Source organism: Perca fluviatilis, chromosome 23 (genome assembly GCF_010015445.1).
Source record: "Perca fluviatilis chromosome 23, GENO_Pfluv_1.0, whole genome shotgun sequence".
NCBI classification, from domain to species: Eukaryota; Metazoa; Chordata; class Actinopteri; order Perciformes; family Percidae; genus Perca; species Perca fluviatilis.
This window is the reverse complement of record NC_053134.1, coordinates 20,891,447-21,035,625: the sequence shown is the minus strand read 5'-3', so window position 1 is coordinate 21,035,625 and position 144,179 is coordinate 20,891,447. Positions and strand designations below refer to the sequence as shown.

Sequence of the window (144,179 nt, the reverse complement as noted above, 5' to 3'; positions counted from 1 at the left end):
AACTAATCGATTAATCGATTGATCTTTGCAGCTCTAGTTGCTACAGTATAGTTGTTGCTACAGTGTAGTTGCCCGCTGTAGTCTGGCTCTGTCTGAGGTTTCTGCCTAAAAGGGAGTTTTTCCTCACCACTGTCGCACTAAATGCTTGCTCTTGGGGGTATTATTGGAATTGTTGGGTCTTTTTAAATTATAGAGTGTGGTCTAGACCTACTCTATCGGTAAAGTGTGTTGAGATAACTCTTGTTATGATTTGATACTATAAATAGAATTGAATTGAATTGAATTGTATCATGCTGTTGGTCATTCGAGCGAGGCTCTGTATCCGTCTGTTTTTTTCCCGTTTGTCAGGAAAGATCAAGAGCCGTCTTCTGTACTACGTCAACCTGCTGCTGATCGACCACCGCTCCCTGCTGCGCCAGGGCGAGTTCATCCTCCACATGTGGAAAATGCCCGAGAAGAGCGAGGAGAGCAGCAGCAGCATCAACGCAGACAAGCTCACCTCGGCCACCAACCCCGACAAGGCCTCGGCCATGGCCGTCGCCATCCTGCTGGACAAGTATTGCTACCCCGTGGTGCTGCCCAAGAGTCGGGACGTGGGCCGGGACGCCGCCGCTGCTGCCGCCGCCGCCGGCTGCGAGGAGGCCGAGGCAGGGGAGCGCGGTCAGAGAGAGATGCCCAACCACCTGAAGAAACAGTTTGCGGCGATCGTGGCCACAGACCCCCTGCATCCGCTCAGCCCTGAAGACAAAGAGCTGCTGTGGCACTTCAGGCATGAGTGTATGCGCGACCCCAGGTAGTTTTTTTATTAATTTCTAGACTATATCCACGACGTTCCACTACCAGGATTGTTCCAGTGTCGCCGGATATTCCGCTGGATGTCCCTAATTTCGGCCACATGTCCGTTACCTTCCTCTTTCGCGTTCTAAACTCCGGTGCGTTTCTGAGGACTATGGTTAACTGCTCCTCAGATCTCTGCAGGGTAAATCCAGACAGCTAGCTAGACTATCTGTCCAATCTGAGTTTTCTGTTGCACGATTAAACTACTTTTAAGCGTACACATGTTCCACCAAAACAAGTTCCTGCGGCACCGTGGGTCCGTCCGGCGCCGCCCAAGACGATTGCGATTGGTTTAAAGAAATGCCAATAAACCAGAGCATGTTTTTCTCCCATCGTGGAGGAAGGTCTGGCAGTGCGAGACTTAATCTGTTTCCAAAGAAAATGGACTACTAAATCAGAAATCAGAAATCAGAAAAGATTTTATTGCCAAGTAAGTAACACTTAAAAGGAATTTGCCTTGGTGGTTTGGTGCATACATAAACAAACATATGAAACATCAATATGACATTTTAGTGGCGATTTTAGATTGAACAAAAACAAACAAAACAAACTCAAAACCAAACCAGCCACTGAGGCACAGAAGGAGTGAACCTTACGCAGCAATAGAAAGGTTTATCGTCCAGGCAGAGATGGCATTTTGTGAGGTTTATTTTTCCCAGTTTTTCGGCAAACAAACATTTTAACAAAGGAACAATGGTGTCTCCAGGATAAAAAAGCATCAGCCCTCCCTGCTCACTCATACATGTAGACTTCAGCTGGTGGCTCAGGCTGCGTGGTACTTTCAAATCAAAAGCACTAGCAAATACTTCACCAAAATAAAGATACCAATGATATAATCAAACTTCTGTAGCTGTATAATTCAAACAAAAAACAAAATTAGTAAATATTTAACTATTAAATATAGCAAAACAATGAATAGCTCCAACAGAAATAAACAATAAATACATAAACAAATATAGAATCCAGAATGTGGGATATATAAATGTTACAAACAGGGTTCCAAGAGTCATGGAATTAAAGTAAAATCCTTGAAAGTTATGGAAAAGTCATGGAATTTTGTTGTTTGATGAAATGAATTGTTACATTAATATTCCGTGGATAACCTTCCACGTATTACTTCCTGTGTGTGTGTGTGTGTGTGTGTGTGTGTATGTGTATGTTTGAATCTGATATGTTTGAGTGTACATTTAATATTTCATGGCTCTCTAATGACTCTTGCTATTTGAGCCATGTCTAATGACCCATGTCATTAGAGAGCCAATTAATAATACATAGTATGTATATGTATACGTTGTTTTTCAGACATGAAAAAGGTTTTCATATAATAATTTCATTTGGAGTAAACTATATACTACACAGTTATGTTATACGTTGTGAATGTTCATGGAAATTGTATTATTGGTCCTTTTTAAAAAAGTCATGGAAAAGTTTAGAAATTTTGTCCATGAAAAAGGGTGGGAAGCCTGTTTATAATGATTGTGTTTTAGCTCTAATTGTCTCTTCATGACTTCCTGTCTTCAGGGCTTACCCAAAGCTCCTGAGTTCAGTCAGGTGGGGGAAACAGGAAGATGTTTTGGCAACACACCGTCTGTTGGAGCGCAGCAGCGCGTGGGACAGCAGGTAAAAGGGCGCTTGCAGTGCCACTACATGTGTCTGTCCTTTGTAGCGTCAGTGTCCCATCACGTGTCCTCATGTTGTCCCTGTCCAGTGGTCTGGATGTGGGTCTGGCCATGCAGCTGCTGGACTGCCACTACTCGGATGCTCAGGTTCGCTCGATGGCCGTCAGGAAGCTGGAGACTCTGGAAGATGACGATGTGCTCCGATACCTTCTGCAGCTCGTGCAGGTGTGTGTTCTTTGCTATTTTTGATTTCTTAATTTTTTTTTATGATGACGAAATGCTTCTTCCAGTAACTCTCCTGTTCCGGGACGCCCTGACAGCTCCCCTGGTAGCGCCAGGGCTGCACGATAGGAGGAAAATATCTTATTGCGATTATTTTGACTGATATTGCGATTGCCACGATATTGGAGGGAATTATCTTTTTTTCATAATTTTCATTGAAGAATAATAAAAAATTTTAAATCAAAATGATCATATTGTGATTTTTGCGAGGATCTGTATAAAACAAAGATGTTTTCTTTAGTTTGTAGGATAAGATTTGTAGGCCAGGACGTCTCTGCAGCACCTCTATACTGAATTCAGAATGGTTTAACAAATATCGCGCCCCTCCCCCCCTGCAATTTGGGTATTGCCCAAGTCCATATTGCGATTTCAATAAAAATTGCGATTAATTGTGCAGTCCTAGCGTGCGCCCAATGTACCAAGGCTCAGTCCTTACCGCAGCGGCCCAGGGTTCGAATCCGACCTGCAGCCCTTTGCTAGACTGGGTAAACCCAGCCCGATCAGCTCAGCTCAGGTTGGAAACCTGTACGTTTTTCTATCCTGCTTTCCATAGTTGACCCTGTGTGCAACTTTGCATGAGCCACATGAATTATGAGCTGCGGCCAACAAAGGGCCCTTTTGGTCTGATAGGGAAATGACCACCTCTAGTAAGTACAGTATACTGTTGTTTCTGTATTATATGGGCTTTAGTGATATGTGGGCAGTGTCTTTCCAGAATATATTTATACACATAGAAAAATATATTGCTGCTGTGTTTGAAATACCGATTCAGATTCTTTCCAAAAAAGAATGATAATTTGCTTTGCAAAGGTGTCACACTGACTCAGAACAGGTAGCATATGTGTCAATCTATTAGTTATATTTTCAGATAATGTGTATTCTTGTATTTGTATTTGTCAACTAAGCACTGCAAAACTTTGAGGACATTATAGACTCAATCACTCGTTGAGGTTCGATTAAATTAGATATTCATTGTGAGCTATATATTGAAGTCATTCAATCTGAAACGTAGGTGATGAATTAATTGATCACAAAATATAAATTAGCAGTCGCATCCCTAGTCTACAATATAGATGTGTTTCATTGAAGACATCGTGTTCCTGTAGCTGCCAAAATTGCAGTAAAATGTTTTTAGTTCTCAGATTACGTGATCAAAACATCAAGGAACCAGTTTCACTGCACTGCTGTTGTTTTCTTTGCTCCTCTGTCTACTATCTGTCTGAGCTGTTTAATCACACTCTGCTTCCTTCAGTTTGAAAACATTTGAATAGCAGTCCTGTGTGAGCACAGTGAGCTCCGTTTTTGCACCGCACTTCCTTTAACTGTCGCCGTCCACTTTCTGCCTCGCCACACTGTAACCTCAGTCTGTTAAAGGTACCCTGTCAAGTTTTTATGGGCAACTTTTTTGTGTGTGTACATTTTCTGTGTCCCTGAGGCCTTGAACCCTTTTTTATGGACTTCCTACCTCATAAAACCTTTACAAAGCCTGTTTATACAAGTAGATTTGACCAGGCAATCTGATTGGTCATTCAGAACGTGCTCAAATCAGCATGACAGCACACCAAGGGCTGTTTTAACACCCTTTTGTCTCAGAACTGTGGCCTCCAAACGAAAAACAAAATGTGACAACACTAAAAAATATTACTCGGCCATTTCCATGTCAACGTTACAGAGTTGAGTCAAATTTGAATGTTTTATTATTAATGAAAATAAATTACCAACCACAGTGGAACACACAGAAGCTCTCCAACATATTCATATATCAAGTGATTCATCAGATTAAACAACTCATTTCTTTAATTTAAATTTTTTTCTTTTTTACAATGCAACATCATCTTAAGGTCCTCTTCTTCTGAACCAGCTTATTTTCAGATTTCCTCCATGGGGTTTTTGAGTGTAGTCAGTGGGGTTTTGAATGGGTTTCATGATGGCAGTAATAGTTTATTTTGTGTGTGTGTGTGTGTGTGTGTGTGTGTGTGTGTGTGTGTGTGTGTGTGTGTGTGTGTGTGTGTGTGTGTGTGTGTGTGTGTGTGTGTGTGTGTGTGTGTCCTGCAGGCGGTCAAGTTTGAGCCCTACCATGACAGTGCCCTGGTCAGGTTCCTGCTGAAGACAGCTCTGAGGGTAAGCAGGGCCAACCTCTGTCTCTGTCTCTTTGTCACACTGTCTTAACAGTGTTTGCAGTGTATCGTGATTGTGTGCGTGTGTCCTGTGGTTTCTGTCTGTCTGCCCATTCATCTCTCTCTATGTGTTTTTGTCTTTCTCCCAATGATGAAAAGAGTTCGTCAAATATCAGAAAAGCCTCTGATGCTGCCTAAAATGCTGGTATCGGAAAGTAGACTGATATTTATGTACAGATCCGATACCACGTAATTTAGCCCAGAAGGAAATCTACTTTCCGTTATGACTCACCGTCAAACTAGATAAAAGAAAGTTCTCTGGCATTCATTGTTTGTGTTTGTTCATGTTTCACAAAAAGTTTAACCTGAGCCAGGCCACACAACAATGATAGCAATCCTATCACATCCATACAGGGATAGTACAGCTGTTAAAACACAAAACACAATAAAATATATGTTGTTGGGTACCTGGGTAGCTCACCTGGTAGGGCATGCGCCCATATATAGAGGTTTACTCCTCGACGCAGCGGCCCAGGGTTCGACTCCGTCCTGCTGCCCTTTGCTGCATGTCATTCCCCCTCTCTCTGTCCCCTTTCATGTTTACAGCTGTCCTATTAAAAAAGTAAAGGCCTAAAATGCCCAAAAATGATCTTAAAAAAAATTATATATGTTTGTTTTTTAACACACTGGTATCGGATCGGTACTCAGTATCGGCCGATACGCAAGTTCAGGTATTGGAATCGGTATAGAGAAGGAAAAAAATGGCATTGGAACATCTTTAGCACATTTACATGGCCTGATATCATAATAATCATATAGGATTATTGTCTCTGGTTCCCGCCTGATGCTAGCTGCAGGAAAGATACTTCATTATGATTGACATTCACAGGTTTTTGTTTTCTCTCCACAGAGTAAGCGTATCGGCCATTTTCTCTTCTGGTTCCTGCGCAGTGAGATCGCTCAGTCCATGCATTACCAGCAGAGGTATGCCGTCCTGCTGGAGGCCTACCTCAGAGGCTGTGGTGAGGACATGCTGCAGGACTTCAGGAAACAGGTGAGACATACTGTAGCTCATGCCTTGTTCTTAGACAAAATGGTGTGTGTAGATTTAAAAAAAACAACAACATACATTTCAGATTTGCAGTCTGTCTGATCATCAGCTCTTTCAGTCACTGACATGATGGAACTGATGCTCTGCAGGTGGAGATGACGGAGGCTCTGCAGAAAGTCACCCGTGAGGTCAAGGCCATGTCTGCTGACAAGTGCGATATCACAGCACAAGGTGCCATCCTGCAGCTCTGTAGCAACGCACTGACACTAACCTGCAATATTCAATTCCCTTAGCTGCTTTGAAATAAAGGCAAAACGTATTTTTTAATAAGTACAATATCTTCATTCTATGAAGCAAATTCCTCTATAAAGACTAGAGAGGATTCAAATGAAACCTAGTGAAAGTAGTGGAGCTTAAGCCGCGTGTGTGTGGTGTGCTTGTCAGTGGTGTTTCAGTTGCGTCAGAAGCTGGAGACTCTGCAGTCATCCGGTCTGCCGGAGAGTTTCCGAGTCCCTTACGATCCTGGACTAAGAGCCGGAGCCCTGCTGGTGAGGGACACACACACACACACACACTCACAGGCACAGGAGAAAACCATACACACTCATACTAGGGCTGCCCTCGACTAAAGAAATATGTGGTCGACTAACACTCATATGATTTTGTCAACTAATCGAGGAGATGATTTAATCGACAGATTTGTAAAACTGAGTTTCTCCACAAAAAATCACGCAAAAGCACCTCTTTAAATGTTGTGTTTACCAGAGATGTGCTCATACGTTTCTTGGAAATAAGTCACTCAGCATGAAATAGGAAAAGAAAAAAAAAATGAATCAACCAAAACGACCGATTAGTCGACTAATCAGCTTAGAGGGGGGCAGCCCTAACTCATACCAAGGTGTCTGCAAGTGGTAAGCCAATATTAACCAATATATAAAACCAGTTTTATATGGTTAAATCAACACAAAAGAAAAGTGGATGTGAGCATGTGAATACCTGTATGACTGAATTGCAAGATAAAGACGTGTTCATGCACGTTCAGATCGAGCAGTGTAAAGTGATGGCGTCTAAGAAGAAGCCACTGTGGCTGCAGTTTAAAAGGGCCGACCCCACCACTCTGTCCAAAGACCCCATCGGCATCATCTTCAAAGACGGCGACGACCTCAGACAGGATATGCTCATCCTGCAGGTGAGTGTGTCTCTAACGGGCCGGCTACATTGCACGCAATGACGTATGCGGAGCGGCTTTTTCCAACGCTACGCCTTTCACTATAATCAATGAAACTGGCTACACCGGGCATGAGAGCGGCGCGCAAGTGTTGCATATGCACAGAAGAGATCTGCTCTACAAGCATAAAAATAGGACAGTCTTCTATTTATATTTTTTCACACGAGGTGTGTGCGGCCCTTTTACACAGAAATGGATCATAAAGTGTCTTTATTCCTTTAAAATTAAACAACCAATGTCCAGAAAATGACGTAATGACTGGCAATGAGCGTATTTGGTTTTGAGAGTTTCTAATTTTTGTTATTGTTTCCTGTCACATGCGTCCTTTTTTTTTCTATATTTTTAAAGATGATTTTTTTGGGGCTTTTCCGCCTTTATTTTAAACCTCCAAGTATACGTGCGCCTGCTCTACCCGCTGAGCCAGCCCGGCCACGTCACCTGCGTACTTTGATAATAGCTAACAATGGATTGCCGTTTCACAGTGCTGTGCCGGCGGCGCATCCGCTCTGCGAACGGTCCGCATTAAGTTACGCGTGCAACGTAGAAGTTAGCATATCATTGCAGAAAGACTCTTACGGAGACTCCCGGTGTCCCTTTAGATTCTGCTGATCATGGAGTCGATCTGGGAGACGGAATCACTGGATCTCTGTCTGTTACCATACGGCTGCATCTCCACTGGAAACAAGATAGGTCAGCTATTCAACGGAGAACAAACAAGTATGAATATTCCAGTTCACATTCTGTGAGGTTTACGCCTCGCCTCTGTTTCTGTCGTTTGTGTCGTCGTAGGTATGATCGAGACTGTGAAGGACGCCACCACCATCGCTAACATCCAGCAGAGTGTTGTGGGAAGCACCGGAGCTTTTAAAGATGAAATCCTCTGTCAGTGGCTGCGGGACAAGTGTGTCAGCGAGGACAAGGTACACATCCCGACCGGCTCTCATGACATACAGCAACACAAGACGACATGCAAATTTTTATGTGGGTGATTATATGGATTTTATCAAGATTATTTGGACCAAAATCAGAAACACCCATTCTCCAATGCGTCCATCCATCCAGTTACAAAACACTTTGGGCTAGATTTATCAAGCCGTTTGCGCCTGTTTCCAGGCGCTAATTGGTCGCAAAGACGGACGTAACCGATGCGGGCTATTTACAAACAGGGCGCACTTGGGTAAAATCGCAGATTGTCTGCCACATGAGCGAGAAGAGACAAGTTGCGCTTTCAATATGCGTTCGTGGGAGGGTCGTGGGGAAAGTGGGAGTTCCACCCAAAAGGTGGGAGGATAAGCGTAAAGTGCACCTAATTATATATTCCGTGGTATTTACAAAGACTGTCAGTAAGAGCGCCACTTCATTTCGGGGGGAAATTCTCCGCCTCTTTAAAGCAGGTCTAAACCAGCCGCAATCGAGTTTCCTCGTAGACCTTTATGCCGCTGGTGAAATGGCAACAGTAATTTGAGCAAGACGAAGACATAGGCGAGGCTGAAAATATTTTTAACACAAGAATCACACTTTGTCAGTGAACACAACATCATTTAGCGTTACAGATCAAGCAGCCATGTAATATTAGAGTTACTGGAAGAAATCAAAGATGAAATTGAATCTCCCACTCAGCGTTCACATTACATTCCAGCAGTTGTTAAACTCCTCGCTACATTACAAATATTGGCATCAGGATCATTTCAAACAGTCATAGCATCAGCAGTGGGGATATCGCAGTCTGCACCCAGCCGTATCATAGCACAAGTACCGCTTTGCTACAGCGCAATTTACGGTCTAGTGGGCGGAGAAAGACGCTGATTGCCTGATGGGTGTCAGGGTTGATAAATACTACGCAAACTGTGGAAGCATAGCGTGCGCTATTACCGAACTCGCATAAACAGACGCAGCGCAAACTGCGCTAGTGTTAGTAAATTAGGCCCCTTGTCTCAAGCAGCTGCTGCTGCTCTGCGCATCAGACGTTAGAGGAAGTGGCAGTGCGACAGACAGGAAGGAAGCAACCCTCGGGGGGTTTCCTGTCGCCACAACACTCACACGCTACTTTTTGCTGTGACACCTGCACAGCATCTTCTTCTCTTAACATGTTCTGAGAATCTAATTGGCAACACTTCATCTTTTAGCTTTAAAGGTCCCATACCATGCTCATTTTCAGGTTCATACTTGTATTTTGGGTTTCTACTAGAACATGTTTACATGCTTTAATGTTCAAAATACATTGTTGTTCTCATACTGTCTGTCCGAATATACCTGAAACGCTGAAACGCTCCGTTTTAGCGCCTATCTCTTTAAGCCCCCCCCTCCTGAAAAAGCCCAGTCTGCTCTGATTGGACAGTGTTTCCGGGTCTTCTGCGCTCTCGCTGTCTCTACACCGTCATTGCAGACGGGGAATGACTGTAACAGCACTGTAGCGGCACTTTCTACCTATATATTGTATAGTTGTGACGTCACAACCGTCGGAAGCCCTAACGGTTTGTTTAAAGGCACAGTTTCTGAATACAGGCTGTGTGCATTTCTCTGTGGATTGAACATTTTGATACTTTCACAGTATTTATATAGCACCTCCACCTGCTTTATAATCAAACAAAGACATGGAAATCTCACTTTTTACAATATGGGATCTTTAATTAAAAAGAAAAGGCGACTCCACACTGCGGCAGTATGTTTTTTTTGTCTAGTACATCATAGCACAGTATTTTTTTACATTACAGGCACAGTGAACGATTTAATGGAAGAGGGCAATTTCGCATTTGCACACCTGAGACTTGTCCTGTTCTGAAGCACCAGACCATATTCTATTCTATTCTTAGCCACTCAGTAGCTCTCCTGAAACAACGAGGAATCCATTCAGTGCCTTGCTCTAGGACACTCTGATTGAATGTGACGTTTCGAAGCAAAAACCTTCTCTGAAGCCCACCAATCAAAGCTCTAGGTTGCAGCCCAGTTATTGCCAAAGGAGTTTATGATGGCATGGATAATAAGCGAAGGGTTGTTTTATTGTGCGACAAACAGTTTTTCTGTCTCTCTTTGTAGTTCCAGCAGGCTGTGGAGAGGTTCCTGTATTCCTGCGGTGGCTACTGTGTGGCTACCTACGTTCTGGGTATTGGGGATCGCCACAATGACAACATCATGATCACCGAATCTGGTAATGACTTATTTTGTCTGTACTAAAATATACATGTAAATGATGTCATACAGGGAAAATATCATTTGCAAAAAAAGGTCACTATTTTTAAGTTCTTATTAAATTATTGATAACAGCTTACCTCTAAGTATCTGTAAAATATATTAAGTCTTAATAAATCTCATCATTTTGTTAACCTACAGCTACAATTTAATAAAAAAAATAATTAATAAACACCATTAGACAGACCGGACCGGCTCTTTTAAACTCGATTTCAATATTAAACAAAATCCCTGGCCAGTATGTTTCAGCCATAATTTAAAATGACTTCAATTACACTGCAACGTTCTGTTTTCTATGTCAGAGCTGTGCCCATGTGACCTGCTATGTGCTGTATGTATATGTAGAAATGAGACATGGAGTTGAGGAACAACAAATCAAAAACGAATCCCCTTTGTGTTTCTGCAGGGAATCTCTTCCACATCGACTTTGGTCACATCCTGGGGAATTACAAGAGTTTCATGGGAATCAGTAAGGAGTGGGTTCCCTTTGTGCTCACACCAGACTTCCTGTATGTCATGGGAACATCGGGAAAGAAAAGTAGCCCCCACTTCCAGAAATTCCAGGTGCAGTAGTATTCATGTGAATGCACTGAGTTTGTCCAGGGGCAGTTCTGTTAATCCACATGCACAAACATCCCGTCCGCCATTCTTTAAACATTAAATAGGCCAGAAAGGGCGATCTATATGGGATATATTTGCAGAAATCAGCTTGTTAGAGTTTAAGAAATACAATCTGCTGAGCACAGCCACTGTTGCCAAGAGGTGACCAATCTCCTGCATTTATTTGTCTGAATGTACAATATGTATGAATTATACATCCTTTATCTCTGTCTCAGGATGTGTGTGTGAAGGCTTACCTCGCCCTTCGGCACCACACCAACCTGCTCATCATCCTCTTCTCCATGATGCTGATGACCGGTACGACTTCCTTCCTTATAAAAAAAAAGTCTTTGTGTTTTTTTGTGTTACCATTTTTTTTTTTTTATGGAATTTTTGTTAAAATCATGTCCTTTTCCACCCGCCACGTACAGTAGTTAGACCCAGCGTACTCCCAAGTGTTTTTGGCTCAGTTTCAAATTTAGTTTGTAGATTAAGTTTAGATTTCCATTTAATATTTGCTGACTAACCCCCGATTTTCCACCGGGCGCGTCTGTGCTGCGTTCCCGTTTTGTTCCGTCCTCCGCCACGCGTCTTACCACACCGGGAGCGTCTCAGAAGCGGAGCGTCTTGCCTGCCGACTCGCAGATTTTATTGTCTCTACTTTGTCATTTTTAGGCCTTTATTGACAGGACAGCTGAAGAAATGAAAGGGGAGAGAGAGAGGGGGGTATGACATGCAGCAAAGGGCTGCAGGTCGAACACGGGCCCGCTGCGTCGAGGAGTAAACCTCTATATATTGGCGCCCGCTCTACCAACTGAGCTACCTGGGCGCCCAATCGCGTGTTTATTAGGCTGGTATCTACCTTCCACTCCAAGCACTCCTACAGTTAAACTCCATGGCTCTCGCCGTTTCACTTCCCGCCCGGCTGTCCCAACGGCTCGCGTGAACATAGACCTGGCATCTATCTTTAGTGGAGCAGAGAGCTTCTTCACGCACGCTTCTGGGACGCGCCACGGCGCGGCTGGTGGATTATCAGGCGTCGACTTGAATGGCGGGGGTCGCGACGTGCCCGGAACGCAGCGCAGATGCGCCCGGTGGAAAATAGGGGTAAGTCATTTAGTCACTAATTTAAAAGAAGGCAGCTACAACTCCAATCGGATGTATTTCTGATTAGATACATGACAAAACCCTAGATAGATACTGACAGATGCTGATTCTCGCGTCAGAAAAGTGAGACTCTTATTTTTTGGGCCATTGACAGGCATGCCCCAGCTGACCAGCAAGGAAGACATCGAGTACATCCGCGAGGCGCTGACAGTCGGCCGCAGCGAGGACGAGGCACAGCGCCACCTCCTGGACCAGATAGAGATCTGCAGGGAAAAGGGCTGGATGGTTCAGATCAACTGGTTTGTTCACCTGGTGCTGGGGATCAAGCAGGGTGTGGAGAAACGGTCCACTTAGGACTCTGTATAAATTAGGACAGATTAAGATTTCCTTAACGCATTTCTTTTTTTTTTTTACAAGAAGGTTCCAACAGAAGACTGAAAAGTAATTTTTTAACATCTCAGTATACCTGCAAACACAGATTTTGAATTTTAGACCACGGGTCATCTCAAATATAATAGTCATTTTTATGAAGAATAATGACAGCAGATGAATAATTTAGAAATGGGATATGAAAATCCCATCAAAAGCAATCATTTCAACTATGTAAAAAAAGGCTGGAACTTAAGCCTGCAAGAGTGATTTTAACCTTTTTTTTAGACTTGGCACCGAGATGCATAAGTGCTAAATGAAATGTAATGAATTATATTCTATGTTGTGGAGACAGGGAACAGGATATACATCCCTAAGCACTGCTTAGACCAAGTCAAACATCCGCACCTAACTCAATAACATTTATCAGAGTTTTTCTTTTCTTTTCTTCTTTTGTCTCAAATCAACCGTACTATGACTGTCGTTGCGTAAGTCTTTGCCTGCTTAGTTTTACCTCTCGTTTCCACACACTTTCAACTGTTTCTCAGATGAAACAGTTGCTGTTGGCCCAACCACCTCAAACAGTTATTGATAATGATTTTGGTTAAATAAGAAACCTTTTGAAAAAACAAACAAACCAAAAAAGAACTTAAAGGAGAAATCCGTCCGATTTTTATCTGACTCTTGATCGCTAGATGTCACCGAGTACTGTCGATAGGGGAAAAAAAACGACCAAAATCGGTGCTAGCAAACTGGAGTTGCTGCATCTAATGGCCAGAGCTCTCAGTTAGCTAAAATGCCAGTTGTGGGGGCATGTTCTAAAGAGTGCCTTTGTGCCTCTTAACAGACAGAAAATTCAATTAAAATGTCTGTGCAACATGAACAGGGCCCTTACGTGACAACAAGATGCATTTCAACTCAGACATTGTGAAGAAACCGTTTAAATTCAAAGTTTGTCCTGTCACCTTTTTTTTTTTCCATCGGTCGCTTCACCGAAAGGTAGACGATGAAAGTTTAGGTACTTGTATTTTCTCATTCTGTTGCCACAATTCAGAAAGGAACCGATGGAAAAAGAGGTAGGTGACAGTACAAACTTTGAACTTAAACGGTTTCTTCACAATGTCTGAGTTGAAAACACATCTTGTTGTCACGTAAGGGCCCTGTTCATGTTGCACAGACATTTTAATTGCATTTTGTGTCTGTTAAGAGGCACAAAGGCACTCTAGCACTGGTTTTTTCCCCCCTATCGACAGTACTCGGTGACATCTAGCGATCAAGATTCAGGTACAAATCGGACAGATTTCTCCTTTAAGTACAGAATTGGATCTCTACACCCTCTATTTTCATCCTTTCACAAAGGCAAACTACTTATTGTTTCTAGTTTTCTCATTCAAAGTCCTTTCCTGCTGAGGAAACCCATTTCCTTCACATTGTTTTAATCTTAAAACATAGTGCGGGTCACAGTGTTCCTTGGATTCTCGCTGAAGTAGTGCTGCACTGGCCCTCCACTCCAAGAGGAGCGGTTAGAATTAAAAATTAAAGGATCAGTCTGTGAATTAGTTTATTATGTTTATGTTTATTGTTCGGAAAACACTTGGTTTTGTTGACTAATATGCAAAGAATTATTGAAATAGTTGGACTCTCCTGGTCAGTGCCAGGAAATAATGTAATGAAGAGTTTTATTATTTATACTATTATCAATCTTTTCATTTGCACCGATTGTTCAGGAATACTTCTTAGATGTCTTAAAAGCGTGAAATTTAAATTCCAAAACTGTATTAAGAGTCAAATTGAATCATGCTAATTTATAACGGCCTGTTGGAGGCAGTTAGCACATGCTGGTCAGTGCTGTAGTCACTTCTTATAGGAGGGTGGAACGTAAAAGTGATTTTATTTTTTATTTTTTTTTGTCTATTATATAATGATTTTGATGATAAATGATATTTGATTTTAAAATCTGTGGAAACCAGGTCACATTTTCAAGCAAAGTAAACACACATACAAGCCAACTTTGACTGAAAATGCACACATCTCTCAAGTCCCCCCTCCCCCCCTCCCCCCCCTAACAGATTGTGGACATAGTGTAGAGGAAGTGGATCAGATTTGTTACATTAAGCATAAGTTACTATTAACTATACGGTTGGAGATGAAAGCTTCAATTAACATCAGCATTTGAAAAAAAAAAAATCAGTATATATTTTTTAAGCTTGCATAAAAAAACATGTTGGAAAAATCTAAAGCTTCCTCTTTTTTCAGAAATAACATTTTGTAAAGCGCCTTTTTGCGACTGTAAATGCTTTCAATCATTGATTCTGGAAATAAAATGCTTACGTCAAATGGTATCAGACAATTCAAGTTATCTACTCTTTGTTTTCTGTTTCACAAGTCCGACTTACTGCATGTCTGCCCATCGTAGTTCAAAGAATTTACATTTCCCCTCGCTCATATCTTCCATCTTCACAAGCGTGTCTTCCTCCAATAAGAAAGATTGTTCTGATCCTGAGCCAGATCCGATTTCCGATCTCTTTTAAAATATCAACTGTGATCATTAACTTTAACCACAAGATGGGGCAACACCACAAGCCTTTTTCCCGGAGTTACAGGTTTCAACACTGACACCTTTCGAGCATTTCATCCTCTCCTCTTTCTTCCTCAACTTTTCTCCTACAGTTCCCCTCTTCCTTCTTGTCAGATTCCCATTCATCTCTTCATCCTGCTCCTCTTCTTCTTCCCATCTCCTTGTTTAACAGCACTGTTTGAACAGAATAGTACGAGTGGGTGTGTATGTACTACATGAAGAATAAGTCTCTTACATGTCACTCTGTTATGTGGCTGTAAACTGCTGTGTGTGTGTGTGTGTGTGTGTGTGTGTGTGTGTGTGTGTGTGTGTGTGTGTGTGTGTGTGTGTGTGTGTGTGTGTGTGTGTGTGTGTGTGTGTGTGGGATTAGACAGATAAGCCTCCTCATTCCCCACAGCTATAAGGCCTCTTTCTTCTCTCTGTTACTCTGCTTTAAGTACCAACTGAACATTAAAATATCATATATCTTCAGAGAATCAGATTATCTTTAAAAATTAAGAAAGGCCGCTTCATTATTAAACCAGCCATTAAGTCCATCGATAAAATTAGTATTACCGATGGATTGTGCTGTACGGGGGGAAAGGGAAAGAAAAAAGCATCAACAATAAAACAAATTACACATCAAATCAGAGCTGTTCTAACAGTGTCATTTAAAGGTCCCATGGCATGAACATTTCACTTTATGAGGTTTTTTAACATTAATATGAGTTCCTCCAGCCTGCCTATGGTCCCCCAGTGGCTAGAAATGGTGATAGGTTTAAACCGAGCCCTGGGTATCCTGCTCTGCCTTTGAGAAAATGAAAGCTCAGATGGGCCGATCTGGAATCTTCTCCTTATGAGGTCATAAGGAGCAAGGTTACCTCCCCTTTCTCTGCTTTGCCCGCCCAGATAATTTGGCCCACCCATGAGAGAGAGACATCATGGCTTTCAAATGAGCGAAGTGGCAGTTGGTCAAGGCCACACCCCCACCCTCCACTTTGCCCCCCCTCTCTCCTCCTCAATAGCTACAGACACAGAAATGGCACATCCTAAGGAAAGCTCATTGTGGGACTGGCTCTAGTGGCTGTAATTCTGCACCAAGGCTGAATTTCAGGAAAGAGACTTCAGATACAATATTAGGGGACCACTAAGGTCTATATAAAAGAGACTTCAGATACAATATTAGGGGACCACTAAGGTCTATATAAAAGAGACTTCAGATACAGTATTAGGGGACCACTAAGGTCTATATAAAAGAGACTTCAGATACAGCATTAGGGGACCACTAAGGTCTATATAAAAGAGACTTCAGATACAGTATTAGGGGGCCACTAAGGTTTATATAAAAGCATCCAAAAAGTAGCATGTCATAGGACCTTTAACAGAAAACTTGACACCAATGAGACTGTCCTCCAAACAAACACAGGATGTTTACCCAGGAGACTGGGATTCGATTCCTAGATAAAAGTAAATGGCAAGTTTTTTGTGGCTTTTACGAACAAATGGAATACAGCTTCACGTTCTGCATCACGTTCTGCGTCTCGTTCTGCGTCCCGTTCAGCGTCGTGGTCGTAACCGGAAGTTAAGTAACATAACAGATGATGTAAACCCAAACCACCATGGCTAAAAAGAATTTAAAAACTGTTTCATCCTGTGGTTAAGATGATGAAGGAAACACTTTTGCGGGTCGTATTTCCTGCCCCCGCTAGAGGCAAGTATTTGCGAAACTCTCCTTGTGAGTTGTATTAGAGGGGAGGAAACCTATACCGTCGTATGGTTGGGAGGACTTGTTGAAGTGAATAGTATGCAAGGGCATCCATGCAAACAACAACCCATCCCTTTCTATTGTCTCCATTCCGATCTCTCTACAAACCCCCCAGGCAACTAAAAAAAAGAAAAAAGTTGAAGTTTAAAAGCACATCAAAACAAGAGACCCTCCAGTAGGCCATGTCAAGTCTTTCATTAAAGTCCTAATAGCTCACGTCTAAGTGACAAGTCGGTAATGTACAGTACAGTCAAAGTTATTGTGCAGGAGAGACATGTGAGAGAGTGACTTGACTTTATTTCGGAAAGGTCAGTTTTTCTGTTTAACGCTGAAATCACTGATGCTATTATTAAATATTCGGTGCGAGTTGCATCTACATCAAATAAGACCATTTTCATGCTCTTCATCCATCGAAATTTTTTTGTATTTTATCCGGATGAAAACTTGTCACCTGAAAAGACTTGTAGCCTACATTAAACTGGAGGTGACCCTTTTGCAGAATCAGATGGGAGCATAAAGGTACTCTGTGGACTCTTTGACCACTTGTACTGCTACAGACGGATGTCTGTATGAGTCAGTCCCCATTTTGCTTGTAACATGCAGCGGACCGCGTGATACACAGTGCTGTTAAGAGGACTACAAGCTAGTAAACACATGAAAAATGCACAGTTTCAGATGTTGAGAGAAAAAAAAAGCTTTACAAATGTTTTATGAGGGAAGGAAATGCATTCAGCGTGTTTTTCGGTTTGAAGTGTACACACTATGTGTTTGGGTGAATGTAAACAACCCAAGAAAACTCCACAGGGTACAGTCAGACTTCAGTGTGTGAATAGTATGACACAGAGAGCAACCTAAATGATATGTCAGCACTTTGAACACTTTAGATTTTGTACTGATGTTCACATTTGTGTTGTTGTAATGGTTTTAAAGCAACACTATGTCACTTTTCCCACTTCGGTCCCCCTACAGGTTGTCTCATTGGAACTACAGCTGCAGCTAAAAGTTACATAGTGCTGCTTTAAGTAGGGCTGCAGAATTATTGCATTTCAATCGCATTCGCAATGTGATCGAGAAAAACTATTATTTGGCACATTACATTTTGCAAGTCAACTCTTATTTTGTCTTGTGTTCTGAATGGAAAAAGTTCAACCGGAAAAGTATTTAGGTGTTTTTTCACTGTTTGTTTTTTTAAGTTCAGTGAATGTAACATCTTTCCAAAACGAGTGATCGTATTAAATAATTGTGATTTCATTATTGACCAAAATAATTGGGATCACGATATATTTTTTCCATAATCGGGCAGCCCTAGTTTTAAGGTCATCCCACAGGGTTTTATTTTTATTAACATCTCTAAAATAGCATTTAGACAGTTATGTGATCCATCCACTAAATACAAATGTGTTTTTGATGCTACATGTCTTGCTTGTTGACAGACACACTGAGAACAAAACTATCCACTATAATATTTGGTGGAATCAATAACTATTTTCACAGTTGATATAGATCTGTAACTATAATTATAAGAGATATATTACAAAACCTGGAAAAGAATTCTCTGAGGCTTTCCCTCAGAGAACGTAATAGCCGAATGGATCACTACCGAGGTTGAAAATCACTTTAGGATCCCTTGATACAAAAAAAAAGAAAAAGTGAAATAGTGTGGCTTCTTGAAATAGTGATTTTCATTTTCCCCACGTGCAATGTAGCTTCCTTTTATGGAGTAACAAACTCAGCTCTGACAGGTGGGTGAGGTTGGTGTGGGAGGAAACTGGAAGAAACTGGAGCGTCGAGAATCGATTCGCTCTCTTTCTCTTATTATCTCTGGTTCCTCTCCAGGAAGACATGAACCAGATCAGACGACGGGGGAAATCACTGTGTGTGTGTGTGTGTGTGTGTGTGTGTGTGTGTGTGTGTGTGTGTACCCTGTGCGTGACTCTGCGTGTTCGTGAGGAACACTTTGAATTTTAGATCTTCAGGACGAGGTCATCTAGCCTGTCCTCACTTCTCCAAGGGGTTATTATGGGGTCAAGACTTGGGTTGAGGTTAATTGGAGTGAACTAGTACATACCGTACTAAGATATGGGTTCAGGTGATGTGTAAGAGCTATAGGTTAACAGCTAGGGAAGGCCCGTAGTCAATAACGGTCCTCACAATCACTGAAATTCTTGTGTACGTGGGAGATTGTTGCATGCACGTGTGCACATATCGTGTATACTCTTAAATGTAAATGTAAATTCAGATATTCTTTAGGCCTACATGTGATTATGATGTGTGGGTGTGATGCTCTTTAGTCTATTTATGGCAGCTGCCTTTGAGTAGCTTAAAGAATATAAATACAGATTGAATGCTTTGCTTTTGAATTCAGTGTGTCTGTGTGACCCGTGTAGCTTTTAAAGATGTCACCATTCATGCATTTACATCATCCTTATTAGTGTAAACTGTTTACTTTCATGTTAGCAATGAAATGCTAACTGCTAAATGTATCGTAAAAATCTTATGAGCGTAGTAGTGTTACTACTTGTTTGTCCTCCGTGATGCTATTTCATGGAGTTACAAGCATTGCTTAGCTGAGATCCAAACTGTGCAGCTAACAACAAACCAGCTAATGTGCTTTCAGATAGAATGCGATGCAAATTTCACACCTTGCTTTATTCACGCAAACGTATCCTCTGGAGTGTTTGTCGCTAACTCTTTTGTTAGCGAATGTACCAACTGTCCAGGTGTTACTGTAGCTGCTAGCTAGCTAGAGGCATACAGATGTGTTTGTAGTGTAACTTTTACTTTATTTTGTTGCTGTTGGTTCAAAAAAGTGGAGTCACAATTTTCAATTAAGTGGAAACATTTTCAACTCACGGTGACGTGACTTTGGTATTTTTCAACCTGGACCCAATTTTCCTAAACAATTTTTGAAATTTGTCCAGTATTAAGCAAGACCAAACAAGCTGCAATGTAACATGAATGGGCAATTGCGCACCTTCAATTTACGTCCACAAAAAGTGCTTGTTTTGCCACTGACAGGCTCAGATTATCATTCTAAGTGTCTGACAACATTGTGGAAAGGATCAGAACATTAAAACAGCCTCAAAATAGCTATCGCCAAATCACCAGACTCCATTTAAATATGTATACACCTGTCATTTTATCATCATTGACAGAAACTTGGGTCGTCTTGCCACTGTTCCAACAATCACCACTCTGATTTGGTTGAAATAAACCCCTATTTCACCCATATATGTGTGAAAATATGCTGGCTCTACACACACTAAAAGTATTGTTCATTTAAATGGAGTCTGCTGGGTTTAACGATAATGATCTCTGAGCTGTTTCTGGTTAAACAAGAAGAATTCTACTCTTTAACAAAAAGGTCTACATCTGTAGGGATCCATTCCATGATGTAGTCAGACACTTAGAATAACAACCTGAGCCTGCCAGTGGCAAAAACAGCACTTTTAGTGGACGTAAATTAACAGTGCACATTTGCCCCATAGGGTTACATTGCAGCCAGGTTTGCAGCTGATGGTTACAGTGTTCTCGCTCAATACTGGACCAATTTCAAAGATTTTTGTTCACATAAGTCACTAATGGCGCTTACCCACTACTACCACTAACCACTGGACTCGACTCTGCCGCAGTGCCCTGTCCTGCCTCATGCATGAGGCGAGCGTGGCTGGTCGTCATAGCGACGCCGCAGGAAACTGCCAGGACCCAACGCGACACACAGAACATCGAAGGTGTGTTGTTTTTGATTCTCGGCATGTGGCTGTTGCCACAGCCAGAAGACAAATTTAGTTAGGCTAAACTATTTAAAAATGGCGGGTTTGTTCAGGACACCCCCGTCTGTCACTAGCAATGATGACGCAGTGATTAGTACGATTCTCTCCGACCAATCAGTAGTCTGCAGGTTTTCACGTCACCTTTTGGTATTGCCTCAGCTCGCTTGGAACCTCGACTGAGGTGATACTAAAAAAAGTATCTGTTCGCAGGTACCAGGTACTTTTTTTCAGAATGGAAAAACTAAAAAGTCGAGGCAAGACGAGCAGTTACCATGTAATGGATGCCATTAGACACCTGTGCAAGGGAAAATAGGGTCCAGGTTGAAAAATTCTGAAATTACCGCTTATTAGATGTACCGCTTAGTGTGCACCTGTGTCCTCCCAGATCTGCAATTCCCACACTTTCCTGCTTGGATTACACTCGTATGTCCTCTTTGAGTTAACATTGAACTTTACTGATGCATTACAACAGTTGAGCAGTGCTAGCTGAGAAAGCTACACAACATGATGGTCAACCACAAGACCACACAAGCCACCTGTAGTCTGAACATGACCTTTTAACGGTTTTCTCGATTACATCACCTAGCCGTTAATATTACAGCCTTTAATATTTAACACCCTGAACATATCTGTACCTGCTGTAACTGGACACTGAAAGTAAAGGCGTGTGTGTGGCTGCACGCACGTGTGTGTGGGCGCTGCCCGTCCACATGCTCACATCAGATACCCTTACTGACAGGATAAGAAGATGCATAGGAGTGTGTATTACTGTGTGTGTGCGTGTGTGTGTGTGTGTGTGTGTGCGTGCAACCTGACACTGTCTCTCACACTCTATCTGTATTTAGCATCAGTTACCATGAGGTACAACAATTAGTAGCTGAGGAGGTTGGCCAAGTAACTAGACTAGGAGGAAGTAGAATGTGCAACACACAACCCTGCAGCAAATTTGATCATTTATTTCATTCATTACTTTCCTTGAAGTGGTGGAAAAGAAACTGATATTTCAGAGTACAAGTCAGATCATGATGGAGTGAAGCAGAATGTTATTGATATGCAAATGTCACTTTAACCTCAAGAAAATAATCTGGCTTTATGCTTAATGCTGAATCTGATACTTACCCACGTATACCCTATGTCCTACTTGTTAATGTCTAATTCAAAGTCATTTCCATTAGACATTGAAACAACAACAAAGAAAAACAGACATAAAAAAGCATTAAAAAAATGGAAAGAATAAAATGTCCTTAGCTTTGATTTGAAATAGTTGTAAATGTGAGTCTAAGATCTGGTTCTTTGATTCAAAAAAAGTCAAAGATACAAGCCTGTGTACATAAAGACTTTGGGGGAGAAGTTAAAAAAACCCCCCCACCCTTTTTTTTTTTTTCTTATATCATCTGCAACAATTAAACAAATTTTTTCTGCTTTGGATTTCTGGGTCAATTTTGGGTTAGGGTTAGCGTTAGGGGCTAATTCAGCAGCTATGGTGCCACCTTTTGTTTACAACTGCGATGAGCAGCTTGAGTTTGCTACAACTCTAATTTGTTCCTCTGACTGGCTTCTTCCATAGCAACGGCAGCAAAGACCCACAGGAATAGCAGTATTAAGAGCCGTCTGCCATGCAAAAAAATTAGAGACAGAACGCGATCTCTCAGAAACAACGGTGAAATAATTAAAGGGCAACTATTATTTAGCATTTTCAGGATAATACTTTTATTTTGTGTTTGTACTAGAACACGTTTACGTGCTTTAACGTTGACCAATCATAGAAGGCCGGCTTAGAGTTGCCTAACACTTAGCCGAGAGTTGAAAAAACTGTTGAAACCAGAGCCTTCAGAATAGTTGGAAATCTGAACGTTTTAGCTCACAGGGATTTCTCTAAAATACGTTGACATCATTATTTGAAGTTTTAACATGAATATCCGACATAACATTGTAGATACAGTGCCTTGCGAAAGTATTCGGCCCCCTTGAACGTTTCGACCTTTTGCCACATTTCAGGCCTCAAACATAAAGATATAAAACTGTAATTTTTTGTGAAGAATCAACAACAAGTGGGTCCCAATTATGAAGTGGAACGAAATTCATTGGCTATTTCAAACTTTTTAACAAATAAAAAAAAAGCGGCATAAAAATTCAGACCCTTCGTTCGGAATCTATCCTTCAGTCCAACTCCAACGTCCATTGCAGTTCAGTGAGGGATCTCTGAATGATCCAATGTTGACCTAAATGACTAATGATGATAAATAGAATCCAGCTGTGTGTAATCAAGTCTCCGTAAAAAATGCACCTGCTCTGTGATAGTCTCAGAGGTCCGTGTAAAGCGCAGAGAGCATCATGAAGAACAAGGAACACACCAGGCAGGTCCGAGATACTGTTGTGGAGAAGTTTAAAGCCGGATTTGGATACAAAAAGATTTCCCAAGCTTTAAACATCCCAAGGAGCACTGTGCAAGCGATAATATTGAAATGGAAGGAGTATCAGACCACTACAAATCTATGAAGACCCGGCCGTCCCTCTAAACTTTCAGCTCATACAAGGAGAAGACTGATCAGAGATGCAGCCAAGAGGCCCATGATCACTCTGGATGAACTGCAGAGATCTACAGCTGAGGTGGGAGACTCTGTCCATAGGACAACAATCAGTCGTATACTGCACAAATCTGGCCTTTATGGAAGAGTGGCAAGAAGAAAGCCATTTTTTAAAGATATCCATAAAAAGTGTCGTTTAAAGTTTGCCAAAAGCCACCTGGGAGACACACCAAACATGTGGAAGAAGGTGCTGTGGTCAGATGAAACCAAAATCAAACTTTTTGGCAACAATGCAAAACGTTATGTTTGGCGTAAAAGCAACACAGCTCATCACCCTGAACAAACCATCCCCACTGTCAAACATGGTGGTGGCAGCATCATGGTTTGGGCCTGCTTTTCTTCAGCAGGGACAGGGAAGATGGTTAAAATTGATGGGAAGATGGATGGAGCCAAATACAGGACCATTCTGGAAGAAAACCTGATGGAGTCTGCAAAAGACCTGAGACTGGGACGGAGATTTGTCTTCCAACAAGACAATGATCCAAAACATAAAGCAAAATCTACAATGGAATGGTTCACAAATAAACATATCCAGGTGTTAGAATGGCCAAGTCAAAGTCCAGACCTGAATCCAATCGAGAATCTGTGGAAAGAACTGAAAACTGCTGTTCACAAACGCTCTCCATCCAACCTCACTGAGCTCGAGCTGTTTTGCAAGGAGGAATGGGCAAAAATGTCAGTCTCTCGATGTGCAAAACTGATAGAGACATACCCCAAGCGACTTACAGCTGTAATTGCAGCAAAAGGTGGCGCTACAAAGTATTAACTTAAGGGGGCTGAATAATTTTGCACGCCCAATATTTCAGTTTTTTATTTGTTTAAAAGGTTTGAAATATCCAATAAATTTCGTTCCACTTCATGATTGTGTCCCACTTGTTGTTGATTCTTCACAAAAAATTACAGTTTTATATCTTTATGTTTGAGGACTGAAATGTGGCAAAAGGTCGAAAAGTTCAAGGGGGCCGAATACTTTCGCAAGGCACTGTATGTCAGAAAACACGGAAAAGCGTAATATGTCCACTTTAAAACTGCTGGTCAGAACCTAAAACCAATATGATCTTCCGAGCCCAGATATCATTAACTGTGAGAGTCCTGGGTGTCTGTGTTAAGTAAAATTAAGGATATTGTTTTAAGACTATTTTAAACGGGAACACAGAATTGTGAAAAACACTTTTACTGTAACCTGTAACCACTCCACACTTTGCAACTCTATGTGCTAGCTAGCAGCCCTGTTCTTTCCCGCAGTGTGTTGCTACGTTTCTTGGTGCCTTTGTCGATCAGCCAGATAATATGACAAAGCAGAAATGTGTATTGTGTCACGTGTGTGCTTTTGTGCACACATATGTATCCTCATGTATGTGCTAGTAGAGCACATGATTTAGACATAACAAGGACATGACAAAACTTTGCTCCATAGTGCCACCGGTGGTCAAAAACTCCACAGGTTACCTTTAATAGACCGAATCCCCGTGACATTGCAAGGCAGCTTTATTTGTATAGCACATTTCAGCAACAGGGCAATTCAAAGTGCTTTACATAAAACATTAAAGAGCAATTAAAATTGACAGTGCAGTATAAGAACTGAGAGATAAAATACGTGAAAAGTTACAGTGCAGTATAAGAAATTAAACATTAAAGAGCAGTTATAGAATGTCATACAGTGTCATCAATGCAACTTCAGTATAACAAATGAACAGTTATTTAAAGAAAGGCAACATCAAAAAGATAGGTCTTTAGGTTTGATTTAAAAGAACTTGAGAGTTGCGGCAGACCTGCAGTTTTCTGAGAGTTTGTTCCAGATATGTGGAGCATAAAAACTGAATGCTGCTTCCCCCTGTTTAGTTCTGACTCTGGGGACAACAAGTAGACCTGTTCCAGACCACCTGAGAGGTCTGGGTGGGTCATAGTGTAGTTGCAGATCAGAAATGTATTTTGGCCCTAAACCGTTTAGTGATTTATAAACCAGCAAAAGTATTTTGTAATCAATTCTTTGAGGCACTGGAAGCCAGTGTAGAGACTTCAGAACTGGAGTGATGTGATCCACTTTCTTGGTTTTAGTGAGAACTCGGGCAGCAGCGTTCTGAATCAGCTGCAGCTGTCTGATTGATTTTTTTAGGGAGACCTGTAAAGACACGGTTGCAGTAGTCCAGTCTACTGAAGATAAAGGCATGGCCTAGTTTTTCCAAATCCTGCTGAGACATAAGTCCTTTAACCCTTGATATATTTTTAAGGTGGTAATAGGCTGACTTTGTAATTGTCTTAATGTGGCTTTTAAAATTCAGGTCTGAGTCCATGACTACACCAAGATTTCTGGCTTTGTCTGTTGTTTTTAACATTGTCGTTTGAAGCTGAGTGCTGACTTTTAATCGTTCCTCTTTTGCTCCAAAAACAACCACCTCAGTTTTTTCATCATTTAATTTAAGAAAATTCTGGCACATCCAGTCGTTAATTTGTTCAATGCACTTAGTCAGTTGTTGTATTGGACTATAGTCCCCTGGCGATAAGGTTATATAAATTTGTGTGTCATCCGCACTAATGCAAAAATCCCTTCCAGGTACAGAAATGGCCGTTGATTTGAATTGCAGAGATATGTGCAATCGGCACACTTGTTTATTTCTGTTGTCATTTTCAGCCCTAGCTGATATGTTGTAAGATATGTTGTTAAACACGTAGATCCGAACTATCTGCCATTTCTGCCGTGCTTATGTTCTGTACTGTGCTGCTTTGCTAGCGTCTTTAATAAACCAAATCTAGTGTTAGGAACAGCAACATCTCACCACCAGTCGGACTGACTGCTAGTTTGGGTGGTGCCATTTTCTTTAGTCTGTGGTCTGTAACCTAATGTTAATGAAAGTGTTAAAATATAAAAGCTTCAAACATGCACTTTAGATGAATGAGATGAGAGTATCCAGTTTCTCGTCCATGTTTGCTCAGCGGCGTTAAATTGTATGTACGGGACGCAGTTTTTTTTTAACCCAAAACATTGTGATTGGGTCTATTCTGGGACACTGACATGGTACTGCGCAGTAAATGTACAACGAAATATTGGACTCAGAATCTTCAAACTGAACTGATCATTTTTACTGGCCAAAACTGGCATCAGTAGTTGTTGTTTTTTGCATTGGAGCTCCCCTCACCATTTTCATTTCCATTTGCTGTTGTTGCAGTGAGTGCGATGCAGATGAAGGCTCTGAAAAAAAAAAAGATTGAGTGGACTTTTGAGTGTTGGATTACTTTGTCACGGTTGCAGTATATTTAAAGCAATTATTTAACAGACTGGAAGCAATATAGCACTGTTTTAATTACATTTTAAGTCGAAAAGAGTCTAGCAAGCGCTGAGAGCTTTCTAAATTGGAGCCTGAGACACACAAGGCAGTTTAACAGGCGTTCGTCAGATTTTGAGAGCTCTAGTCAGTAACTTTCGATTCTGCTCGTGGGTGTGTCCCGTGCCGTCGTCAGTCTGGGGGGCTGTCGGCATTCATTTTGGCCGACTTGACATGTTCAGTCGGAGGCAGGGCAGTCGGGACTCACCCGGAAATGGCGAGCGGAATAAGCCTGACTAGAGTCTCTCAAAATCTGACGAAAACCTTTTAAACTGACCTTTGTTGAGCTGAAATGAAGACAGATTCAGCAGCTGTATGGCCTATTTCTCGCTTAAAATGTTTTCAGAAACATGTTTCAGTGAACTATTTTAGTACAATATGAGATCGTATTCTGAACGAGCTGCCATGACAGTCTGGCTTTGAATTTCCGGAGAAAACAAACCCATGTGACGTGTTCGTCCAATCAGCTGCCGGTTTTCATTTCTTGGGCAACAGTACAGAGTAGCGCCGCCTGCTGCTATGGAGACGTATTACGTTCCTCAAGTCGGTGTCGCCTCAGTGTGTTCCGAGGCAGTTTTTGGGACCTCGGGGACCCGACTGATCATTCCGACTGGCTTTTCTGTCTACGGTCGGCCGTCTGGTTGGTGTGTCTCAGCTATAAGAAACACCGGAGAAAAGCCCTTTATGGTAGTCCAACCTCTTTGAGATAAAGGATTGGTTTTTCTTAATCTTTTTTGGAAATTAATTCTGATTCTCTGCCATAATGTTCAGCTGCAAACAGCCTGACTTTGTTATCATCTTGATGAGGCTGCACTTCAACCTGTCACTGAAGACCTAAAGTCCATAAGTAACGTGTGCCTCATGTCAATAGTCATTATGTCCCTTTCTTGGGTGAAAATCCCCATTGTATAACTCGAATTTGCATTGGGATGCCTCTTAGACGAACCCTTAAGGTTCGCAGCTAAAGCTAAACAGAAGGCAGAGTAATTAATGCACATTAGAGCGCCCAGTAATCTCTGCCCGTCTCTGTGTGGCTTTGCCGAACACCCAATCAGCCAGCCAGTCTGTTACCCACAAGCCCCGGTGTGCAGTGTATTAAGGGAGTGTACACAATAAGCTGAGTTGTGGAGTTTCTGCTATAGCCAGTCAGCCATTTGGAGGAGCATATTATCCAGGCAGAGCTAAGCCTCTGCTGAGCTGAGGATTGCACCACTGAGTCAGAGTGTTGCTGTTGTTGTTCTCACCTGCTGCGGACAGCAAACCAGCATGGCTGACTGACTCACTGACTGACTGACTGACTGGGAACTCAAAGGAAACTAGGCCTGCCTCTCAGCTGGAGTCACTCAGAGTTGAGGCGAAATGGCCCTCCGCAGATCCCCCTCCTCTACCTGTGCAGGTGAGTGCCACAGTAACCTATAGGAAACCCAGCAGGACTCTCCTATTGTGTGGCCTGTCCTGCCTGTCCCTCCTGTATCCTCACCCAACAAAAAGGACACACTAGACAGGACCACCGTAGAGTAACTGCCTATTGTCCCTTCCCATTTCCCCCCTGTGTGTTTGTGTGTGTGTGTGTGTGTGTTTGTGTGTGTGTGTGTTTGTGTTAGCAGGCCGTGTGGGGCAGCCATCCACATGCAGCTCTTTACGGAAGGCAGGGTGTACAGTTGCATATGAACCTGCTGTAGTTTAATTTGATCATTCATTCAGACCCCTCTGTGCTAATTTAGTCCCTGTGTTCTCAGCTAGTCTCCTGGAGGAACTATTTTGCCACATTTAAACAGAATTAATCAGTTTTTAAGGATGATTTTATCTACTAATATCTACTAGACACGTGCTCCCTCGCAGTAAACCTTAAGCAGGGCAGTAATCTGGGTTAGCTGTTACGGCTGATTTCAAATGACCCGTTTGGTTTATTGAAAAAGCACCAGTGCTAAGCTAACATCCTCATGAACTTTGAAAGGCAGAGGCTCAATGGAGCATCCTAGAAACTGCCCGGCACTGAAAATCTGTCTTCAGAAAGGAGAAACTTGTGCGCAGTAGTGCATGAACATTTCATTGGGCTGCTCCAGGGGAAACATTTTGACACGATGCGAGCAGCCGATATTGACTGCAGCAGGGGAATGAGTTGGCAGCTCTGGGACGTCAGGATTTACTATCCAGCCTCCTGGAGGTTATATGTTCCACAGTCATTATTATACCGTATCTTTGATGGGAGATGGCCGATTGATAGCCAATAATGACGTCCCTTTACCTAGAATGGGACATGTGGAAAGTTCCATCAGTGCTGTTGTATGGAAAGTTAGAGACCCCCTCCAGACAAAATATATACTGTTCTTGGAATAACAATTTGTGTCTGATATGATTCTTCTTCCAAAAACCAAAACAACGACCTTGTTAAACAATTGATAGGATGCGATGTACTTCTCCGTTATTAAAGAAAACCTATATGCATATATTTTTTACATTTCAGAAGTGTTACGTAGGGATTTGTATTTTGTCTGTTGTGTGTGTGTGTGTGTGTGTTGTGAGTGCCTCCCCTCTCTTCTCCAGGTTAATGGCTGGTAATTGCTGCACACCTGTGTTTGCTGAGTGAGCACACCTTTGTTCACTCAGAGCACATCTGTGTCAGCTCCCGGGATAAATGAGGGAGGAGACCCCACCACTTTCCTCTCTATTCTCCATACCTTTTGTTGTGCTGGCTGGCGGCAGGCTGTGCTGACCACAGCGTGTGTTGGAAGGTTTTACTCCTTTGTCCTAAAAAGGATGGTGTTTATCTTGTACTTGGGTTTTGTTTAAAATGTTGTCTTTCCTTTGTCATTTACTAATGCTGTGGTCTTGTCTCTTTGTAGATCGGCCTCTGTCTGACCGTGGCGAGCTCGCTTTTTTGTTTAACTAATTTTCTTTCATTTTTTTCAACTAATGTGGAGCTTTACTGCACATTTTCTGTTTGTACTATTAATAAGTTGTAGGCTACTGATAATTTAGTTACAAGCGTCTCCCATCCTTCCTTCAGTTATTTTAACATCAATGGTTACTCTCTGGTGTATAGGGTTGTAACATATTTGGGGGCTCGTCCGGGATCTGAGGAGTTGGGAGATTATTGGATTGTCTGTTGATTTGATTTTGTTAAACCAATTACGGTGGCTGCGGTGGTGGGTATTAGTGTGGGTGTAATTTTTCTGGTTTTAGTTGCCAATCAGTAAAACGGCATCTTCAGAAGGGTTAGGGCGAGTGATCAGCTGGGCTGTTTCCGTCATTCCATCGAACACACTTATTATTTTGCCTTTCTTGTTTTCGAGATAATTCTGGGGAAGGGAGCGCATCTCCCGAGCCTAGCACACCTCAGAAGATATACAGGTAAAGTTGGGATTAGGTAGGGTCTGGGGAAGTTTGTTTATAAAGCCGGACGTGTGTGTGACATTCTGCATTGGTGCCATTGCTTGTAGCTGCCTGGTAATGTTGTGAGTTACCATAATTGTACGGGTGTAATACAGTGGTCGGGTTAGCCTGGCTAGCTGTTAAGTTGGCCAGTTGGCTATTAGTGTTTGTTAGCCTCATCTGGCTAATGTGGGTCCGTTGAACGCAGTGGTGTTGCAGGCTGTGGTTTTGGATTTGTTGCGGCTTTGTATTGAAGATGGCCGATGACGATTCTGATGTGTTTTTGGCTGCTCCCACATGGGATCAGCTAAACAAGTGTAAAAAGTCTGATATGTTTGCTCTCGCTGCACATGATGGCATTTCTGTTGCAACCACTCTTCTCGAAGAAGAGCTGAAAGCTGCAGTTGTAGACGGTTTAGTCAGCAAGTGTTTGCTCAAATTTTGCCAAGCTCAGATGGAGCTTCTCTTCTGGTTTTTGGGAGTGGTGGTACAGCGGGTCAGCTTGTTGTGGGTGTCTGGTTCTGCTATAACTCCTGGTATAGTGAGGCGAGCCTTTACTTTGCCAAAGTTTAATCCATTCTCGAGCTGGAGTTGAAGGTGCCGTTGGCCCATCTTCAATTAGAGGGAGAAGGAGGAACGTGAGTTCCGGAAGGAGTTAAAGCTTAAAAGAATAGAGGCTGACACTGCTGTTAAGATGCGTCAGTTGGAACTGGAGAAGGGCAAGGCCGGCGGCAGCCCTGCTACAGCTGGTGTAAGTGTCTTCAGGGGACGCCACTCCCCCTTTTGAGTGCACACCAGCCCACTCGTCCAATACCATCGTCAAATCCGTGGACGACACAACCATCGTGGGGCTTATCTCGGGTGGAGATGAGTCTGCGTATAGGGACGTGGTCAAGAGACCGTCATAGTGGTGTTCAGTGAATAACCTCACACTGAACACCACTAAAACAAAGGAGATGATGTTAGACTTCCGGAAGAAGGGCAACACAGACCTGTGGCCACTTTGCATCAACAGCGTATATGTGGATAGGGTGCAGACTTTTACATTTCTGGGTGTCCATGTCTCTGATGACCCCTCCTGGTCATCAAACATAGTGATGACACTAAAAAGAGTACATCAGAGACTTTACTTTCTCAGAGTGCTCAGAAGGAACAATGTGGGGAGGAAGCTGCTGGTGGCGTTCTACCGGGTTACCATTCAGAGCAATCTTACATACTACATCTCATTGTGGTATGCGGGCTGCACTGCTGCAGATTAGAGGGCTCATCAAGACTGCAGGAAAGATCACCGGCTGCTCCCTGCCCCCCCTGGAAGAACTTGCCACTTCACGCTACATCAACAGAGCAAAAAAACATAATTGAAGATCCCTCTCACCATGGTCTTTGGACTGTTACCATCTGGCAGACGCTACAGAGCTGCTAAAACTCAGACCACCAGACTCAGACACCGAGCCATCAGCCCACTAAATAAACAAAAAAATCAAGTAATTACTGCAATTCTGCAATCTACTAAGCACTCGCTGCACTTTAAATACTTTTAGTATATGTGTGTAAAGTAATGTGTCGGATACATATTGTCTTTCACGCCCCTGAGCGGAGAAGAAAGACCCAATCGTCTCACCTTACCATGTTGAAGGTGGTCTGTGCCAAGGCTTCGCATGATGATGGTGATTGACGTCATATCTCATGGTTAGGGAACACGTTTTGTTTTGTATGTACCATTGCGTGTTGTAAACAGTGCAGTGGGGGGGGGGGGGTTTGCTACATAGGGATTTGTATTTTGTCTGTTTTGTGTGCCTCCCTTTCTTGTCCAAAAACCCCATACTTTATTCTTAATAGTCACATACACACAGTACAATGTAGTTAAATCCTAGGAGTAGTAGCAGTGGACAGCTATACATACATCATCTGGGGAGCAATTTAGGGTTAAGTGTCTAGCTCAGGGACACTTTGACATGTGGCTGGAGGAACATGGGATTGAAAAGTCAACCTTGTGGTCACGGGACGAGCACTCTACCTCCGAGCCACAAGCCACCCCAATAAACATTCGCCCCATGTGAGGCTCAAAGATCATGAGGCTGGCGCGCTCCCTACTGCGCCAACGAGGCTCTAAGTTTGAGGTCCAGGTTAATGGCTGGTAATTGCTGCACACCTGTGTTTGCTGAGTGAGCACACCTTTGTTCACTCAGAGCACACCTGTGTTTTCTCAGCTCCCGGGATAAATGAGGGAGGAGACCCCGCCACTTTCCTCTCTATTCTCCATACCTTTTGTTGTGCTGGCTGGCGGCAGGCTGTGCTGACCAAAGCGTGCAGTGGTAGGTTTTACTCCTTTGTCCTAAAAAGGAGGGTGTTTATCTTGTACTTGGGTTTTGTTTGAAATTTTGTCTTTGTTTTGCCATTTACTAATGCTGTGGTCTTGTCTCTTTGTAGATCGGCCTCTGTCTGACCGTGGCGAGCTCGCTTTTTTGTTTCAGTTTTCAACTAATGTGGAGCTTTACTGCACATTTTCTGTTTGTACTATTAATAAATTGTAGGCTACTGGTAATTTAGTTACAAGCGTCTCCCATCCTTCCTTCAGTTATTTTAACATCAATGATTACTCTCTGGTTCATAGGGCCATAACAAGAAGTTTACCTACTAGACATTTTCAGTTTATGTGCACTTCAGTTCAGGTTCTCCCACCACACAAGTTGCACTTTGGACAACAAGTCCTCCAAACCATATGACTATTTAGGTTGTTTATTCCTACCCTTTAATACGACTCACAGGAGCGTTTCATAAATTAGTGGCCCTAGCGGTGGCAGGAAATACTAACACGGCACAGGTTGAGGCACAAAAACTACTTGGTTATATTTAGGCACCAACACTTATTAGTTAAGTTTAGGAAAGATTGTGGCAGGTTTAAAATAACACGCTACTTTACTTCCGGAGAACGTGACATATCGTCGTTTGTTCTATAAAGTTAATAAAAAAAATTTCAAACAGGACTCAAACCCTGGTCTCTTGGGTGAAAGTTCTGTATTTGTTTGACCCATCCATCCCAACCTACCTCTTTATGTGGACATTTGGCACACTTATATTTCGTAACTTATGTCCTGCTTTGCTCCCGTCATATGTACTATGGCCACTAGAGGGCGGAGTCACTATAAACGGAAATATAAGTCGTAATTGCTGCTTGAACAAACGACTTATGTCGTCGTTTTTCAGGGAAGGACAGTCTCATTTTGGACCACGATTGGCTTCCAACTAGCTGTCGTGTCACGAAATGCTGCTTGTTCACTTGTTAAATTCAGTTTGAATGTGCCCTCTGGAGTTTTCTTGTAAACAAACAGAAGTTATGTTTAGATTCAGTGTTTCTCACCGAAATGCATTGTGTGTATCACAAACGCATTTCCTTCCTTGTAAAACATTTGCAAAGCCGATTTTTTTAAATGTTGACTTGCTAGCTTTCTTTTTCTTCCCCGTCATTGTTGCCGCATTGCTGTTTTTCGTGCATTACGGCCCCCTGTACACAATCAGTGAAATATGATGAAACCGTGTGTATTGCCTCACCCACATGGGTTTGTGTGCATCCTCGTGCACGTGCATAAAACAAACAAATCGGGGAAAAAACAGCTCCATATCTCTAATAGAGAAACTTCAGATGATGAATGTGAAAACGGCTGTCTAGTGTCAAACTCTGCACTCACATCATTCTGCACAGTAAATATCAAATATCCATGTAACAAAAAGGAGGGGGACTTTAATAATTAGGACAAAAATCTTGTGAATTTAAGCACAACACAATGCTCCGTTAATGCTTCGTGAGCAGGCGTTGCAGATCTTGTGCGTCACTTCAAAATGCGGGAAGTCTTTACAGCTTGCATAATGCACAAGTATTTTAGTTTATTCAAGATGGTAATAACATGAAAACCCAATTAAGACAGGGTTAAAAATGTATTCAGCTGCGTCCTGGCAGAGGCTTCCATACAATCAGTGAGCCAGAGCTGAGACAACATGTGATAAAAGCATCAGCTTTAAGTCTTTGTGCCGTGCTGCTGCCCATTAGCTGTTCTCTGAAGGATGCCCTTTGTCTCTGCCATTAGAAATTACTGTTATAGAAAGAGTGTTTATCTGGTGAGAAACAGGGGCTGTGTGGAATTCCAAAAGGTTTTGATATCATATCAAGAGTCTTTTTGAGGAAAGTGAGGACGCTGGGCACACACAAGGGGATACAAAGTCTCCAGAAGACATGTGTATAAATTGTCATAAAGGTATCAGCAGTAATCTATGGAAGGACTTATATATTATAAGACTCCATTTGTAATTTCAATATTTCATAAAGATGTTTCTCCACTGACGGGGGATCATTCGCATGTCTTCTGGCACTCACCAGTATTGCAGGGATACTGGCAAGATATAAGATGGGAGATTTACAAAAGATACTGAACATTGTCATTCCAATGGCTCCTATGTTGTTTTTTACTGGGAGTACCTCCTTAGAGGGGGGGGGGGTCAAGGAATGTCACAGTTTGTTGTCACAGACAGTAATGTTTCAATATGCACTCATTAAAGTGAATTTGACTGACAAGACAGTTAAAGTCCTTCTTACATTACTCAATAATTAAAGTCGTAATTTTAAAAAAAGTAAAAAGTTTTGGATACATTTTTACTTATTCCAACCATCTTTTAAGTTAAGAGTCAATATAGATTACATATTGCAATATTAATATCAAAATCATTATGGAAACAAAACTTTGCTAGATATTGTGTTGTTACTTTGGCCAGGTCATCATCAAAAAAGCGAACATTACATTAAAGGGGAACTATGCAGTTGTTTTTTAGCTTAATTTACCTTAACTGAACAGCTTCGGAGTCATTGGAATGGTTATATGACTTTTATTTTGGGTTGAATGGTGCTCCCCTCGCTCCCCTCACGATGTAACGAATTGCTTCATGGCACTGCACGCATAAAGGAACCGGCTAGCTATAAGAACAAGGTAGCGATGGAGTTTTTCACACCATCGTCATGGCTGAGCCGGCAAAAAAGAAACAGAAAGCTAGGAAAGCATTGTCAGAGGAACAGAGAAAGAGGAAACGGCAGAAGCCTGCAAATCCGATGCTGACCTGGCGTTGTTGCTGTTGCACTTGTAAGTATCTCTGGGATAAACTCAGTTTAATCTTTGTATTTCTTGTTATTGTGACCTCAGGATGTTTGCTATTGTCTGTAAAGGTTTTTATTATGATCGCTGTCTGTTACGGACTTACTAGCTAGCTTACTAGCTGTCTACCTCAGTGGACATGGCCCCGTGCGTTCGCCGGCTTCTATGAAAAGAAATGCACATGACCAGAGGGAGAAGATGGGAGGGGGGAGAGTCGCCAACGGGTTTTTACGACAGTGTTGCCAAATATCTATTCTGAAGCTGTAGGGGAAGCTCTATAGAGAAACCTGCGAGAAAACAGCGAAGAAATTGCCAAAACTGCATAGCGCCCCTTTAATGATTTTGTCCATGTTGAGATTAGTTGCTTCCATTTTTTTTGCTGCGTTGCCACGGAGACCACACCGCACTCAAGCTTTTCGGCAAAGACCCGCCCTACTTTGCATCGGATTGGCTAGAACTTGCTTCGTTGGTAGGTGGAAGTACGATAATTGGTTAAACCCAGCGCATCAAAAACAAATCCCATGTGGACTTTTTAATTTATTTACTTTTAGTCATACACCGGAGTACTTTAAGCCCTGTACTTTGTATACTCCTACTGATTGCCAGGAAAATCCAAACTGTAAATTGAACGAAAGCACCTTAAGTGACAAAAATCCAATGGACTCAGAGACTGAAACAAGTCTATGTAATGGAGTACTTGACAGCATAACTACAAATGAAAACGGACATTTTTCTACAAAGATGGAGTTATGCTCTATCTGAACTCTATCGTGATCAGAAGCTTGTGAGGGAAAAAAAGAACAAATAATGAAAAGCCCTCTGTCAAGGAATGTTCTACAGTATAATGTTTGATGTTTAGTGTTACTGACATTGAAATTTAAATAAAAAAAAGTTAAGTCTCCAGGAGCACCTTGTGAAAGGAAATTTGTTATTGGATATAATAACAGACCATAAATGCAAGCTTTGAGCAAAAATATGCTAAAAATGCTAAATCAAGCATTGCGAAATGTTTTATGAAATACATTGCCCAAAGATGCAATGAGTAACAAGTCCAAATTAAGATATAAAACCTACTTGAGGAATCTGAACGAATGGCCGTTTCCAAGTGGACAGAATGTATTTGTTTATTCCATTTTATACTTTATTTTGAAATGCGGAAACTTTCAACATGTTTATTCTGTGATGCCCTGCTTTATAGTTATTCATGAGGGATTTTCTTATTCATTTCCCCTCCTACCAGATTCAAACTGGCGACCTTCCAGTTACAGGGCCGCCTCTATAACCTCCAGGCGACTGTGCCGCTGTCAAGTGAGCTGTGAAGAACACAAATGTTTCCTTATAGGCCGAAAATGCTTCAATAGAGACATTATGAAAATATTTCCCCCTCTTGACCTGGCTCATGCTCGTACAGTACGTTTAAGTGTTGTACAGCCTGTGTGTGGATGAGAGAGAGAAAGAGAAATTGAAATGGAGAGAGCTGTCCGTGGTGCTGAAATGAGAGCACAGCACGTGGCCTGGTGCGTTACTATGGCTACAGCGGTCTGTATCCCTAAAATAACCATACACACACACACATAGTAACCTTATGAAAAAAAAAAAAGGCAATCTGTTGCGGTTTCTGACAACACAGCAGACGTATTGATAACGATGGAGAAATGTCCGTTTCGTCACCCGTGCACTTTAACTTCCTGAGGGGAGGACCGTTTGAAAAAAAATCACAGTTCTCAAAATAAACAGTGGCTGAGCAACAAGTAATCAGCTGGTGTGTTTATTCTTTTATCCTTCCCTGCACCGTGTGGAAGATACAATTAGGACCTTTACCCCATTTGCAATATTTCCCGTCTTGTGCATTTTTTTTTCCTTGTATTATATTGTGTTCTTTCTGTTTCGAGAATGACTGTTGAGAAGTTGGCTTTACGTAGGCTCGTCCTTTGTAAAGTGCTTTGAGACGGGGTTTGTGATTGACTGACACACACGTCAATTAGCACAGTGTGAAACAAAGCTTCAGCACCACTTTGCATACGTGGGGCTACAAATAAAAAAAGGCATAGTAACTGAAAATGATGATCCTCAAAATCCACAAGTCTGGAGACCAAGACATCTTAAAGAAACTAATCAAATCTCCACCCTTATGTGGAAAACGTTTTGTGAGGAAAGTGGATGAGTAACGTTCTCTACTTTGTTAATGACAGACGTCAAGGCTCTTTGCTCTCTGAGCAAGGAACCCGTAGCTACAAATTCAGGACTTTCAGGAAATTCAGGTGTTTTTACAGGGCAGCTTACATGTGTACAGTCTTTCCACTATTATATTATTATGGAAAAGACCAAACTGGGAAACAAGAACTTCTACAGTAGACACTGCAGTCGTGTTGTTCCAAGCAATGGTTTGACATTTTGGGAAATACGTTTTTTCGCTTTCTTGCCAGGAGTTAGATGAGAGGATCAGCACCACCATCATATCTCACCTGTTAAATATATGGCCACAGCCAGCAGCCGGTTAGCTTAGCTTAGCATAAAGACTGGAAACAGGGGGAAACAGCTAGCCTGGCTCTGTCCAAACAAAACAGTACTCCTACCAGCCATTTTAAAGCTCACTAATTAAGACCTTATATCTTGGTTGTTAAATCCATACAAAAACTAGTGTATAAAAATGACAGGTTGTGGGGGAGATGTCCCTTACCTTTCTGCTTGCTTTGTGTTGGCATTTTAAACTCGATTCAGGAAACATCCTCCTAGCTAGAACCGACAATCAAATTTTATAGATTTTTTTTTTACAGTAAAATTCTCATCACACACTTGACAGCCATTTTAATTCCAGAGCTCGCCTCCCTACGTGTACATGTTCCACCAAAACAAGTTCCTTCCCAAGGCTATTTTGTAAAGGTACCGTTGCTCCGTCCGGCGCTTAGCGCCTCCCAAGACGATTGTGATTGGTTTAAAGAAATGCCAATAAACCAGATCACGTTTTCCAGAATGCTGTAGGTTTTGAGGTTTTGAGGTTGCCTCTTGGGTAGTCTCACATCGCCAGACCTTCCTCCACAGCGCTGCGGAGGAGGGTCTGGTTAGTCCACAAAGCATTCCGGGATTGGAGGTCTGGTGATGCGAGACAACCCAAGAGGAAACCTCCGGGTCTAAAAAAAAATTAAAACCAACGCAGAAGTGCCAAAAACTGCAGATCCTCGAATGGCCACTTGAGGCTGGCTCCCGAAAGCGCGGCCACGGCCGTAGCAAGCTATGAGGTCACCAAGGTCCGGACCTCGGTAATCATTTCCTGAAAAACCCGCTGTCTCTCTGCATCTGAATGACATAAAACTGCTTGAAACTGAAAGCTATCAATAAGACCGACATCTGTGTGAAAAAAAGTCCTGAATTCAAAATGTTACTGAAGTCAAAGTAAAGAAGTAGGCTGTCATCAACAAAATGTACTTAAAGTATAAAAAATAAAAGTACTCTTTATGCAGAATGGCCATATTATGCTGCTTTCATCAATCACACAAAACAGTGTATACTAGCCTGGCTCTCACCAGACCAAGCTCAATCTTTTAAGATTGAACATTAGTCTGGGGAGTCTGCTCTGTATTTTCTACTGCACAAGAGGCGTGATCAACGGGCATAGTTCAATAGACTCTGGACGCAATTGGATAGTCCTTCAACCAATCAGAGCAACGATCTGGGTGACGTAGCAGCGACAAGCGGCATCAGCGGGTTTCTGTTGCTCCGGTGGCCGCCATGTTGAATGTAAACAAGAAGCTGCGTGGTCGTTTCTCTATCGCCCATCGTGTTAAACCCGCCAATAGCGCGCCAGGTGGCTAAGCCAGTTTGTGATTGGTCCCCCGCAGATTTGTAATGGAAGCAGGATAGATAAATATACAGGTTTCCAGCCTGAGCTGCTGGTCGAAATCAAATTGCCAGCAGATCGGGCTGGGTTTACCCAGTCTAAGTGTATACATGTAAGAGCATTTTAATGTTGTAGCTCATCAATGTGGAGCCCATTTTAGACACTTTGTTTAAAAAAAAGTGTCAAATAAATGTAGTGCAGTAAAAAGCCCAGTATTTCATTCTAACATATAGTAAAGTAGAAGTATAAAGTAGCAAACTGGAAATACACAAGTACCTCAAAACTGTACTTTAGCTACATGAATGAATGTACTTTGTTACTTTACACCACTGAATGTGACAAATTGTGCAGCTTTAATAAAAGTATTTTGACCAACAGGTCCATTTGTATATATTTAATTATACAGTTGTAGAAGGACCTCACTCATTTCTGCGGCCCTGTTCACAGCAGAATGAAACATATTTACAGCCTGGTGCAAAAAAAATGTTCTGGTCTCTATAGCTAATTTCCCCCTCCATGACAACTGTATGGGGGTTGAATTTATTTATAACTTACCCGTTTTAATTATATTCAGCTCAAAGTTATGCATAATTAAGGGGGTGTCGCTTTGGGTGACAGCTGGGCTGTCGTCACAGGAGGTGAGCAGACTGTAGGCTTCATTCGGCCCGCCTCCGCTCCGTCCACGCTCCACCTCTTTACCCGCTTTTAGATTAGGAGACGTCGGGCACCGCCAAGATGGCGGACGGCCGGAGCTACCGGGAGCCGCCCACTTGGAGCTTCATTTTGTCTCCTCGCAAACCTATGGGTGACGTCACGGAGCCTGCACATTTTACACACCATTCCCTTTTTATTTATTTTTTTAATTAAACAAATGAGATATAAAGTGTTCATTAATGAGGTGCTGGTAGGCAGATTGTATTACCTTTGGACGGAGCTAGCTGTTTGCCCGTTTCCAGTGCTCTTTGGATGCTTTTATATAGGCCTTAGTGGTCCCCTAATACTGTATCTGAAGTCTCTTTTATATAGACCTTAGTGGTCCCCTAATACTGTATCTGAAGTCTCTTTTATATAGGCCTTAGTGGTCCCCTAATACTGTATCTGAAGTCTCTTTTATATAGGCCTTAGTGGTCCCCTGATACTGTATCTGAAGTCTCTTTTATATAGACCTTAGTGGTCCCCTAATACTGTATCTGAAGTCTCTTTTATATAGACCTTAGTGGTCCCCTAATACTGTATCTGAAGTCTCTTTTATATAGACCTTAGTGGTCCCCTAATACTGTATCTGAAGTCTCTTTTATATAGACCTTAGTGGTCCCCTAATACTGTATCTGAAGTCTCTTTTATATAGGCCTTAGTGGTCCCCTAATACTGTATCTGAAGTCTCTTTTATATAGGCCTTAGTGGTCCCCTGATACTGTATCTGAAGTCTCTTTTATATAGACCTTAGTGGTCCCCTAATACTGTATCTGAAGTCTCTTTTATATAGACCTTAGTGGTCCCCTAATACTGTATCTGAAGTCTCTTTCCCGAAATTCAGCCTTGGTGCAGAATTACAGCCACTAGAGCCAGTCCCACAATGAGCTTTCCTTAGGATGTGCCATTGAGGAGGAGATAAGGGGGGGCAGGGTGGAGGGTGGGGGTGTGGCCTTGACCAACTGCAACTTTGCTCGTTCGAGGGCCATGATGTCTCTCTCTCATGGGTGGGCCAAATTCTCTGGGCGGGCAAAGCAGAGAAAGGGGAGGTAACCTTGCTCCTTATGACCTCATAAGGAGGAGATTCCAGATCGGCCCATCTGAGCTTTCATTTTCTCAAAGGCAGAGCAGGATACCCAGGGCTCGGTTTACACCTATCACCATTTCTAGCCACTGGGGGACCATAGGCAGGCTGGAGGAACTCATATTAATGTTAAAAAAACCTCATAAAGTGAAATTTTCATGCCATGGGACCTTTAACTGTCTGTTGGATGTAATCTCGTGGGCAGATCTGAGCGTAATACCAATCTTCTTCTCTTTTGACTAACTGTTTGCAAACTGACAGCTGGCAAATCTTTTCAACCAAATGTGTGAACATTACATTTATAGTCATGCTGTTGTCTGAATCGCGTTGCGGTGGAGGAACCTTCTCTTTTTATGTTCATTTTATGACAGCTCTGAGGTGTATAAATGTGAAGAAAGCTTTTGGAAGTTTCCGCACGGCTGCTTTGACTTTGCCTGGATAAACAAAAGAAAGCTGCACAGGACGAGATGTGAAAATACACCTGAATCAATACAGCTGAATCATCCAAGATGTTCTAGACTCTCTCCTGTTTTACTTCTGTGTTTGGTCCTTGGTGGGAAATATTTACCCCGAGTAAACTGGACCCGCTGTCTATAGATGTCCCTCTTCACCTCATCCATGTGGAGTTTAAGTGACTGACGTCACAATGCACAATTTCTGGCTAACAAGTTCCTTTTAAACTTTCAAAATTGTGCAGTTATAGCTCAGCATGAAGTTCCCTCGTGGAGTTTTAAATGACCAAATGTCCAATCGAGATGCTGATCCCTGAGTTATAATTCAATTCAATTGTATTTATAGTGTCAAATCACAACAGGAGTTATCTCAGGACACTTCACAGATATAGTAGGTCTAGACTACACTCTATAATCATTTGTCTTTCCAAAATAAATGTCTTCCAGGATCATGGACCAATGGTGTGAGCTTCAGGCGAGTTGCCACAGCAATAAGCGAGTCGTCGTCCATCCACAGCGACGGCCTGTATCATCTGACCAAGGACATGTCCGGCATGGGACTGGACCCCATGTCCCACAGCATCCTGGAGCCTGCACCTTATAAACAACAACCCTGGGCTGAGGAATTAGAAACTTTGTTACAGGTAAAAAAAAAAAAAAGGACCACAGAAAGGATGTGTGTAGGTCAAAAAACTAACAAAACAACAACAACAACGTAATAATGTACTTTTTGGGAACCAGTTTGAGATTAAAGCCTGCTCATACACACTAGTAGTATCTCGCAAAAATAACTTAATGTAATGTAATATTTCCTGCATGGGTACCGTGTTGCATAGCATTGCATCATTTTATGATTTAGCAGCACAAAATAGAAAAGAAATCTTATTAAAATGACTTCATGACTTTAAATATTTCATGGTGATGATGGAGGAAGCTGTTCTTATATAGTGTGCAAGATGTTTATTCTTGTAGTCTTTCAAAATAAAAGTTGAAACTGAGTGATAATCGGGAGAAGAACCGAATACAACCTGAGTTTGAGTCAAAAGCGTAAACACGTGAGTTCAAGGTTAATGTAAGTTTAGGGAAAAGACTTCAGTTGAGGATTTAGGCTGATATTAGAAATATGTTAATGGTAAAGCCTGGGGTTAGCAGTGCCTCAGAAGGTATCTGTGTGTGTGTGTGTGTGTGTGTGTGTGTGTGTGTGTGTGTGTGTGTGTGTGTGTATCGAGTGTAAAATGTTATCTTGTAAAATGCTTCTTCGAGGATAACAGAAATATAATCCTGGGATAAAAGCAATGCTTCAAATACATTTTATATTGCTTCCGTGATTACGGGGTAGCTATTAGAAAAACACAGGTCTCTCTCAAGGTGACATCAGTGGGCTGTCTAAACCAAGGCTGCTTCCTCTCTCCACACTGCAAAAAATATCCACCATAACCTCTCTTTTTTTTTTTTTTTAATAAGAGCATAAGACATATTTTTTAATTTTAAAATAGGAAAAAAAGGCTATTGGGAAGGGTAATATAGTATCACATTTTATTGCAAACCAAGTTTTTTTTTTACTGTCAGATAAAATTTGAGATGTAGCCTATTTCAGAAACAGGCAAAACTTCTAAAAACAGGTGAAACCACACTAGAAAGTATTTGGTAACTACGTCATCAACAAATAATAATATGATGATTTGTAATCTTCAGTAATTATCGGTAATGCTATAAGCAATGTTATGTTATTACTAGTTTAGCGTATTAGTGTATAGTTTATAAATGTAGGTAGATAATTAATACTTTCTCAATGGTTAATAATTGTTCTGTAAACCATCTATAAACATTATTTGGATGGCTAGTAGTATTACATTGCAACTAATCCTTATTATAATTATCCCATGGATAATAAGTGGTTTGTAAAGCATCAAGTAGCCTAACATAACACAATCTTTTTTTTTGCTCGATGGCGTTTTAAGCCCCAAACGTCTCCTTCCAGGCAGCGCTGCGACTGTTGACTTCAAGGCACCTAACCCTAACCTTAACCATTGCCTAATCGACTTCAAGGCACCTAACCCTAACCTTAACCATTGCCTAATCGACTTCAAGGCACCTAACCCTAACCTTAACCTTAATCCTAACCATAACCATTGCCTAATCGACTTCAAGGCAGCGCTGCGACCATTGACTTCAAGGCACCTAACCCTAACCTTAACCTTAACCCTAACCCAAACCTAACCCTAACTGCCTAAATGCCTGGAAGGAGACGTTGGGGGCTTAAAACACAGATGAACTCTTTTTTTTGGTGATCTACAAAAGAGATGATTATCTGATTATTGTGCGCTGATAATAGCTATCTAAGTAATGCTTTAAAAGGTATTTACTAAACATTTACAAGGTATTCAAATCATCGGTTGCAACTTTATAATAGGCATCCAAAATAATGTTTATTGACGGTTTACACAAGTAAGCTTTACAAATCATTAATCATTAACAAATGAAAACTCACTATAATATATAAAATGTTATGTGTGCAATAATAGACTCTTAGAATCACATAAATTACGGCATTACTTATCATTAGTAAAAATAAAAAATAATTATAATTTCATTGTAAAATAACTGTTAAGTAAAGTTTAATCAATCAACAATTTACCATTTCTTAGTAATGGTTATTGTTAAGTGATACCAATTATTTAAATTCCCATCAGTTAGGCAAAATGTGTTGATTGTCTTTACTGCAAACGGCATTTTAGAGACTCAGCGTCAAGACCAAATAACTGATTGGAGACAGACATTTTTTACAGTGTGGCATTCTCCGTGCCATAAAGCGCCGGCGGTGCGCAGGCAGCCTCCAGATCACACACAGTGGGATAGATGGGTATCACCAGCACGCGATCAGGCTGCTGAGTCTAAATGCGCAGCCCTCTTCTAGCGGACCCGTCCTTCTTTGGCAAAACAATACACCCTGGTGTAGATGGTAGATGAGCCGTTGCTGCTCTTGGACTGTGGACTAACTGGAGTGACCTCCGGTGTCATTTTGGGATGATGGGGATGAAGGTGGTGATGATGAATAGGGCTCTTTTTTTCTGCAAAAACCGCCAACTTTCACTCTATCTCTTCTTTTTCTTATTCTACTTCTCTGTGTGTCTTTAAAGCGCAACAGCATGCAGATAACCCCGAGTGAAGACAAAATCCCAGTAAGTACACCAGTATCCATCCGCCGACACTCTTTGTTTTCTTGTCTTTGCCTGGAGTTTAATTAGCTACACCTGTGACCAATCTGTGTTAGGCTAATGGCTCCACTGTAATAGTTATAATACTCGAATTTACATTTGGTTGCAAACTCCGCAAAGCTGTTTACGGTAAAGCTTAGCAACACTAAAAACCAGAGTTCAGAATCTGTTTCTGTAAATACTATTGTGTTGGAGACTATTTGACAGGTATAATAAAACACGACAACACGTTAAAAATGTTTTATGGTAGCGGCAAACAGGTGAGGTTCTTTAAAAATATTTCGTTTTTTTTCCTTCTGGGAACCTTCAGGGAACGGTTTTGTTAACCTTTAACCAACACGAGCATCTGGGAACCTTCTTGGAGCTAGCTAGGCGAAACCAAATGGTAGCCTAATCGTTCCTGTACTGTATACGTTCTCCTTTATGAAGACCCAGAAACCCTTCGGTAAAGTTCTATGAGTTTGAAGGTAGCGGCCATTGTGTGTAGGCCTACTGTAGCATAGCTTACATGTATCTTCTGCGGGTGAGAACTTTTAAAAACTTCCAATGGATAATATTATTTTTACTTGACAGTATACTGCTGCTATGTTTTCAAGATATTCCAAATTTGACAATGGTTTTTATTTCTTGACATCTTTTGACACGAGGAACCGTTAGTCTGGGTACAGTTTACTGTTTAAAGAACTTGCACACCCACCCAGGTGTGTGCTGATTAGACCTCATTTGGGCGGAGCTATGCTGGGAATAATATGTCACCAAACTCCATAGCTGTGTCTGAAATCACTCCCAGGTTCACTCATTAATTATTTACCGTAATAAACACTCAATTGGGTATTCTATAACGAGTGGTATTAAGCATACATGTGGGATTTTTTCAGTGGTGTAGTCTAATGTATTGTAGTGGGTGTACTGTACTGTATATGTATATGTATGGCCCAGAATGGGACTTTGGGGGTCTGGGTGTCCTCCCCCAGGGAAATTTTGAGCGTCAAAGACTTAATTTCCTGTATTTTGATACACTTTTATGCACCAATTCACAGCTGAAATACCTTTTTATTTAGCCTATGCAAAGAAAAAAAACAACACAGATGACAATTCAAAATATGTCCAAAATATAATGGTAAAGTACGTTGTTGCGTGTCATTGTCCATTTTTAAGTGGGTATATGGAAATCCTGGAGCTTTCTTAGTAGGTATACTGCGTATACCTGCTTATCACGTAGACTACACCACTGGATTTTTTGGTAGAAAGAGGACAATACTTTTTGTTCAATTGTGGAAATTGTTCGGGGTGCTTCCACACTGATAATACGGACATTCAAATAAAATGGCAACAAGTGAATGTAGTAAATATGGCGTGATCTTGGACACAGCCTGTGTAAAAAAAAAAAAAATTGATAAAGGAAGAGCTGCAACTAATGACTATTTTCATTGTCGATTAATCTGTTGGATAATTTTCTAGATTAATCAGTTAGTTGTTTTGTCTATAAAATGTCAAAACATGGTAAACACACTGTTAATGAGTGTTTCCCAAAGCCCAAGAGGACGTCCTCAAATGTTTTGTCCACAACTCAAAGATATTCAGTTTACTGTCACAGAGGAGTGAAGAAACTAGAACAATATTCACATTTAAAAAGCTAGAATCAGAGAATTTTTACTTTTTTCATGAAAAGTTACTTAAACCGATTTAAACGATTACCAAAATACTTTAATTTAATAGTTTTCAACAAAAAATGTGTGCAAGGAAGATATCAATCAAGCACAGTCTGTGCAGTCGAGGGCTGGCCACGACTAAAGAAATCCCCACACTAATATGATTTTGTCGACTAATCAATGAGTTGATTTAATCGACAGATCTGTAAAAAGAATCATGCAAAAGCACCAGTTTAAATCTTGTGTTTACCATAGGGCTGGGCGATGTGGAGAAAATCAGATATCACCATATTTTTGACCAAATAACTTGATGACGATATTGTATCTTCACAATTAGATTTTAGATAAAAAAATCATCAGTAATGTGGATATAATGACTAAGTGGGTAAAGACAAATAATAGAACAGCTAGAACAGTCTGGTAAGTTCAGAAAAGGACATCACTTTACTGTAATGCAGCCTTTAAAACCAGCAAAAGATAAAACTTAAGCCATTTACGATATTACGATATCTGAAATCTTAGACGATATATGGTCTCATATCACGATATCGATATAACAACACAACAATAAAAATATATTGCCCAGCTTTAGTTTACCACATATGCGCTCATAAGTTTCTTTGTAAATAAGCATGAAAAAGCATAACAAATGACTAATCGACTAAAGAAATCTTAGTCGGCTAAGACCAAAACGACCGATTAGTCGACTAAACGACTAAAAGGGGGCACCCCTATGCATGCCTTAGAAGAAGTCCAATTAGTCTAAATAAATGAAAAGACCTGTGTGGGAGGACCATGGATGCCTGCGGGGCTTTTAAATATTTGAGCTAATCTGGCATTGGAACCAACAAAGCACGTGGCCATATTTCAATGATATCCAGATCCAAGATAAACTTCCTGTTTACTGACAGCCAGGACCAGTAAGTGAATTCCGTAAGCTACATTTTCTGATGTTTCAGACATGTACTGAATGTCAAGCACTGTGAAATCAGAGTTGAAAATCGAAGTTGGCCTATTCAGTAAGAGCCCTTTGGCTACTGGGAAATGGTAAGGCATTTAAAAAATTGTGCCTTGTTTAGGCCTACAAGATCATTCAACTGACACTGTCATGGTGATCCCTGATACCTAGTATGCAAGGCTTGAAGTTGCCACTGATTCATACATAGCTACCATGCCATAGTGTGAGCTTACAGCAGCTTGTTTGCTAGCTAGGTTATTAAATATCATTAAAGTGTCTATAACTGATATTTTACACTACCAATGGATCAAATGAAAATGTGAAAGGCATTGCTCATAGTGATGAACCGTAACAAAATAGGTGAAAAATTAAGCTAATCCAGTCTTATTTGTGGGAAACTTGAGCTCCATACAATACATGTGTGCCATGTGCCAAATATTGCAATGTCACTTACATAAATTAGATGGATAAATAATAGCCATTTAATTAATGTAAGTGATGTTGCATTATTTAGTGCTTCAACAACAATGCAATATAGTCATATAGCTGTGACACACACACGCAGACACTAAGTGAAAAGAGTAGAATTTAACTTAGCATAGATGCACAACACTATATTTTAAAAACCTGTCCTGCTGATAAGTTAAAAAGATCTCTCAAGCCCAGAGCCTATATAGTGTTACCTCTTGTGTCCTCCATGTTTAGTCTCCCTCTCTACTTTCCCTATTCTAAATAAAGAATAAAACTGCCAAAGGTGAGCTGGCTGCCCACTCTGCTGCTGAAGGTTCTCACTTCAGTGTTTTTGAGAACCTGCCAAAAGCCACTTCTGTTTGCGTGTGCTGACAGTGCAGTAGATGCTTAAGTTCATTCAAACAGTTATTACATAACCCCCGCTGCTGCGTAAAGGTTCTGTGTATGCTGTCTTTAAACAGTGTGTATTTGTTAAATGGATTGGGATGCCTTGCATTAATTTTTGTAAAGAAATGAGAGTAGGACGGAGATGATGGTTTCCTCAATCTGAGAGCAGTTTCAATGGTTAGTGCTACTGTGCTACTGCCACTGTTTGTACAGCGTACGTATTTCTACTTTATATTTTACATTCCCTTTTGATTTCTCTTGGCTCCCTGCAGGTTGTGGAGTCACTTTCAAGCCCTCGGGGCAGTGCAGAAGGCCTTTACTTCTCCGATGGCAAACGGAAAGTTGACTACGTTCTGGTCTTCCATCATCGGCGGCCCGCCTCCATACGATCTCGTGCCAGCGCCACAGTTTCACACGACAGGTTATCCATTGTTTCCAATGGCAACTTTGCCCCTTCGGTGGGCTCAGATCCGACGGCAGGAAGAGGCAGCATACCGAGAGTGGGGGCTGGCTGTGTCGGCGAGGTGTTCATGGAGCTTGGTCGTGCAGGAGGGAATGAGCTAACAGAGCCTGCTGACCATGAGATGCATCTAGTCAGACAGGAATTTGAGGCTAACCTGCTGGAGGCCGGCCTGGAGATAGAGAGAGACAGAGAGGTGAGTGTGACTGTATTGACGCATATCTTTTACTTTCTAATGTTATATTACTATGTGCTAATGCAGTTGAGAGTGATGATTTTGGTGAGATTTCTTCTTTTGGCAGATTAATATCCTTGTGGAAAACTGGTGACCAGCAACCTTGGTCTGAAACCATCTGTATGGAAGCTAGGAACATTTAATGTATAAATATAGAAGCCCATTGTACTCAAGGATGAAGGTTTTTATTGTCATAAAAAAAGAAATATAAACAAACATCTTAAAATCTTTTTTATTAGATAGTGTAGACCCACAAGGAAAGGGGATGACACAGAGTGAAGGGCTGTGCGTTGAATTTGAACCCAGTCCACTGCCAAGGACTCAGCCTACGTTGGGTGCACACGCTACTCGGTGATCTAGAGATCTCCCTGAGTCTGTGATTCTAATACCAATACATTTTTTGTCAAATGCAACGAATATCTCCTCACGGTCTGCTAGCTGTCCATTCTGTGTGTGCGTGCTGAAAAAAATCCTGTGTTCTTACACAGCCCTGGCTCTGTAAATGGGAAACAAACTAAGGTTTGGACCGAGCCACGCAGCACTATAACGTTTGTGCTCGTGCACAGGACGGGAAAGACAATGGATGTACAAAGAGAACGGCTGTGGGAGCGAGAGGGACGCTAAATGCCAACGCAGACTCCACCTTTGAATTATTGTTTTTTGCCGACTTAGGGGCAAAAAGTCGGTAGTCTTTTTGCCACTAGTCTGGCCTACCGGATGTACAGTCTGGATGAACAGTGCGGGTATGAAGTCTGTTGAACTGTTTGGTATCTGGAAAAAGCATTGTTCTTTATTAAAGTTGAACAATTATGGTTAATCTTTTTGGTCACAATACCTGCAGAAGTAATCAGGATAACTTCAGACATTAACCGGCAGCCTGTGGTTTGATACACAGACTAGATGCTACAGTTTTTACCGACTTTACAGGATTTTTAAGATCAACCCTGACAAAGGATCTGATGTAACCGTCTTGAGCTATTTAAGGTGAGCGCCTACATACGGCACCTGGCTCAGATGGTAGAGGAAATAGGTGGGTGAGACTCGATGCGTTGTTAAGGTTATAAGGTGGCTATTACACCAGCAAGAGCCTAGTGTCACAAGGAAGTTTCTATTAATCTTTGAAATGTATCTTTTATTTCCATTTTTATGTTTCATGCACCGTGTTCAGCCTTCCTTTGTCACCTTGCTGCTGTTGGACAAAATAATAGAAAAACTACATAAAAGTGTGTTAGCTTTAGAGCACACAAAGTGTACAGGCACAAACATGGATTCTGATTAAGAGGGCTAAGATGCAGTGATAACATGATTATCGATGGATCATGATGCATCAAAAGCTTTTATTACTACATTATTTACTTTTAAAACAGCGTATGTGTAATAAACCATGGTTAAAACAAACATTTACTTCCACTATCTTTTAGTTTAACTTTTTAAATTTTACGATTTTTGACATGCCATAAAGTTGCCATAATCTTTCAAGAGAGAATTGTGATTCATCTAAGAATCAACTTTTTTTTGCCACCCCTAGTATCTTCAGTACTTTCAGTCCAAATCAACAAAATACGTCCAAATATAATATAAATATAATTCGATACACAGGTAGGCCTGCCCAGTTAAAGCATATGAGCAGTCAGTCAGAAACGTCTTGTATTCAGGGCAACACACAAAAATGCACAAGTTGGTGCAGGCTGCACCAAACCTGCAAACCTGAGCAATGGAGAGAAAAATCAAGTCTGATGAGTCATTCTACCTTGTTCTGCTGTCCAGGAACATTTCGGACAGAAGGACAAAGGAAACCTTTAACCACCAATGTTTACAGCCAATAGTGTGGATCTGTATTGATCGTAAGGAAACTTTAAAGAGTGGTGATTGTTCTGCAAGCCCAAAATATAAATATTGAACAAGCCATTTTACAGGACTAGATCAGACCAAAGTTGAGAAGCTCAGAGCATTTGATCCGAACTCTAACTAACCCTAACCCTAACCCTAACCCTAAGTTTTTATTGTATCTTCTCATAATTACTTCCTCGCACATAATGGAATACAGTTTGGTCTCAGTTCTGAGCTCTGTTCATGTTCTTCTGAAAATTCACATTTATAGTGTTTGTTCCTAATCTCTTTTATATATGACCTACACTGCTAAATGGCACTGACTATAACTCACCTTTACTACAATCAAAATTTCTTTTCCATGTGATGTTTCTGTTATTTTGTGTCTTACCACTTATGTATATATATATATATATATATATATATATATATATATAAACAGAATCTGTGTGTGTATGTGTATGTGTATATATATATATATATATATATATATATATATATATATATATATATAAATATACACACACACGGATTCTGTTTATTTTGGTGTTGGAATCCACACGACAGCCTGGTGGTTTCCTGTGAGCTGGCAGGCGTAAATTGTAGTTGCTGTAGCCAACACAGCTGCTGTGGTGACCTCTTTGTGTTGATTTACTAATTTAGCCTGAAACTGGTCATTTTGTTTGGACATGTACAAATCGCTTCGATGTGATTGTGTTACATAGCAACCTGTACTTGCGTCTGAGTGTGTAGTTAAGTCCTGCTTTTAGTGTGTGTGTGTGTGTGTGTGTGTGTGTGTGCGTGCGTGCAAGAACACAATCAGTGTGTTCTGTGTTCTTGTAGTGGGTCTGCAGGCTCACTGCCACAGAGTTGTACAAATTTAGTTATTGTTCCACTTGTTACCAAATGAACTGCTGCTGCACTTTGGCTCTAACACTAATAGGAATCAGTTGGGAGTGTCTCTCGCTTCAGCTGTTGCAAGCTGCAAGGAATGGTCTTGCCATTTTGTGAATTGTTATATCCCTAAAACTGAGTATTAGAAACTGGAACAGTGATATATCGTGGTTACTAGTAGGCTCACAATGTTCAGAGAAGAGTTATATTTATGTTAAATGCAGGATAGAAAGACTTTTACAGGTGCCATACCACTGTACAGTATTCGGGTTTGGCATGTGTGATACCTATTTTGCTAAATACGTGCGACTGTGTGGGCATGTGTGTGTGCTGGATGGCAGCCAGTTGGCAGTGTGTGCGGTCTGCAGGCTAGTATTAATCAGATTGTTGATAGTGTGGCCGCGGAGCTAAACCAGGATTAGATTGGCTGGCTGACTGACTGAAAGCTCTTTATCCCATCTCATGAATTGAGGGGTAGATCGAATCTGCTGCCGAGTGCAGCCAATATTAAGAGGAAGACTTGTGTTCCGATATCTCTCATTTAAATGTAGTGGGGGGTACTCTTACAAAATGATTGACAAACATAATTACACTCCTTCAATCAGCTAGATGTGGTTGTAGGTAGTGCTGGCAGAGAGAAGGAACACTGTCTGATAATAACTGTAGGTTTGCTGCTCACTTAATAACTCACTTAATAATATAAATACTGTGTGCAGATAGTAAAATAATGTACCTTTTTATATTTAACATATTTGAATATGACTACTCCTCAGTTTGGCTTTGTTTCTCACATCAGGTTGAATATATGAATCACTTAATGAACCAACCATTCAGCAGAGCAACACAATGGTTAAATCTGTTATTCATGTACAGGTCAACAAAGATGACATTGAGATATTGTAAACACACATTGGCCAATGTGGCAGCAATTACTAACTGTGTGACTATTCAGACTAATTGAGGGACAGAAATAATCCAGAATGATCCCTGTAAATTGGCATTTCCCAAGGCTTGAATTTTTATATGAAGTATAGCAGTGCACTGCAGTATTAAGGTATTAATTAATAATGTGCTATATTTACATATTTCACCATGTGTTTTACTGCATAGTTTGATACTTTAAAATAATAATTTCAAAAAAAGTAGGCTGAATAATGTTTAAGTCATTTAGATGAGAAACAAAGCAAAAGTGCGTCAGAATAATTGGGATAGTGGGAAAAAAGAGTGTATAAATGTCAAACTTGTTGACTATGTCTGAGAATTATTGAGTTGACCTTCGATCTCTTAGGGACATCCCCTTACAGAACACTTTTAATTAAATCAGAGCAAGATGTTAATTCATGAGTGGAGCTGGGACTTTTGAAGAGTTCAGTCTGTGGGGGCTTGGGAAACAGAATGTGCAGGATTAACTGTTTGGTAAGAGATCCCTCAGGTGAAGAATGATTCTCTCTCTGCATATTGCTTGACAGGCGGCAGGAGGAGGAGGAGCACACTCCTCTGTACTACACCTGTCCGCTCAGGTCCTGCTGCATCGATGTGTTGTAGGGAAATGCCAATAATCACAAAAAGTATCAAGATCACAATACTAATGATTACTGAATGTGCATATTTTTCTCTTGGAGGGACAGTTCTGATGCTTCGGAGAATCCCTGATATGTACCCAACGACTCACAATTTCCCTAATTTCTTGTTGGGCGGGGACCTATCGCGGCTGTAGAAATGATCATGAGTGCAAACGAGGAAGTGAGGTGACAAAGTATAAGAGTGCCAAATTCTGATTAAGGAGGCAGGTTTGGGTCAAACTAACACAGGACTTTCGCTTAGGAAACCGGGGTTTGTGTCCTGTGTGAAACCAAAAGTTTTACAAGAAGTTTTACAGCCCTTAAACGTACGCTATACTAGCCGCATCCAAGGTGGCGCGCGCCATCGTGACGTCAAAATGATGTAATATCCTGCCGCCGCGCTCAGATTTATGGCGCGCGAGCAGAGGTCGCGCACGGCTCTTTTTTTTCCCAGCGGTGCGCGACAAAGCGGAAACAGGAGGCCTGAGCGCGTTCACCAACAACCGGATCCCAGGACTCTCAGAGTGACTGCAAGTCTCTCATGTAAACTTACTGGCTTAAGATGAGTTCTTTTATGGCGAATGAAACGCTTGATCCGACGAAGTAGGTCATCAAATCAAATCGAAGCATTGACGGCAACGCTGCTGCCAGTTCTGCCGTTGTTTACCTTTTTCTTCTTCTTCTAGTCCGTAGAAATAGCAATGTCAGTAGCCTTTGCTCATTAGCGCCACCTCTGTTCAGGAGAAGACTGCAACTAGTGTCACGAGCACCAGCGCGGGTATATATAGGCACAGAGATCCCATGACATCACATTTGCGCACGCGAGCTGGGCTGCGTCTAGTATATAAGAGCCTTTAGCCTGTGATGCAATGACATCCGTGACGTCCTGATTTTAGTTTATTACGTGACACATTTTAAGCCAAACACTAAGTATTTTTGTTTAATTTCAGTTTCACAACGTTTACTACGTTCTTAGACTTAAAACTGCATGCTTTATGTTAAATAGAACGGTCACATGATTTACCCACAACGGTGCGGCAGTGATTAGAATGGGGTGGTGATGGCGCAGTGGATATGAAACATGCCTTTTGTGTGGGGAAATCTGGGTTCAATTCCCACTGCGATACATCAAATGACATTTAATGTAAAGAATGGGCGTTTTGGGAGTCTTTTGAAATCGACCTACAATGTGGTTTAGGTATGATGTGTTCTGGGAATGTTTTACAAATATAAAGCCTCCATGGATACAAAAAAAATCATAATTCAAACAGTAATAATTGACCTTGTTGTATTCTGAGGTGTCCTGTTGACGGTTTCACAGATGTCTCATTTATAATGGTGGTCTATGGGGAATATGCTTAGTGGGCCGCAAGGGATTTCATATTTGCATTACCACAAGTGACCACTTGGGACAATTGGGAACACGGCTGCGTGGTATCCAGCACTCTTAATACATCCATGCTTAGGCGTGGCTAGAGTCTATCCCAGAATGCCCTGGGAGAGAAGCCAGGTACTCCCTAGAAAAAGTTGTGAGTCTGTTATAAGGCTAACACATATAGACAGATTTACACATTTGCAAATGCATCTTACCCCACATGTGTTTGGACTTTGCAAGGACATGCGTGCCCTGTTGCTAGATAAAACATTTACCCCATCAGCAACCACTCATTCACATTAACTATTACAGCTACTTTTTTGTGGGCATTTTTAGGCCTTTATTTCCACAGGACAGATGAAGACATGAAAGGGGAGAGAGAGGGGGGAATGACATGTAGCAAAGGGCCCTATATATGTGCGCCTGCTCTACCAACTGAGCTAACCCTGCCACTAAAAGGCAAATTTGAGGCTAATTTTTTGAGAGGTGATTGTCTGATCACAGCAATTGGGTCATACAAACTCAAGATGAAGTGCAACCATAACTGTTACTGTGGCAACATTGACAGCATTACATTTTGGTACTCTGTAGTAGACTAAAAGAATTGTATTGTCATTCTTTTCAACTGATGTTGCAGCTCTGCAGCAGAAACCTGTTGCTGCCCCTGGTATTAACGTACAAAAAAGAAATCATTTGCATTAGAGTGTGGGTCAACAAAAATGATCAGTTATGATGTGTGCTTATTTCTGTGATGCAACAGGTAGCCTGTAGTCGTAGGGTACATCACGCCTCTCTGGTGGCCAGGCTCCCTTGGCACACCTGTGGCACAGAAGGCATTTTTATAGGTGGGTGCATTAGAGGCTGTGATCATGACCAATCACATTCACTTCTTTTAGCCCCTTTAATCACAGAGCTCTGCCTGCCATGACGTGCTGACAGCTTGGGAATCCAGTACAGAGTTTTCCTCAGAGGAAACTTATTGTTGTCTGGGACCGGTTACCCCGGTCACCCGGTGTTTAGGATGGAGACACCGGGTGAAAGGCAGGAACGGACGGTCCTGAGGGAGTTATAAGCAGAGCAAGGAGTTTTAAGTGATTCATATTTCTTCGTGAAGCTGTGTGAACTGTTTTGAATGTGTCACTCTCCATCTGTTGATGTGCAGAAGAAACTGGTAGAATAATGAATCAAAAGACATGTTTGATGTACACATAAGCCCAGGGGTCTGTGGTTATTTTCACTCGGGGGCTGGTTGCGCCAAATGTAACCAGTGGATGCTCTGTGTGTAACTGTGGCTTGACAGTGTGCCGCATCACTCCACTCCAAGGCACACCAGAGAACACAAGTGTTGATATTTACATGTTAAAAAGAACCCTTCCCAGCGCCTGCAAGCTATCTATAGCTATATATAGTGATAAATCCTAAAACCGCCCAAACTCGGTTGGAGCATGCAGTCTCCTCACGATATTATGTCCTAAATTACCTAAATTCTTTGCCCCCCTCCCAGTGTTTAACCCAAGTCGGCGCCTATCCAGTCAGTATATCCAGGCTAATCCCTACATCCTACCACCTGCAGGTGTAGGGAGCTCCTGTAATGTCACCCCCCTGCAGTCTTCAACCCATTTGACTTCCTCTAATAACCACCTTCCATGCTGTGTTTCTCTTTGTGTTGTTTTGTATCTTTCTCTGTCTTTGTCTTACTTTGTCTTTCTCTGTGTGATCCATGTTGTCTCCGTCTCACTCCTCATTTTCATTCTCACCATCCACACTCCTCTTCGCTCACCACTTCATTCCCTACCAAGCTGTCCCGTCGACTAACCGATCACCTTCTCATAGTCGATGCCCCCTCCTCCAAATCCAAAGACGCCCCCGGCTGCGTCCTAGTTACCCCCCCTATAGAGATAAAGAGCTAATTGGAAATCCCTCTACTAATTAACCTTCTCCAGGCTGAAAGGTATTTATATCCCCAGCTTTTTGATGAAGTGATAAAAAAGAAAGCAGGGGAGGGTGAGGAGTGGGAGAGGAAGGGAAAGAGGAGGAAGGTAAAGGGGGCGAGAGAGCTGAGAAATGATTGTGAGCAAGGGGGTAGAATATTATGGATGTTTGTAGGAGGTGGGTATAAGTAAGCGAGGAAGGAGAACGAAATGTAGTTGTGAAAAATAAAAGGATGAGGTAGCTGTAGCATTTAACATAACATCAATGAATCCTTGCTAATTTCTTAATTTTGTGACAGTAAAACAAGCACCATGAAGTCAGCTATCAGCTTTCTACTCCACACATTTACATCATGACCTCAGTCAGTAGGTCAGATTCTGAGAGAAAAAGAGTTTTGCAGATTGGGGAGGGGGTGACACTGTAGGCCGATATAAAAAGAACTTCCAACCTGTTTATGTTCTTCTGGAGGAGAAAAGAAAAGCAACAGGGCTTATGGGAAATGTAGTCCAATTTGGAGAAACACTTGCTCTAGCAATGCCACAGTTCAGCAGTTGTATTTACCCTGATATTATGTGTTAGCAGTACTTTTATCAGGATATGTGGTTAATTTGGAAATAATATATTTCTAAAATGCTCAGACCAACTTGAGCCCTGGGTGAAAAAACGCAGCCCTCTCATTTATTTGAACGGAGCCTGTCTGTTGGCCAATCAAGTACATGCCAGCTCACCTTCCAGGTAGAATGCCATATTTCTACTGTTTACCTTGCATAAAATAGCTGCTGCTGTGCTAACTTCCAAAAGTTGTAAAATCCTGAATATTACAAACCATTGTGCATTGTTTTGGCATGTGATAAACTGCCTGATAATGAATTAATTGTCAATCCAACTGGACCTCCTGGATCCTATTTCCTTATCTCACCACCAGTCCTTTAAACAACACGTGTTGTTTCAATACAGTCTTAATCCCCACTAACTAAACTAGGTTCTGGAGAGAGGAAAAACGTGTGTGCTGGTCTCTGTGGGTTGAAAGGTGTCACCTGAACCTTTGACCCAACAATACAGCTGGGTGTGGTCTGGTCTGTTTGTCAAAACTGGACCTCCTGGATCCTATTTCATTATCTCACCACCAGTCCCTTAAACAACACCCCACCGCCCTCAAGATGTAACCATACAGTAACTGTTTTACTGTAGTAACACTGACAGCATTACATCATGGTACTATAGTGCCACGCTACATCATGGCTGAACATGGCTGAAACGTAGACGTAGACTTAGAACAACGTCCCTGGGGACAAATGCCTCACTGTTGCTTATTCTGCCCTTAAAAAACTGATCAGTTTGGACCAAAAAAAACAACCCCTCAGAAAGAAGAAAGCTACACAACACACAGTTGATTTTAAAAGTTGTTTTCCTTTCTACACAGATGTCCTTTAGTGCAAGTTAAAACCTACAAGTTACCTGCACACATTTGTGTTATGAATATACATACGTAAGTTGTGTAACAAATAGAGACCGACCGATATATCGGCGGGACTGATATTAGGTATTTTCCAATCTATCGGTATCGGCATTTATAATGGCCGTTAAATGAATATTAACTAATTAAGTAAAATAAACGGACGAAACCCCCTTCAACCATGTTCTGAGTGTTGGCGTTGCATAGTGTGTCCACCAGAGGGCGCTCTACAACGTCCCTCTTGGCAGCACTCGTGTTTAGAACGCCACAAACGCCACAAACCCTACAACCAGCTGATCCAGCCAGAGTCGGGCAGGGTGAACGAGTTATCCACGACTCAGAGACTGTTGTTATTTATCAGAACTTATAGAACTTAACAGAATCATTTTTTTCCATTCTTGTTCAAAGTTATATTTATGAAGCTTACTAAGTCTATTAATACTGGTAACTTTGATTTTTTTTTTTTTTATTGTGTTTTTGTTTAAAGGACTTTAAGTTTCATATCTTAAGTTTGTATTTTTATACATTTTATTTATCAGAACTTTAATATATTTTTATGTTCCTCTGTTCTGTTCTGACAATAAAACAAACAAGTTAATTTTTGAACTGCATTATCATATTGTTTTAGTGAGGACTCATAAATAATTACAAATAACTAATGTTAGGGAAATTGGTTTATGTTTTGTTACGTGTTTCAGGATTTTTTTAAATATATATATCGGCCGATATATCGGAATATCGGATTTTTAAATCACCAAATATTTGTATCGATATCGGCCTTAAAAATCCTTTATTGGTCGGGTTCTAGTAACAAATATATATTTTATTTAAAGAGGTTTAAACTCGGGTGGCTTTACGCTCCACTGTGTCCCTGAGTAGGACAAAGGACACTGTGGATGCGAGTGAGGGAGAAGATAATGAAATATAAGATGACTAAGACTGACAATTAGTGAGTCAGCCAGTCAGTCAATCAGTCAGTGAAACAGTGTCTAGCGGGTAGCAGAAGGTACAGTAATATATGTGAGGAGGGCGGGTGGTGAGGGGGAGTGAAAGATCTCAGGAGAGTAGAGTGAGGAGAAAGGGAATCGTTTCAGGTTCCCATCATTTGCCATGCCACCTTTCTGTTTTCACTCCCCACCCTCCCCCCTGTCGCAGAAGCTGATGGGGGTCTGAGGAGGGTAAGGTTACCTGGCTGTTGTCCCCTGCTGGCTCTCTTTCATTTGTGGTTACACTTCTCACTCACACTGCTAACCTGCCGCATAGATTTTGGAGAAACAGTTTTCACTGCTGCTCACAATTAACAAATTTTTTCTTTTCTTTAGTCAACTATAGAGAGGCAAAAGTGGGTTTGTTAATGCACTGACATTCATAATTCAATCGCATACCTTCTGGTGCTAATTATCAGATTTTGCTAATGCGTCTTAATGTTAAATAATAATTAGAGTGTGGGCACTTGACCATGATTCATTAGCAGAACAAGCTAGATGAGTCAGGATTTTATTTTACATACAGTAAACATAATATCTGTTTGCTGGGGATGATGATAGGAACATAACAAAAACATCCAAATGTGTCAGGAACAGGCTGCAACAACAAAGCAGCGAAGGAAACAGCTCCAGGCTTTGCTTTAGGAACAGAGGCTACATCTATCTTTTATAAATACCAGTAATGCTACTGGCCAAACTGGTTAGCCAAAGTGTTGCAGTAGGTCAGGCTGATGGCAGGGATTGACTGGGTTCGATGTAAAGTCTAACTTGAAGCGAGGAATACCGTGCAATCTGAAATGTTGAGTTGCAGCTCTAGAAGCCAGTTATGAGGTCTGAAGGCAAAATCAGCTGAGAGCTAAGTGCAGCACATACTGAGGTCTGTCTACTGTATTGGATTTCAAAGCAGTACTGACAGATGGTCTGGTAAGCCAGCAGGTAGTTTCAGCCAAGCAATCTGGTAATACATTTCCCAAAACATCAAAGTTTATGGTATAAAACAGTTTTTTTTAGTAGAAACGTTGGCTCTTGTTGGGGAATCAGTGGCAATGACCCATTTCTAGCTCTCAAGCATCTATACACACTGAATTTGATCACATAACTGTGGGTAGACATGTTTTTATTTCTGTACCTAAAGGTTCCAGACTGCATTTAATTACGTAAACAATATAGCATATCTTTACACAAAGTCTTGCTTGTTTTTCAGGTGAAGGCCCATGGCCCCAGCTTCACGCGTCTCCATGCGCCCTGGCCGGTACTATGTCGAGAGGCTGAGTTTCTCAAGATTAAAGTCCCCACCAAAACGGTGAGATCTCATTGCCAGTTATAAAAAGTCAATGGGTCCATGTTGTTTCTTTGTTGGTATATTCTTGTTATTTCTGTGGTCAGAAGAGACACAGACTGAGACAGCAGAGGATTGAGTGATGTCCTTACTGTGTCACAGTTAATCATCCTTATGCTGATATTTATACCAATAATGTATCAGGGTTTTATTTCTACAAGGCCATTCAATGTTAGAAGAGTTTTATTTCTTCAGAACTGTAAGGCACTTCAGCCACTAGTGTCCAACGAGTGTAATTGGTTGACTATTTCTGTGTTTGTTTGTTTTCTCCAGAGTTACGAACTTAAAGAGGAAAGTGGTTTCGGGTCCACTATGAACACAGTGTGGAGGAAAATGAACCAGCCTTTCCAGCCCAAAGTACCGCATCAGGACCAAGAACGCACCAAATTTCTCACGCACTGCTTCTCCAGGGAAAAACTCCACCTGTGAGACACACACACACACACAGATATGCAGATATGCAGAATTAAGCCTAATTTAAAGTGAGACTACATAAGAAAAACTGACACATTAATCATCTTAAAACATGAAAGGTTGAATTTATAACCAATAAAACACTGATTCTCTATTCAGTACCCTTAACAGTGTTGTAGCTACAGTATTACTTGGTCTGGTATCAGTAGCTTAGGTGTCGAATGTTTGCCAGTTGTTATAGCAAACTTAAGATGGATGCAAGTTTTTGGGAGATTGCATTCTTGGTCAACATGCTTACCAAGTAATAAGAACACAATTCTATGTCCCTGGTTGATTGCTGCTCCTGTAGTCAGTGCCAGCATTTTAAAATACACTATGCAGTTCTTAAACCTTGGCATAAGTGGCCATGCCACTTATGCGTGATAGTAGTGAGTGATAGTAGACACCAGTATTATTTGAGAAAATAAGATCCAGTAACAACTCTTTAACTGAATGATAAGATTATTCATGATATGTGGCTATGTCTGGTTGTTTTGTGGAAAAGGTGTTTTAAAAAAAAAGTGTTAGCCTAAAGTTTTAGAGTACCACTTATGATTTAAGAATTTCTTTGTGATTTGTATTTTCTTACTGATCAACAGGTTGAGTTGATTAGATAAAGCCATGTATGTTTGCATGCAATACACTATATAAATACAAGGATGCAAAGATGTACACATGGAAGTTGCACACGTACAGTTTTTAATTGATTGGCTGTCTTTCCTTCAGGTACAACATCACATCTAAAGACACATTCTTCGACAACGCCACAAGGGGCCGAATAGTAAGTGCTCATCCCGATGTCTTCTTAATGTTTGTGCAGGGTTAGCTTATATCCCCAGTCTGATATTCTTGCATCTGTTTTAGGTATACGAGATCCTGAGGCGGACGGTGTGTGTACGAACCTGTCAAACCATAGGTGAGGATACCAAGCCGTTCACGGGCCAGACGGTGTGTGTTTGTGTTTGTGTGTGTGTGTCTGGGGGAAGTTTACCGAACATATGCAGCCTTTCTTTTCCAGTCCTACACATTCTTCACATTGACATGTACACTTGTTGTGGTTAGATGAATGGCATGAGGTAGACCGCGTTCTAATCTAATATGCTTGCTGCAGGCATAAGCATCTGACAAATGTCAATGAGTTTTCCGTTATGTTCTGTTGGCAAGCAGCAAGAATTGCAACAGCAAAATCTGAAATCCTCCATCTACCCCCTCCCATACCCTTGAAGTATGATGGCCTGTGATTGAGTAAAAAAAAAAAAAATAGTAATATAGAGTAAATTTTGGAGATAACTTGCAAAAAGAGCAGAGGTCTACCGAAGACATCATGAATCACAATCCTGGAAATAAAAACCTGGTTTGGCTTGATAAAAATGCTTTATGAGCCTCGTAGTGGATTTGTTGTGATGCTGCTGATCACTGGTTCATACTTCAGCACCATCATCCATCAGTTCAAAAGCTTTTCAAAATATCATTATGAGGTTGAAGTATCGAATAGTATTGACACTTGATTGGATCGGGAGGTTTCGCTCCAAAACCATCTTTAGCCTGGTAAATTAAAATGGGAGCACTAGGTTGGCTATTACTGTAGCTGAGTCAAGAGAATAAAAAACATCAGGATCAACAGATATATTGTGGATCGAGTTAGCTAAGGTGTAATGCGTTAGGTAATCTAGGTAGGTAGGAGAAACCAGGTGCAGTGAAACGCTTGTGTAACATGTTTGGCTGGGACGCTGCAGGGTGAAGCCAGCTGTCAGTTGCAGTTCAAGGTTGTGCTGAAACTCTGGAATATGACTGGACATTGATAAACAGGTATACTGGGAGATGATATTGATATCCCTGCTTGGAGTTCATTGCGGAGGTGAAGCAAAGTGAAGTGCAGCTGGTGACCCAAACAAGGAGTGAGATGATTGGATAATTAGATGAGACCAACATTATTTTTCAACCCCGATTTGTTTGGTTTGTAGCAACGCTTTGTTACCACCAGGCTCTTCTCAGAAAATGGCTTCGCTCATTAACACTTCAACTGCAGACGTCCACTGGGACAACTGGCAATTAGCCTCAGCAGCGGTGGCAGTTGTTTATGGCTTTTGTCAATCTCCTCTGGGATTTTCTTAATGAACGGCAAGACATTCAACACTCTGGATTCATGTTGGGTCTTGCCTTAGTGTTTATACATCTGTAGATTTCTCTTACGACATGCAGATAACAGCTGCCTGTGCATGTATGAGACCCGTCAGTCCCACATAGAAATGAGCTCACACCCGTTTCATTTCCAGTGTCAACCATATGTCTGGTTGGCTTTCCCATCACAGCAGAAGGTCTCAGCCAAAGAGTACTGATGGAGCTGCAGGGGAAGAAGAGGAGAGACATGAGAGCTGAGCATCTCTTTAACCTCTATTTTCTCTTTTCTCTTCATTATTGGTGTATACATTTTGTCACAGACACACACACACACATACATAGAGCCCACTCCCCGTATCTCTTTTGCCCTTCTCCATCTCCTCTACAAGTGGGTCATGCTTCCTGGGTCAGGCAGAGATTGAAGCAGGTGCCTCTGGGAGTTGTAGTTTTAACATGCTGGTTGAGCGAACATTCGCGTGCGTGCGTGCGTGCGTGCGTGTGTGCGTGTGTGCGTGTGTGTGTGGGTGGGTGGGTGTGTGTTGGTCGTGAGTTTCATTAATAGCACAGCTAATCACTGCATAGTTCCCAGTGCCCTTTAAGACACCGATAATTAATTGATTAATTACTTTGATGAAAGAGCCAGTAGCGTGTGCCAGGTCATCTGACGTGTCAGTGTTGATCCTGACATTCACAGGTCAGGTCATCACCTCCCACATGAAAAAGCGGTACCTTCATGAGTCTGCCTGACTCTGAAAAGGAAAGTTAAAACGCTGCAGGGTGTGGCCTCATGGCTGTACCACACACTGCCACAGCACATACAGCTAGGGTGGCTAAAATTTAGCCTCCATGGTCAGTGTGAATACTGGAAAAAAATGGTATTGGTATATTATTGGGGAAATTTGGAGCATAATCATAGTCAATGACATCGGATCTAAGTTGAGTTCAAAACAATGCCACTGAAAAACACTGAATCTGAACTAGTAAAGAGATGAACTTCATCTTCAGAAATCACAAAAATATCAACACGATGGAGCAGCGTGCAATACTAATGTAAGATAAATAACAGAAGGTGCTCTTTTACAATGGCTACCACTTAATTTCACACTACATCTTTGAGCACATTTGGTATAAACTTACTCCTTAATACCAGTAAATCAAATTACTTTACCTGCTGCTTGGATTTCTGGTTTAAAACTCAATCTTCAGCCCATACTACTACTGAAGTTTTATGACAAATAAAGGTTGTTTTCTATCATGACTTCTCTCTAGTGGAAGGCAGGAAGAGAGAAGCACCTTAGAATGATGTTTAAATCACCCTTGGAGCTCTCTTATGACTCTGCTCTCTCTCTCTCTCTTTTCCAGGCATCAGCACATTGATAGCTAAAGGAGTATATGACGCATCCTTCCCTCTTCACGATGTAAGTATAAGGTTTGGAAATCCCAATGGATAGCCATTGGTTTTAATTTATTTTGTGTGGTATTCAATTTGCAGAGAATGGAAACTTGAAATAGGAATCACAGTCCAAGCTTTGTTGCATCTCTTCTTATTTTTTTTATCAAACTCTACAAGCACGTTAGAAGCACAATCAGGGAAGGGTTCTCAAAACAATTCCTACTCTGTACTGTATTAGCATAAAAAAAGGAAAGATGAGTAAGTGAGATACACCGTTGTGACGTTATCCCTGCCTCAAGCAGGTTATAAGTCTCTGCAGGTAGATTTTCTTCTTAAATAAACTTTAACCAGTGCAGGTAGGAAAATAAGTCCTACAGATATGTTTTCATGCTAATCGAATGTGACCAGTTTGAACGACAAACGCTGTGCTTGAGCTGTGTTACTGGTTACACGGCGTTCGTCATTCGACTGGTCGTGACTGTTTTCCCAAGATGGCGCCCGCATGTATACGTGAACGGTACTGTCATTAACTATCTTTTTAATAAACTCTCTGTACACTTACAAAGTTCTCTTGTGCTTCGGTTTACATGTAGTGCCCCTCATTATGCTACTGTGAAAGTGTGGTGCTATTTTGAGCCTTGTTAGTGGTGTAGAAATAGAGATTTCTTTTTACTTCACCCTCTGCCCCAACGACTAGCGTTGTTAGTTAATTAGCAGTTTGTGCTAAAACTGGTCACATTCGATTAGCATGAAAACAAATCCCAGAGAACGGTCGACTCGGTACACATGTGTTATTAACCCCTAGGTTCATTTTGTGCCGGAATTTTCCTTTAAAAAACTTTTCTGAACATTTCTTTTGACTCTGGTGGCTTAAATGAGCGTGAATCACACACCAGCAAACATGGTTGTTCCTCTATGTCTGGAAGCATGACAATGTCCTGCTAGTTTCAAATGTTGTTTAAACCAACAAGTCCTCCAACTTATACGACCACATAGGTTGTTTGTTCGTGCCCTCTAATACGACCCGACATGAGCGTTTTTTTTAAATTAGCGCCCCTACCTGTGGCAGCAGATCAACACGTCCTCATACCTAAACATAGCGGTCGTTACCGGGTTAACGCTGTGAAGTGGTTGCAGTCTGGTTATGTTTATGCAACAAAGCTACCTGGTTAGGTTTAGGAAAAGATTTGGGTTTGGGTTAAAATATTGAAAGTAAGTTTGTTACGTAACTTAACTTACTTACATAAGTACGTGATGTAGTTACTGACGTGATGTGGAACGTGAGTTCACTACCTTACAAGTTGACTTGAAATCAACGTTGACTTTCCACCGCCACCACGACCTTCTCCCTGTGCGGACTTTGTTGCTCTTTATGATACGTCACTTGACTTACTCCTATTACTCAATTAAGGGTAAATATGCATCGTAATACAGTGGACTGCTTGTACAAACGACCTATGGGCTCGTTTTTGGGGGGAGGACAGTCTTGTTTAATTGTAGTTGGACAGTTTAGGTTTAATTACATTGAGTGTGTTTTTGTTAAATGCTTGAATGAGTGAGCACAGTGTGCTTTCCATTATAGATTTCTGTGTGCTTGTATGGCTGTGTGCACTCGTGTTGTTCACCCTCTTGTCTCACTTCTCAGGGTGACTATAAGGTCATCGGACACCTCGAGGAGAAGAGTGACAGACAGGTAGACCGACTCCGCTCTCATTTCTCTCTCTTCATCTACTCTCCGTCCTTCCCTCTGCTTCTCTTCCTCCTCTTTATTCAGCCTTTCTAATAAAAAAACCTACTAAAGACTACCACTGCTCTAGTTCTTTACAAAGTCACCTTGCTAATGTGAATAAGTGTTGGGGTCATTAAGTATGCTGTAAGACACAATGTATGTCATCTGAAACTCCTAAACTGCTGAAAAGCAAGGGAACCTCCACTTATTTTAAAATGTAGTTTAATCTGCGTAATCTTCATCTCCTATCTTTTTCCTTCTTCTTTGAGAGTGTTCCTCTGTACCATCTGTGTAACACTGCACAGATTGGACTGGACTTTAAGTTCAATAAATATTTCTCAGAGTCAGAGCTGAGAAATAAAAATCCATTAACTGACTTGAATTTCAAAGGACTGAGCAAATAAACTGTTTTTGGAGTGTATGTTAGCAAAAAACAGCAAATAACATGTAAATTCAAATTAGCTTCTTCCTTTTCCCTTAATCTTGATAGTGGCTGTTAAACCGGTAAATTTATTGCGATATTCAGTCCCTCCAGAAAAACGAGATTATGCGATCGCATAATTCAATGCATAATCAGCCAAAGTCCGCATATTGATGCGGGGGCCGCATTTTTTCAAATACGCCGCACTTTCGCCACATAAATTGAACATGATTTCATAATCCCCGAAAAAGTCCCATATATCTTAGCAGAAAGTTGAAAAATGTTGCGTTTACTTCACATAAGAGCAGCCATTTTCCCCTGTTGCCATGGGAACGTTATGAAGTGACGTAATTATGCGACGTGAACATCATCGAAAAGCAGGGTGCACAGGGTGTGCAAGTTCCCGCAATTTTTGCAAGTTCCCGCAATTTCATTCAAAATTGCATAAATATCCCACATATTCCATCGCATTTTTTAAGAAAACGTGCCGCATAATCAAGGATTTTTCATTTTTCTGGAAGGACTGGATATTCTCTCAGCACCAAGAGCTTCATAATATCATCTTTTTCTTTCTTTACCGTTTTTCTTGGCTTTGGCATAATGTTGCTCAAACTGCAGTTCTTTGACTTGATCCACTAAGGTTTACCTCCACCAATCCAATTATTTCTGCCTCCAGATCAGCTCTGCCTCTGAGGACTGTTTGTTCATTTTCAACTTGCTACAACTAGTAAACATACAACATACACCCACACTGACTCTATCCTGTCTGTTGTTAGGTTCTGCATGACGAGTGGGCCAAATACTCAGCCTTTTACAAGTACCAGCCCATCGATCTGGTCAGGTAATGTGACAATGTGGAAATCACATCAGTAACTCATCTCGTTTCATGCCTTCATATTTTTGTTTCATCTAATGTGCAACTCAAGATAACTGCCATAGACGTCTCACATCTGATTAGCGAAAGAAACACTACAACTATACAGACGTTGCAGTGCATTATGGTTATTGTAGTTCACCAACAGGCTTTTGTTGTTTTGCAGGATTTGACCTTTGAAATATACGGATTGTTTAAAATCTCTGATTATAATCACAAACTCAGTGCACCACAGCGCAACTATAAACACCCTACACTTTTTTGAAGTCAATGTTATTACAATATTCACATGGCCATATGTACTTTGAGAGAGTAGTTAGTCACAGTAATTATACATTTTCTCCATACTGACTGTATCCACAGTCCCTGTTGTGCAAAAATTAATTCTGAAGTTCATCTCAAGCTAAAAAAAAAAAAAAAAAAAAAAAAAAAAAAAAAAAAAATATTTAATTAAAATAAAAATTTTAAAAAAAAATAATTTCTTTTTATAAAATTCTTCCCCTCCCCCCACAATATGCATGTAGATATGTGAGCATCGTGTCAAAGTGTCCATGAGCAAAACACTGAACCCCAAGTTTTTCCCCGGATGCTGTATGTACAGTATAGCTGTCCACTGCCCCTAATACTCAGGATGGGTTAAATGCAGTAATTAAATTTCACGTTATACTGTGTGTATGTGACAAATTAAGAATAAAAGTTTCGTTTTTGTTTCGTATTAAAATGGAAACAATCTGAACTGGTCCTATAAATCAAAAATGAGAAAGACCACTTTATTTGCTCAATCAGAGAATAGTACATGTAGGGGATCAGGGTTAAATCCCAAAAATGAATGTGAACTTCTCATTGACCTAAAAGTTAAAAACTTGTATTTCTGTGCTCCAGTCAGAATATAGCACCATTTAAACCATCATGTTTCCCTGTCAATCATATCTGATCAAACCACACCCACAAAGTACTGAAGAAGCAGACTAGCTGAGCTTTCACAATGTTCACTTTGATTGTTGCACATTTTATAATTGATATTTAATGTTATGGAGAAACCACATTTCCAGGGGCTTTAAGGTTAAAAGTTAAGTCATGTTTGTGGTTTAGGTCTGTCAGTCCTAGCATAGCAGGCAGAGTTTGACGTCAAATCTAAAAGAAAGTGGTTTGTGAAAAGCTCAGTGTAAACAATGAAAGCCCTAAATAAAACATTAACATGCTGCTTACTTTATTTTAGGATCAACCACAGCATGAGGACACTCACACCTGTGTTTAAGCTGCTTACGTCTACACAGACTGTTCTCTCATGACCTGCGTTGTCACTTACACCTCCTAATCCCTGACCTCTGACCCCACAGGAAGTACTTTGGGGAGAAGATCGGTCTGTACTTTGCATGGCTCGGTGTTTACACTCAGCTGCTGATACCAGCCTCTATAGTGGGAATCATTGTGTTCGGCTATGGCGTGGCAACAGTGGATACAAATATACCCAGGTACTACAAAGTGCACAGCAGCTACATCTGTGGAAGAAAACTATTGTTAAAACCTACTTTTCAGTTAAATTTGGGTGCAAAGAAATGGACAAACCCATTCAAGACTTGACATTTTTCATGATAAGAAGAATTAAATGCGTGGCTGACACAGTACAAACACTGGTCTGTTAAAATCCTACATGACTGTGAAACAGACAAGAGAAATGTGACATTTCCCCTGATTTTAACTCTGAAGATGTTGATATGATAAAGATAAAATACTAACATTAGAAGGACACAGAAAAATTTGGATTTCTTGCTACCACAATTTAAATGTACAATATGTACACATGCCCTTACACACACCAGACAGGGACTGCCCAGATACCTGCTGTATCTGGCTTTACACAGGGCTGTGTGGGAGGAACACAGAAGGTACGACTGGCAGTGTGTGTGTGTGTGTGTGTGTGTGTGTGTGTGTGTGTGTGTGTGTGTGTGTGTGTGTGTGTGTGTGTGTGTGTGTGTGTGTGTGTGTGTGTGTGTGTGTGTGTGTGTGTGTGTGTGTGTGTGTGTGTGTGTGTGTGTGTGTGTGTGTGTGTGTGTGTGTGTGTGTATTTGAGTGTGAGAGAGAGTGTGTCATGAAGCAAAAGGTTGATAATTCAGCCTACACTGACTATGAATAGGGTCAAAGCAGAGAGGCTTGTATTGTGGTTAAATGTGTTAAAAGTTCCATTCATTTCTCATGGATCTACTGGGACTGAATCCATAGACGGCGATGCAGAACTGGTGCAAGGTGCAAGTGGCTTGCATTTAATGTATCCTCTTCAATTGGGAAATATCATTGGATAACTGTTATTAGATCTTGGTGCTCTGTGACTTAAGTCTTCTCCCCTCAGTCTGGAGATGTGTGACGAGCGTCTCAATTTCACCATGTGTCCTCTCTGTGACGGAGCCTGTGACTTCTGGAAGCTCAGCACTGCCTGCGGCACTGCCAGAGCTTCACACCTCTTCGACAACCCCGCCACAGTCTTCTTTGCCATCTTCATGTCTCTATGGGGTAAGGTCACGTGTGTGTGTGTGTGTGTGTGTTTTAACAGGTGGGCCGAATGTGAAGTTGCTCATTGATCTTGTTGTAACTTACAACCTCTTTTACCTCAAGTGCACGTCCTGTTTGAAGCAACAGGCAAAAACAACACACAATAAAGTTGAAGAAATGCAGAAATTACATAAAATAAGGAATCTGAACAATCAGTATATACAGTATGCCCACTTTCTAGATATATAGATGCGGTTGGAAGCTCAGAAAAAAAAGCCACTCAGGTAGACATTTTGTCAAAAAACTATGAGCCGCGTAGATCACAGAAAGCCTGGGATTCTAGTAACTTTATCCTATGAATTTGTAAGACTTTGTCAGTGGATCTGAAGACAATGCCAATTCTAAAGACTTTCATCAGAATGATTTGACTTTTTTGTGTTTGTGTAGCGGTGCTGTTCCTGGAGCAATGGAAGCGCCGTCAGAACAGTTTGAGCCTCAGTTGGGATCTGACAGGCATCGAGGACGACGAGGTATATACAGTACACACACACACACACACACACATACACACACACACACACACATACACACACACACAGAGACACAGAGACACACATCATACCATACCATATAAGTGCCAAGGTTTTGCCAAAGTCTATTCTAATAATAGCCTATGTATTATTCCTACCGTATAATATCAGTGCATGGAAACTAAAGTATGTGTAAGGTAACTGGTAATGTTTAAGGCAGCTAAAACACTGCTTAAGGTAGGGAATGATGGTCATCATGGGTTTGAACGGAAAGCCAGACATGCTTTTCAACCATTTCCCCTTGCATTTGTGTCTAATAACCGCTTTTCTCGACTCGCGTTCCACTCTCCACACTGCTGTCTTTGGACAAAAAGTCACATCATGAGATCGATAATGTTGTCAGACACTTTTAGTAACAATCTGAGCCTGTCAGGAGCAAAGAAAAATCACTTTTACTGGACAAAAAGCAAGGCTGCTCAATTAGGTTACATTGCAGCTTGGTTTGCGCCGGCTAGTTACTGCGATCTCGCTCAATACTGGACCAATTTCAAAGATTTTTGGTCACATCAGTCTATTAGACACAAATGCATGGGGAAATGGGGTCCAGGTTGAAAAACGGTAGTTACCCTTTAAACAAGTAATCTGCTGCAGAATCGTCCAATATGAATGTAATCCCTTGAGAGACTGGACTGTAATGAAACCACTTCACAGTCACGATGGAAACACACGGATGTACACACAGGCAATACGCACACACAAATACATAAACCCTATACACTATTGACTCTTTCTCCTGTTTTCCCCTTAGGAACATCCCAGGCCAAAATACGAGACCATCCTCCTTCAGAAGAGACAGAGGGATCAGAAAAATCAGAAGAAGAAGAAGAAGAAGAAAAAGAATGAGGTAGGAAAGATTAGAATCCTCTGTCATTCAGTTGCTTGGGACCAAATTTCCCATAAAGCTGAGTGTTTGCGTAATAAAGATGAACAACATATGAATTACATTCTCGTAGCTGGACCTGACTGTAAAAAATATCAATGGAAAGGTATTATACAGTAATTTATTTCATAACCTGTACAGCAATTATAACATTAATTTGAGTGAGTAAGGTTTTAAAATACACTATATATTGCCATCATTGTTTACAGTAAGTATGCTGTATTGCATTCTGTGGGGAAATGGTGTAAACAGTTGATCATGAGACATTTCCACCTGGCTTAGTTTGGAATCAGATGATTCTTGACGATCCAGATGGATCCTGATAGTTTGGTTTCCAAAACGTGTGGCAGACAGTGTGAGACTAATGATTGGGAAGGGTCTAGATTCTCTCTGTAAATTGGGTCAATCACATTGAGTCCTGTTGGCCCACATACACTTTGCTTGGGCAGCAGATGGCTACCTGCCACAGCCCGAGCGAGGCAGGAACCAATTCACAGGGTACACGACCACCTCCACACGGTCCCAAAACCTGATCTGGGGATAACAGTAGGGAACCTGAAGGATCCCTCTGGTGTGTGTGTGTTTTTGAGTTCTAGGGAAAGTGTCGACACACGCCACCTGCTGGCTGTGTTTAAAAAAGAAAAAAAGAAAAGAAAAAAGGCACCACACAGTTTCACCATAAGGAATACAAATGGTTGATTAATATCTAATGATACCATGGCCTCTGAAAATGTTGTTGTGATTGGCTTTGCGTTAGGTTCTTTTTTGCCTCTATTTTATCTATCACAATCGTGGAATGTATAACTCGTCGGGTGTCATCACACATTTCGCAATACTAAGAAACATAACAAGACAGGTCATAAAAATAAACTGATTTGTTTTAAATAAGAATCACAGTGGACTGTGGCTGTGGTCAACAAGAAACTCTATTAGTTTGAATAGGCTGCAGCAATAAATACATCAGGTAGTTTATAGTTTAAAGCTGCTAATGACTTAATTGCTGACATTAGAGCCACATAGTGTAATACTTTGATTATGAATACAATAATTTAATAGTACACAAGCTAAAGACCGTAAAGAGTCTGTACCCTAGACAGAAAGTGGCATAATTGTACATATATTGTTGCATGTTTAAGCATGAAATGGTGTGTGTGTGCGTGTGTGTGTGTGTGTGTGTGTGTGTGTGTGTGTGTGTGTGTGTGTGTGTAACCTTTGTATGTGTCTGTGTGTGTAACCTGTCTTTCTGTCTTGCAGCCAGAGAAGCAGGAGGATGGGACAGTGACAGGAAAGGACAGATGGAGACAAAAACTACTGTCTGCCATGGCTGCAGGACCACCGGTAACCCCTCCTCTCCTCTCCTCACGCCTTCCTCCTCACCTTCCTTTTCCTCCTTTGCTTCCTTTCCCTCCTCTCCGTATTTTTTCTCTCCTCTCCTCCTCAACTCCCCTTCCCTTTTTTCCTCTCCTGCCGGCTGCTGTCTATCTGTTCTTCTCTTCCTGTCCCATCCTCTGGCTTCTACAGTCAACTCCTCAGGTATTTGTTTGTGCAACTTATTTTTTACGTTATGATGGTCACAGCAACAAACTGAGCCTTATTAATAATTTCAAGTCTCTTTGTGGGACTAAAAGCATGACACAACTGTTTTCTGTTGGCTAGTTAAAGGTCCCATGACATGGTGCTCTTTGGATGCTTTTATATAGACCTTAGTGGTCTCCTAATACTGTATATGAAGTCTCTTTTATATAGACCTTAGTGGTCTCCTAATACTGTATCTGAAGTCTCTTTTATATAGACCTTAGTGTTCCCCTAATACTGTATCTGAAGTCTCTTTTATATAGACCTTAGTGGTCTCCTAATACTGTATCTGAAGTCTCTTTTATATAGACCTTAGTGGTCCCCTAATACTGTATCTGAAGTCTCTTTTATATAGACCTTAGTGGTCTCCTAATACTGTATCTGAAGTCTCTTTTATATAGACCTTAGTGGTCCCCTAATACTGTATCTGAAGTCTCTTTTATATAGACCTTAGTGGTCCCCTAATACTGTATCTGAAGTCTCTTTTATATAGACCTTAGTGGTCCCCTAATACTGTATCTGAAGTCTCTTTTATATAGGCCTTAGTGGTCCCCTAATACTGTATCTGAAGTCTCTTTTATATAGACCTTAGTGGTACCCTAATACTGTATCTGAAGTCTCTTTATATAAATGTAGTGGTCCCCTAATACTGTATCTGAAGTCTCTTTCACGAAATTCAGCCTTGGTGCAGAATTACAGCCACTAGAGCCAGTACCACAATGAGCTTTCCTTGGATGTGCCATTTCTGTGTCTCTAGCTATTGAGGAGGAGAGGGGCAAGGTGGAGGGTGGGGGTGTGGACTTGACCAACTGCCACTTTGCTCGTTTGAAAACCATGATGTCTCTCTCTCATGGGTGGGCCAAATTATCTGGGCAGGCAAAGCAGAGAAAGGGGAGGTAACCTTGCTCCTTATGTCCTCATAAGGAGCAAGATTCCACATCGGCTCATCTGAGCTTTCATTTTCTCAAAGGCAGAGCAGGATACCCAGGGCTCAGTTTACACCTATCACCATTTCTAGCCACGGGGGGACCATAGGCAGGCTGGAGGAATCCATATTAATGTTAAAAAAAACTCATAAAGTGACATTTTCATGCCATGGGACCTTTTAAAGTTGACTGAAAGATTGCCTTGGACATCACTACAGACAGCTTATGTGAGCTTCTTTTTTTCCACTAATGAAGTAGAAATGAAATCCATTTCATTTAAAGCAGGCTGCTGAATATCTAATTTTAGGAAGTATTTTGCTTTTTAAATTCAATAATTCCAGTGACTGATCACTGTTTGGTAAGTAGGTACCAGAGATGGGAATAAGTCACACATGTGCAAGTCACAAGCAAGTCTCAAGTCACTGTGGTGAGAATCAAGCAAGTCAAGTCGAGTCCCTGCTATAAGTCAAGAAAGTCACAAGTCAAGTCATACAAAAAATTACCGTTAATGTTAGCTAAAAGACACATTCACGTACCTTTGTTTGAGTTGCTTGAAATGATGGATGAAGTTGGATGTTGTGGTTTTGGAGTTGCAATCCTTGCATACTGCTTTTCTTTTTTTTCAACGAGTATTGAATACAAACTCCATAAATCCGAATTTCACTATTTTGGGGCATAATCCCTTCCATGATACATAATGGTACATAATGGACCATATTGTAACCCCACCAGTTTTTGTGACAGTATTTCCGGTGATGGACATCTTATTTTTGGAATTAAACTTCTCAAGCAGAAGAGGAGAGAGACACTCTTGTTATTTTATACAAATGCAGTCGGCATTAATGAAAATAGAGTTGTTGTCTAGAAACTCCTACAGGTGGAGTGATCTTATTCCAAAGCTAAGGGATAAGGTCAAAGAGTGAGTCAGAAAAGCCAGAACTTTGACCAATGTAAAGTCGAGGAACAATTTAGTTACTGAGCTTTTTTAAGGCCTTGCCGGTAGTTAATGACCTGTTTTAGAAAGACTCGATGGACAGACCTGAAGCAGCTGATGTTAATAAAGGGATTATCAGTCTGTGTGTGTGTGTGTGTGTGTGTGTGTGTGTGTGTGTGTGTGTGTGTGTGTGTGTGTGTGTGTGTGTGTGTGTGTGTGTGTGTGTGTGTGTGTGTGTGTGTGTGTGTGTGTGTGTGTGTGTAACTCAAAATAGGACTTGGAAAAGTCTATTGCTTCCACTTTTTGAACATGTCTTATGTTGAATTATTTATTTTTTGTTATTAATATTTTCTTTTTGTTATTCTTTAATTTATTTAATTATATAAAATAATATATATATATACACAAATACTCTACCTACTCATACATTAGTGATGTTTGTTAAAAACGACAGCACCCAGCTGTTTTAGGAAAGTACTGAGCTTTAAAAAAAAAAGAAGAAAAAATCAAACTATATATTTGTGACCTGCTTTTAAAGATTTACTGCTGTAATCTAATTTTCATATTCTTTTACTGAAATTACTGACGGAAATTATACGGCATTCATTTTGACTCATCAAACACAGGTGTAACTAATAACCTTAATAATAGCTTAATGTGCTTGTTGGCTCACTGATATGCCTTTCTGGAACAGCTAAATGAAACTGAGTTGTCATTAGTTAATGTAATCGGTTACACCTGTGCTTTTCCTGCAATGACAAGTCAATATGTCTGCTGTGAAAATTGTCTACATAACTGCTGTTTTGAGTGGTATAACCACATTTATGCACCTGCAACCTATTGTCTGTGGAACTAAATAAAAAAAGACAAAGAGCGCAAGACATGAAAAGAGACAAAGGGAAAAAGACAATGAGCGAGACGTTCAAATAAAGAAAAAGAGACTTGGAGAAGTAGAGGGATGGAGAAAAACAGGGGGAGGGCGGCTGAGTGGGAGTGAGGCATGCTGGGCAGGAAGCCAGGGGTAAGATTAGGGAACGTCACTATGGCGACACAGAAATCTCTCTCTCTCTCTCTCTCTCTCTCTCTCTCTCTCTCTCTCTCTCTCTCTCTCTCTCTCTCTCATTTTCTTACGCACACACAAACAATTGAACCATCTGATTTGTTACCTGGGAAAGTGAATGTGCTGTATGATCAGATCTAGAGTTGTTTGTGTTTATTCATGGACATTAATCGAATATACATGCCTTCATTTATTCATGACTACTCTGTGTACTGACCACTCTGTGTACAAACTATATAACATTAATCTGGAAATGTGAAAGTGCCTGGACATAATACGATGGACAAACAGTTCTTTTTTCTTTTGTACCCTCTGATTCATCTATTAACTGAAGCCATGTCTGTCCAGACAGTTCCCTGTCAAAACCTTTTACATCATTTCTTAAATTAGGAGCTGTCAGTGTTAATAATGTGAGACATGTCCAAAGAGATAACATTTTATATTCAGGATTATTTTAATATTTTAGCACTAAAATGCCGGCACAAGCATTACTTGCATCTTGCTTATTACTATTCTTTGCCAGTTATTACAGAGGAAAAAGTGAGAGAGAGAGATAGATAGATAGATAGATAGATAGATAGATAGATAGATAGATAGATAGAAAGAGGAGGATGAACAGAGGGAGCAAGTGAGAAATAAAGATAGTCTCTGTCACAACATGAAGGCTTTTCTGGGCTTTCCTCAATGGAGGTAACAAGCCAAATATAAAACACCTGACCCATTTTTTTTTAAGATTATTTATTTGGGCATACTTGAAAGGGGAGAGAGGACATGCAGCAAAGGGCCGCAGGTCAGAGTTGAACCTGCGCCCGCTGCATCAAGGAGTAAACTTCTATTTATGGGCACCTGCTCTACCAAGTGAGCTAACCAGGCGCTCCACCTGACCCATTTACTACTACCATTGTCTCTGATGGCTGTCCCCACCAACCCTCACACATACGTCTACTCTGAAGGTCTTTTTGTCCTCCAATAAGTCAAACCCTCAGGTTAAATAACCTGTATGTATCCTGCTTGAAATTAAGGCTTGGGCACAAAAAGGCAATATATTTGAGCTTAACATATAGAAGAAACTGACGACTTCTTGTTATTAACATTTATGAAACGGTCCTTCTCAGAGGCCGATTTATTCTATTTTCTCAGCCTGACTGGGAGGTATAATTATGGACGTTCAGCATATAGGAGAATGCAAAGAGATGTTACAGTGATGAATAATTAAGTGTTTTTGAAGAAAAGCACATTTTCATGTAGCCTAACAAGACAGTTCTGATGAGGTGAATTCTAGTTTAAACTCTTTTAGGAGTATGTTTTTGATGTTTAGTGCAATCGTGTTTAGGTATGTTCAATGAAGACATGAATTGGCTTATGAAGGTTGTATGTTGGTTGTATGTGTTTGTAGTTTTTTCTTCCAACTGAATATAAGGAATCATACAAGTTTGCAACGTTGTAAAACATATAAATGATGATACACCTTTAATTAGTATTTTATGTGACATAAAGCTGAAGTCATCATGTTGTTCCGAAGGTTCCATTGTCCATTATGACCCCATAATGGTTCGGGAATCCTACATCACAAAAGTCTACAGGAGAGAACATTTCAGGTCTGATTGTCATTCCAATATCTTCACACGTTGATTACAGACACAGAGAGACAGACCGTTTTTAACTGTTTTATTCAACAAGTATTTCAAAGATGTTTGGAGAAAGCAACTTGTGGCCAAGTCACCGCACGGTAAGCTGATTTAAATGTTTATCTATTTCTTATCTAGTACAAACTGATTTGAGGCTTTTCTTTTGTTTTCCAATTTAAATATAATTAGATTTTTAAATTAATTTATGTACTCACATGTAATGTAGAGCGCCCATTGATCTTTTATTCTAAAACAGATAAACTCAAGTAAGCCGATAGATAGTTGCCATTTCTACATGACTATATGTATCAATGTAGTTATTTACGGTCTGCTAAAAATGTATGTACAATTGTTTGACGTTGCTTGACGGGCAGGAATGTGAACAGGATTGTAATTAAATTAAAGAAGATGCCATTTCATTTAAATCAGTAGGAGTGACATGTCTATAAATTGATTATTCTTTGATCAAACTACTATAGATGGCACTTATTTGATTAAAGTGTTATTTAGTTTAATGTGTTGTGTTTAGTCGACAGATGAGCTAAACATGTATCCAAATATTCTCTTTTAGTATGATATAGGTGACGAGGATCCTCTCATTGAAGAGCTCAGCAAAGCAATGGCCAGACTTTCCATAAGTGGACAGACTGAGCTAGCGTCCAGGTCCTCCAACAGCTGCATATCCAATAATGGGGGGTCCACCGAAATCAAAGAGGCCAAAGGTACCGGTCGCTCCAGGGCCATTGAAGGGGAATCCATCCAGCAGACTTTGCCACGGAGGATTCCACCTGAGACCCAAGACAAAACCAATACCCCTGTGAGGACTCCCAGTTCAACCAAATGCTTGAAGAGCACTACTGGAGAGTCCCGCAGAGTTAAGAAAACCCCGAGAGAAGGCTTGGAGGTCAATCCAAAACCTTCCCCTAAAAGGGGATTGGAGGATCTGGAATCGGCCAGTATCAGAAGGTAAGTGTTATATCACTTTTTCTGTATTGATGATTTACTGTAGGCGTTAAGATTCTGGAGATTCAAACTTTTTTATCAGATAAAATTTTATTTTACTTCTAACATTAAAGAGATTGAAACAATTTATAATCTATGCAGACACCCAGAATGCTCGGGTTACAAGGGACGTGGAGAAAAGACCTGGAGAGGAGGGAGCAAGAAGGCAAAGCATGACGTGAGGTACATCATGCTTTAAGGGGCACAAAAAATTGGGAATTGTATTTTATTTTTATTTTTTTGCAGCATGTCACAAAATCCTTAGATCTTGTCTAGAATAAACTAAAAGTTTGATGGCTCTGCTATCATCAGGAAATTATAGTTTCAACAACAACACTTTGATGTGTGTTACATGAAATTGAATCTCACATGTCTTCATACTTGTAAGTTTTGTTGCTTTATGTTTTTATATTTACATTTGTGGAATAAATCCTCGTTACACAGGTCATGCTTTGACGAAAGGGGAAACACTAAAAAAAAAACAGCACCCCACTTTACCGTCTGAGACCCTTTCACCAAAGAAAGCAATATGGACCACCAGGCAGAAGAAACCCACAAAACATGCATCACCAGGACCGCCGTCAGTGGGCAACACCAGGTCTGATGTGCCGGGTCAAGGGAGGGCCCAAAGTGTCCCTTGGAAAAAAAAGTCCTGGGCACGAGGAAGACACACGGACCTGTGTGTCACTGTCACTTTCTAAATCAATGAAATAAATGTAATTTGTTGTCCTCCTATCTCCTATTCATTTTTGTCTTTCCCATTTTCAGTTTCTGGAGCAAGTGTATCCTATCCTCCATAATATTAACTTCACTGCTTCAATAATGTGTCTGAAAATTCAAAGAGAATCAGTTTGATTATAAAAAGTATATGTCAAAGTGAAAGATGCACTAGTGAACATGCATGGGTAGGGTGTGTTATTGTGGCTAAATGTGTCCTCCATACAGACCGCATTTTCTTCACATATGTCTTCCCCACATGTATTTTCAATACAACCGCATATTTTGCTGCATCTTATTAATTATTGACTGTGATAGTTTAAGTTATTTTAATTATTTTGATTTTAGCGTTCATGGTAAGAATATTATCCGCTCAAAAACGCACTTCCTAGTCGTCAGAGCTTTCAGCTACATCTCAAGGTCTTCGTTCAGCGAATAGAACTGGCTCAGGTGTCAGCATATGATCTAAATCAGGATTTTTGATCAGTTGAACGCTCTGAAAAGCCGTAACACTCTACCACTTGAGCTTATACCTTATACTTAAGATCATTATTATTTGACTCTTTCATCTCCATGCAATTCTTAATTTGTATAAAAATATACATACTTGGTCACGTGTGGAGACTTTTGTTTTTTCATTTTTTTTGACCGAAGTATTTTTGACCAAATATAAAAACTCTAACATTTGTAATCTGTAAAAAAATGCCTTTATTGTTTGAAGGCTATTGGATGGAGGGAGATTTGTGTGGTCAAATGTATGCAGGTTTGCATTCCAATCAGAAACCTCATTAGCTTTTGTCATTAAAAACACACTTTCAGCCTGAGAAAGTCATTTCCTCTAACAGAATATTACAGATGGCAGCAGACTTATTTAAAGAGGTGTAGCTAGGGGTGCTATGAATTGTGTGAACATCTGTGTCAGAGGAAGTGTAATTGGGGGGAAATAAGGCAGTGATATAAAAGAGGGAAGATGTCAGATGTACAGTTGGTTTTCTTTGGCCTGAACTATTCTTGATAATACCTTGTTTTGCAAAGTCAAGGGACTCACAAGAAGCTTGTTAAATAGACACTTTTGGTAACCTTTTATGGATCAGTTACATTAGTCTTCTTGCAAATAGTAACAAAAAATGGGCCCTTGTGAATCATTCACATTGCCATCTTGGAAATATGCCTGTGTTCAAAGAAGGACTTGCTTTAACTTAAAAATGGTGCCATTTGCTATAGATGCCCATGAGGAGGCAAACACATGATTTTCTTTCTTTTTTTGTGGTAAAATAGTCAGTAGCAATCATTAACAAAACTATATGCTTATCCTATATAAACTATAAAACTATTAAATTACACAAATATTGCTTATTTCCTTTGTTATTGTTCTATTTGATCGTGTGACAAGATGATACAATATGCTGTAGCTAGTTTAGGCGCAAAATCTGCAAGCCGAGTGAGCAGTCATTCCTTTTAAACATAAAAATGCTTAATCATTAATGTACTATTTGTGAGTACAATTTAAAATCAATAAAAACGTTGTTAAAAAGAAGGTCATTCATCATAGTCCACAATGGGGCCCCTCATATTTGTGTACGCTGCAGCTCAGATGCTATAGAATCTCTGCAGCATGCTGTAGAAACACTGTAACATACAGTTTGTCCAGCACGAATTATAAGGGAATATTTTCTCAAAATGTATTGAACAAAGAACGACAGACAGGACTGTTAAGAGCAGTGTGCTGGATTAAGTTGAAGTTATTTTATGTCTGTGTGAATAGGGTAAGCGTGTTCTGCATGTTGCACTGTTCCAGTGTATACACTAGATGGTGTTGTTGTCTTGCTCATTAGCATATTGAAGGGCATCCGATGTACAGACTCTCAACATTATTCTGTGGCCTGTGTGTGTGTGTGTGTGTGTGTGTGTGTGTGTGTGTGTGTGTGTGTGTGTGTGTGTGTGTGTGTGTGTGTGAGATTCCTGCCTGCGAATATGGGTGTATACAGGTGAAGGATGTCACATACATGAGGCTGGTTTTTGCAGAGATCATACCGTATTCAAATTAAACCATGGACAGGCCAGTGAGGTGGCTTTTCTTTTTGGCACAAGTAGGTCAGCCAGGTTTTAAATTCAGGGAACAATGTCATACACATAGAGTGGTTATGAGGGCGGAGTCAGCAGGTTAGAGGGCATAAGGAAAATCTGAAAGGATTTTGACCCTCCTTTTGGGCACCAGACCATTTAGAACTTTCAGAATAGGTCCCAGCACTGAGAGAGCAAGTGAGAGCATGGTCATTGTATGACTGGATGCTCAGCCTCTCCAAATATAAAGAACAGAGCTGAGTCACTGGTCTCAAACATTGCACACATTGATGAATTGAATGTTGAAAGAAAAGAAAAGGTTTTAGTCTCACCCTGACAGCGCCGGTTGTTGGACCCGTTTTGTTGCTACTCCTTGCCCCCCTCTATAGGGAGGTCAGAGGTTAGCTAGTCATTTAGTCTAATGTTCAGCTGTTCAGGATTCAGTCTTTTGTGATGGTGGTGATTACACTCAACAGGCTTGACACTGGTCCTGGATTACGTTTTGTCATGGTTAGGTTTTTTTTTCTAGTCTTTATGTTAAGCATAGCTAACTGTCTGCTGGCTCCATAGGAGCTTCATATTTAGTGTCAATGTGTGAAAGTGTTATCTATCTTCTCATCTAACTCTGCAAGAAAGCAAATTAGTGTTTTTCTCAAAATGTCAAACTATTTCTTTACGTAGAGATCAGCAAATTTGCTGAAATTAGATTTTTTTTTCACCTGTTTCACAGAGGAAAATAACTTGAAGGAACTTAGAAAGACTATCCTGGCAAACCTTTTTTTCCACCTGTTTTTAAGTCATAAACTGAACTGTAGCAATGTTTTTTACACCAGGACAGTTGAGAGAGAAATATATTTTCTAATCAAACCTGTGAAAACCCTTTTTTTCTTCCTACTCCTTTATGAAGGTTCTATGTTCTGCATCACAGATTTGCCAACAAGAGTTAATGGACCTTTTCCTCCCCTGTTTCCCCCTGTCCTTCCTGTCAGTCTACCATAGAGAAGTTGACCTGGAAAGACCGTCTTCCTGGATACTTCATCAACGTTTCCTCTATCCTCTTTATGGTTAGTACATACAAATCAGCTTAATGCTCTACTTAGGATCGTACATTTTACATGTATGGATGAAAGCACTTTAAATAGAAAAATAAACGCATATGGCATGGTTAATGTACATAAATGACTATATAACTGACCTACATCGCTGTGTTCTTTGAAATATTAATTCCAGCCTCTGCACTGTGAGTCTGAGACAAATATGGTCAAGTAATGACTTATTTATTTTCTTCTTTTTTTACCCCCCTTTCTGCTCCCAGTTTGGCTTGACGTTTTCAGCAGTTTTCGGCGTCATCGTCTATCGCATCACAGTGTCGGCCCTGATAGCGATGAGCCCCGACCCGGAGACCAAGTCCAATGTTCGGGTGACGGTGACGGCCACTGCGGTCCTCATCAACCTGGTGGTTATTCTGATCCTCGATGAGATCTACGGCACTGTGGCGTTGTGGCTGACTGAGCTAGGTACACAAATTCACATTTGCTCTCCTAGTGCGGTGGCTTCTAGAACCCAATGCAGTGCAACTTTTGAAAGGATGAACAAAACTGAGAAAACACAAAACAAATTGAGCAAATAACGAACAATGTTAAATCAAGCATTACTAGCTAGCCTCAACAATTTCAGAGTCAAGCCATTTGAATTACTAAAGGAATAGTTAGACATTTTTTGAAAAACATGAATTTGCTTTAGTAAGGTGTTTCCTAAAATGTGAAGCTTTTCTTTTACACATAAAAGTTAGCTTAAAAACGCGATCATTTAGCTTGTCCAGATCCACTTGACAATTTATTTTCATGTAAGGTAAAAAAGGCTTAAATTGTCAAATGTCAATTGACAAAACTCCAGCTAAGTGTTGCCTGATAGTGATTCTTACTCGATGCTAAGGGGAATCCAAAGTTAACTCAGTCACTTGTGTTTTTCATATACTGTACATGATGACATATTTCAAAATGAGACAAAGAGACAACTACCGGTACTGCCCTAACATCTTGATAAGCAAAGTCAGCATTTTTCCATGTAATCATCATGTGTGTCTGTGTGTGTGTGTGTGAGAGAGAGAGAAAGAGAGAGAGAGAGAGAGTCTTTCTGCCTCTGGGTGGACAGTTTGATGAAATTTTGATGTTTTCGTGCTCCAGTCATCCCAGGAGGTTTCAACCACTTTTACATTCATATTCAAAACCTCTGAAACAGAGGAAAAGGATGAGAAAGAGAAGTGTGAGAAAGATTAAAATGTGTGTGTGTGTGTGTGTGTGTGTGTGTGTGTGTGTGTGTGTGTGTGCTGGTATTTTAAGCTACTTCCAGCACAGTGATCATGTGCTTATGACTAAAATTCAAGAGTGAAACAGACAGAATCACCATGTAAAAGTCAGTGTTTATTGCTATCACCCTATACCGAAGGAAACCTATTGTTCTGTAGAAAACCTTTAACATCCATTTAAAAAATACAACGGTAGCCAAACCCAGTTTCTCAACATACACGTCCCTTAATTTGTCCTTTACAATTTTCTGTAGCCCGCCTGCTGTCCTCACAAAACAATACCATGCCAAGTCATTTATACAGTTTCACTTCACCTGTTTTTTTCAGAGATTCCTAAAACAGAATCCAACTTTGAGGAGCGTCTCATCCTCAAAGCCTTCTTGCTCAAGTTTATGAACGCATACGCACCGATCTTTTATGTGGCTTTCTTCAAGGGACGGTAAGTCCTGCTTTGCATGTCTAGGAGTGTGTTTGTGCATCGCTGTCCTGTAAAAACTACGTGTCTCCAAAACGTCAGTTTTTCATGTGCTTGTTTTGGGCTGAGGGGTATATTTAGCTTAAAGGTCCCATATTGTAAAAAAAAAAAAAGAGATTTTCATGTCTTTTAAAAAAGAGCAGGTCAAGGTGCTATATAAATACTGTGAAAGTATCAATGCACAGAGAAATGCACACATCCTGTATTTAGAAACTGTGCCTTTAAACGAGCCGTCAGGACTTCCGTACAGTTGTGATGTCACAACTAAACTACATATGGGTAGAAAGTGCCGCTATAGTGCCGTTACAGTCATTCCCCGGCTTCAATGCAATGCAGAGACTCCAAGAGCGCAGTTAGGAAAGACCTGGAAACACTGACCAATCAGAGCAGGCTGGGCTTTTTCTGGAGGGGGGCTTAAAGAGACAGCCGCTAAAATGGAGCGTTTCAGACAGAAGGTGAATACAGGTAGTTTCAGATAAACTGTATGAGAAAAATAATTTTGTAATAATTAATAATACTTTTGATAGTTTTTTTTTATTCGAATATTAAAGCATGTAAACATGATCTAGTAGAAACCCCAAATACAAGTATGAACCTGAAAATGAGCATAATATGGGACCCAAGAGAAATTCAGAATCTCCCAAAATAAGACATACACTGTTTTCTGTGGAAAGCAATGATATGCATAAACATGCCTTGCTGGATTACTTGCTGGAATTTTTTTTTTTTTTATTAACCTCCCAGCATAAGTATTTCACAAGTTTGTACTTGTATAACCGGCGTTACAATAATCATCTTGAGTCTTGAATCTACACTTGATGCCATTACACAACGGTTTACATCCATGAATCCAAGTGAAGCTTCTCAGTCCTTGTTTGTTTTTGCAGGTTTGCTGGTCGACCTGGAGATTATGTGTATGTCTTTCAGGGTCATCGGATGGAAGAGGTTTGTATTTGAACTTTGTGTCTGTGTTTCTTTCCATTTGGCTGATAAGTAAAAGTGTGTACAAATGAGGTGTGTGTCTCCCTCAGTGTGCGCCAGGAGGCTGCCTCATCGAGTTGTGCATTCAGCTCAGCATCATCATGCTGGGCAAGCAGCTGATCCAGAACAACATCTTTGAGATCGGCATCCCGTAAGTAGACTACACTCCTTTTTTTGTTTTTGTGCTCACTGAGTATAACGTTTTTTAGATCTGGAGACATGGAATGCAGAAGAGCAAGTAACAAAGTGGGATACTTTAGCTATATATTATTATTATGTCTAAATAGCCAGTGACTTGCCTCATTCTCTGACACCTAACACACATACCTACATACGCACTGCTTACTCACTCGCACGTACAATATTCCCTCTCCCCTGTCTTGTTCTAAAAACATTCCAATAACATTCCTCCCATGTATGTACAGTGGCTCTTCATCTTGTGTAACAACTCAGCTTTTGCATGCAAATCCCAAAGGTCAGAGGTCAGCTCTGTTCATAGGCAGACTGGCAATCTGGCAGTTCTGGCAAATGCCAGAAGGGCCGATGCACCCTTGGGCCGATTTAGGCCGCTGAAAAAAGAAAAACTGGCACACTAGTTTGACAAAAATATGCAAGTCTGTACGGCTGCAGCCTGGAGCCTCCCGTCTGGTGCTGTCGGGCTTCTACTTTTCAAAATCATTTTCAAAAATAATTTCCATTCTATTCTAAGATGGTGACATCGTAGTTTATTTTATGGTTTATTATTTTATTATGAAAGCCTTTTAAGTGCACCTCATGCTGCTGGTGCCATAATCTCACGTGAGCCTGGTTTTTGCAATTATAAAGCAAATAAGTTAAGGGACGAATTTGCCAGGGCCAAATTTTTGTCCCAGTCCGCCCCTGGCTCTGTTTATAACAGCTTTCACACAACAGAGGTGCCTTTTGGCTTCGGGCTGCACTGTTACTGTTGCTGTGAGCACAGCTGATCTCTAGTCCTGTTGGGTGAGACCCATCAAACTCTGTGGTTTCTCCAGGACGTCCTGAGAGACCAGCGAGCCACGGCGGATACCATAATGCCATCTACATACCTTCTGCACGCCTGTTTCACATTAATTCACTTAAAAGCTTTCACACCTGGGAACCCACCAGTAAAACCACAGGCCAGTGTGCAGGGGAATCTCTGAGCCACTGAGTTAAGGCAGTACATCAGAGGTTTTACACAGGTTTAAAAAAATAATTCCTGACCCTAAAAGCTCCTGTCTAAAGATGTGAGAGATGGACCAATATAAAACACATAGTAGAACCCACATCCTCCCAAAGAGGATTCAGGTCTATGGAGACTTCACAGCCATGTCATTCTGCACTCCCACCCATGAGACCAAAGCAAGTGACTCACAACAGTCATAGCCTGTTGAATTATAAAAGGTTGTGTTTTTTGCTGTATTTGGAGGAGTCTTGGACCATCGTGACGTATTGATGTTTGTGGACTTCAAATTATGCAGCCACTGAACTGGGGCACAATTTGTGTGCATACAAGGAATTGTATATGACAGAGGTGACGTAGAGAGAGAGAGAGAGAGAGAGACAGACAGAGACAGAGAGAGAGAGAGAGAGAGAGAGACAGACAGAGAGAGACAGAGAGAGGTAAGAGAGATAAGGCATAAACTTGCCTGAGAGTCATCTTGTTTTTTAAGTTTTTCTTTTGTATCAAAGTTCAGTGATAGTTGTCTGTACAAACATGATACGTACATAATAGCTAATTCATCATACTTTTTATGGTTCCAATTTGCCAAAATATGAACAAATAAAAGCTAAAAAACATTTTACCTCTGTTCCAAAACTTGTCAAAATGTGAGGTGGGTGTTGGGAAGGCATAGGTGTCTTTTCTACTTGATTTGGTGTATTTGGTGTCATAATGTATCTGATTAAATTAAAGATTAAAAATACCAAAGCCAAGTCATTTAAATGATTTAGAGCTGTCTTAAGTGATTTTGACCACTAGAGGGCAGAAAAATACTGAAACAGAAACACAGCCCCTAAATGCTGTCTAAATTATCGTGGTTATGGTTCACCTGGTGAACAACTGCCTACTTACATACACTGCTACTGCAACAGTAGCATCCCATTAGAGTCATGTTTCTGGCCATCTGATGAATGTAAGTGCATTATTGATTGTAATTTCAAAACTCCAAAGCCTGAGAAAATATCTTTATCTCGTCAGATGCTCAGTTTTACTCTTGGCTAAAATCTGCATAGAGCTGCTCTTAGATTACAATTATCTGACTAAGTGACCCCTTTCAAATTCGTATCAAAATATCAAAAATATTACTATTTGCTGGTTAAATTAAATAACCTGACATTTTTTTTTTATATTAACTGGCACATTACCCAATTGAAATGATGGTCACATTTTTGAGTGATGACTTGTATCTTTCACAAGATGTACGACTTGGCAGTAAAACAATGGAATTGCTACAAAAGGAGAGAAAAGGAAAACATACGCACAGAGAGTAAGATTAGAATCCTGGCCTACATCAGAAACCTCATCTCCTTTCAGACCAACAGCAGTAACATAACGTGTGTGCGAATGCACTCAAATAGATTGTGTGTGTGTCTACATCTACTTTATTCGACTTTGCGTGTGTTTACAGGACAGTAAACATTTATACTTCCACTGGCTCCTTGAATGTGCTGCACAAACTGTAACTGTGTGGGTGTTATTAAACATACATAATGCATTCAAGCATTTAGCTGCTTTTATTAGAGTTTTTATTGGAGCAGTGCACACAGTCCCATGCACACGCAACAGTATGTACACACACTGTCACACATAAGAATGTGTTGTCCATTTGCACAGTCATATATGCATCATTTTACATGTACACATACCCACGCATGCACATACACACACACACACACACACACACACACACACACACACACACACACACAAACACACACACACACATTATCTATACCAAGGCATGTACTTACAGAAACACACACATAAAACTGTTTCCCAGCAGCAGTTTGTTACCATAGCATCTTTTTTTAGAAGCACCCACACTTCTTTGAAACCAGCCCGCTTCTGGATGTTAGTCCAGTTGGTTTGCAATAAAATGTTTAGCCTTACTTTACCTGTGTAAATACTTGCTGTGTATTATGTTTTACAAGCAGCAGAGACTGTGTCTGTCTCTAATTTTCTTAAGGAACGTTTACTGAGTACACATCCTACAGTATACACCAGCACCACCCTGCTTCACGTTCAGGATTATACGACTTAGGTTTAGTGCCTTGGAAAGTTAATACAGGTAGTTTATTTGTTCGGGAAACATATCTTTTTCATTGGAATCAGGATTTGTAATTCAGTCTTCCAGCTGCAGTAAAGATGCAGCATTTTAACTGTGATAAATAATTACCAATTTCAACGTTAAGTATTTCACTTACAAATAAAACCATCTCTGTACCACCGTGTTGGATACTGTATGAAGTAACAATTAACTTCTCTTTAAACCACTTGAAAATGAAAAATTCCTCCTTTGACGCTTCCTCGAATAATTTCAAAAGAGCCATTGTGGCAGACAGCAGTCATTCAGATGAAAATCAGCCACTTTGGTAAAGTCATTAAAAAAAAAGTTAATTTCAATCCCTTTCTGATTACTTTCTTACTACATTTAATCAGTAGGATCCCGTTTGAGTCACAGCTAAATTACATTTGTAAAACTTGATCATATACTGTATATTTTATGTATAGTTATTTACCTCAGATTAGTTTTAAAATGTTTTATTTCACACATTCACTCACAAACTGTGTGTACACACACGCAATACAAAATTATGAAGTCTTAGCTTTAATCTTTTTTCCTTTCCTCTCCTCCACCTTTCATTCCGCCCTGACAGGAAGTTGAAGAAGCTGGTGCGTGCATTAAAAGATAAAGGATCAGCGGAGAAGGAGATGGAGGGGGAGAGGCCTCCCCAGCAGTGGAACCTGGACTACGCCCTGGCTCCCTTTGACGGCCTCACGCCTGAATACATGGAGATGAGTGAGTCACACACACACACACACACACAGAAATAGCTTCACGGCCAAAGAACAGCAATTTACTGTAGGCACCAACGAGTACTCCTGTACATCACCAGGAGATGTTATGTAATCTGTACCTGCAAGGACATTCTTGGGTAAAAGTGCACACATAGACTAAAGAGTTTTTGGATGTAGGATTTATTTGTGTTTGCTTATTGTTCACACACACTCGTGAAGACCTTCCCTCAGGAACAGCATTTCAGCGTCAGTTGTTGAAACCCCTTAGGTTGACCTGACAAGAGCCTTCACCGGAGACGTGAATTATGACTCGTGTCTGTTGCAACAAACAACATATTAAATAACGTATTTTTTCATTAGGTTTGGAGGACTTGTTGCATTCATCCACACACAAAAGTGCACACACGCTGTATACGCAGGAACTAATTTCCATTCATGTCCATCACAAACCCAGCACATAAACACTGCAGATTAAAGTTTTTTTCTCCCTCACGCACAATCAATCTCAGCTGTGTGTTTAAATCAACATGTTTAATATTTAAGGCCAGCAAGTAATTAGCAAGTGACACAATATTTTGAACGGCTTTCAGTTTCATTCACCGTGGCCCTCTTTTCTCCAGTGCTTTGGTTAAAATGCCAGAATTGTGTTTGCTTTCGCTTTTTCAGGCATGTTTCTAGTCATTCAAATAGGAAATGGAAAGGGACCTTTGTTTTTCCTCAGTTGTCTCAATATGATAACAAATGACACATGCGTATGCAGTACAGGCCTGTCACCCGCTGTTCGCAAATGTATTTAACACATTTTAACACAATGTCTAACTTGTTTTCACACATTTGTTGCATTAGATGGTTGCAGTCATGGAAAACATCTACATTTTTACACTAGTGAATTCAGACCCTTTGTGGAAAACTGGCAGTGGCTCGTCTCTCGTCTTTACGGTTGTTGGCACAAATAAAACATGGTGGAAAAAAACTCTGTACTGTAAACTCTGTAATGCACATGTTATCTAGAGGCTCATTAAATTAACAACAAAACAACAAAATAAAATGAAGTCAACATGAAAAAAATGCAGTTACAAGCAAAATAAAAATAAGAGAAGAAGGTATACTTTATTAATCCCCCGAGGGGAAATTAAATATTTTCACTCTGTTATATTTATTGAAACAAATACACACATACACAAACAGGACCTACTGTATACAAATTCATTATGTATGGAGTAGTCTATATCCTCGACGTTCCACTTCCGGGATTGCTCCGCTGCCGCAGGAAATTCCACCGGAGGCACGTCTTTTCATCGATGTCCGTTTCCTTCCACTTTCTTTGTGTTGGCGTTCTAAACTCCGGTGGATTTCTGAGGACTATGGTTAACTGCTCCTCAGATCTCTGCAGGGTAAATCCAGACAGCTAGCTAGACTATCTGTCCAATCGGAGTTTTCTCTCGTACGACTAAAACAACTTTTAAACGTACACGTTCCACCAAAATAAGTTCTACCCGAGGCTATTTTGCAGCAGCTCCGTGCGGAGCTAAGCGCCGTCCATGACGATTGTGATTGGTTTAAAGAAATGCAAATAAACCAGAACATGTTTTTCTCCCATCCCGGAGGGATATTTGGACTTGCCAGACCCTCCTTTGCAGCGCTGTGGAGGAAGGTATGGCAAAGCGAGACTATGTATGGAGAGATGTCAGAGCTCCCAAACCAAGTCCTCACGGACTGAGCTACTGCCACCCCAGAATACATTTTTAGTTCTCAGGTTTCCTAAATATTTCTGTACCGTGATTTAGGCTGCAACATATCATTTAGGCCATTCGTAGGTTAAAATAGGTTAAAGGAGGGCCAGTTATATGCCAATAAAAGTTGACTGATTCACTGCCTGGGAGAGGGAACGCTACTATATAGAGCCAATAAAGAGCTACAGGTGTTAGGGTTGTTATGTCTCAGGAAAACACACACACACACACACACACACACCCACAGACACACACACACACACACACACACACCCTCTAACCCTCTTCTTTCCACAGAAGTTTACACCCTCTTTTTCACCTGCTCAGTCTCCCCCTGCTAAAGTTCTTCTTCTGTATACTCTGGCTCATAAAGCTATCCTCTAGTCTTCACCGTGAATGCCATTTTGTCATTGTTGTCATAATCACAAATTTTTTATTTTCTTGTATTAGTTGACTGTTAAACCGCTTGTAATACAGCGGCGGCAAAGTTGCGCTTCTGCGTAGGAATACGGAAGTTCTAGTTGAGGAAATATAGGGCCAAAGGAGAGGGCTGGCTGACAGCCAGAATAAAAGCAAAAATGTGCATAAGAGAGATACACACAGCAGATAAATGTATCCGACAGATAGTGACATGCTGATATGGCCACACAGCTTGATATTTCTGAGCAGTTCCCCCAGGTTGAGGAGTCAGAGTGCAGTTCAGCAAACATGCAGCAACAAGCTTGACTTAAGGAATTGTCCACATCTGTATGTGAAGAAATGTGAACCAGTAAAACTAGCTGTGAGCCTGATCTGAGGTCAAAGCCATAAAAAAACATGTCAATTTTGGTGAAATGGTGAAAAGCAATTCAATTTTTGTTAGTAAGATTTAAAGTGTCCTGCGTGGGAAATGTTCTTTTAAATGTGGGATTCAAAAAGAGCTTGGAAACATCTAAACAATGATCCAGGCTTATTTGAAATATCTGTCACTATCACCCACAACATCTGTTTGTTTGGTGGAATTAAGACTTAACTTCTCACAGAGTTCAGAACAGTCTAGAAGTTTTTCTTTACTTTAATAAAACATACAATTACCGTGTTGTGATATGATAATGTGGAGATTTCATGTGATACGGACTGAGGACAGAGGGAGAGAAAAACAGACAGAAGACCGAGCTGATGTCGCTGCAGGGCACAGCAAGGAATGTAAGAAATGTCTGAGCTCTACATGCAAATGCACACTCACACATAGCTGTTAGATGTATGAATGGGTCGTTGTGGGTTTGTGTCTTATTCATTATTTGTGTGTGTGTGTGTGTGTGTGTGTGTGTGTCTGTGTGTGTGTGTGTGTGTGTGTGTGTGCGTGTGCGTGCATGCGTCTTCTTTGTATGTACCCGGGCCAGCCTTGAACCCGTCAACCTCGGCTCAGGTAGATACTGTAGCGAGGTTATTCTAAGCTTGCCCTCTAGCGCTCGCCGCTCGGTTGTCCTATTTTCTTCCTTGCAGCCCTTTGTCTCAGCGTGGCGTCCCGAGGTGAAGCCGTCAGTCTCCGGCTCGCTGGAAACCCCCGTTCCCACACTGCTAAAGTTCCACTGCTCCGACCAGAGCCGTACATCAGCCGAAGTCAGGCAACCTGCCTTGTCTTCCTCATGTTACCTCTCCATGTTCTTTGGAAGGAGGTGGATGTTGTTTAGAGCATTTATTGAAAGTTTGTAGCGGCAATAGTGTGATGAAGGTTATGTCTTTAAAACTTGCTCCTTGGCCTTGGGTCAGCCCATTTTCTATTTGGTCTGACCAGCCTGGTGGGTCGAGAGATTCATTTTTATCTACCTCTCTGGAGTCTCTCTGGTCTCTGGTCCTCAGACAAAACCTTTGCCCTTCCTGTGGCCGAAGGGAAGCTGCTGTAGCATGCCTGGACAAGTCTTTTAAGGCGCCCAGTGTTGTGCTTATTGAACTACTATCTAAGTTGGCTGTAGTGAGTAAGGCAGCTGCTGCCAACAGCCCTACAGTACTGATATCCAGAGTTGGTGTGTGTGATTGTGATGTACTGTACAGTAAGTTCCCATCAATTTTAGTTTTAATTTTAAGTCATAGCTGTTGTGTCTCTAGGTTATCTAATCAGACTGACTTACATAACATACACACAAAATACACACACACATACTAGTTCAACACACTGCTAAATCATAAAAAAGTCCCAGTTTGGCCGGTGCAGTGTAGTGTTTAACCTTAAAAGGCATCATCTGAACCACAGAGCGAGCCTGGACAGACATTGGGACTCCTGACCGGACAAATGGTCATTCACAAATGTCAATCTGACCTCGTTTTAGTGGCGGTTTGATATATGTGTGTTTCCAATATTGTAGATTTCTTTCTCACATGCCAACCTTTCTTATGTTGGCAAATAGCAAAAATGGCTGATATAACTGGTTCTTTTTACAGCAACTTCACCAGCAGAGCATGTACTAAGATGTTTTTCGAGAACAGTAATGCTGCTTGAAACACAGGAAGTTGGTTTGTATCCTACATACTGTAGATTTTGTAATTGCACAGAGCCTTCTCACTGTGGTTATAGCATAGCAACATGTATTGCAGTCTGCCACATGAATCCTCATGAAATGCGGACATTTTCAAATAAGGTCTTTTAATGCAACAATATGAGCATAATCACATGAATATAACCACAGTTCACATGAGGTTTGAGGTTGAAATCATGGATTAGTAAAATCCTTAAAAGTTTTGAAAAAGTCATGGAATTTTGTTATGTTTAATGAAATTAATTGTTGCAGTAATCTTCTGTGGATAACCTTCCATGTAATGTAGCATAACAGTAAAAAAAATTGTTTTATTGAGCTGTTGACGTAATGTAGCTCTTCTGTGTTTTGTTCTCTTTTCTTCATTTTCACCCCGTCTCTCCCTCCATGTAGGCCAGCTAATTATCCCTAATTACTATTTCAAACATACCAGCCTATGATATGATGATACTACTATGGCGTAAAGTTAAACATTCAAACACATATGGTTTCTTTACTCCATCAAACACCGGGTTGGCTCAGTTGGTAGAGCAGGCGCACATATACATAGAGCTTGACGCAGAAGGTCCAGGGTTTGAGTCCAACCTGTGATGATTTCCTGCATTTCTTCCCCCTTTCTCACCTAGCTGTCCTGTCCATTAAAGGCGGAAAAATTATCTTTAAAGAAAAAAGTATTGTTTGTTGAAACTGCGGTAGAAAAGTATGTAGCTTGTGCGAATTACATAACTTCTAGCAGTGGAATTTCCACGAGTGATCTGTTCTTAGTGTTTGTAAGGACTCTAGGAGCACCTGGAGGCTATGGAACCACACTCATTATGATATGTACATTTGAATGTCATCAGCATAATTATAAAACAGGATTCTCATTCTCTGATGTGTGGGATTATGTTGCTTTACTGCACACATTTTGAGCCAGTGTACATGTGTGCACAGGGTGCATGGAGCAATGGGGATTATGGTAGACGCGGACTTCAATTCTGGATATAATACCCCGTCCCCTACATGGCCTCAATTGATGAATTATAGAACATGTATTTACGACAAGCCTGTTATACATATTTACTTTCAAAATGAATCTAACAGTATATGTTGATGTTGAATGTTTGTTTGTTGATGGTTTTTCTCTTTTCTCCAGTCATCCAGTTTGGTTTCGTCTCTCTGTTCGTGGCTTCGTTCCCGCTTGCTCCGCTCTTTGCTCTGCTCAACAACGTCATTGAGATCAGACTGGATGCCAAGAAGTTTGTGACGGAGCTACGCAGGCCAGTCGCCGTACGTGCTAAGGACATTGGTAAGCTGGTGTGACACACATTCAAAGGAAATGACAAACACACAGAGCATAACTTACTTAGAAATACCGCATTTTCCCATACAACCAGGGTTTGAAGCTAAAATATATATGTATATCATAAGGGAAATTAATACCAGTATACGGTATGAACCGGTATACCGCCCAGCACTACAATGTTATTTATCTTTAACCATCATTTATATGCCAAAACAATCCCTAAAAATAAGAAGTATTTCCTCTGTAATTTTCATTGTCAGAGAGGAAACAAATGTCAAGCAGCAAGGGACACAAAAAGTCTCCCAACGAAAACCAAACAGACACCCCAGCAGTTCAGTATAGGCATATTGTTGCTGTTGGCAAAAAGCTGTTGCTGTTGTCTCTTTAATGCCATCTTTTTTATCTTTTTATTTTCAAGTGTGTTCATAGGGTTTTAAAGGGCCTTACTAAGCTCAAAGGTTGTACTGTAAGTCTGGATAACGTGTTCCTGCACAGTATAGGTTTAAAACAATTTTGACCTATTTAAAACTTAGGTCAAAAACAAAAATTAAATAAGCTAAAATAAGCCCTGTTTCGCCGTGCTAGTGGCATGGCAATGTCAGTCTGTTTGTTGGTCTGTCCGCAACTTTGGTCCAGACTGAAATAACTCAACAACTATTACATGGACTGCCATGAAATTCTGTATAGACATTCATAGTCCCAAGAGGATGAATCCTAATCACTGAGGTGGTCCCCTGACTTGTCCTCTAGAGCCACCACAAGGACAACATTTGTGCTTTTGCTTTTCCTTAAAGCAACACTAGAGAACTTTTCCCGCTTCAGTCCCCCTACAGGTTAGAAGCAGAATTGTCCATTACATTACATTATGCAAGTTTGCCAGATCGGGTAGCGCGAGCTGTAGTTCCAATGAGACAACCTGTACGGGGACCAAAGCAGGAAAAGTTCTCTAGTGTTGCTTTAAGTCATTTTGTGCTACCATGAAATTTGGTACAGACATTCACGTCTCCCTAGGGATACATTTTTATTTAATGGATACTGTAATTGATTGACATTACCAGCAATCCGATGAACACTAACATTGGAGAATAACAACCTGCACACAGGAAGGGCAGACAAAATGCATTTTGTAATATTGCATGCTTTAGGCAGAGTTCTGATAACTTTACAACCAGATTGAGTTTAATTCACATGCTATCAGAAACATTTGCCATTTTGTCAGTGTGCTTAAGACAGTGTTCCATCCTTTCCCTTCTTCTACCCCTTATCACTTGAATCATTCTCACTAATTGCTCTTCTTTTTATAGGTGTATGGTACAACATACTGAGTGGAATGGGAAAATTCTCAGTCATTATAAATGTAAGTATTAATGCAATGTCCCGCTTTCTACTATCTGCTCATTGAATTAGTAATGAATGCAGATAAATGCAAAATAAATGCATGTATTCTGCAGTAGGTACTCTACATAATGTGACTGTTAACATCCCACAGAAAGCACTTTAACACTTTGATAAGTCAGCACTAACTACATTTTGACACTCACAAAGGTGACTGTCAGTCTCTAGCTGCCTGTCCAGTGCATTTTAAAAGCGTGTGTAAAGTATATGCGCATTGCATATACTTTAAATGATCCATTGCTGACAATGATAGTAGTTTAAAGCAACATTGCATAACATTGGTATTTTGTTTGCGATTTGGCGCCCCTACAGTTTCAGAGTGAAATTCACTTAACACACCGCTGTGGTGAATATGGACAGCAGTACATGTGCATTTGTTATGATTATATTACTTATGATCAAAAACTAGCGAGTCAACAACTTTGCTAACACAGCCCCAACATCAAGCAAGTGCAACAATACAAGACATAGCAAGCCAGCTAATTTTACTTACTAGTCCAACAGTAGTCTCGCATGCCAGCAGACGTTTATAAAGTACTAGAGACCCATACTTGAATAAAAGTACAAGTGCTCTATCAAAAAAGTGACTTGAGTAGAAGTTGAAGTGCTCTTTAAGCACCACACTTAAGTATTCAAAAATGTTTGTATGTAGTTTATTTTAAAATGAAAAATCTCCTGGATAGGAGAAAGAAACTCTGGGTTGTTTGCATTTCCTTAAACCAGTCACAATCATCTTGGGCGGTTAGGGTTAGGCTCCGGAGGCTGCGAGCATAGCTCTTCAAAATTGTTGGAAGGAACTCGTTTGCACCCCCCCCAAAAGAAAACGCCACAATATTAAATGAAGTTAACTGTTCACACAATACAGTAACTAGCCGTACAGTAACAGAGCTATATGAATTAGCTGGATACATGTTTAAACCTTATTTGCTCTTACCAGTGTATCGGCGTGTGTATTTTGTCCACAGCTAATTCCCACCAATCGGTCCCTAAATGTCCCAGTTAGAGAGTAAATGCTGTAAACGTATTCTTTGTAAATCTTTACAATAATTTCCCAAAAGAACAAAGCAGGCCTGCCTTGTTGCACAATCCAAATTTTTTCTTCAAAACTTGGCATTTTCAGAGAATAGCTTGCTAGCTCAAAGTTTGTTGATGTTTCCCGAAACCAACGGAGTTTTGCAAGGCGAGGGGCATCCGGCGGGAGATCCGGCGACGACGGATGTTCCAGCGATTATTCGGTAAATGAATTGTTAATGAAATGAAAGTCCAACAGCAAGCTGGCCAGCTCGCCATCTGTCTTGCAGCCTTTTATTTCGCGAAGCTCTCGCCGACATCTAAAAGCCAATTTGAGATTTACTTTTGTCCGGTGGCCTCTTGCTTGGTCACTCTCTCCTTTACAAGTACAAGTCAGAGTAGTATCAACAGGGTTTGAAGCTAGTATTTTAAGGTAAAATAGTTATGCAATGTTTCTTTAATATTAAGTAGAGATTTGACCTTTGTCGTGACCTTGTGAGATCCCAGAATCATGTCTGAAACACCTTAACCTGCTGATCTGCGGATGTCAAGGCGTGTGTGTGTGTGTGTGTGTGTGTGTCTGTGTGTCTGTGTGTCTGTGTGTGTGTGTGTGTGTGTGTGTGTGTGTGTGTGTGTGTGTGTGTTGGTGGAGTCAGGAACGTTATGCCTGGGCTTTTTCCTTGGTCACCGGACCAAATCCTATTCCGTTTACTTTTAATACTAAAGAGATATGTGAAGGATTCAGAAAAACAAGCTGCAGGAGTTTTTATTTGTTTTAGAGCTTTGGAGCATTGGACACATATACACACACACACTTAAGCTGGCCCAGGAGCTTCAAGGCATTGGAAAACCGGGAGCAGAATTCCCCTTTTGTACATGTTATCTTGTACCAGTTCTACAGACTTTATTTAATATGAATAAATTAATACATTACTCAAATGTCGCTGAAATACTTAGTTTACAAGAACTGTGATTTTAAACATCTGAACCCCAAACCCCCCGCTGCTTTTCCAATAAAAAGGTGAAAGCCTAGATTTCATCAATTTACAGGATCAAACTTCTTGTCTCATGGTGATTTTCTTTTTTTAAATGAATGCTCGTGACAAATATTTCACTCTCTCTCTCTCTCTCTTTCTCTGTGGAGGCCTTTGTGATCTCCTTCACATCAGACTTCATCCCCCGGCTCGTCTACCAGTACACGTTCAGTCAGACCGGCACCATGCACGGCTTCATTGACCACACGCTCTCCTACTTCAACGTGTCCAATTTCAAGCCTGGGTCGGCACCGCTGAACTTACAGCAAGGAAACATCTCCGTCTGCCGGTAAAAACATACACGCACACAAACACGCATGTACACACTTACAAGTTACAGATATTGGAAGCAATACTTACTGTCCTTTGTGACAGGCATTACATTCAAATATCAAATCAATATTGTGATTATTTCATTCAGCATTCATAAAAAAAAAAAGCCACATGGTCAATAAAAGTAGATAGCTATTCATTAAGAAATACACGCACACACACACATGCACGCACACACACACACACACTAATTTGCACACACAGCCCTAGCCTTTTCTTGTTTTCTGATATATTTTTCCTTTTACTGACAGTGGAGTATTTTGTGTATTCAAGAAAAAGTCAATTCATCTATTTTTACATCAGAGGAGTTTAGTTTGGAAGATTTTATGTAACAGGATAAAACAACATTACCCTGTTTTGTCATACAGTAGCTTATTATACATACCCCCCTTCAGTCTCTGTATCTACAACAAATAGCAACCGTTATCATGCTTATTTCAAGGCTAGTATTCATTTAATCTGAGAAATTAGAATCTGTTTCTTCTTTGGTTCATCTCCAAATGTTCTAGTCTTTCCTTTCAAACCTTTAATCATATCGAGAGACCTCTTGATAACCCCCTGAATAACATTTGCACTTTCTTGCATTCCCACTGGACGCAATATGGAACAATCAAAGCCCTTTTACTGTTCACCATTTGCTGTCAAACTCTGAAAGCTTTTGCACTGAAAGGTTTTGTGCCATAAAGCGACCCCATGCTGTTTTCTTTCTCTTCAAGTAAAAACCCTTAAAGTGACCCAACGCTAGCTGTTCTAGCTGTTGTTCTTAACATAGCTGGTAGCCTACATTCTGATATGTAGTCCCATTATGTCCCGTTATGCGGTTATGTTAACATTGAAAAGTTTATATCAGGATGTGGGTGATCCAAACCAAAGGGACTTTGAAAAACAGACACAACACAAAGACGGATTATCTGATCTGATCCTGGATAGCTAAACATGGGATGCCCAAATCTGAATATTTTGATCCAGATTCAACTTTTTGAACAACTGGGCCCTGGAGATTCTGTTTTTGTAATAGCAGAGTAAGTCATAAATACAGTATATCTTGACAAGGTACCAAAATGCTCAATTATAGTGTCATTGTAGTGGAAATTGAGATATCAGCATTTAAACGTGTTATAATAGATTATCTGCATAGAGACTTAGACTTATAAAGACTTTAATGTCCCCGAGAGGCAATTTGTTCTACAGTACAGGCATATTGACACATAATCCACAACACAAACATTGAACCAGACATCTACAGCACACATAACATACACACTTCAATACATAGAATACAGTAAAAAGGAGTATGTTGCACTTCCCTAAAAGGCCTAATGTCATTAATAAATGTAACTACTGCACAGTACTTCTCATATATTCCTCCTCCAGTCATACCCCTCCCCACATCTTATTTAATTGGGTTATTGCCATTGTAATGAATGAGTTTTTTTTTTGCTCGGTTGGTTCAGACGTTAGGTTATCTATATCTACGACCAGAAGGGAGCGGCTTAAACTCCACTGAAAGTGGATGGGTTGTATCCCAAGCAAGTCTTATATTCAATGAGGTGTATATACAGTAGGGCTGATGCATTTTATGACTGATAATTGATATTGCTAATTGCTTCAGCGAGGGATTACAAAGATAAAGGGGGAATCATGCACAAACTTACTTACCTGTATGGTTAGGTTGGACATTTGCGGGTGATAAAGAATAAAGTATTTGCCCCATGTTTATAATTTTAAGGCCCAACATTAAAACTCTTCATTGCCACAGGTAATTCTATTCTGGATGACCAAAGGCCTTTTCTGTTTCATAAATAAACTGCAGAGGTTTAAGATGGGCTGGAGATTTTTTAGATTTAAAAATACAGTGCACTATTGTATCTTCTTTGCATTCTCACTCATGCCAGTGGCAAGCATCTCTTTCATAATATCAGTATAATGCGCTGTAGAAGAAAAGGTCATGGCGCCCACAGACAGGTCAGCCCGCTGTTACATAAGACAGCAAATCATTACAATGCAAGAATACAGCCTTTGTGCCAATATAGTGTGGTACGTCACGCCCGAAACACGACGAGATACTGGACGCCCTTTAATGCTCATAGGCGTGAAATTGGCTTGAGGATGTTCCAAGAAGGGTGTGTCTGTCTGCAGTGTGTGTAGCGCTGTACAGTGTATGTATCCAGGCAGTGTATTAGCTGCTTAAGGCAGATGATTCAACTCAGCATGTGAATCGAAATATGTCCGATTCTCCAGACAGTTCATTTCTTTCTGTGGATGCCATCGCGCCGGCGACAGCCGTGGGCCGGAGGCATCAAGCTTCATCAGGTTGTCTGTCTGTCCGTCCCATTCTAGTTAACGTGATATCTCAGAAACGCCTTGGAGGAATCTCTACTTGGACGTGACCTCACAAAATGCATTTTTGGCCATATCTCAAAAATTCCTAACTTTAACATTTAATACAAATGTCCAATTGGATAAAATGATTAAGTGATGACATTTTATATCAAAAAGGTCAAAGGTCAACTTTATTGTAACATCATAGTGTTCTGAAAAAACATTTTTCTGGCCATAACACAGGAACAGAAAGGGAGACATTTTAAACTTAATCTTGAAACTGTGGTAATGTGTGTAAAACATTCATGTTTCGCCAAAAAGAAATACCTTCAATACCTCTTTTTATTGAATTGCTTCTTTATTAAAGTCTTGACTACATATATTATATGAGTGTGGACAGACATGGATGTAAACTGCAAGGCGGTAATTCTTGTTCTTTCTTACTTTCTAACCCAGTTCATTTTGGGACTCAAATGTGGATAAATATATACAGGAAGGATAAGAATAAGAGGTAAAGAATGCATAAATGCATAGATAAACAAGGAATTTGAGAGATGAGGGATATATTATTGATATTATTGAACAGAATATAAGATGTAGAGGTAACACATAAGAAACAAAGGAATGAGGGGTAGAGGTACTGTAGTTGGATGGATGGATAAATAGATGGGTGGTGTGACAGAAGCCAACCACTAAGGTATTAAATCTTTAATTAAGTTTAAAAACAGCAGGGTGAGGAAGTTGAAGACAGTTTCTGCGTCAGTGGTCAGAGCAACACTGTACATATCTGAAGACATGCTTTCTCTCCCAGTGCTAGATGAGTGCTAAATGAAAATGTGGGTCAACTGAATTTGGAGTGGGGGTCTGGAGCAAATACAGCCTAAATCAGTTTTACACTTAATTTATTTCTTTAAAAAAAATGAAGATGTTGCAGTAGCAAATAGTAAAAAGACGCAGCAGTTAAAGCATTTAAATGAAAATGCAGATACAGGGTATACATTATGCAAAATATAATCTACGACCAAGCCAAAATATCCCGGATACGGGTGCTGCCATCTTGTAATTTTGAAGCCAGAGTCTGTGCTGTGGTGAACACCCGCCCGACCAATGGGAAGTCAATCACAGCTGTCAGTCATGATGTCATGATTTTTCTAGCATCAAATAACCAAACCTATCAGAAGAATAAACACTTGAACATACATTGGGTGGCAGTAGCTCAGTCCATAGGGACTTGGGTTGGGAACCGGAGGGTTGCTGGTTAAAGTCCCAGTATGGACCAAAGTACAGAGTGTGGATTGGTTAGCTGGAGAGATGCCAGTTAACCTCCTGGGCACTGCCAGGTGCTCTTGAGCAAGACACTGTACCCCCCCAACCACTTAGCCCACTCACTCTGACATGGACATGCTGGGCATCAATGGGACACTGAAGATCTGTGTTTTGTGAATCAGGTTTCCATTTCCACACTCTGACATCTCTCCATTTGTGCATGAATAGGTCTTGAGCATGTCTGTGTGTAGTGATTTCTAAGAAACAGAGTGTAAATTGTAATTTCCCCACTGGGGCTCAATAATCAGTACAAATAAATTAGTGTAATAAGAATTACTAAAAGTGGCTACACAAGCACCAGAATTCTAAATGTACAGCAGCTGGTTACTGTTTTAATAGCTCCTGACGAGGAAGAACAACGTATGGGATTGTTCTAAATTTAATTTCTCCCAATTTGAAAGCTTTACTTGACCTTTATCTGTCAAAGACCAATCTGGAACCTGTTGGATGGGAGTTTTAGACTGTTTTTGGAAATGTTTTTCTGTTGTTCCTCTGTGTACCCAGCCAGGGGGAAGTAAAAAAACTGAAGAAGGATGGAAGTGGTTTTGGATCAAAGTAAGCCAGATGCCAGATCTGTTGTCACCGTTCTCTGCTCTTAACAGTTCTGTAGAAAGGGGGACGCAGAGAGATAGAAACGAGAAAGACAAACACAAACAGAGAGAGTCTTAAAAAGATCACAGACAAGTGAAAGCTAGATGCATAGACATGAAAGGCACATGTTCTGTGTGCAACAGACAGAAAGATACTATGGTCATTGATTTGAACCTTAGTGTTACCTGACATTATGCATGTTATGCATGTGTTGTGATAAGTGTTACAAACACACACACACACACACACACACACACACACACACACACACACACACACACACACACACACACACACACACACACACACACACACACACACAGTGTCTCTTCAAGTCTTTCAGATACTAACTATAATCTAGAATACTGAGTTAGATACTCCACTATAACCAAACATGGAGTTTATACAAAACACCCCCACACACCACACACACACACACACACACACACACACACACACACACACACACACACACACACACACACACACACACACACACACACACACACAGTGTCTCTTCAAGTCTTTCAGATACTAACTATAATCTAGAATACTGAGTTAGATACTCCACTATAACCAAACATGGAGTTTATACAAAACACACACACACACACACACACACACACACACAGGAAGCGAGAAAGAGGGAGAAACATGTCTTTGATAATAATATTTTATATTTGATTCCACCCAAGTTAAGTTAAATTGACTGGACGACAGGAGGGGAGGCCTTGTCTTGCAGTTAAGTTCACATTAAAAGTTGAGCCATAACAAAATACTGTAAAATATTGGCAAGAGAACGATGAGTAGATGAAAGAAAGAAAAAGAGAGGGAGAGAAGAGCTGACTCTCACAGGGCAGCATTCCTCATTCATGACTGTATAAGGATAAGGAATCAGACACCATAAGACCCCGCTGACACACACACAATGCACACACACACACACATTTCGCCCTCCCTCTCTATTATTTCTATACTGCTAGTTAAGTACTTAGTGACACAATCAGGACTTTTCATCTATTCCGCCTTCAGAGGAATTTTGTCATGACAGAGAGTGTGTGTGTGTGTGTGTGTGTGTGTGTGTGTGTGTGTGTGTGTGTGTGTGTCACATGTCTCAACTTAAAACTTTGATCTGATCCATCACATTATTCTGACGTGTTAAACTGCTCTGTGTTTTACTGTAAAGGACAGTTTCCAGCGTGATCGGTGTTTCATGCATTCCCAGTTCTAATTCTTTTTCTTTTTTTTTACTTTCATTAACCTAAGAGATTTCAAATTCAGTTTTAGGCTTAGGTGTATAACTCTAACCTGAAATTATAATTTTCATTTTATCAGCCATACAGTCTTACTTAGTTTTTTTCTGATCTGCCTTTTCCACAGCAAGGGCTTTGACTTCACAGTAGAAAAAGCACAGGTGGTACTAGTACCATTAACGATGGTTCTTTTCTGTTCAAGTTTCCCAGTAAAGGTCTTTGCACAGAGTCCAAAATGTTCGAACAAAAGTAAATGTTGGGTTGATGGTTATAAACCTTTTAGTAATTGACTTATTGCATACAAATGTTATGCTCACGTGTAATTTGTAATGTGGTATTAGGTTGTAACTGTAAGTTGCTGTCCACATAGAGTAGAGTGACCTAGAAAAAAGTCAGATAAAGCAATATTTAGGTGGTTTTAGGGAATGTAACGTTGACAACGGTAACCGGTGCAGCAACAAGCCTGGGAGAAAATCACCGATATAAAGTTTATACCTCTGTGTCGTTTAAAAGCTCTGAGCAAAGCTTCGCAGCGTCTAAGTTCCATTAAGACTTAAAGCTCAGGAACACACGGAATTCGGAAGAACGACTTCCCAACATGGGAAATAGGACCATCTAAGGAGCATGTGAATGCACTATATTTCTTGGCAGTGAGCGGGGACTTCCTGAAGTTTTTGATTGTTGCCTGGCAACCTCACGGTGACAACAGAACTCCAGGAAGTCCCCGCTCCCGGGGCCAAGAAATAGTCTGACACATGACCCCCTATAAAAGCAGATACTTTGTGTGGCATTGCAGTGGGCTCATGAGGAGAAGAATACAGATAGAAAATGGTGGCAAAATAAGAGCATGAGCATTCTAGTCCTCTGCTGCTTAAATTTGGAGAAGTAACATCTTTTATCTTCTCGCTAGATGTATGCCAAATTTGTGTTTGGCTGTTGTGGCAAGGTCTTATTAAAATGTATTTACAATGGAAGACATATAAAACAAGGCGGAATTTAGTTACAACACTATGCAATACATAGTTTTTGTTTTGTGTCTTTGTAGAGGGAATGTTTCTTAGCACAGTTTGCTTTTGAGGTAGTCTGACTACCGACGTCCTGCTGCCATGACACCTTGCTGGGGTCAGTAGTACTTCAGACCTCCATAACAGCCACAGTGGAAATAGACTTATGTAAGTTGTGTTTGCAAATGTTTGCCAATTCAGTATCACCCTATGCATGAAGAGCAGAACACATGCCATGGCTAAATCACCTCTTCTTCCATTTTTTGACATTTTTCATCTTGATTTCTTGATCTTTATTTTCTGTCTTTTTGCTGGCCCATGTGATTAAATGTTTTCTCTTATTTTGTTAGTTGATTTTGTGCCTGGAAGACTGCTCTCTATATATCTAGATCTCCACGTGATGCTTAACTTTGTCTATGAATCTCATTGTCTTTGCTCTCTTCTGTAGATTCAGTGGTTTGGTATGAAGCATTTGTGTGCCCAAAGATGTTATCAAGATTAACAATGAGATGGGTTGTCTCCCTGCTATTGCCTTGAAAGGAACGATATATGTTGCATCCCACAAAGAAAGGCTGACTCTTTTAAAGCAGCTGTTGTGAAAATGGAGCCCAAAAGTTCTGTAACATAAAGCCAAGACCCCACTCCTCCTCCAGAGTCACTGCCTCCCTTCACTGTACACTCATCTCTTCAAGAAATATTTACAATTAAAGGCATGACTAAAGTCTTTTACAGACTTTAACGTTTGTTTTATAGGGTGTTAGATGGTCAGATTAGTAACTCGCTGCTAAAATTTCCCTTTCTTGCCTGCACTCTGGCCACTCACAGTTTCAACTATGTACAGTTGAAGGCCATAATTTCAAAATAAAACAAAAAAATGCTCTATTTATTTTTCTGTCTCCATGAGCTGTTTCTGTTGGCTCACTGCTGTGATTATCTGGTCAGATTGTCTAACAGTGCTGCATGTGCTGACATCAGGCCACCATTTGCGAGAAAATAGTTCTGATTACTTTGAAAACCCATATTGAAATCACAATAGTAGCATGTACATAGTTCTCAGTCAGCCAGCTTCAATGGCTACCTGAGTTGCATGTGTTTTTGCTCCTCAGATTGGTGTTCAGAAGGAAGTGTTGTAGCCTGCTGTATACAGTACAGACTCATACCCTTTTCCTTTTCCCACCCAAATTAGCGTATGTATGCAAGTTTTTTAAACACGGGAAAACCCGCTAAAAATAGCCAACAGACACTTTACCACTGCTAGTAGACAAATATGCCTTTCTGGTTTCTTTCTGTCAAGTTCGACGTCACAAATGTACCGGAAAACAGGGTGAATAAACATCAAGGAGGCTAGTGACAATAATCTTACGATGGCTATAAAAAAAATATCTGTTACTTATTCAGTTTCCCTTTCAAACTCGACTAATTTGGAATGATGTCCGAGCGCTGCTTGCACAGAGATGGCTGAGTTGAGAAAGAGTAGCAGAAGTTACAGAGGAGACAAGTGGGAATCATCTGTCCCGGGAATAAATGCTGATTGTAACCTTTCCCACTAAAGACACAAGCCAGATGTCAGTGTTTTTTTTGACCAGTGGGAAAGGGGCTTAAAGGTCCAGTGTGTAACGTGTTTAGTTGTTCATTATCAAAATCTGTGTTGCCCGTTCACAAACTTGTCCTTTTTCATGAATATTTTACCACCACCATCACTTCCAAGTATTCCTTTTGGCTTGAAATGTTACATTCGCATGAACTGGGGTAGACGCTCCATATTCATGCGCCATCTTGAAATACGTTAGCCGGTGAGGGACATACAGGACATACTGCTCCGCCTTTTGCGTTTTTGCTGTCACAGGATAAACTCACAGGTGCTGCTAATGCTGCTAATGGATATCGTAGCTTCCCGGCCCCAGCAAGTTTGAAGAAGGAAACATGGAGGACCACACCTATTCAAAACGTATTCTTCTTCTTCAAAAGAGCAAGAGACCGGCTTTTTGAAGCGTGAAGGCTACCGTAGCTGTAATATGTACTTTGAACTGCGTGGTGCGAGAGAGTTGATTGCGATATTCGATCTCAACGCTAGACGGGAGAAATTCCTACACATTGGACCTTTAGGTAAATAAGATAATAGTTGGGAAATAACTGTGGTGTTGTGTATTTCTTTTTGATGAATTTGATTAAGTGTAGCAGGCTTTTAAGCAGTTCCAGCCAACTCAGCTGGCCACTTGGCTGAAAGTTGAAACATTTTGATTGAATTCTGCCATAGTTGTATTATAAAAAAAAAAAAACTGTCATTGAGCATAGAGAGGGTGAGGCCCTCTTTATGTTATTTAGGAGTGATTACATCCAACAGGAAACAGCTGGCTCTAACTTCTCCATCAACTTGGCTTTGTACCAGGAATTACTAAACATAAACGTACACAACAAGTCGGCCCATCCAGTGGATGTTCTGTTAATGCTGAACGCAGACGTACATAAATGCTAATCCAGCAGATTCTCTTTTGTCATTATTATTATTCTCGTTATAATAACAAAGCATCAAAGGGTTTCTCCTTTACATTTTGCATTTCCATTATGCTCCTGAGACTGACGTCTCAAACAGCCCGGCTGCAGCTGGACATCAGTTCACTCTGTTCCCTGATCCTTTCTTGTTGCAGTGCAGCCAACAGATTCAGCAGCAGCAGCTCTGGCGCCTGAATTGTTCGACTGCCACAAGTTACAGTACATTGCTAACACCATGTTTTCAGTTATTTGGCCTCTTAAAGTCTGCTAATGAGACACTTGGCACAATAAACCTGCAGTCTGTGCACTTAGTAACAAGTCATACACCAAAATTAGAACCATTAAATGACTGGCTTGATGCATAAAAGCAACCTGCCAGCGACAAAAGGGGACATTTTAGTGTCAGTGACGATGTTGAGACAATATTTCTTTTTTAATGAGATAACAAAGCATAACCAACATGTGGCCCGATCTATACGATGACTTAATTTCATGAATGACTTACCAAAGACTGGCTCAAGAATATTTTTATTTGTGTGTTAGATCCTCAGCTTCCTCAAGCCTTGAACTAAATTTGAACCTTTCTCTTATGACAAAAACAGATAAACAGCTGTTTTTGTGTGTTTTGTGTGCTTGTCCAGTCACATACATTCTTTCAGTCTTTAGTGTGACAGGGCAGCTATAAAGTTTCCATTTTTCTCTCTTTTTTTTGTCATTCCTTCTGTCATCTCATCTCACTCTCGTCTTTGACTCTCTTTATCTCAAAGGTTATCTCATTATTTTGCCTTGGTTCCTTTCCTCTTTCATTCTTTCTTATTCTCCTCTGTCGTCTCTCTCTTTGATTCCTTATCCTCGTTTTAATCTGTCAGCTGTTCCCTCCACGTGTGGTAGTTTTCTGCTGTTTGTTTTGCCAGCACAATGAAGAGTATTTACTACAAAGAAAACAAAGGGGAAGGAATCCTAATAAACTGTATTGCACTTTGAGTCGGATCCAAAGCGGAGTAGGTTTTAATGATAAAGATAAATCAGTTTGGCTCACGGGATGGCGAAGAAAAGTTTGTCTGGCAGATTCTCAGCGATCAGCTGTCCATCAAAAAGTGCGGGAGCAGCCTTCCTTAATGTATCCATTGATTAAGTGTGTGTTTCTGTAGGTGGTGCTTTTGTTTGAGTTACTGCTCATGCTAACTACCCACTTAGTTCCAAAATAAAGCTGCACCAGGCGTGAAACAATAAAGCAATAGATATTTGAGTTACTCCATTTTTAGCACCCACTCTCTATACATGTGTGTTTTCTCCTAGGTACAAAGACTACAGGGAGCCGCCCTGGTCTCCAGACGCATACATGGTCACCAAACAGTACTGGTGTGTCCTGGCTGCAAGACTGGCTTTCGTCATATTGTTCCAGGTATTGTGTTTTGTTCACAGGCTGGTCTATTTCCATCGGCTCATAAGACCATTTAAAAGCAGACCGAGAGAAAGACGGAAACTAGTCAGAGGTCTTTAGCAGATGCATCCACACGTTCGGAACTTTTCCAATACATCACTCTCATTATTCTGCAGTATAGTTCAAAGCACCCCCAATGTGTTTTGCATTGTGTCATTTCTGTTGTGTTCTGCAGTTGAATGGATTTGTTTAATAAAAAGGCAGATAAAGCAATTGTGTGTGCATAGAGTATGTGTGGGCCAGTCTTTCCTATTTAGGTGGATCACAATGTACTCTCATCATGAGCGGGACTATTACCAGATGCCTCAGTCCATTAGCATCTAGCTCATTTAAAAAAAAAAAAAAAAAAAACATCTGTCTGTCCGCCTGTACGCCTCACTTACATATGTCTACAAAATGTCCTTCAACAACTAAGCTGTTGGATTTTTCCTTTATTGCTGCTGCAGATACATCATTGTTAAGCGTCAGACACAAGAACAGAATTCAGGAAATTCCTTAAAATGTTGTAGGCCTAGTTGAACAAGTTTTGGGATCAGAGATTTTCAGGAGAGCGCGGGAGAGATGTGAGGCAAAGACACCGCGTGAGGTGAAAGGTCCTTGATTCTTTGTAACTTCACCGCCACCTGTCACTTTTGTCATCTGTCTCTTTTCAGTTGTCTTCATATCCATCCATCTTTTCCTCCCTCACACATCGCTTTCTCCCCTTCTCTCCCTCCTCCAGAATCTGGTGATGTTCCTCAGCCTCGTGGTCGCCTGGGGGATCCCGGACGTTCCCAAAGCCGTCGTGGAGCAGTTCAAACGGGAGAAGAAGCTCCTGGTCGAGGTGTTCTTACGGGAAGAGAAGGAAAAATTCCAGCTCATCCAGAGCCTCTTCTCCAAGGACGCCAACCTCCGCCCAGCCAGCCACACGCTCCACCCGGGTCAGGGCTTGCCCATCCCGGGCCGCTACAGTACTCTACCCCCGCTTCCAACACAGGGCTTGGCCGGAGAAGGAGTGCCGAGAGCGAGGTGTAGGGCCGCCAGCTTCAGCCAGTTCACCGGGCAGATTCCCCCGACGCCCAGAAATGAAAACGAGAATTCAAAACACACGGCGGTGTGACATGGAACACACGCACACACACACACACACACACACACACACACACACACACACACACACACACACACACACACATCTGTAGGACATCTGTGCTTAAGCTGGGCCTCGGGACTGGATAAACGTGTTGCTCTGGTGATTCAGTCCGTGAATATCTTTGCCTGTGTCTTTTGTGTGTCTGACACAGTAGTAGTGTGATTAAAAAAAAAAAAAAAAAAATCACAGCATCATTTTGAAGACTTTTGAATTCATTGGTCTTAGTGTGGTTAAATGTGCAACGTCCACACTGGTCGAACGAGTGTCTGTGGTGTTCCTCCTCGCGTCGACTGTTCACCTGATAAAATGTTAGGATTTTTACTTTTTGGTAAAAATCAATCAATGATTTAGCAAGGCACACTTGCTTAATAGCGTAGACAAGCAATAATTACAGTATTAGGCTGAACAATTGAATATTACAAGAACCTGGAAGAGACTGGAAATAAAGAAAGAACTAATAACAAATGGACAGATTCATTGATGAGCACCTAATCAACGCAACGGATTGATGGACATGGGCTTATTACTAGGGCTGAGGACTGCTTTATGTGCTTATGCTCTATATGTATTTATGTTTTTACCAGAATTTGTAGCATCTGCAACATTCCACATTTCCTGTACAATACATTTTAAGACATGGAACTGAAAGCACACAGGAGCCTCTCAGAAGTGCAAATCGTTTTCTGTACACCATTTACTGTTCCAGCTGATTTTAAATAAATCAAATTCAGAAGTCACTTTGAATCATTTTCAGAATGCACCAAAATTGTAATGTTCGTCAGTACACAGCTGCTGGTTATTGTTTCTCTGCATTCTGCTCTACGTATTTGATGGATGGATGCACATGACAATGTGGCATACTGTTGCATGCCACTCCTAGATTATAGTCCAAGCTGTAGTTTTAAGAATAGATCTGTGAAGAAAATGTTTTATTTTTCTGTTAGCCATATGGACTTTACAGCTGTCAACTGAGTGAGAGCGACTTAATAACTACACTTAATAACTTCTGAATGCACAGAGAAAGCCAACTCTTTTGCAAACTGTTAATGGCAGTGAGCTAGAAATGACCTCACTGCTCATTGTCAAGGGAAGACATGCTTCCCTTGACAACACTTCCTTTTGAAATACCAGACTGTATACTCTGACATTCCTGCAGGTCAGTAATAAATCTGGGTTACTACTGCCCAAATAGAACCGTTTCTTGCATAAAATATCTTACTGGTGTCACGCAACCTCTGGCAGCCATGTTTGAAGTCTTCAGCTCTTGAGAAACCCCGACTGTCATCATGTTTTATTTTGTATAACTGGTCCATCTGTTTCTGACTGCTGAGAATCTGTCCTTTCATCACTGATAGATCTGATGGATATATGTTTAGATAGCTAATAGCTTGTTAGCTTGCTAACATAGCCCTTCTATCTGGTCCAACTATTGCTGTAGAGTAAACAAATAATTAGCATACTAATTAAGTTAGCTTTTGCATGTTAAAGTCAAACTGAAAATTGAATTTTCACTTTTTGTGCAAGGAAATATAAGCTATAAAGATACTGCTGCTGATGTGCATAATCTTCCATTTTTCAAGAAAACGATCAAGTCAATTTTGTCCTGTTCTCTTTAGGCAGCGGTTGACTGACATTTTGGAGCTTGCGTTGCTAGGAGATACACTGTCAACCTATCTCCGTGGTGCGCTACTTATTGGACCACGTTATAGCCCTGTAGCCTACGAACATAAATGCAAGATGTTTTTCCTTGCATTCTCAGCAAGCCCACATAGTATTGATTAACTACGGTTAGACATGTTTCCCTGTATAACACTCAATATTTAGAATGACCCATGCTATTAAATGTGTTTTTTACTCAGAAGTGGAAGCCAGCAAGCTAAAGTGACTAGCTTTTTTTCCCCCAGGAAGAGGAAGCTAATTACCCTAGCTTGCTAACCTTAGCACTGATCCCCACATACATCTTTAAATGTCTATCTTCTGGTTTAACTTCTGACCGCTCCGTCACACAAAGCGCTTTGAAACGGACCATTGGTTTATGCTGATATTTGGCAAAAGTAATTTCTACATTATGTACGGCTTTTGTCCAGTTAGTGTGTCCAAGTTGAAATCTGTAAGGTACCATGGAAGGAGTGATATCACATTGGATGGTTGTCATTTTAATGCAGGATATATTGCATTCAGTCAAGAATGGTTAGAACTGGGAGTCTCTATCCTGATATAGAATATGGATAAGAACCATCATGAATGAGTAGCTGATTGATGCTTTAAAAAAACCAAAAAACAGCATCTATATTCAGTGTTCTGGGCAGAAAATCCATCTTTAGTTTTAAAGCAACTGATAGCAGTGCTTTAGGTAGATGCTTTTGAAAAAGCAATGTGCAACACATTAAACGTGCTTTTTTCGTCATATGATGTACTGTGAAAATCCCTAATCAAAGTAAATGAGTGTATGTCACATTGTTTACTATGGGACGGTGTGGTTTTTCCTTTCAAGGTACTGAAAGGTTAAGTTTATGTCAACAATGCATGAAACAAGGTGCAGGTGAGTTTTTCACAATCCAGTCCAGTGCATTGTTTTCTGTTGTCTGGCCATTTGGAGCTCTAGGAAGTTTCCCAATGTCCCTGAACGCAACACTGACATCATTTCCTATCTGAAAGATTTGAGTTTTGGAGCTGTCTGGTGCTGACAATTTGTTTTGGGGAAAGAAATGTTAGTAGAAAAATGTAAATGAAATTACGATAGGGCTTTTATTCATCGATGACAGTGGAGCCATTAATTCAAGACGAAATGATTGGCATCATTTTATACAGGTACGTAGTAAATGTTTGCTGATAAGCACCACTGAATGACTAGTGAACTCTGAATGTTTGTTTTGAACAGTAAATGTTCATGTAAATGAATTTGAATCATTTCTGGGAAATATTACAGATGGTACCCAATGTGTTATGCACTTTCAAGTTTTATACTATTAGAAAAAAAGAGGAAGAAATTCCCCATATAGCAGTTTTTGAGCCTAAAACAGTAGGTAGGAAAGGAAGCTAACTATTTCAACCATTTAGCCTATCCTTTTCTTTTAGCTAGCTATTTCAACCATTTCTATTAGCTAACTATTTCAACCATTTCTCCATTTCTTTTAGCTAACCATTTCTCCATTTCTTTAAGCTAACTATTTTAACCATTTATCCATTTCTTTAAGCTAACTATTTCAACCATTTAGCCTGTCCTTTTCTTTTAGCTAGCTATTTCAACCATTTCTATTAGCTAACTATTTCAACCATTTCTCCATTTCTTTTAGCTAACCATTTCTCCATTTCTTTAAGCTAACTATTTCAACCATTTATCCATTTCTTTAAGCTAACCATTTCAACCATTCAGCCTATCCTTTTAGCTAACTATTTCAACCATTCAGCCTATCCTTTTCTTTTAGCTAACTATTTCAACCATTTCTCCATTTCTTTTAGCTAACTATTTCAACCATTTATCCATTTCTTTTAGCTAACTACAAACACTACAAATACTTTTAGCCAACTGTTTCAGTGTGTTCTGTGTGTGCTGTGTGGTAATGGAACACACACACACAGTGGGGGTTGAGCTGGTGTGTGTATGCAACCTTATGCCGTTTCTTTCCTTTTTCCTTGAAGGCCAAATTGTCTGTCCTTTTCCAGCAGTGCATATATCATTTAACCCATTTTGCTCTTTGGGGAGCATAGGTCATTCCTGAACTTTCTCCAGCTCCTTCGGTGTTGGGCGGTCTTCTTTGATTCCTTCCAGGATGTTCTTGTTGTGGCTCCCAGGTTAAGGCCTGTCTGGTCGTGCTGAAGCATGGTTTCCTCAGGGTATATCCTCAGTCCCAGCCCCTTTTCCGCCGTTTGATTTGTGTTTAAGTTTTACCGGCTTGGTACATTGTTCGGATAGTAACAGTAACTGCAAAAATACAAAATATGGAATCGGCCACCACTGTGTCCATTCACAAGCTGCTTACATGCTGGTAACATTAAGATCACGATCAACACCAGCTGTTCAGTTGTGGGTGGTGGTGGACACATTCGTGTGCATTCTGAGTGTAACTTTATGAGATTCACATTCCTGATATGTTATGCGGATTGAGCAAACTGTTGTACAGTTTTTGGTCAAAATGCGTTAGCTTCAAAGTGAAACCACAAAGCATTTTTATGCTGGACCTTCTGAGCTGAATGCATATTAAGAGCAGCCCTTAGTTCAGATGGCTCTCCAAGAAAAAGCTGCTGTGCTCTGATGATGATGTAATAACCCACAATTTAGCCTAATCCGGATGTGCAGCTGATTTTTGACCTTTCTATACTCATAAATCCGATCTGTCTGTCTGATCTGAGTGTGTGCGTAAAACTGGGGGCACTTCCGAGAGGATTATGTATGTTGAAGGCTTGACTTTATTCTATAGTCTGCTCTCCGTGACCAGAGGCACGTCAATATTTGGGTTTTTAGAGACTTAACTTGAGCATGACACACTGGCAGTACACAAGCTGATGGCCGGTCACGCGGCAGATTTTGGATATCGTAATATGCCATAAGTGTCATCTTTTCCTGGTTTTAAAGGCTGCATTACAGTAAAGTGATGTCATTTTCTGTACTTACAGACTGTTCTAGCTGTTATTATTTGCCTTTACCCACGTCATTATATCTTCATTATATCCACATTACTGATGATTATTTATCAAAAATCTCATTGTGTAAATATTTTGTGAAAGCACCAATAGTCAACACTACAATATCGTTGTGGTATCAATATCGAGGTATTTGGTCAAAAATATCGTGATATTTGATTTTCTCCATATCGCCCAGCCCTAAGTCAGAGTCACTTTAAAGAGGTGATAGAATAGCTATTTTAAGGATAGGACAACTGAGGAGGCCTGTTTTGGGGACTCCCACTGGTTTTCCTCTAACTAGGGTAGACAAAAACTGCAAAAAGGGGAAGGAAGGTTGGTGAGATTAAAGAACAGAAAAAGTACAGTATTACATGTATTTATAGAGAGGAGGAGGACCAGTACAAGGACACAGGGGGCGAAAGTAGCTCTAAAATGCCTTTGCATGCTTTTCATTTCACATTTTTCATTCACAGCGCCAACAAGCGACCTGATGAATCGTGAACATAGACCTTTGGGTGGCACTGTTAAGGACAGAGTGGGAAGACACAACAACGCAGGTTTTAGGTGGGGGGGGGGGGGAGTCAAAGTAAAAGCGCATATGAACTAACCTGGGCCCTAAAAGGGGTTGACAGAACGGAATGCAGTACTCCCTTCGCAGCAGACATTTTGACAAGCACAGGTGTAAATAATAAGGAGAGTGACAGGGGAAAGGGCTGCAGGTCAGAACTCGGGGCCGCTACGGTAAGGACTGGGCCTTGGCACATGGGGCGCACGCTCTACCAGGTGAGCTACCAGGGCGCCCCATGAGGAGTGGTCTTGTACAGATGATTCATCCGACAGCTGAGTCACTTCACAGATGATGTCAGCGCTCGATTCCCTTCAGCTGATGGATGTTTAATTTATGCAACAGGGTTCTGAGCTGAGATCACTGCGGACTACTGTAGTATGTTTATGCACACACACAAGTTTGTTTTGGACCACCGGAGGAGCCGATACATACTTATACTTTATACTCTGAACATCTGACAGTTAGTTGTTCTTGTAGTCAATCACTGGTAGTTTTCTTGTTATTCTGCAAAGAGCATGAATTGAATGCTCATACATCCTTAATACTACCCTAATTTTTAAACCTTCCCCCACCCCCACAAAAAAAAACTGCGGTGTCCTTAGCTTTCTTTACTCATGTGGATTTGTATGCCTCCAAAAGATACAACACACACACACACACATAGTATTCATATCCTATATGTAATGAAATAGAATCCATCAGGTACTGCTAAATTATTACATTTCTATGCCACATGATGTGTGCTGTATTGTTATAAATGGAGTTGGGTACAGTATGGCGTAGACCAGTGATCGGCAACCTTTTTAATATGAAGTGCCATTTTAAAATGTTCTTGTTAATCAGTGTGCCATATCAGCATTGAGCCCCCGTCATCTAAGCAACAAGGACTAGTTAATCTTCGCAGAATGGGGATGGGGAACAAGTCAGTCAAACTACCGTAAATGGCAGGCTATGATCCTGCATGCCAATGGCTGTGAAAGAGGTCATTTGGCATGCAGATTGGAACATTTCCAAAAAAAACAATCTTGCACACTTATTGCTGGTGCCATTGGTTGAGCTACCGGGTGCCAATGGTGGCACACGTGCCTGAGGTTGCTGATCCCTGGCGTAGACTGACTGCAGTGTCAAAGCTGTTCATGTTAGTAGGGCAGTATGTTATCCTAAAGCCCCGAGACCCATAGAGCCGATAATCGGCCGTTGGACAGTCTGGCGAGGTCAGTGACTCGAGTCTGTTCGGTGTGTTCCGTGCCGTCGTCAGTCCGAGGGGCCGTCGACCTTCATTTGGGCCGATTTGACATGTTGAATCGGCGGGGCGGGCACTGCCGGCAGTCGGACACAAATACCCATCTGATTGGTAGAGTGCTAAGCCGGAACCGGGGAGCGGAATGAGCGTGACTAGAGTCTCTCAAAATCTGACGAAAATCTTTTAAACTGACCTTTGTTGATCTGAAATGAAGACAGATTCAGCAACTGCACGGCCTATTTCTCGCTTAAAATGTTTTCAGAAACACGTTTCTATTTTAGTACAATATGAGATCCTATTCTGAACGAGCTGCCATGACAGTCTGTCTTTGAATTTCCGGAGAAACCAGACCCATGTGACGCGTTCGTCCAATCAGCTGCCGTTTTTTTTTTGACCAACTCGGGGAGACTGATCAGTCCGACTGCCTTTTCTGCAGAGGGTCGGCCGTCTGTTCGGTGTGTCTGGGCCTTAACACATCTACAGTATGCATTTATTCAAAAAAACAAACAAACAAGGAAAAAAAAAAAAGTAACACATACTGGATCCTCCATGAAAGGTACTTTTTTTAGGTAAACTTTAATTGTTTCTCATCTCTCCAGTAATCGTTTCGATTACACAGAACTCTATTAACATTTGAGTCCGTCCGTCACTGCCCTGCCCTGCCTCTGGCTAATTCCTGGCCTGCCCTGATTTGTCTCATGTCAAGTTTTATTTACTTTCCTGTACTTATTCTTACAGAAGGACATTTTGAGAATGTAATAGTTTAAATAGCCCCAAACCCATAATTACATATGTCATAAAAAAAAAAGAAAAGAAATAGGCTATAGTGTGTAGGCTATATTAAACCTAATGTCCATCATAAACATGCTTGTATTTAACTTTTATAAAAGAAACAATGTTCACTCGATATACAGTTCCGTTTACAAGCTCAATTTAGCTAGCCACAGTTAGCTGTTAGCCCAGTTAGCTGTTAGCTCAGATCACCACAGTCTATGCACAAATGAGAAAAGTGTGAATTTTAAGACATGTTTTCAGTTATTTCACACTTTTTTGTTAAGTACATAATTCCATATGTGTTCATTCATAGTTTTGATGCCTTCAGTGAAAATCTACAATTTAAATAGTCATGAAAATAAAACCCATTGAATGAGAAGGTGTGTCCAAACTTTTGGCCTGTACTGTATGTATATATATATATATATATATATATATATATATATATATATATATATATATATATATATATATATATATATATATATATATAAAAACATGTCTTATATTTTAGATTCTTCAAAGTAGCCACCCTTTGCTTTTTTTGATAACTCTGCAAACCCTTGGTGTTCTCTCAATGAGCTTCATGAGGTAGTCACCTGAAATGGTTTTCACTTCACAGGTGTGCTTTGTCAGGATTAATTAGTGGAATTTTTTCCCTTATTAATAAAAAAGGAAAGGGTGGCTACTTTGAAGAATCTAAAATATAAGACATGTTTTCAGTTATTTCACACTTTTTTGTCAAGTACATAATTCCATATGTGTTCATTCATAGTTTTGATGCCTTCAGTGAAAATCTACAATTTAAATAGTCATGAAAATAAAACCCATTGAATGAGAAGGTGTGTCCAAACTTTTGGCCTGTACTTGTGTATATATATATATATATATATATATATATATATATATATATATATATAAAAAAAACATGTCTTATATTTTAGATTCTTCAAAGTAGCCACCCTTTGCTTTTTTTTGATAACTCTGCAAACCCTTGGTGTTCTCTCAATGAGCTTCATGAGGTAGTCACCTGAAATGGTTTTCACTTCACAGGTGTGCTTTGTCAGGGTTAATTAGTGGATTTTTTTCCCTTATTAATAAAAAAGGAAAGGGTGGCTACTTGGACTTGTCTTGGACTCGACAAAGGTGGTCTTGACTACAGCCCTGGCCTGTACTGTACCTATGTAAAATTACGAAAGTTATGGGAAAATTCATCAAAATAGATTCATAACAAATTTCAACTGACAGTCATATTGGGCTAAGGACCATGTCTACAGAACAGGACATGTTTTACTGGTTGGACAGTATAAAATAAATTAAGGGAACAGGACATGTTTTACTGGTTGGACAGTATAAAATAAATAAAGGGAACAGGACATGTTTTACTGGTTGGACAGTATAAAATAAATAAAGGGAACAGGACATGTTTTACTGGTTGGACAGTATAAAATAAAGGGAACAGGACATGTTTTACTGGTTGGACAGTATAAAATAAAGGGAACAGGACATGTTTTACTGGTTGGACAGTATAAAATAAATAAAGGGAACAGGACATGTTTTACTGGTTGGACAGTATAAAATAAAGGGAACAGGACATGTTTTACTGGTTGGACAGTATAAAATAAATTAAGGGAACAGGACATGTTTTACTGGTTGGACAGTATAAAATAAATAAAGGGAACAGGACATGTTTTACTGGTTGGACAGTATAAAATAAATAAAGGGAACAGGACATGTTTTACTGGTTGGACAGTATAAAATAAATAAAGGAACAGGACATGTTTTACTGGTTGGACAGTATAAAATAAAAGAGAACAGGACACAACTTTTCTTTCTCATCTCTGATTCATTCCGTTTGTTGTCTCGATCTATTTCTTCACTTACACGGTAACTCTCTCGAAATATGCACACATGGTACGCTACATAGGACCCGTGCGCTGACGTGAACTAAAATGTGCAAGTGGCACGGTAACTGGCCAATGAAATATGATCATTATAGCGTTTCAAGCGGGCTCTAAATCAAACACAACTAAGCCACACAGCCAGCGGACGGGACGCGGCACTCCACAAAATAAACAAAATATTGCATACTTAGACACTTTCAATATAATATGGCGCAACGTGATATCGCGATAACGATATTGAGTCGATATATCATGCACCCCGGAGGCCCTAACACAATGTTTGTTTCCAATAACTTCTGGGTCCCGTACAGACAATTTAACGACGCTGAGCAGACAAGGACGAGGAACAGCTAGACCTAAAGTACTCTCGTCACATTCATCTAAAATGCACGTTTGACGCTTTCGTATGTCAACACACTTTGACTAAAATTAGGTCGGGGACCTAATTTACCTGTTGGGCCACAGGCTAAAGAAAACGACGCCACCCAAAGTAGCAGTCAGTGTTTGTAACACTTGATTTTACGCTAGCAAAGCAACACAGTATAGAAGATGCTCCGCGTTTAACTATATAGCTTTAAACGTTACAGTTACGGTTCAAAATGTCAACCTAGAAAAACAACTTAGCTGATTTCACACTTCTCCGCAATTCACAATAAACTGCCATTTGTCTACCTGGAAGTGGTTGTTGTGTTAGTAGAGTAAAGAGTGGAAGAATGAAGTGAGAAAGCTGGAAAGATGTGTAGTAACACGCACGCACACACACACACTCTTCAAAGTTAATGTATTTACACAGATGGACAGAGACTAGGGTGTGCCCTGGCTGCATTCTCTATGGATGTTTGTGTGCATGTGCGTGGGTGTTAAAGTTCCTGCATGGCTCTGTGTGCACACTTCTTCTGCAAATATGCATAGACGATGTTTTGCACATGAATCACCAAGTTTTTTTGTTGTTGTTATGTTATAGTTGTGTGTGTTCAGGCAGTGTGCGTAAGTGTGTGTTTGTAGGATCCGTGCAGCGTGTGAATACATGGAGGCTGCTGGTGTATGTGTGTGCATACAAGGCGCAGCCTAGGGCATTTTCCAGAGTGACACATGAAAGAATTCCCATCCGAGTACTATAGAAGTCTTTCATCTGTTTTTTAAAAAAGGGGGAGACAAAAGCTCATGACAGAGAGAGGGAGAGAGAGAGAGAAGAGGAAGGTGAGATGAGGAGGAACAGGAGTTTCCAGTGGGTGCGATGGAGAAAAACAGGAAGAAAAAGGAGAGGTATATGACTTACAATGCACAGTATAGTATTTGTCCCGAGGACACAGACGTACAGGAACATGACCTCTCTCTCTGCTAGCGCGTCATCATCCTCCCTCTCTCCTTCCTTCCTTCCCACTTTCTTTCCCTCAATAGTTCTACTATAAACCTTCTCATTGTTTACGTGAGAGCTTCATTCTGTGCAGCATCTACAGCAATAAAAATGTGGAAAAGTTTAAACAAAGAGTGCAGATTCATATTTTCCACATATAAACAGGGTTGGGTACCGTTTGGATTTTTACGATTCCGATGGCGAACGGGTACTTAAAACGATTCCTAACCGATTCCTAAACCGATTCTTGAAAAACTGAAAAATGACATAAAAGAAAGGCTTTTTCATGGAGTTTTTTTAAAATTGAAAATGATTTAAATTGAACAATATATTAACATTTTAAAGTACTGAAATATATAATAAGTAAACCTAAGTCACCTAACACATAATTACAATAATTGAACAAATAACAGTTACACTATTAACAAGTAACAACAAAATAAATGTTGAGTTGGTATGCCAACCAGCTTCAAACTTTAGCAATTCTTTTGCAGAGAAATTACCACATTTGCCTTCTCTGGCAATATAGGACACCTCTCCTGACTTATGGCATGTCCTGCACAGGAGAAAACTCTCAGATAGTGTCCAAGAAGCCTGTACACACAGTTAGGAGTTTGAAAGGGCAGACAATTTGGGGAGGCTGTCCTGCCTCCCCCACCACCAGGCTACAGGGTCTTGTCCTGAACGATAGACTAGCAGAGCAAGTGTAATATGTTTACTAGCGATCACGTGCAGTCAGTAGCTATGTTTCCATCCACACGTTTTTTATCCGAATTACGTGATATCGAATGAAAAATGCCTTATGGAAACAGTAAAATTCGATAGAATTTCATGAATATCGACTCAAATGAAATACGTTCGGTCTCATCGGATTTTCTCTTGATCGATATACGGCTTATGCGATAAACGCTGATGGAAACGTTATTTGCCGAATAAATTAATGAATTGCGATTAAGTTTTAGGTCATTTTATGGTTGCAACCCGCCACAAAACGAAGAAGAAGTTTTAGTTCATTTCCGCCCAGTATTTCCGCTCTGTTTGCACACATGGCGGGTGTCAACAACGACAGACGTAAGCGGACGAGCGAGGAGACGAGAGACTTTTTGAATTTAATTTCCGAGCAAAATATAACGGCTATTTTAGATAGCAAAAATCAAAGAAATGCCATAATTTATCGGGAACTCGCGAAGGAAATGACCAACAAAGGTTACGACAAGCCGCGGGACGTCCGCCGGAGTAAATGGAAGGCGCTCAAACAGCGATACATGTCTCAAAAAAAGAGAGTTGTCTCAAAAAAAGAGAGTTGTCTCGCAGCGGTGCCGGAGGGAAAATAAAAGGCAAGTTCCACCTTTTTGATGAGCTGGATCAGATCCTCGGCCAAAGGCCCATCAGAGCTTCCTTGGCTTCTAACAACAACAACAACAACAACAACAACAACAACAACAACAACAACAACAACAACAACAACAACAACAACAACAACAACAACAACAACAACAACAACAACAACAACAACAACAACAACAACAACAACAACAACAACTACTACTACTACTACTACTACTACTACTACTACTACTACAACTTTTGTCTAGCAAAACTTTGTTCGCAAACGTTTGCTTGAAAGTTGTGCGATTCAGTGCGAAAATGAATAGAAACACCTTAAAATGTCTCAAATCAATTCGATATACCAATTTAATCGCAAAACAGCATGTGACGTCATTACGCACAGGTTTTTATTGGCTTTAAAGCTGTTGGATGGAAACACGCTTTCACCAGCTTTATTCGCATGAGTTTTTTTTTACCGAACTTCAGATAATTCGATTGACAAGTGGATGGAAACTTAGCTAGTGAATGGTTAATATGCTTTTACGTCTGTTTTGGTGAGCCCAGAGGGAAAATATGTCATTTTAAAAGTAGCCTACATTTACGGTAGCTAGCTAACGGTAGACTACAGAGAAAGTGGTGATATTTTTACATCCGTTTCGGAGCGTGTACAAAAAGCCGTCTATCGCGGACACGCGCTTCACACCGCGAGCAGGCACGTGCGCCACTAGGCAGAAAAGGGAGGAAAAAAAAAATTAATAAAAGAAATAGTCTGCCGCTGTCCGGAGCGACAGAGGGAAAATATTTCAGTCGGAACTGAAATGAGGAACCGAAATTTGCGTTCTAATCTGGTCCGAATACTACTGTTTGCGTAGGAACCGGGTTTCGGTATCCAACCCTACATATAAAAGGGTTCATATTTTTTTATTTTTTTAATATGTGAATGTGTTGGTACACCTGTAAAAACAGGTGTCATTTGTATTTTAGCCAGGTAGTTTTACAATTAATTTTGTTTGTTTTCCTAAGATTCTGGAGCATAATCAGCAGTTCTTTTTTTCTCCTCACTTATTCTTTAGCATTTTCTGAGCTGTGCTATGCATGATACATACCTTTCAGGTGAAAAAACTTGTTTATTTTGTTCTGCTTCTTTTTTTTTTTTTATCCTGGAATTTTTCTGTGAACAACTAAACAGGAGAAGCCTTTAACAAACCTTTTTTTCCCCCAATGCTGACAGGTTCCACTTCCTGTCAAAGCGGTCAGCTGCCGTTTCGTTGCTTTTTGTCAGCTACAGGCTCGAGAGCTGACACTAACGTGTATTCCAAGAAATGTTTGCACGGACTTTCTTCAAAACCGGCTATGCATTTCAAAGAATTCTTCAGAGCGCAGGGGGGGAAATAGTTTTCTAATCAGAGGTCTTGCAACAAGGGAGAAAAAAAAAAAAAAAGTCTTCAGAACAAATAAAAAAAAGAGATGATTATTAACAATATTAGCCTAACTGTTAATAATTTAAAATGTTTGCACAGGGTCACCCCAAGGCTGGGTCTTGAGCCCCCTGTTGTTCAGCCTGCTCATCCATGACTGCTCTGCCCGTTTCAACACCAATCATATCATAAAGTCTGCTGATGACAATGGCAGTGGTGGGTTGATGATGTGTCTGCATACAGGAGGGAGGTAGAGGAGCTAACATCATGGTGCAGCTTACACAACCTCCACCTAAAAAGGTCGATAAAACAAGGGAGAGGGTCATTGACTTCAGGAGGGCGTTAACACACCACCACACGCCACTGGCCATTGGTGGCGCCGCTGTGGAGAGAGTCAACAGCATCAAGTTCCTGGGGGTCCACCTGGCGGATGACCTAACCTTCTCCAGCAACACCACGGCCATTGTCAAGAAAGCCCACCAGCGGCCCCACTCCCTCCGGTGTCTGAAAAAGGCAGGTCTACCCACCATCCACCTTCTACAGAGGAACTGATCGGAATCTGTCATATGACCTCACCTCCTGGTTTGGCTGCTGTAAGGCCCTGGAGAAACACCAACTGAACAGGATTGTAAAGACAGCCAGCAAGATCATCAGTGCCCCTCTCCCCACCCTGCTGGAGACATACAACCAGCGGTGCGCTCGCAGGGCCATCAACATCATAAAAGACCCTTCCCACAGCCTTTTCTCCCTCCTTCCGTCTGGGAAAAGATACAGGAGCCTCCGCTCCAGAACCAGCAGGATGCTGAACAGCTACTTTCCACAGGCGGTTAGGATTTTAAATGGACTGTGCCCCCTCCCACTGCCATGTTTCCCTACTGTGCAGCTACCTGCCTGAACTGCACTTTGTTTGGACTAAACGCACGACCGCATTGCACTTGCACTTTACATACTGTGCTGCTATTCTGCACAAGCTGCTACTCTCCACTGCACTTTAATATTCTGTGCCCAAGCTCCTCTTAAAAGTCTATATGCTGTATTTTATGTGTTTTTATCCTATGAATTTTAAACAAATTAAGGAAATCATTTCCAACATTCCCTGTTGAACCAATAGAGCTCAACAGTGACCGCCCACTTTTTTAACAACTCTGGTTCCGGAAGTGTTCTTCCCCATTCAATTGTTTCATTGATGTTTCGAAAATTGCTTTTATAGGAGTTTTAAGCCTGGAGCAAAAACTTCCGTTTCACAACCACATAGCTCGTGGTCAGTCTACCTCGGATGGTTTAGACATTATGGCTGATAATCGAAACCATTATGGAGAAAATCATGGGATTTTTACCTCCGGAACCGGCTGTGGGCGGGACTGTTGAGTTCAATTGAACATAGAATTAAATTATAAAAAGGCACCACTAAAAAAATTACTTTAGTTACATTTTAAAGTGCAGTTTTTTGCCGACATTGGCTTTCAACCGACACAAAAAGAAATCTCTGTCTTTTGTTATATATATATATATATATATATATATATATATATATATATATATATATACAGGCCAAAAGTTTGGACACACCTTCTCATTCAATGCGTTTCCTTTATTTTCATGACTATTTACATTGTAGATTCTCACTGAAGGCATCAAAACTATGAATGAACACATATGGAATTATGTACTTAAAGCGCCCATATTATGCTCATTTTCAGGTTCATAACTGTATTTGAAGGTTTTACCAGAATACGTTTACATGGTTTAATTTTCAAAAAACACCATATTGTTGTTGTACTGCACAGCTCTCTCTCCCTGCTGCAGATCCTCTTTTCACCTGGTTTCTGTTTTAGCTACAGAGTGAGACCTCTTTTCATCTTCTTCTTCTGTACTATCTTTGATTGCACTCGCACATGCGCAGTAGCTCAGATGTAGAGCATGTCAGCTAGCTAACTCTAGAGACAGTAAAAGAGAGCCTGTTTCTCCAACTTTGGTCAGTTACAAGGCAGGAATAGCTGGGAGACTTCTAAATGAGGGCGCACATGTAAGTAGTTCTTTTGTAGATTATGGTGAACTTGTGTGTGTTGTAGCAGTGCTTTGTTATTGAGAACGACGTAGCATTCTAGCGTTAGCGATAGCCGGCTAGCGCTAGCATTAGTCGGCTAACGCTAACGCTACGAGCTAACGGTTGTGGTTAGCCAGCTCATTTTGGACTGTGACGTCACAGTCCGAGGCCGATTTTGAACAGCTCACTAGGAGACTGAAAGCAGGACACATTCAGAAACCGTATCTCACTCAAAACACCATGGATGGATTTTTTTCAAAGTTTGTATGTGTGTGGAAGCACCAGAGACACAAAAGAACACCCCAAATCCCAGAAAAAGTGTTTTTTTCATAATATGGGCACTTTAACAAAAAAGTGTGAAATAACTGAAAACATGTCTTATATTTTAGATTCTTCAAAGTAGCCACCCTTTCCTTTTTTATTAATAAGGGAAAAAATTCCACTAATTAATCCTGACAAAGCACACCTGTGAAGTGAAAACCATTTCAGGTGACTACCTCATGAAGCTCATTGAGAGAACACCGAGGGTTTGCAGAGTTATCAAAAAAAGCAAAGGGTGGCTACTTTGAAGAATCTAAAATATAAGACATGTTTTCAGTTATTTCACACTTTTTTGTTAAGTACATAATTCCATATGTGTTCATTCATAGTTTTGATGCCTTCAGTGAGAATCTACAATGTAAAGTCATGAAAATAAAAAGGTGTGTCCAAACTTTTGGCCTGTACTGTATGTTTAAAAATATCGAAATTAATATCGATATCGCAATATCACATTTTGTCAATATCGTGCAACCCTATTTGGGTCTGTAGAAAAACCGTAAAAAATGAAATGTAGACTGGCTTCAATCTTCTTATCCAACTCTCAGCAAGAAAGCAAATAAATATATTTCCAAACTGTTGAACTGTTTATTCTTGAGTTTTAGTATCCTAAAGCCCCGAGACCCACAGAGCCGATAATCGGCCGTTGGACAGTCTGGCGAGGTCAGTGACTCGAGTCTGTTCGGTTTGTTCCGTGCCGTCGTCAGTCCGAGGGGCCGTTGGCCGTCATTTTATTGTATAATCGGCGGGGCGGGCACTGCCGGCAGTCAGACTCAAATGACCCATCTGATTGGTAGAGTGCTAAGCCGGAACCTGGGAGCGGGATGAGCGTGACTAGAGTCTCTCAAAATCTGACGAAAATCTTTTAAACTGACCTTTGTCGATCTGAAATGAAGACCGATTCAGCAACTGCACGGCCTATTTCTCGCTTAAAATGTTTTCAAAGTTTCCCCTATAATTGTAACGGGAACCCCCTTGGTTTTTTTTAAATGCCAAAAAATAACGGCAAATTTCTATTGTGTTTTATTCATTCTGCAGCGCGAACTGCCGTGAACTTCAACGACGTGCTGCCGCAAGTGCCAGATCGAGGCAACTGTCTGAGGTAAGTTCACGTGTGTTACAGCAGGACAGTCGAGTGTGTTATCTAAACTGCTAAAATCAGTTGAAACGTTGTCGGTAGCCTAGCAGGGCCGTAGTAACCATAAATGACACTAGCTCTAGCTCTAGCCGTTTGCTGCTTCCTGTTTGGTGCTGGAGGGAGCGCATCCCATTGGTTGTTGACAATGTTCTTGGGGTGTGACGAGACACTCAGCTCACGAGACGAGACACGAGATTGGGTTCACAAGAACAAGACGAGATTTTAACACTATTTTCAAGAAAACTTCAATTAAGAAATATGTCTAATGATGTATAATATGTCTTCACTCAGAGAACCAAGGCTACAACATAACCAAGCATTTAATTGTAGCAGTAAACGAGGAAGTAGGCTGCTCTTGTATTGATTTATGACCATTTAAATACGAGGGGAGAACATTTCTCATTGTTCAATATTATTAAAAGTAAAGTTAGATTTTGCTATCTGCTTCCTACTCATTTAAAAAAAATACAGAGAAAGAGAGAGCGATCTGCGGGAGTCAGTGCCACACTGAACTGCACGCTGCAGAGTGTGTGTGTGGGTGTGGGTGGGTTTGTTTAACTATATTCGTGGGGTCCAAACACCGCGAGTCCCGTATACTTGTGGGGTCTGGACAGCTTTGTGGGGCCAAACTGCTGGACCCCATAAGTTTAAAGGGCTGTTTGAGGGTTAAGACTTGGTTTTAGGATTAGGGATAGAATTAGGTTATGGTTAGGATGAGGGTAATGGTTAAGGTTAGGCATTTAATTGTGATGGTTAAGGTTAGGGTAAGGGGCTAGGGAATGCATTATGTCAATGACGGGTCCCCACAAAGATAGTGCCACAAACGTGTGTGTGTGTGTGTGTGTAGGGTGAGATAGCGAGAGGGAGAGAGCGGCCGTACCCTCTAACGTTCTAACTCTGGGTTTTACCGGCAACTTTTTACTATTGCAACTCCACTACCGCTCTGCAAAAGTGAACTCAGAGTCACCTTTGGCGAACAGGCAGGGGATCTTCTATGCTAATTTAGAGGTCAAAGCCAGATGTATTATAAGACCAACTAGGCCAGACTCCGTCTACTAACTGCTGCTCTGCACTTGTGACCGATATCGCGAGACAACTTTGACGAGATCTCGTCACACCTCTACAATGGTCACGTTAATTTACCTTCACTCCCAAGACTTAGAACTTACGATACTATCAAACACGTTTGATTTTGTCGGAACGTCAAGATAGGCTAAAGACTGACTCAGACTGAGTTTTATGACCACCTTACACCAAAACGATTGAGACGACTGGAGCACGCCTCGACTCTAGCAGGACTCCCAGGATTTCATTCCGATATTGGAAATTAGTCTGCGACAGTGGAATCGCTTGAAGTCGTTTGGTGTAAGGTCGGCATTAGCTGTGGTTGTATGAAAATGTCTTGGGAACAAAACATTGCCAGTGACCATAATCCAAGCAGCAATTACATTTCCTCCCAAAAAAAGAAAAAAAAAAAAATGCCATTGTTGTGTCTTAGTAGGAATTAGGGTTAAATAGTAACTTATTTTCTAAAGTAATTGTGGACGATTCAGCATAGAGAAGACTAAAATAGCCTACATTTCTTCCTGGATATGATCCTGCAACAACAAAAATAAATGCTGGTTCAAGGACATGAGTCTCTACTGTTGGAACATCTCTGGGCATGTGAACCTTTTTTTTTCTTCCCGTGTCTACCAGAGTGACCCCGAAGCTTCAGGCTTCATATTTATTAATGTCACTGTCTATTTTCTTCTTCTTCTTCTGCCCCCATGTTTACCATAGAAGGCCACAGTGAGCTGAAGTCTCAGGACCTCTTAAATCTTGTTTAGACAGACAGACAGACTTTCCTGCCGTTTAAAAAAAAAAAAAAAAAAAAAGAATACACAGCCACCACCGCCGACAGACATACGCACATTCACATGAATATTACCGAAATATTACAAGAAAATGTATCAAAGCTATCGCTCGCACATGCTGTGCAGATAAATCACTCAGAGCCTGTACACACGCACCATTAGTCATTATCTGCTCTCTGGGCTCCGAAGTTGAGAGCAAAATCCCACAGAAAATGTTGTTTAATTGATGTTTTTATGGCCCCAAAAATGGCTTGCAGGCCTCATCCTCTTCCAGTTGGGCTCTGCATGAAAACAGAAGAGACCTGAGGCTTTAGAATCATTATGAGATAACTTTATTGTCTGACTCATAGGTAATTTTCATCCGCAAGCTGATTAGATGACAAGATGATTATAAAATTATGGGGAGATATTTTAGCCAGAATTTTGTTTCCCGCAATTATTTTATATCCAGCTCCATTATGTTGTGATAGGATCAGACTTTTATTTTTAATTTTTTTCTTTTTGCACAGCACTTTTAACTAGATAAAGTGTATTTTGGGATAACTTACGTATTTTATGGTGGGTGAGTCTGGGAATTGAAAATCCTGTCCATGGAACGCTGCCTCTAATTTTTTTTTATTGTTTTATAGTGTTTTAGTTCTTTCTCTCACTGGTGCAAATATAATTTGCTGTATTACGACTACAAATGAGACCAACATGCAACTTATATTGCAGCCAATTAGCTTTTCGTGTGATTGGCGCGAGTCTCTTTCAGGTTGTACCACAAGACATAAAACAGATGTTTTATGTTCTGATATCAAACAATATGTGCAAATCAGGTTTCCATTAACCAAAAGTTTAGTGGCTTTGATCCTGCTGCACAACCTAAAAATAAATATTCATCAGTGTTGGCTCCTAACTGGTCCACATCTCTGACATTGTGTGTTTTCACAACTCAAAAGCAAGTAGATTAGATTCAACTTTATTGTCATTCTGCAGAGTACAAGTACAAAGGCAACGAAATGCAGCCGCTAAACTGAGTTCAGCTGTAGCTGCTGGCTCCTTTTTTTTTGTTTTTTATAAAAAAAAAAAATAAATCCTATGTTATCAACTATTCCTTTACATTTATAAGTTGACACAGAGATAATTTTTGTATGTTAAAGTGCAACAGAAAGCACATTTATGAGTAGGGCTGGGTATCGTTACAAACATTTCGGTATCAATACCGTGAATTCGACACCTGTTTCTAAATGATCCTTTTTTTAGTTTTATGCCAATTTTATGAAATCTATTTGAACAAAAAAAGAAATGGCATTACACATGCAACGGTACACATTTTTTCATTTCATTTTTCAGCTTCTGTACAACTATGCTTTGCACGCTATTGTCAAGAGTTTTTCCTACCTGCCTCTTTGACGTGTAACATTAGACAGCCAATCACAAGCATTATTAGGTCTTGGTACAAGCATCCTGCGTGCTTATTGGCTCACTGACGCTGATGAGATTTAGTCCTTGGGTACTGACCTTTGGCATTGAATGACCAGGCATTTTTCAATACTCGATACTAGTGGAGGCAATTCGGTCGGTGCCTAAAAAGTATTGAAGTTCGGTACCCAGTCCTAATCATGAGTCAGTCTCTCGTATAGTGCATCTACATCCTGGTGAGAAGCTGGTTGACCGCGAGGCTGGCCCCCCCGCCCTCCATCCCTGACTCCTCTATTAGCACCTTCCTCTGGAACTCCTGCAGGATGAGAACAGTGTGAAGAAAGAAAGAGAGAGAGAGAAAACCATTAGGACTGAACTGCTTACAGTCAAAGTCCTCTTCAGTCCCTCCCACTGTTTTTGATTGACAGAAGGGCTCAGTGAAGTACATTGCCAAACAAAACAGAAAGCAATGAATACTTGGCACCAGAGGAACAACTCCGTGATGACAGTTTTGAATTTTTACACTTCACGAGCACGTATCGATTTTGAAGAGCTACTGACAAGGCTCTTTAACCAGCGCCTGACCAATGACCATGAACTGCCAACGCTCTGTAACTTGATAATGACATCCAGGAACTTTGTGTTTGATAAATAGCTCCTCTCAGATCTTTAAAAATAAAAAGCTTTGCAGGTTCTTTGAAACGTTAGAGGACTTTTGGCTGCTGAAGCCGTCACTCTGTGGTGTTCTATCTCAGACTGGTGCAGTGAGCTGTAGTGTGTCAAACAACAGCAGCTGGAAGATTTGTCAGCTGTGTAACAGTTGGTTGTGTGTGTGTGTGTGTGTGTGTGTGTGTGTGTGTGTGTGTGTGTGTGTGTGTGTGTGTGTGTGTGTCATATCTCAAAAGACACAACTGTTTTGGGTTAGTTGAGAGAGTATCAGTAGAAAACTACACTTGTAAAATGTTTTTAATGGTGCTTTTTTATGTTCAATATAATGTTTCAACAAGCAATTTGCTGTATTTTAGCAGAATTCTGAAAGCTGCAGAAAGGCAGGTAACCTTTTTAAAAACAGTTTAATTACATTGCACTTTAATATCTTTTTTATTCATCGCAAATGATGTCGTTATCGCGGTATTCAACAATGTTATCGCTTATTTTCCTCATATCGTGTGTGTGTGTGTGTGTGTGTGTGTGTTCGTTCTTACCCTGAATCTCCTGAGTCTTGCCAGTCTGTCTTGCAGAGCCTTCTCCTGGCTGGAGGTCATCTTTTCTGCACGAGTCCGCCACTGCTGCTCTTTCTCCTGAAGCACATATGAAGCACAACCTATGTAATCCTCCATATCAACAAATTATCAGGACTCAGACATTATTTTGCAGCTGCAAACCAGCTTTTGGCAGGAAAGAAAATAGCAAGTTGACAAAGAAAACACCCGCAATCCCTCACACCAAATCCTTAGTGATATCCTAAAGCTGTGTAGGATCATTTTGAACGTTGCAAAGTTCCCCCTGGTGCAATGCTATAACAGTATACATTCTGCTGGGGCTGCACCTCTGAGCCCGGCTGGGGAGTTCTGGCTGTGTATCCCTGACCTCAAATTGGACTCAGTATCACTTTCTTGGGTCCAGTTTCCTGCTGAGTGTTTGTATGTATAATTTTCAACTGAACTGTGTGAAAAAGAAAGAAGATAAATCTTTTCGGCTTGTGAAAGTCTTCAGTTCAGATGGTGTGTGTGTGTGTGTGTGTGTGTGTGTGTGTGTGTGTGTGTGTGTGTGTGTGTGTGTGTTGGGAGCCGAAATGTGCAGAGGAAGTTGATGTGAGCAAGGGAGGCATTTAGTTTAATGTCAGTTTAAAGACGAAGACATGCTGACACATATGGAGTGAAGGTGAAAGCAGTTAAACCGTTACCTCCCCAATTACATGCTGAACGAACACACACACACACACACACACACACACACACACACACACACACACACACACACACTTTCAGGCGAACAATCAGGACATTCTTTCCAAAAAGGCCTTGAGTTGAAAATGAGCATTTGGACTTTTGAATGATTACATTCATGTTCCATATGTTCGTCTTCATGGTGTGTGTGTGAAGCGGGAGTGGCACACTTCGAACAAATTCCCTCAAATTGGCAATCGCTGACAAATTGACAGTTAGCGTTAATACTTATTTTCAGTCTCTGCTCTAATCACAACATCATGTCGGCAATTTGCCATCTGGCCAGCGGTGTTGGTTGTGGAGTAGAGTGTCGGAGTGTGCAGAGCCAGTCGGAGGGTCTTCAGGTTGAAAAACTGTCTGCAGAGGAGTGAAAACTTCACACCAGAGCCACGGACAAAAGATGATATTGATATGAATCCACTGTTTAATACTGTGGACACACTTTGGGGGATATTTATTTGGCTACCATGATTCTTTTTATGTAGCAGGTTCATTTCGAATGAGCCCAGTTGCAGCTGATCTCTGATATTTGCATAAAGTGCAGCTAAGTCCGAGATATTGCTGGGCTGTTTTTTTTTGTTCACACCTGGAAAGCAGAGGAGCGCAAAAGAAAGTTCTCTGCTGCTGAATTGAGAATATGAAGAAAAGACGCTTTAGCAGTGCATTTGTGCAGAGCAATTTCAGATGGAATCACATCAAATTGAAATGTTGACCCCATGATGGCTCTAGTAGGAAAAGTCAGAGGATCACCAAAATATTAGGGATTCATCGTCTGGGAAGCATGGATGTTTTTACGAGCGTTTGTCCCAATCCATCGAGCAGATGTTGAGATAGTTCACTGTAGAAAATGAAAACTTTGACCTGCCGATGGAGCTTTAGGGGGATCACCAAAGTCATTATAGTTCATTCTCTGGCCACCATGGTATATCTGTATCCAAAGCAATGGCAGTCCATCCAATAGTTGTTGAGATATTTCAGTCTGGAACGAAACGGTGGACCTCTCGACAGACCAACATTGCTCTCCGTGGAGCCACACTGCTAGTGTAGTAACTGGTAAAACGTTGTCCGGTAGAGCTGCAAAGATTCATCTATTAGTTGTCAACTGTCAAATTTATTGCCAACTATTTTATCTATTTTTTTTTTAACCTGTAGTCAATATCCCCCCTGTGTGTTTATACAGCATGAGTCCAGTAAGACCAAATCTCATCTCCAACTTGAACTTTTGAGGCGCAAGGAAAGCTTTATTTTCAGATTGACGTCTGGGCAGTTTGAAAACTACAAAGTTTTCAGGCAATTCCAGTCCGTTCACTGCTTTAAACTGGGGATACATATCATCTTTATAATAGATGTAGCTGGTTTATTGTACTCTTATTGGTCAGGTCCAGTACAGGTACAGGTTGCACCAGATTCTGTTGGTACAAAACTGTTCATACTGGAAATGTACAGTATATACTCAGACTAAAGAGGAGAGATATTCCAAAGAATTCAGAGATTCATTGGTGGAGTCTGGTGTAGAAGTAAGGATGCCCAGGAGGCATTGGATCCCATTGGGATTGGAGGTATAACCAATACTATTATCACACTTTAAATGGCAGGTTTGCAAAGAAATATCTCTGCTTGGCTGGAAACCTCCCACATAATTAGGACTTCAGCCAAAGTAGTTGCACAGAAATGTTTTTCTTTTCTTCTTTTTTTTGAAATCACTCTGCACAATATGTTAGCAAAATCCAACCAGCATGGGTTGGTTTAGTTTCTGGAGAAAAATTTTTAGGCATTTCGCCTCACTGCCTTTCTTCTTGAGAACAACATTGGAAATTGAATTAAAATGTACCCTGGTCACATAATGGGATGTGATTTTTCTGGGTTGTTTGGTGTCATTTGTTGTATTTTAGGAAAAGCAGTTATTCCTGAACATTAAGTATCCAGAGTATTGCTCGTCCAAAGGTGTGTGTGTGTGTGTGTGTGTGTCTGTCTGTCTGTCTGTCTGTCTGTCTGTCTGTCTGTCTGTCTGTCCGTCTGTTAATGCTGCTTGTATGCATCTACTATACACGCATATGTGCATTTGGATTTGTGTGAGTGCACATGTCAAGGGTCTTACTTGTTAGCTGTGTGTGTGTGGGGTTAAGTTAGGGTTCAGCGGAAAGTACATTCCATACTGAGGTAAGCGTGACTGTCCTGTCTATCAGGGTAAATGTTGTCATCAGCTTCTCGTGTGTGTGTGTGTGTATGCAGCGGAAACACTGACAAACAGCCCATGTCCCTTGTTGACCTCGCACACTCTTGTCAGAAACAAGGCGGCTGCTGAAACACCCACAGCTGTTTTATTTGTGTGTGTGTGTGTGTGTGTGTGTGTGTGTGTGTGTGTGTGTGTGTGTGTGTGTGTGTGTGTGTGTGTGTGTGTGTGTGTGTGTGTGTGTGTGTGTGTGTGTGTGTGTGTGTGTGTGTGTGTGTGTGTGTGTGCGCGTGTGTGCGTGTGGCGCTTCGCGTTCCATTCCGTATGTCCATGAGGATGTCCATCTGTTTTGACAACTGTGTGTGTGTGTGTGCTTTTGAATAAATATACAGTGTGAACATACCCCTTTTAAAAATGTGTGTTTCTCCGGCTATTGAATGTGCTCCAACGTGTGCGTGCGTGCGTGCGTGTGTGGTTGGTGCCGTGAAGTGTGAGTGAGGTTTGGCGCGGCTAACAAGCCCGGCAGCCTTGACAGAAGGCCAGAGTTGTGTTTCCCCTATCTGTCGTTTCCATGGAAGTGAATCTGATTTTGCCCTGAGCAATGGAGTGAACCTCTGCGCTAAATTAACACTGATCGACCCAGTGTCACACTGCTGCCTGATTGTTCACCTCGCTGTTTCCAATAGGCTGATTATAACAGCATGTTCTCATGAAATGTTGAGCACAGCGTCTTTTAAAATGTGAATAACGAGCTCCGTTCACAGAGAAGATTAAGCGCAGGAGAGCGCAACCAGACAGAAAACTCTGTTTAACATTTTATTATTGCTAATAGAGTAATTAGCGAAACAATACGGGATGCCGCTGGCTGAGTTTAGGCAAATCTGGCGTTTAAACAAAAAATACGGCAAGAAGGATTTGAAAGGTTTTCTTCTCATCAGAGCTTGGCTTCCAATAAATACTGCTGACAGACAATGACGATCTGTCATTACACCAATCAGCTCATTTTACTCCTGTGTGTGTGTGTGTGTGTGTGTGTGTGTGTGTGTGTGTGTGTGTGTGTGTGTGTGTGAGGGGTGAGCGCAAAAGTCTGCACGCATGCATTGGCAAGAGTTTGTCCTCAGGAGAATCCAACGGAAGCTGCTAAGGCTGACCTTTGTCATTTAGCAGAAAGCTTCATGCTGAGAGCAAAGAGGCCGTTTAGTTTTACAGATGTACAGACTTGTAGAGTGTGTGTGTGTTTGTGTGTGTGTTGTCACCTTCTTGCTCTCTTCTATTTGTTGGAGGCGCTCTTTTTCAAGCTGCTCCCTCTCCAGTCGCCGCCGGACCTGAAACACACACACATCGTTTGTATTTTTTGTGTAATAATATATATATATATATATATATATATATATATATATATATATATATATATATATATATTTTTTTTTTAATATATATATTTAGAGACCTTGTCTCTTACCCTCTCCTCCTTTTTGTCTCTCCAGTCATCCAGCGAATCTCCGGCTCTTTCCGCCGCTACATTTGTCATCTTTTCTGACATTCCCAGAAACGCATAGTCCTCCTCCTTACACAAATCTCTCATTGACTAGAAGCAGAAGAACGGCCATTCATCAAATGGGATACTTAACATCTACTTTCTAGATTCAAATTGTCTTGAGCCCTTATCTCTACTGCACATGTCAACCGCCTTTATATTGGCTATTCTGATTTTACATTGTATAACCAACCGGTGGGGCGTACCGATATTTATGCAAACTCTTCTCAGAAGTTCACTCAGCCGCAGATTTGAGGCATGGGCACTTCAGGATTGTGTTAATATCATTTGTGTAGGCTACACAGCAGTGAAAGGTCAAACAAAGGCAAATTTAACAACTTCATTTTAAATCTATTTATGACTTTGATTTGAGCATCATCTCCATGTTAATGGTCATTTAATTTGATCCTGAATTATAAATTAGTGGTAAGGGCGCTTAAAATAGCCACAGACTGGAAATGAGTGGACATGAGGCATGTATGTGTGCACCCTGCTCCACAATGATTTAAGATTTATAGAAAAACAGAATAAGGTTTTATAAGTCTGACAAAAAGAATGCATATTTCTCTATTTGTCTCAGCAAAAGACACTAAACCGGATTGACGGAAAAGAGCAGAGCAGAAAACTGTGATATCAGCTGAACCAGTGGAGGCGGGGCATCAACACCACAGTGGCTGCAGGGAATATCATTCTTTTGAATGGCATATGGCCAAACCAGCGCGGCCATGGCCATCGTGGCCCCCGTGGCCCCCGTGAAATTCTTACCCTGGTGGTGACAGACAGCATCATCTACAGTTGTGAGAGTGGAGGTGACAATAAGCACAAACGAAAAGTTACACAGGAATGGCATCATATCAACAAATGTTAATATCCTGGAGTGGCGTCCAGCTCTCAATCCAATGGGGTATTCATGGCTGGACTTGGAAAAAAAACTGTTCACCCACAACCTGACAGAGCTTGAGCAAAGATGATAAGGGACAAATTGCAGTGTGCAGATGTGAAAAGGTCATGGAGACTTATCCACACAGATGTGCAAGGTGCCTCTACTAAATTCTGACTTGGAGGGGGTATTTCATATTTTTTTTATCAATTGAGATAACTTTGTAGAGATGTTAAAACATGAAAACGTCCAACTCGGGTGGATAGCTTTTTTGGCATTGTACAGTATATGAAAATGAGGCGTGAACATGAATCAATTTTCACATTGAGAGATTGCATTTATTTGGGTTAGGAAGAAAGGAAATACCTGATGCTTTTTGTTAAAACGCCAATGCCCCCAATGCGCAGGGCGTAAAGGGGGTCAATGAATAGTTTGATGAGTTCAAATTGATGGGAATCATATGCCGTCACGGTCACCAGATGGAAACCCAAATAACAAAATTCAGATGTGGAACAAATACACTGTGGCAATAGAAGCTGTTTACTTGATGTTACAGTTTTTTCCAACACACAAAATCTTTTCATGTCACACGATTTTTGAAACCTCTCACTCAAAGTGCAAAACTACACAGCAAATCTCAAAAACCATAAGCTATTTCTCAGCCTTTCACTCAGTTTTCAATTGCATAAAACACTTTTTTCAAAACATTAAACACAATTCTGTACCTAAGACACAAAAATCTAACAAGAAGTGACTTGCTATCCATTTCTAAACACAACCAATCAAAATGCTACACTTATTTACCAGGGCACACACACACACTCCTCACATGTGCAAACACATTATGTCATAACTGAACACTAACCAATCATTGCTTTAGTATAGGCCTATACAGAGGCCAAAGGTCAGATTACCTGTTTGGAACAATGGATGCCAACAATAGACAGAGAGCAAGAGGAGGAGGAGGGAGAGACAGGGGATAACAACGAGGAGGAGGAGGAGGGAAGAAGAGTAAGAAGGAGAGCCATTTCTGATGAGATCAGGGAGAGAAGCCCATCTTGAGTAGCTTTACAGTGGCGTCCATACTGCATGCAACTATCTAATGACTATTTCAGCATTACAAATCAATCAGGATTTTGTTGTGCACAAAGTGCATACAATTCTGTCCCCCCGCCCACACACAAGCACGCACAAACACTCACAACACACACACACACACACACACACACACACACACACACACACACACACACACACAACACACACACACACACACACACACACACACAAATTCTTTATTCTAAAAAATGATACCTTTGGTTTACATATGTTTATACTTTTTTTTTTTCTTGTTTCATGCTACTGTATACAACACTGGGCTACTCTTACAGACGTAATGTTTTTCCCAATACATATTTTCTGTTTTACTGTAACATTACATTGTTTTTTACAGTGCACTTTTCAACCACTTTCAGCAGACTACTTTCTCTCTAGAACATTGTAGATATAAGACTATGAAAGACAAAAGAGCTTTAGATTTAGAACAACAGTGTGTACATGGTATATCCAAAAATTTACTATTATAAAAAAAGTGTTTGCCATTTGATGCAAATGCTTCATTTTGAGATGTGTTTATGGTATTTTGAAGGAGATGTGAGGCATTTTGCATTTTGTGTGTGCAGTTTTGGGAATTGTGTGTAGAGTTTTGAAAAAAGGAGACATAGTTTTGAAAACGTGTGTAAGCAGTTGGAAAAAACTGTAACTAATGTTCCTTTATTGCCTTTTTCTTGGAAAAACGGTTTGGTTCCATTGAAAGATTTCCACTTTTCGTGGAAGAATTCTCTGCCGAGTTGATGCGATCCATAAGGAATGAACACATGAAGGAGCTTGCTAAATGACTCTATGCTTGGGCGGTTTTAACAACTTCAATCTTATCCCTGTTTGTCTTTTAGAATAAAGTTGTTTCCATGTTTCCAGCAGTTAATAACTTACCTTTGACATGGGAATACCTTGGAACTTTTTCATGTGACTCATCTTGATCAAGGACAGGTCTGCTGCTCATGACACACAAATATCCACGGTTTAAATTATCTCCCTGACATTGAGGCTTTTACATCACAAGTTTCCAAAATATGTCAGTGAGGAATTTACATTTGCTTTGTTAAAGTTCACTTCATTTAAAAAAATAAAAAATACAATCTAATACAATAAGATCTAATAATGTTGAACAATTACTCACCTGTAGGTCAATACTGACTGTGTCCAGTGTGCTGATCAATACTTGTTGTTTCCTTCTGCTTATGCCCTTTATCTTTAATGTCTCACAGTAACACAGATCCTTCCTGCGTCTTTCTCCAGCTTAGAGTCCCAACAGAAAGTTTTAGATCAGAGTTATAAATGTTCTTATACAGTGACGGCGTGCAGCCTACATGCTAGCTATTTCCACAGTGCGGTGACAGAAGTGCCACTGCCCTACTAATAGCGTCGAGAAGCCAGAAGAGCATAATGGATAGTTCGGAAGCCTTTTCAGTTAATTGAGATCAGTATGAGGCTTCAGGTCAACCTTTACCAATACCAGGAGGCCCCATAGGAGTTGTGTGTGCCACCTGGCTATTGAGCTGCTAACCCTAAAATTGTTTGATTTCAATTACATTTTATTTTTAATGTCAAAGCATAACCGACGTTGTCTCAGGACACTTTAAGGATAGAGTAGGTCTAGACCACGCTATAATTTACAAAGACCCAACAATTCCCCCCAAATGCATGCATTTAGTGCGACAGTGGTGAGGAAATATTGCCTTTTAACAGGCAGAATCTGTCTCTTGATTGGGCGGCCATTTGTCGCAACAGGTTGGTTTTTAGTTTTGTGGTGCAGTGTTATATTATAGAAGCTGTTTTCCATCCAGAAAAGATCAAAACTATGGAAAACAAACATAACCACTAAAAAAACTTGACATTTTGGGAAACACCCTTATTAGCTTTCCTATTTAAGCCGCATACACATGATCAGCGGTAAAACCGCTCTGCGCTGGCCATTCCGTTGTTTTCCTATGGGGGAGAGCGATGCCGCCCAACTAGGGGGAGCGCTACCCTAGGCGTCGCGCACTGCTCGGAAATGCTGCCGAGCGCTGCGCTCAGAGTTCAAATTATTTCAACTTTGACCTCGTTGCCGCTTACCTTTCAAGGCACAACCAATTCCAAACGCAACAATGACCTGCGCTGTGCTTTGCCTCTCTGCTCTGTGCCCTACCTTGCGATTTTACCGCGGATCATGTGCAGGCGGCTTTAGAGTTGGACGAGAAGATTGATACAACTCATTCCTTTAATGCTAAATAAGAAGCTACATAAGAAGAAACCAGTTAGCTTAGCGTAGCCATTAAAACTCGATAATAAGTGTGAATAGAACAAACATAATATAAGATGTTTATTAGTGAGCTTTGGAGGTGCTATAAGGCAGCTTTGGTTGAGCTAGGCTAGCGGTTTCCCCATTTCCAGTCTGTATGTTAATCTAAGCTAACCGGCTACTGGTTGTAGCTTCATATTTAGCGTGAAGACATGCAAGTGCTATCAATCTTCTTATTTAGGTTTTGTTTTCAAAGCCTTCATTTTGGTTATTTTATGTGCAGAGTTGACTAAAGTTACAGTAGCTTAGAGCTAGGCAATATATCGATATTATATCGATATCGTGATATGATACTAGATATCGTCTTAGATTTTGGATATCTATGATAGTCTTACCAGACTGTTCTAGCTGTTCTATTATTTGTCTTTACCCACTTCATTATATCCACATTACTGATGATTATTTATCAAAAATCTCATTGTGTAAATATTTTGTGAAAGCACCAATAGACAACCCTACAATATCGTTGCTGTATCGACATCGAGGTATTTGTTCAAAAATATCGTGATATTTGATTTTCTCCATATCGCCCAGCCCTACAGTAGAAATATTCAGCTTCAGCTTTATTCCCCTCTGGGATCAATAGAGTTCATTGTGTCCTCTTATTTAAATTAATAGCACTTTCAGCAGGCTGCTAATAAGGAGCCTGACAGTCACATCAACTGCTGGTAATGAATGAACAGTAGATGTTCAGAGTGTTCCAGTGAACTCACTCTGTCAGAGCATTGACACATTAATGAAAAAAACACGTATGGGAGCTGTTACAGTGCTGCTGGATCAGATCAGTTCACCAGGCCTGACCAAGAGGAGTCAGAGTACAGTGAACCCTCTGACTGGGTTGACATGTAGTTTCCTATCCGTTTAGTTATACAGTACAGGCCAAAAGTTTGGACACACCTTTTCATTCAATGTGTTTCATGACTATTTACATTGTAGATTATCACTGAAGGCATCAAAACTATGAATGAACACATATGGAATTATGTACTTAACAAAAAAGTGTGAAATAACTGAAAACATGTCTTATATTTTAGATTCCTCAAAGTAGCCACCCTTTGCTTTTTTTGATAACTCTGCAAACCCTTGGTGTTCTCTCAATGAGCTTCATGAGGTAGTCACCTGAAATGGTTCTCACTTCACAGGCGTGCTTTGTCAGGGTTAATTAGTGGAATTTTTTCCCTTATTAATAAAAAAGCAAAGGGTGGCTACTTTGAAGAATCTAAAATATAAGACATGTTTTCAGTTATTTCACACTTTTTTGTACATAAGTACATAATTCCATATGTGTCCATTCATAGTTTTGATGCCTTCAGTGAGAATCTACAATGTAAATAGTCATGAAAATAAAAAGGAAACGCATTGAATGAGAAGGTGTGTCCAAACTTTTGGCCTGTACTGTATATTCTATACAGTTCATGATGACGAGAAGACCTTATCTATTTGACTGGATTACGTCATAAAACAATGTTTCATAATTTAGGAATTACACTTTAGATCATACATTAAAAACCCTGTTTGGTAACACTGTTTTTCCTTTAACACAGAAAGATTGCATATATGCAAAATACAAAATGTATAAAACAATACAGATTTCATTATATTAAATTCCATTATAAAATAACAGTAATAATAAAACCTTTTTTAGTTATTTAGGTTAAATCAAATGGAGTATAGTGTACAGTACAGTGATATTAAGTTAACTGCAGAGTGCATACAGTATGATTTCTTGTATAAACTTAATTATATACGGTATATTGTTTTATATTAACATTCAGCTTGATTAACTAAATAAAGGGCCAAAAAACTGTAACGTCCCATATAACAACGTCATTATTTTTTTAGACCATTACCTATGTTTTATTCAATGCAAATCATTTTACAATAATATTAACAGAACTGCATTAGTCTATCAGTTGCACAGTGGTTTTTAAAAAACAACAATTTTTTATTCATACTTCTCGTGGAGCACAGTTTTAAAAAAAAAAAAAAAAAAAAAAAAAAAAAAAGAATCCTAAATTACTGGTGTGTGGTGTTATGCTACCTGCTGTGGCAAAATACAAAAAGGAGTTAGTTCATGGGTCACTATGTTCCAGGGGTTCAGCTCCAGACCAGCGCCAGTGATGCGGTTAACAAAAGGTGGTGTTGTTGGAGGAAGTGAGAGCAGAGTGTGAATAGGAAAACCCAGTATAAAGTAGACTGTGAAGGTGGGATGTTATGTCCAGTGTTTGTTCTTTATTAGGTGCAACATGTTCAGCCTCCCACTGTAGAATGATGTATGTTAATCTCACGGTAGCTATACGTAGATTTGGAACAAACGCCTAATGAGAAATCGCAGAACTCTGGCAGGCCTGGGAACCATATGTGTAATGTCCTCTTTAGTGCTAGTGTGTGTACATGTGAGCCCTAAACACACGTTGCTTAAATTAAAGCCATACTGTGACATTCAAAACATGGTCAACACATTTGGTTAGTAAATCAAAGATGTTAAGATGTTGCAGTACTTTAACGGTCAAACATGCGTGATGATCTGAATTCGTTTGAACGGTTCATTATGTACAGTAGAAGTCTGCAGTTTCCTAAACATCCTAAATGCATCAAGTTTGACAACATAAGGATACAATGAGTAGGAAATTATAAATGTTAAAGTACATCTTAGAAGTCTAAAACCACAAAGGACACTTATGGCGTCCACATGTTTTCAAAAACACAGACAGGAAGACACTTTCTGACTATGCCACATCACTTCACACAACCTACAGCACCTTCAGAGCGAGCAACAAGCTGTGATCTTTGACCTTTTGGTCCCTGAACATCCTCGACACTCTTGACATTACATGTGATGTTTTTTTTTGTTTTTTTTTAATCGGAGTGATCCATTAGAGGTTGTATTCTAGACGCATCTTGACATTATACTTCACGTCGCACAAAATATGGTGTTAAGCCCCATATATGGCTTTTGTGTTCCGTCACTGTCATTGCCACCCCATTAGTGGACTCATGCCACTGTAATCCATTTGTATTAACACAGCTCTTCACATCTGAAGGTCTTATCTGGTCATGTTGGGAAAATTGCATAGAATATAGTGATACTTCTGTTTTGGCCTTGCCTATAAAAGTAGGTTAGTTAAAATGTAGTCTGAGTAACTGTTGCTAACTTTAATTTTTAAAAGTGGACGTACACACTAGTAGAACAATATCCTCAACTTGACCCCTTATGTTAATTATGCCGAGGTACATTAATGCTGACCATAATAATCCATAAGGACATGATCCTTAATTCGATTTAATTGTCGTGCATTTGTACTCTTCCCTAATACTGCGGCTTTATCTCTTTTTTTTTTTATTCTGTTACATTCTCACAAAATGTGATTTTTGTTCTTTACTCTGTAACGGATGTGACTTGAAATGTAGCAAAGTACAGTACTTGTGATAACATCTCTGAGGGTAAGTGAAGCCATCCCGCAAAGGGAACTCTTTTGAGAGCTCAGCTCTCTCTTTAGCAATTCGCTGAATTCAGTTAATAATTGACTATTTTGTTCACTGTGGGTGGCTTTAGACAGTGCTAGACAAGACTGTCTGGTACTGATGTGCTAGGAAAGAAAAATGTAGACATCTTCTCTGACATCTGCTCTTACCATAGAGGGAGGAAGCAAACCTGTATGGCAATATAGAAGACAGCAGCCAAAAATCAACTGTGTTAAAATGAGCAGGACTTGGTTCTTAAAGGTTCCCTGCCATACAAAACCATTTTTACTTGCATTTTTTTTAAATATGTTAGGTCCATATGTGTTTGTGTTATGTTGTGAATGTGAAAATGAACTGCTTCCTCCTCTGTCAGCTCTAGCCACTGAAAAGGAATAAGCAGAGAAATCAGGCCAATTACAAAAGCTGGTCAGTCTGACATTATATTGCCTGAGCTCATTACTATTCATTAGCTCGCCCAGTTGGGCTGGGTAAAGGATTCTGACAGCCAGGCTCTCATTGGCTAGCCAATCAGATTCAAACAGCTCAGCTTGTTGAATATTAATGAGAACTGGCACAAATCGAGCTGATTCTTCCTGCAGGCTTTCTATACTACGCTAGAATGGCTTGAAACAAGGTAAACAATGCATTTTTTCCACAAAAAATGTTAGAGTCCATGGTAGAACTTCAGACATTACCACAAAGTATGAAATATGTGTGGCAGGGCACCTTTTAAAGTCAGATTCAAATTGGATTCAGATATTTTTTTTTCCAGAGGTCTCTGACCCTTCCTGGCACATCGTAATTTTTGTATCATCCTAGGTAGGCACAAGAACGTAGGTGCTGAAGAAACTGAAACCTAAAAATTTAACCCAGATTTGACAACTTCCCCAAATGTTTCAAGAATCACACACACAGAATTTGAAGTTCTGTCAGTTTTTCTGTGACAACCCCGCGCAGCTGCAGAGAACTTTTGACAGCTGTGTTTATAGATCACACGAAAAGCATTGTCAAGCCTCACTAAGTGCACAGGTCGGCTAAAGTGACCCAAGAGCAAAGTACATCACAGTTGTGGCACGATGCCTGCGTGACATCCTATCCTTTTTTTTTTTTTTTTTTTATTCCAAAGATCTAATTTGTTGGGGAAATCAGATGTGGCTGTGGGCTGCTGTGTGGTGACCTGGAGTGACTCTGTGAAGGCTCTCGTCATGAAGGATTCCTAACACGCCTCGTGTCTTAATGCCTGATCCCTCTGTCATGAAGTTGTGTACCACATGAGGCTTAACTCCTCCTCAGTACCCATTGTCCAGCACAGTTCTAGGCCTCAGGGGACTCAGCTCCACCCGCGGGACACTCATTGAAGTGCAGATGTACGTATGTGTTAGGGTGTGTGAGCCCACATATAGGGACCGTCGGGGTCTTCAACTTCTTTCTTTGTCTTTTTAAGGTGTGTACATGAATGTGAGTGTGTGTGTGTGTGTGTGTGTTTGTGGGTGCAGATCCTGTTATGTTATGTTATATAGGAGACAGAGTAGTAGT

The 144,179-nt window shown here is 40.7% G+C and overlaps 3 protein-coding genes across 5 annotated transcripts in view; 2 read left to right on the top strand and 1 right to left on the bottom strand.

The window, feature by feature from the left end:
• Positions 1–13,291, top strand: part of pik3cg (phosphatidylinositol-4,5-bisphosphate 3-kinase, catalytic subunit gamma) — a 24,052-nt gene extending 10,761 nt beyond the window's left edge. Inside the window, exons 11-24 of the mRNA XM_039792098.1 lie at positions 349–793; positions 2,359–2,457; positions 2,546–2,681; positions 4,794–4,859; positions 5,766–5,909; positions 6,056–6,137; positions 6,351–6,454; positions 6,949–7,095; positions 7,734–7,824; positions 7,924–8,054; positions 10,171–10,282; positions 10,730–10,887; positions 11,160–11,241; positions 12,185–13,291. Coding sequence (XP_039648032.1) covers positions 349–793; positions 2,359–2,457; positions 2,546–2,681; positions 4,794–4,859; positions 5,766–5,909; positions 6,056–6,137; positions 6,351–6,454; positions 6,949–7,095; positions 7,734–7,824; positions 7,924–8,054; positions 10,171–10,282; positions 10,730–10,887; positions 11,160–11,241; positions 12,185–12,384 — 1,997 coding nt within the window. The 3' untranslated portion in view covers positions 12,385–13,291. The remainder of the gene's footprint in view (positions 1–348; positions 794–2,358; positions 2,458–2,545; positions 2,682–4,793; positions 4,860–5,765; positions 5,910–6,055; positions 6,138–6,350; positions 6,455–6,948; positions 7,096–7,733; positions 7,825–7,923; positions 8,055–10,170; positions 10,283–10,729; positions 10,888–11,159; positions 11,242–12,184) is intronic.
• Positions 13,292–27,390: 14,099 nt separating this feature from the next.
• Positions 27,391–110,453, top strand: ano2b (anoctamin 2b). 3 transcript variants are annotated; one of them, XM_039792489.1, is made up of 27 exons: positions 27,391–27,801; positions 41,436–41,632; positions 44,129–44,170; positions 47,947–48,330; positions 59,609–59,707; positions 60,017–60,168; positions 60,923–60,977; positions 61,061–61,112; positions 63,680–63,735; positions 65,356–65,403; positions 66,637–66,701; positions 68,075–68,209; positions 69,085–69,245; positions 69,672–69,754; positions 70,563–70,658; positions 71,949–72,032; positions 81,590–81,664; positions 81,916–82,117; positions 83,236–83,347; positions 84,271–84,328; positions 84,415–84,515; positions 88,244–88,386; positions 93,767–93,919; positions 95,221–95,273; positions 97,467–97,645; positions 107,978–108,083; positions 108,844–110,453. In XM_039792489.1, the coding sequence occupies exons 1-27, from the start codon at positions 27,765–27,767 to the stop codon at positions 109,219–109,221; spliced, it is 3,306 nt and encodes a 1,101-aa protein (XP_039648423.1). In that variant the 5' UTR covers positions 27,391–27,764; the 3' UTR covers positions 109,222–110,453. The 3 variants fall into 3 exon arrangements, with proteins under 3 accessions (XP_039648423.1, XP_039648424.1, XP_039648425.1); XM_039792490.1 differs by lacking the exon at positions 71,949–72,032 and having other exon boundaries at positions 27,393–27,801; XM_039792491.1 differs by lacking the exons at positions 27,391–27,801; positions 41,436–41,632 and adding an exon at positions 43,838–44,030.
• Positions 110,454–128,804: 18,351 nt separating this feature from the next.
• LOC120553788 (protein enabled homolog) lies at positions 128,805–138,407 on the bottom strand. Its single transcript, XM_039792500.1, has 6 exons — positions 138,015–138,407; positions 137,768–137,829; positions 134,821–134,946; positions 134,615–134,683; positions 130,442–130,537; positions 128,805–129,552 (listed from the first exon to the last, which is right to left on the bottom strand). The coding sequence occupies exons 2-6, from the start codon at positions 137,807–137,809 to the stop codon at positions 129,463–129,465; spliced, it is 423 nt and encodes a 140-aa protein (XP_039648434.1). The 5' UTR covers positions 137,810–137,829; positions 138,015–138,407; the 3' UTR covers positions 128,805–129,462.
• Positions 138,408–144,179: the final 5,772 nt, after the last annotated feature.

Bases quoted from the DNA above. Each gene is read 5' to 3' on its own strand.
- ano2b (XM_039792489.1), top strand. From the start codon at position 27,765: ATGGCCCTCCGCAGATCCCCCTCCTCTACCTGTGCAG. The intron at 88,387-93,766 runs GTGAGTCACACA...TCTTTTCTCCAG, and splicing joins GCCTGAATACATGGAGATGA to TCATCCAGTTTGGTTTCGTC. The intron at 108,084-108,843 runs GTATTGTGTTTT...TCCCTCCTCCAG, and splicing joins CTTTCGTCATATTGTTCCAG to AATCTGGTGATGTTCCTCAG.
- LOC120553788 (XM_039792500.1), bottom strand. From the start codon at position 137,809: ATGAGTCACATGAAAAAGTTCCAAGGTATTCCCATGTCAAAG. The intron at 134,947-137,767 runs GTAAGTTATTAA...TTCTGCTTCTAG, and splicing joins AAGGTATTCCCATGTCAAAG to TCAATGAGAGATTTGTGTAA. The intron at 129,553-130,441 runs GTAAGAACGAAC...CTCATCCTGCAG, and splicing joins CAAGACTCAGGAGATTCAGG to GAGTTCCAGAGGAAGGTGCT.